Here is a 144,179-nt window from a genome sequence, read left to right on the forward strand (position 1 = left end):
AATTATTTAATACGTATTTCATTTACAGATCTTAAATTATTTTATGTATCTTTCAATTAAATTTGGCATAAATAATGACAATGAAATGAAATTATAATTTAATAATTAAATAAGAAAAAATATTTTATAATAAAATTATTGATAATATATTATGTCAGTGTAATTTACATATATATATATATTAATTTGCAAGGAAAATAAGTTAGTCAAATAACATAGTGAAACTAATATTTAATCTTTTACTACAAGACGTGTCAATATTTAATGTTTATTATATTTCACATTACACTCCTTTCCGTCTTTCTTTTTTTCTTCTCATCTTCCTATTTATTTAGTCAAGCGTTACGGCGATTTCTTAGAATAAATAGTAAGTGATACAGAAAATTATAAAGAGTACTTTTTCAAAAGTCTAAAATAACAATGAGATGTTAGTAAATTTATATGTATTAAAAAATATAATCTTAATCTGTTAATAAGTTGGCTTTAAGTATAATCCATATAACACAGACACGGATACTGATACCGTAAAGACACAGATACAGAAATATGTAAAAAAATTTAAAATGTAGAATGCAGGGATACGGGACACAAATTTATATATTATATAAATTGACAATAAAAATTTATGTACACAAGTATGTTTCAGATTATTTTTTGGAGCAAAAAAATGTTTTTCATTACTGGTTCACAAGAATTTGTTTCTTATTTTTATAATCATAATAACAATTTATACAATAAAGTTTGAATTTAATATATTTTTTAAAAAAAAATTGTATTAGAACTGTAAGAAATTTAACAAATATTTTTTGAATTGAACACTTCACGGATACGTGTACAAGTGTCGGATACGAGTATCGGACACCGACACGCCATTTAAGAGGAGTGTTCGAACTTATAAAGTCTAACTCAACCTCGTAAAACTAACTTATAAGATGAGGTTTACACTCATTTATATACAATAAAATAAAATGTCTTTATCTCTAATTAACGTGAATCTCCAGCATAATCTTATAAAAATCACTCAAAATAAAATTTATACTCACAAATAATTATAATTTTGAAAGGCAGAGATGAAAAAAAAAATAAAAAGAAATTGAAATGTTTAATGGAAAGTATAAATGGAAGAATGATGAGTTTAGAAGAAAGAAAGTTGTGTGGAGACATAAGAGGGAAGAGGGTAATGGTAACGCAAACGTGGAAATCCCACAAACCATTGTTGATATAATGGCCGACCAAACAGAACTTAGTGGCAGACAAGACAATCACAACGTTAGCCATTTCTCTTTCACACACAATCAATAACACTGTACCATCCACATCTTCTTTCTTTACCTTTCTCTTTGCATATATAAATACTCAAACATTCTTTTTAATATACTACTCAAATTTCATCTCATTTCTTGCTTTTCATGTGTCTCTGCATTTTTTGTTTTATAAAAAAAATATAAATAATTTTATGAGAATAAATGAAATTATTTTCATTTAATAAAAACAAAATTGTTTAACTAAGAATGACAAAAAAAAAACAATTATGAAAAATTCTCCATTTATAAATCCAAAAATTTGTCAAAAAAGGTTGTTTAGTTTTAAATATAACCTGATTTTAATTTAGATTTAATTACAAAATTTATTACTCAACTATCAACTATCTTGGTTTTTAAATTGTCATCCATTTTTTTTTTTTACATATTTTGTTACTATACTTTTTATTTGTAAATTTGATCCATTGCATATTTAATTACATGCTAACACGGCATTTTTTTAAAATAAAATGAGATCGTTTTGTTATAACTTTTTCAGAATGAGGTTTTTAAAAAAATTATAACATGTAAGCATGACATTACATGTTTAATACGGACGAAAATGAGTTGAAAGATAAATTTTGTAAAATAATTATAATTGATAAAACTGTAACATTCTACTTACCTTATCAAACTACTATTCCATAAAATATATAAGTAAGGTTTATATAATCATATTATTATATCATAAAATATTATTTTTTTATATAAATTTTTTTAAATATATACATCATCAAATAAAACATCAAAAAGATCTAAAAAGAAAATTCTATCATCTTTATTTTGAATTTAGATTACCTGCAACACAATTGTCACAAATATTTAAAAAAACAATATTAACAAGAAAGTAGGATAAGTGATTCTTAATTTTAGATTTGAATCATCCAATCATGAGTCATCAATTTTTCATTCATTCCAAATATATTAAGTACCTAAATGTTTATAAATATTTCATGTTTCCACGTCACTCATGTCAGAAATCCACTAACATAATTCCATATCACTTACGTTAAAAATTCTTTGACATTCACACAGAGACACTTCACTCCACTTTTGGAAGACTCGTGCATTGATTTAAACTCGGAGATTTGCACATGTCATACTTCCCCACTGTGAATCCACACTACTATGCAAAAGAATATCAATATTAAATCACCTCATATGATATGGTTAACTCGAATGACTTGCCATACCAAATTATTTTTCAAACTATAGAAAAAGTCATATGAATCTCTTTCGACTCTCACAACCCGAATATCTTCCTCTATATGATTTCAATATATTGCAAAGTCATAACATCTCCTTTTAGACGAATCTCTAATCAAATCAATGCACATCCTAACCAATCTCAACACATTATTTCATTTCCTTAAAATATTATGTGTCGATCCCATTCCTCATTATTCATATTTCATCTCATTCATCAACACCATTCAATCACACAAAAGTCTATACTTAGAAAATACCAACAATAATCACATCAAGATAACAAATATTGTTAAAATAACTCAAGCCAATGAAGTTGGGGCTTAAGCCCGGGAAAAATCCGCTTAGCGCATGAAAGTTGGCTTAGTGAATTTGCGATAAAGAACACCCAAAAATTGCAGTTCAAATCCGCTTAGCGAATGAAATTTTACTAAGAGGATTTGAGGCCAAGAGCACCCCAAAAATGCAGCTCACTTAGAATAGGGAAATTTTGTTGAGCATATTTGAGATCGAAATTTCCTCCATCTCTACATGTAAAATCCACTTTAAGCATAGGGGAAAAGCACTAAGCGGATTTGGGACTGAGAGCACCCCAAACTCTGCATGTCCAAATCCGCTTAGCCCAAGAAAATTCTATTGAGGATATTTGAAACCGAGGATAGGTATTAAAACTCAATTTGTCAAGTAAAAACCAAGATTAAACTCCATAATGCACACCACAATCAATTTAAATCATCAACCAGTTATCCCATTATTTAAAACTTCTAATTATTTTCATAAATTAACATCTATTTCAATCAACAAATCACACCCTTCAATAAAAATTTGGAACTTGTGACCAAGTCACCTTCACATCGAGATCTTCTGATCTAAAGTTCTAAAGAAAGAGAATACTAGTTTCCCTTACCTAAAATTTCTTATCTCCAAACTAATCTTCTAAAATTTAAGTAAAAAATGTTATACAAAAACGTAAGGACCTGAAGGAGATTATCAAAACATCACCAAATTTCAGTACAAGATTAATTAGGTTTAGAGAAACATTTTTCTCAACTAACCACACTCATATTAATGACAAAATCATAGTGCAAAAACAGATAACAATGAATCTTCGAGTAAAAAAGAATTTGAAACTCGATAAAATATGATTGATCTTAGTTTATTAAAATTTAAATATATATCTTATGCCTTTAAGATTCTTTGTAATATTATTATAGTATTACATCAAATTTTAAAATACACGAACGTATTATTAATAATATCTTATTTTTATTTGTGTAATTTGGAAATTGTCCCCATTAACTATAACTCATAAATCTATTTATCTTTTCTGATCTTACTTATGTATCCTTCTAACTATACTTCTATTTTGTGCTTTTTAGTTTTCAGAATATACCCTAGAGATTGGCACTCAAAGTTTATACCCTCAAGACCTTTTTTTTTGTTATACTTTTGCAACTTTATACTTTTATATATACGATTTTCCTTTTATTGATTCAAACAAAAGTTCAGAAGAACTCATTAAATCTTGAACATGGATTCTCTATAATTGAAAAGCAAAAAAGAAAGAATAAGTGAGTATGTTGTACTTTCTGGAAAAAGTGAGTTAAATGTTCTCTTCTTCTTTTTCTCTAACCATCTCTTGCAATTTAAATCCAAACATTGAAAATCTTGTTCATCATGTTTGCATATGTATGTGTCTGGATGAATAGACCACCCTGAATGATGTTCGAATAATGTATTAGAGGCTACAAAATTTGTGCCCTTTTGAATACTTTTTATCTATAAAAATTCAACATGAACCAGAAAGTTATTATAATAATTCATGCTCACTATTTAATCAATCGACTTTCACCTTGAAATATAAATCCTATACACAAATTTCATATTAGCATTTGGAAATTGAATTTTTTTTTTTTTGTTATTCTTAACAAGAACTTAATTTTAATTTAAAATAAATTTTAATAATTAAACATCATAATGAAAATATTATAAACGAACAAAGAGTGAGAAATTTCAACTTCTAAAGTTTTTAAAATCTCTAATATGATCCGTACCATTGAAGTATCTTCCTAAGAGTTTTCGTAATATCAATAAGGGGTTAGATTAGAGTGTAGAAATTATATTCATATGTACAAATTATATTTATAAGTAAGTATAAGATGTATTTTAATTAGAAAAAGATGGAAAAGGTATTAGTCTCTATCTCTGGACTATTGCTGATTCTGGTGTGCAGTCTTGGATCGATGTAGATAGTGTATATTTATCTTGGTTGATTTGAGATAATTAAGTGTAATAAATACTGTTTAATGTATACATTTATTTTGGTTGGTATACCTATTTATCGAAATATGATAGGTTTATGACACTGGATTGAGATTAAGGTAGATTTTCGAGTTATTAGATTTTAGGTGAGTTTCTGTACCACGACTATGTTAGGTTAATTATTTTGTGTTAGGGCATACATGTCAGGACCATGTCCAAGGAATACTAAGTCAACAAGCTTAACTGAGACCCTCTCGAGATCCTACCGTGTACATAATTTTATTATTTTTTTCAAAATAGATTAAATTATATTGTGAGTTTTTGATTAAAATAATGAGGCATTAGAAAAAGCAAGAGTAATATATTATTTTTGAAGAAGTTATGGTTGTTAAACTATGTGATGCGACCAAGTGTAGTGCTTCAAAACAAAATGATACCAATCTTATGATAACTAATAATTAAAAATATGTGGGGCATAGGAGCTTAATGACACTGATAATGACGTAATTAAAGTTGTTTGTAAGTGGGCATTGACAAAAACTTAAGCATTTTAACTTGTTCCTTAAAAGTGGTAGTAAGAGATTTGGATAAAAAGGAATAATTAATAAAATATAATTAATTAACCTAGCAAAATGTGAATCATATAAAAAAGAAAATTAGGTTAACACGCATGAGTTATTATTCCTCTTCTGCATGGGAATATCACTACCCTAAAACCTTTGTCGTTTTCTCATGCAGCCATTATATATATTAATCACAAAAATGGTAGTGAAAAAGAAAACTTATCTACCATTGTGGCTTTATCTACACATTTTCTTTAGTTTTTTTGTCGTTGTTAATGCGTATAATTAATCCCTTTAATTAATTTCCCAAGTTTTAAGGTTTTTCTAATTATTAGTTTTGGTACTTGTTGAGTAATGGAAACACAATTTATAATTATTTATGGCACACAATTTTGAGTTTATAGCAATATTAAACAAAAATGTAGATGAAGGTGTTATCATTATGCTATATTTTTTTTTATGTAGCCCACAATATCTCTGTTTGAATGATCCCAAAATAATGAAAGTTTCAATAAACTATAGAGTTTAAAGCATTTGATTATGGGAACCAATAATTAGGAATACCCACTAATTAATATATCAGGTGGACCATTATTATATATATCATTCACTGCCAAAAAAGAAAAATTAATTGTGTGTATTTTTGTTTTTATTTTCATTTTATAATTGGATGAAAATGAGTAAGTGTAAGAAGTCAACCTCATACTATAAATGTTAAAAAATATAAGAAGTTTGAATAAAAGAAAAAATTACTCTTAAGAGAAATTTTAAGAAAATAATATGTGTGGTCCTCCACTGTAAGCAAACTTTTTTAACCAAAAAAACCCACTGTAAGAAAATAAAAAAATTAACTTTTAGTGGGTGAACAATTATTTTCCTTTTAATATTTGTGTAACATTAAGTTACTTAAAACATATGATTTCATACTATTTCTTCAGTTATATATTTAATGAATGTTATTTATACTAAAAGCTTAATTTGTTTACCTCGCTCATTCCTATAAGATAGTCTCTCTTATATTAAAACATGGTTATAACATTATTATAAACACAAACAAAATTTAAGAGGGAGTTAGTTATTTAATTAAATATATTAAAAAAATATATTAATATATGATTAATTAAGCATTATGACTATCCATTTCATCAATAACATATTAACATACATAATTTGATTGCTTCTCAAATATTAGTATGAAATTCAAATTCAAAAATTAACATATGTTATAATATTTGGTTTTCTAATAATCTATCTTGACATAGATTTTATCTCACAATTTTTTATGATAAAATAATTTTTTACACCACCAATTGAGTGTTAAAAGTGAGTCAACCAATGTAAGTTGTTATTGAGTTAAAATGAGTTAACTCAACATTTATTTTTTATGATATTGTGTACCTTATGACCTACAACAAGTTTGAGTGGATTGACTCATTTAAATATATTTTGTTCTCTTAATTTGTTGTATTTAGTTCACGACAATCAAAGTAGATTGATTTGAATCACTTACTACAAAAAAAATAATGAGATAGAAATTAAATTTAGAGACAAAAAATAATTAGTTGTTATAGTGACTAAATTATAGACTAGTTTAAAGATTAAAAAAAATTGGTTTCTAAATTAGTTTCTATTATCGTTAAATCGTTTCTAAATTGGTATATAATTAGCAACCAAGGTTTTTGCTATCAAATTTAGAATCTAAATAATTGGTAGTTAAAACTTTTTAATTTGTTAGATACCAATAATTTTTTAGAAACTAAAATAATTTAAATATCAATAATTTTTTAGTCTATAAAATAGTTTCTAAAATGATTATTATTATTATTTTGATTGTAATTTGATGATTTTTTTTAGTGATAATTTTTCTCTCCTATAATACAAGTGTATAAAAACTATCAATTATTCAAATTATTTATAAATTGTTCTCTGATAAAGTGTAAAAACACAATGTTTGTTGATGGGTTTAGAGTTTAGATAATTTCTTTGAAATAATAATTGTAGATTCTATAAACCTAACAATGGAATCAAAATGTTGATTACATGTGCTTGTTATTTTCCATGTTGGCATAATATTGTGTGACTATAAATACCCAAAATGCAGCAGACAGAGGTGTATCCATTAGAAGCCTCCATTGCTTAACTTTCCATCTAAAAATTGATTCTGGTTTTGATTTCTCAACCATTTTTACAAATTCATGGAAGGAATCATTAACAGTCTGCACTGCATGCTTTTACATGTCTCACTGCTCACAAAAGTGACTGCACCTTGGAGCCTATGTCAAGTTCAAGTCAACCCATGTGTCTTTTACTCATTTCACACTACACTTTTCACATTAATTCATTTCAATTTTTTTAAGAAATAAAAAATTAAATAATGTTATGTTTATTAGATTTTTTTTATCGACAATAAAAAAAAAAATGAAAACCACTTCAGAGGTGGTTCAACCCTTATACAAGAGCAAAACACCTTATCATACTCCTACCACGAAACACCTACCTGATTATTTAAGGAACAACCAAACTATCCACAGGAAAATATTAAATTATCATCCTCATATAATTCACTGGATTCAAAACACAATTAGAGTACCCGAAGGAAGCACAACGAGACTTTGCGTAAATCCACAACTAAACCAAACCTTTTGTTTATTAGATTTTAAGTTCAGGTTTGTTCTCACATCCAATAAAAATATCAAGAAAACAAATATTGCTTTAATTTGTTTGGTTGGAAGTGATGTTTTATTCTTTTACATGAAATATTGCTAGTTTATTGATATTGAATCTTTCCAATCCGAGAATCTGAGTGCCCAAGAATTTGGATTTGAGAATTTTTTATATTTAAGTTTTTTTTAAGTAAAAAAATTCATATAATACTAAAAAAATTATTAAATAAAAAATAATTAGTTAATATAAATTTCATATAATACTAAAAAAATTATTAAATAAAAAATAATTAGTCACTATATTAACTAAATTAGATATTAGTGAATTACATCATTATTTTTTTAAGAAACTCATACTTAAAAAATAAATTATTATGATTTCAAGTATAAGTTTAGTTTAAAATTAATTAAAAATGAAAAAAAAAACAAATACCTTAATGTTGTATATTGAAAGTTAGTGTTTTGATTTCTTATATAAAATGCATCACTGAATAATTTTTTGAAGTTTGATAAGAAGTTAATAATTTTATCATAATATTTTAATTTTATTTTATTTATAAGAGTTTTTATGTTAGGTATCACTATGCAACTTGACAGTTCAGTTAGGCTGACACCTTAAATAACAACAATCATCAACAATCATTTGTCATCACATGAAAAAAGTATTTTATTATAATATTTTTGTAGTGAATATTTAAAAAAAAATAGTATATTATTGGGAAGAAATAATTTTGGTAATTGGTTGAAAGTAAGAAAGGCAATGAGAGGGGGTTTGACTTAAAGGGATGGAATATATATTGAGGAGATATGGTTGGAGGGTGAAGCAAAGGGACAAAGACAATAATGCATTGAAAAATGAAGAATGAAGGATGAAGAGGTGACATGGTTATGTTATGGTTCCTCTCCTCCCTCAAACCCATGCTTTTCCCATCACACTCATCATCATCATAATTCTAAATCTTATTCCATTCAAACATGTGATGCTAACTACTAAGTACTCCACTCCTCAAACATGCACCACCTTAACACCCACCAAGCCAAACCAACTCACCTCATTTCATTCATCAACACCATTCATCTCTCTTTCACATTCACTTGGACAAGACACCTATCAAACAATACTTTGCATCAACTTCATTCATCTTATTATAAAAAAAAACACCTCTCATTTTTCTTTTAGTTGATGAAGAATTGTTCTAATTTTAAAGTAATCTCAAGAGTTTTAAAGTGTTTTCTTATTTGTAAAAAAAATAATGTGTTGAAGTACGTCTAATATAGTCCGATATCGCTCAAGAGTTAAGGTTAAGGGCAGTTTATATATTCTTTCCTTCTCCAACTAATCGAGACACCTTTTAAGGAAAAAATCGTAACGGAACACCGACCTCCAATGCGGACAATATCTTGAATGTGATGATTGATCTAACTACGTTATTTCTCGGACTTAATATCGAAACAATATGCAATTAAACTGTTCCATTTAAAAAATACTCCAACTTGTATTGATAAACCACCGATCAAACCTTCACACTATACATGTATTTGTATTAAATATTTAAAAAGAAAATTATATGATATATATGTATTTAGAAAACTATTTTCTTTTTCTTTTGTACAACTTGTGCATGAATATGTGGTGAGAAATGTAAAGGTCATCTAAAACATGTTTTATTAAATAATTTAAAACATTGAAAAGCTAATTTAATACTAGTTTCATACCACGTGTTCATTTATTTTAAAAAAATCTATAAACACTTATTTTAATATAGACAAGAAGAAAGAATCAGGAGGAGAGAAAAATAATTGATAACTTGAATTGAGTTGCATAAATGTACAGTTAATAGGTGATCTATTTCATATTCTGATTTTAGTTCTTCAATGTTTCTGAAATAAAATATTAATTGATAAAAAATTATACATTACAAGAAAATTATTAAATATTAATCATGTTTAAAGATAAAAATAATAATAATGAATTACTATATTTAACTAAAGTAGATACTATTTTTAAAAATTAAAAATTTATTGTTATTTAAAATAATTTTAAATATTAATTTAATTTTATAAAATAATTTTTAAATTGGTATTTAAGTTAGTTATCAAAGTTTTAACTACTAATACTTTACATCATAAATTAGTCTCTAAAATACTAATAGAGATTAATTTAGAATATAAAGTAGTTAGTAGTTAAAACTTAGATACCTAATGGTTAGATATTTATTTAAAAAATATTTTATAAATATTTATTACTATTAAAAACTATTTTAGATATACATAATTTTTTTAATTTACTAAATGAGTTTTAATTTAATTAATATAATAATTAATTATTTTATTTTTTAAAATTAGTTTTTATTTAATGATTTTCTTATATCAACTTAATGTTAAATATTGAATATTGTAAATTTGTTAAATTGGTAAATTCTTTTAACTTCTCAAGACTTAAGTTTAAGCCCTTTATTAAGATTTAAAATAAATAAAAATTAGAATTTCTTTATATTGAATATGGTAACTTGATTAAATTAAATACTTTTTTTTTGAACAATGTGATAAGTACCTTTGAATGTATCCGTTAGTAATATGAATTAAAACTTTTGAATTGAAAATATTGTAACAGTAAGGGTATTATTTATTGATAATAATTAAGCAGCACTTATTAATGTTAACACGTACCTTTTTTCACATTTTCGGTCGCAATATTTATTAATTATTAGAAATGTCACGCTTTTGTTCAATGATTAAAAAAAATAGCTTTTAGAATAAATGTGAAATGCAACTCAATCACATTTCTCCAAAATATTTTATTATTATTAAAAGAAAAAGGAAAACTTACTAAAGTAGTTATCAAAGTAAAACTTTTTCAATGATTAGAGAATATAATATGATATTTTGACAAAATGTACAAAATTAAGTCTTAAAATCAAGATTTGAAAAATGACATTACTTTAATTAGTGAATTAGCAAATTTTGCACTCCATTGGTAAGAGTAGAAGCCTTGTTTAATTAAAAGACAAAATTTACATTCTAAAATAAGTGTTATTTGGATTATTAACACACCATTTTAAAGCAAACTATATTTTGTAAATAATTACGAAAAAATTTAATTCTAACAAGTGAGCATACAAACAATATAGCTACTCTCTTATCTCTTATAGTATTGGATAATTCTGTTTTTGTTTATTACCACAAAAAAAAACTATAAAAATGCTTGTGAAATTGTAAATAAATATATCTTATATTAATCCTCTTATCTAAACTCATTTGCAGTACTTATTTATTTATTAATCGCAAAAGGGTATTTTTTCCTTTTTTTAATTTTTTTAAGTAAATAATCAAATTAGCCTATTTTATAGTCGTATTAACCCTTCAAGTTTAGAAAATTTTAAATCAGTGTTTCAAAAAATTTCTTAACTTTTTTTCAATATATGTTATTATATATATATAAAGGGAAAATATAAAGTTTTTCGACCCATTTACAGATTCTTGTACGTAAAAAGAGGATAAATATTGCAATATGCAATACATTAATTAAAAAAAAACTTTCAATACTACTAAAAAAATAATTAAATAACAACAAAATGTGAAAATAACAAATAATCAATTTAAATTAGATATTATTTAAAAAATTTAAAAAAATTATTGATATCTAAACTAATTTATATTATTAATAAAAATATTAATATTTAAATTAGATATCAAGATTTTAATTACTAATATTTTAAATTTTATATTAATTTCTAAAACATTAATATATACTAATTTATAATATAAAGTAAATCATAGCTAAAACTTTAGTAGTTAATAGTTGGAGACCAATTTAGATATTACTTTCTCAAGTTTTATTAATAATATAAATTATTTTAAATATTAATATGTTTTTAGTCTTAAAATTAATATTTAAAGTAATTTATATTATTAATAAAAATTAAAAAAAAATATGTAAAATAATCTCTAACATAGTCAAACAGCAACTAATTATTTTGATATCTAAAATTAATTGTTATTTAATGATTTTCTAATAATGAACGTTATATACTAAATACTAAGAAAATTCATGTGATTAAGAAATAACAAGTCTTTGAAGGTTCCATATTAAGGGAAACCATACCCTATTGACATTACCTTGTAGAAGTATAATAGGAACTAAAATAAGTAGAAATTGGTTGAAAGATAATAAGTGAATTATGGTGGGTAGGGTTTGCTAGGGAACACCCCCACCTAGGCTTCCATTCTAGTTAAGAGGGTTCAAAAAGATGTCATGCAAAGGCATCAAACAGAAACGATCAGTGAAAAGGAAAGGGGTGACAAAAAGGCAATGTGTGTAGAGCTAAAAGAATATATAGATGAAGAAAGGAGGAAGAAGAAGAAGAAGAAGAGAGTGAGAGAGAGAGAGAAAGAAAGAAAGAAAAAAAAGAAGAGAAAGTTTGGATTGTGAATGTTGTCCCCCAATATTCCAAAGCTGTCCATATCACATCAAACCCCCTATCTTGTAACCATTCTAGGGGTCCCTTCTTTCTTCCACTACATCAATGTTTTTCATTAAAACCTTAACTTTCTTCCTCATTTTCTTAATCACCCATTTATCTACAATCAATTTACTATTCAAAAATAGTCTTTTAGTTACTTGAGCCTTCAAAACCCTCTTGAAAAAAAGTTGATGACTCTTACCAGCATTAAAATGAATGAAATTTAAATAAATATAGATTAACTGATAGATGATTCAATCTTTATACGAGAATTAAAGAAAGAGATAAAGATAGAAACCTCAACCTCCAACTTATTCTAAACTCTCAACAAAAACTATTAATTATTTTTTATCCCAAAATCAACTAAAGAAACTCGACTGAACAATTTTTTTATAAGAGAAACAATAAATAAATATGAATAAGTTAAGGAATTATTCAATCATTATTCAAGAATCGAAGAAAAAGATAAAATAGAACACAAAAATTATCAGTTATTCTTTATCTTAAAATCAATCAAAGAAACTCTCGACCGAACAATTTTTTATAAAAAAAATAATAAATAAATATGAATTAGTTAAAGGATTATTCAAGAATTGAAGAAAAAGAGAAGATAGAACATACTCCAACTTATTCTAAACTCCCAAAATCTAACAAAGAAACTCACATTCACAACATGAAAAAACAAGTAATATCTCCCATATCTACAATCTTGTGGGATGATCTAATATTTTTTATATTATAAAATAAATTAGACCATGTAATTGGTTTGTTTTGGTTTAATAGCTTTATTTTTATGAAAGTGTTTTTTTTTTTTGCCTTGATTGAATGAACAAAATGCTAATTTTGAAGTGAATTGGTGAATAGTGAAAGATAAAAGCAATAGTGAGTTTAATAGTATATTGGAAAAAATGATGATAGCACTATACCATTTTGAGGAACCAAGTTATGGCATGCTTGCTACTTTTTGTTGATTGGAATCCGAGGACATTATAATATAAAATTTAATTAACGAGACAATCATTTTGTAAATTAGCTACATCATGATTTTACATTAACTTTGACTAAGGAAGGAGAATTCATTGAAAAAGAAAACAAATACAAAATGAAGAAAGAAAGAAAGAAAAACTGATCCTGGGGTTCTTCCTATCCAATTCTCGTTATGCTTTTCTTCTAATAATGCTTTCTGTGATGACCCTTTTGTTTTTTGATGCAGAATAGGCCTGAAGAAACCAATCTTGCATTGCATGGATGATGATGATGGCACACGTGAATCTTCTGTATCATCCATCATTTCTTGCATTCACAACCCCATCAAAATGTAGTACACTAGAGTTATGGGCAACGCAATCAACATCCCAAAAATAACACTGCATTGAGTTAAAGAAGGTGCATTGGTTAGGATTAAAAGAGAAAGAAATTGAATGGAGGAAAAGGAATGGTGGGGAGAGAAAGTTCTTCTCAGATTTCAACACTCACGCTGTGCTCAGAATATCTGGATGTACATTATATTCCTTGGCAAAGACAAATGGGACAATTCCTTGGGGAAGAGCTGCCTATATTTTTTTTGACATTCAGGACAACAAACAAACATGTCAACTGCAGTTTCAAATCTTTCTTGTACAACAACAAACATCATATGAATTCTCACTCTCAGTACTAAGATCTCAATTTTCATAACATTCTACTATGAAACATTTCACTTGTTGTACCAGTAAAACCAAACTCAACCAATTAGACTTTAGTTTAAGAGTTTAACCAAAAGCACTTTTTATTTGGATGGCAATAAAATAGCATGTTAGTTCAAAATAAAGTAAATTTTGGAGGTTATCAATGAATGTTGTGGTATGCTGGGGAGCAGAAGAGAGAGAGAGAGAGACCTGAACAATGGCAACGTGTAGGAGAACACCTTTGAGTCCAACAGCAATGGAAGCAGCTGCCATGACAGCTGGACCTGTAAGGAATCTCACAGCCATGGCAAAAGCTGCTATGGAATTTCCACATGCTATGATCCTCGGTTGCAAAGCCATGAAGAGACCTGTCATTGGTAGGAAAAGCAAAGCATGCCCATCAGTATCACCACCATTCTCAGTCAATCAACCCTTTGTGATGAATGACCTTTCATCATCACCACCACCACCAACCCCACATCATCACAAACTTGGCAAAAAGTGATCTTAAAAGAGTGATAAAGGAGCCAACACATTATCATAACATTATACTGTTTGCTTTTTCTCTAGCTATCACGCCTCCTTGCTTGCTTAATAATCATTAACATCAAAGTAAACAACAGGAACATGGAATCAGAAAAGATTTTCTGCCTTTTCTTTTTCTTTTTTCTCTCTCTCAGGCAAAGCAAAGATGATGTCAGAAGAAAGAACAAGTAAATTTCTGAGCTAAAATATATTTTGTAAGGTAACAGGGAGAGAATTGTCCTGACCAAGACTGAACATGGCCATGCCAAGCCCTGCATCTGACAGTATGGAGATAGACTTTGCTATTATGGCAGGCATCTCAACATTCCACCTGCAAGGAGCAACACAACACTCAACCACAATCATTCAAAATGGAAAAGGCAAAACAAACAAGAATGAGTGGTACCAACAACAAAATATGAAATGTGAAAGAGATTTTCCCTACCTGAATGAAACAAGAGACCAAGTGAGGCCAATTAGACTAGAGTATGTGTTGGGGTTTCTGATGAGTTTCCTCCACACCATAATCAATATAAGTCTTGTCATCACACTTGCAGGAGGCATGGTTTTTGGCTTCCCATCTCCAACTTTCTCACCCTCATGCTGATTCATCTCCCTCTCCATTCCTCTATTCCCAAAACTGAACTCATCTTTCTCTAGGTAGTCCTCCTGAGTGTCTCTATGATTCTCCACTGATTACAAAACATCACAAGGAAACTCCCACATATGAAAAGGAACCAAATAAACAAACAAACAAATAAAAGACTGATAATACTGTGTTTGGTTCCACGTTTAATTAGTAGCTAGCAGTTGTAACTTGCACATGCTAAACGTGATTTCTAAACATGTATCAAGTTAAGACTTATAAGTCCATCTGGGAATGAAAAAAAAAAAACCTTTTCCTGGAGAAACAGTCAATTTGACTTCTTTCTGATCATGACCTCCATACTCATGGCCACCAAACACATCAGAAACAGGTGAAGCGCTTGAACTCCAAACAAACATGTGAAGGTCCCTATTCCCATCCTCAGGCTTCAGCTGAGCCTGCCCATTAGGCTTCTTGGCATTAGCAGCATTAGCATTAGCATTAGCAGCAGCAACACTTTTGGAGCCATTAGAGGGAGAGAACATGCCAGGGTTTGGTGCAGGGTAGTGTCCAGTTCCACCGGCATGGTAATGAAACTTTGGCTTCCCACTATCTTCATCATAGTTAGAAGGCCTTGGAGTTGGCCCTCTTGAAGCTGAAAGGCCATAAACATCCGAGGCTCCAAAGTTGGAGTTCCTGCCACCAGCAGCCATCATTGAGTAGAAGTCTGTGTGGTTGAAGCTAGACCCTCTTGGTGTTGGGTTCCTAGAAGACTGCAAAGAGTATATCTCTGCATTTGTGAGGTTAGAAGGGCGTGGAGTGGTGGAAGAAAGACCCTGAGACCTTCTAGAGAAGATGTCTGATCTTGAGGCATTGGATTTCCTCACAGTGACATGGAGTTTCCCATCTTCTTTGATCTCAGCTTCAGTCTCAAGTGGTTGTCTTCCATCCAATGACATGACATCAGAGTCCACATGGATGGAGACAATGGAGCCAGCAGTGTCAGGGAACTGCTCAGAGATTAGCATTCTGGCACCCCTGAACTCAAACATGAACAGCATCAAGGTGTACCAAATGATGCACTGAAGGACCACAATTTGCACCATGAGACTCCCAGAGAACTCCCCATACATCCCTTTGAGCAAAGGGATGCCCATGACCAAAGTGTTGGGGAGGGTGGAGAGGGAGAACAAGGTTATGGTCCACTCCAAGCACCCCTTTTTGGTGAAGTTGCTCCAGATTGCAAGAAGGACTAGTAGTATGATCTTCTGAAGTGTGTCAGCAGCTAGGAACCTAAGGTTCATCTTGTAAGGGTTGTTGGATGCTATGAAGTGGAAGGAAAGAAGAGGCACTGCAAAGAGTGCCACAAAACGGTTGATGCCTGAACATTGGTCAGGGGAGAAAATCTTCCACCACTTAACTGAGCCATAGGCTAGTATCATAGCCACATAGAGTGGCACCATTGCAGTCATGACATGGTAGAAGTCTACTAAGGTGATCATTTTGTGGGTTGTGAAGTGTGAGAAAGGTAGCAGAAGTGAGGAAAGAGAGTGGAGGAATATATAAGGAAGTTGAGGTGGGAGGTTTGGGAGAAGTAGAGTTGTAGTTGGTGGTGATGATGATGATGAAAATTGAAAAGATATATAGGGATGTGGAAGAGCATGTGTTTTTGGGGCAGTGAGTGAGTGGGTGGTAATATGCAGCAGAAAACAGCAAATATATTTTTCAGCTTTGAGAGCTGCAAGCAAGGTTGCACTTGCAGTCCCCAAAGCACAAGGCAGAGTGGGGGGGTATTGTTGCCTTTTTATTTCTTATATTTTTTTGCTTTGCCACTTTGTTTGTTGTTTTGCTTTTTGTTTTGAAGTGTGTTTGGTTTGGTTTGGATTTGGTTTTTGAGAAGAGATGATGGAGGGTATTTGATGGCTTTGGAAACTTGTGTGGGGGTGTGCCTCTCTCCCTACCTTCTATTCTATGGGTCCTAAAATTGTCACAAAAAGCTTAGGAAAAGCATTTTGGGTTGAGGTGGGGATGTCTCCAAGTACTTGTTTTCAGGACTGCTTTAAGCTTTGTAAAGGGACTCTTTCTCTCTGGATCCACCCTTTCTTTATCATCCCTCTCTATAACCAAACTCCATTTTTCAAATTCTCTTCTTTAATCATAATTCTACTTCTTCACCAAACCATTCTCAGCACACTATCACTGTTCAATAATTATGTCTACCTCAATATTTCTCTCTGTTGAAAGAATCAAATCTCCTGTTTATTCCCTTTTCTTTCTTTTCCTACCTTCTCAGTAACAACACTTCAAGGGAAAAAGGGTAAAAAAAACTCCACTGTTATTTACTCCAATGCAAAAAATATTACTATTTCCCATATATCGGATATAGGCTCACATCGTGTTCCGGAGTTAACGTCAATAACAGTTTATATCCTCACATCGTGTTTAGGAGTTGACGTTAATAACAGTTTATATACTTCTTCTCCAGTGATTCAATACTTCATGATTAACCCTAATTAGGATGAAATTGTTCAGCCATGAAAGTTTTACTTTGACTTAGAAAGTTAAATATAAAATAAATGATTTTTTTTTATTTGGATGGAATTAAAAAAAAAATCTTTGACCAAATTAGGAATCTTCATGAACCCTGTTTTTTTTTCTTTGAAAAATTTAATGTTGGGTAATTCATAATTATAGCATTTTGCCATCAATGTTTTCCTTGAAGAAAAGGATGAAGATGGTGAAAGCAAAATTGTTGTCCCCCTCATGCGCATGGTAAAAGATGTACTCATTTTTATAGAATACGGAAACCAAAGTGTTTCTATGAAATTAATGTATTTGCAATGTTTGAAATTTGGAATTAAAAAATATATATTTCATTAAACGAGCTCTACTAATAGAAAATACTTGTAATTTTCAAAATAAATATTATAAAAAACAGCAATTTGTTATTTGTTGATAGTCTAAATTTTCTTGCAAAAATTCTAATTGATTCGTTTTGTTATTTGTTATTTAATTGCATCAAACAAATTTTCTGAAATTGATTCGTTTTGAAACTGGTATTTCCATATATTTCAGTGTTTTTATATTCATTATTTAATAAATATGTTGATTTGATTGTAATAATTATTGACATGCTATTTTTGACACTATTATGTGACATTTAAAACATCAAACTAGAGTATTCCTGATATTGGGAATTGCTTTAGGATATGCAATTATTGATTAAAGTAACTCAAGTGAAATAAAAGATCATAATTTGTATAACTTGCTGTATTATTCTTTGTGGTTAAGTTTAAATCAAGAATAAAAATTTAACTTTAACTTAATTTCATAAAATTTGTTTTTGTAAAATAAGGTTTATGTTTTTTATGAGTTAGGAATGTCTCGTCTTTAATGTAACTCTTACGTTTTAGTGTCTTTGATGTTAGTTTATGATAGATTTTGGTATTCAATTTTTGGTCAAAGTGTAAGAATATCTATAAAATTCATCTCATAGTGAAAAACATATGTTTAAGTGAACTTCTTTAGATTGTCGAGATGTTATCAACCACTACAAGAAAATCATAAAATAAAAATCAATTTTAGAAACAAAAAATAATTAGTTATTATAGTGACTAAATTAGAAATCATTTTAGAGACTAAAAAAATTTTGATTTTAAAATTAGTTTCTATTATTGTTAAATGGTTTTTAAATTGGTATCTAATTAGCAACTACAGTTTTTGCTACCAAATTTATAATCTAAATAATTGGTAGTCAAAATCTTGGTTGCTAATTAGATACTAATTTAGAAACTATTTAACCATAACAGAAACTAATTTAGAAACCAATTTTTTTTTTTTAGTTTTTAAATTGGTCTCTAATTTAGTTACCATAACAACTAATTATTTTTAATTTCTAAAATTAGTTTCTATTTCATGATTTTCTTGTAGTGACTCTTACATTTTAGTGTCTTTGATGTTAGTTTCTGGTAGATCTTGGTATTCAATTTTCGATCAAAGTGTAAGAATATCTATAAAAGTCATCTGAGAGTGCAAAACATATGTTATCAACTCAAATAGTTGAGATATTATTTTGTTTTCATATATAACACCGTCTCGATAATATATCATGCATTGCTTAAACCATATGTCATGCATTATTTAGAACATATTGACGATATGTGATATCAACGATATGTGATATCATTTATATTCACATATATTATGAAATTATTTTATTTTAATGGATATTATATCTTTAACATTATATATTATGAAAATCAAATCAGTGGTTAGAGAAGCATTTCAGAAAAGAGTGAGATGGGAAAGTGGTGGATGAAAGAAAGATAAGGCCATGGATGAGTTGAGAAGAGTGAAGGGAACAGAAAACAGAAGACAAATAGAAGAGATGAAGAGAGTTTAAAACATCACGTGGACACATGTTGTCCTTTTCCTAACTATATCTAATGAGGTTTCCATTTCCAAGAGCTTCGGGTTCATTTTGTTAGGTGGATAATATCAATAAACCACTCTACAATCTTACCTTTTTAAATTAAATAATATAAAACTATCTTATTTAATTTAATATACATTTTTGTCCTCATGCCTTTCTTCTTTCATAGGTAAATATATATAATTTATAAGTGTTAGGTTGATACATATATTTTAACTGTGTGTTCCATGTTCTTGGAGAAAGAAGAAAGAATCTACAATTTTATTGTGTGGAAAGTGGGTGAAGAGATGTCACTCCAAATTGATTGATTCTACAAGATGAATTGTTGTGCTATTCATAAACTAGAGTTACATTGGTTAAAGGACAAATTTAAACATTAAAGTTCATGCATTTAATTAAAATCAAGGAATGTTCATATTCATAAAATGCTCACATTCATAGAACAAGAAATTGAATCAACTTCCAATGACTTTTGATTTTGGTGAAATTATAACACTGCTTATTTATAGAACATTGAAAAGATTCAAGCTTAAAAAAATTTAGGGTTAAATATGCTATTTTATCCCTCTACTTCTTTTAAGTAAAATTAATTTTATTTTTAGTTCAAATTTTAAATATCATAAAATTGGTTTCTCTTTTAGTTTAAATTTTAGATATAGTAAATATTTATAATAAAAAAACTATTGAAATTGATTTTTATAAAAAAAAATTCATATATTTCACAGTCATAACATTATAACATTCACGTCATCACTCATAAGTCAATTTGAAATATTGTAAAATGTTACATTTTAATTATATTGTAACATTTTAGTCAATACTAAAAATCGATTTGTCACTTAACAATAAATCATTTTAATTATTCTTTTATTATAAATATTCATAAATATTCGAAAAGTCTAAAATTTAGAATAAAAATGAAAAACAATAATTTCATCTTGGTTATTCTTGTGGTCATTATATGTGCAACAAAACTTATCCTTTTAGACTTCGAAAAAAATGATAAATTCTGATGATAAAGTTGAAATAAATATTTGTTAGAAATTACTAAACACAAAACTGAAGAAAAAGAAAAATATTCCATAAACATGAAGAGAAATACTTCAAAAACATGCATTAACAAACTGTTTATCTTTCTAAATATCACATTATCCTTACAAATATATTCTAAAGTAGTATAGATAAAACATCATTTGTAAAAAATTAATAATTAATTAAACGATAAGATGTATAAAAATATGCACATGGTAAAGAAATAAAAATTGAAATATGGTAGAAAGTTAAAGAAAAGGTTGAGAGTTCCATTGGGAGTTGTTTACTTGAACCAATAAAGCTGTCAACACTTAACCGAAATGTGGTAATAATTTTATTACAGAGAGTACAAAACATTTGTTGTAAAATGCATGCATTTGCGTGGCTTCTCTTTGTAATCAAATGGTAAAATATGAACAAGAATCTGCAAATTGCAGAACCTTGAAACCACAAAAAACTCATTCTTGATTCTGCTATGGAATCCTATACCTCACGCAATAATGCTTAGTTTACCCCTTCAAACTCTCTAACCAATGAGATCACATACTTTCCATAAATTCCACCAATCATCTTCTTCAATTTTTTAAAGTTGAACGTGTAAGAATCTCCTATTGATCAAAGATAAAAGTATTTTACCTTTTATTTTTTTATAGAAGTTTTTGGTGATATCCTAAACTCTAAACCCTAAATCTCCGAAAATAATCATTTATTTATAAAAAAAATGTCATTATTTTTGGAGATTTAAGGTTTAAAGTTTAGGATATCACCAAAAACTCCTAACAAACAAGGTTAACACACTAGCTAGCTCTCCTCAAATACACCAAAAAACATCCAACCAACCTAAATGTTTAACAGTTTTGCATACAAATCACAAGTTTTATACACCAATCCAAAAAGGAGATAAAAATATTTAATAGTATTTACCTTATAAACTGGTCTTATAAAATTATACTAGACTTAAAGTTCGCTTCTTAATATAATATTAAAATTATTTAGAATTTACTAGTTTATCAAGTACCTGCTATCAGACTGTTATCAAACTGCTATCAAACTACTTATAAATATATAGTCTTATACACAATATTTGATAACATACAAAATAAGATACCGAAGACAAAATTTATCTTATAAATCGATTTTATAAGATTTTTTTTTTTTTAATGTAAGCTTAAAGTCCTTCTAACTTTCAAATTTTGAATTTTTGTAGTGTTTTATTTGAAAAAATCTAAACCATTTGATAAATAGTTCAAAAGATAGAAAAAAAAAAGTTGTAGTGAAATTGTTTAACATAATTTGAAGGGGTACCCAATTGGGTGAAGAATTGGAGTTTGTGAAGTTAGTTTGAAGAAAGTGACAAAGGTTTTATTTTTTGAAGATATGAAAGCAATGAAAGAAGTGATGCATTTGTGAAATGATAATGTTTTTTAAGTACGGAAAGTGTTTGGGAGAGAATATTGGTCTGAAGCAGCATTTGCAGAGTTACCATCATTGTGTTTCATGGCCTTTCCCCAAACCATCATCACAGTAAAAATAAATAAATAAATAAATAAAAATAAATAAACAATAATCAAATTTAAAAATAAAAAATATTTTCTTCATACTCATTCTAACCCTTTTCATTAACATCTTAATGTGAATTGAGTGATTAAATTCTTTATTTAAAAAAATATTATGTACTTTAATGTTTTACTTATACTTGAACGTTAATAGTTTTTTTTTTAGTGAAATTTAAACACTAAAACTATTGCTAAAAAAAATATAAAAAATACAAAACAATAAAGAAGGAAAATTAGTCTAACTTGGTATGAATTAAATGTCTTAAATTCATGTACAAAATGTGTTTATTAAAGTTAGTTGAAATAATAATTGTTTAGGTCAATTTCATAGACTAATAATGAGTATAACTTGAAATTGTAGGAAAGTAGATTTGAAAGTTTGTGTTGGAACAAAAATGGCAAAAAATGAGAACAAGAAATGATCATAAATTCATAGTAAAATGCATAATTGGTTGTAAAAGGAAAATGTTACCAAAAAATCAGGTAAACTTTGCCAATCTTTTCACAAGTGTTGAAACAAAATGAAGTAACATTAACTAAAACAAACTAATTATATTACTATTAAAATAATAATAATTAGCCTTCAACATTCTCATTGGTATGGTGCATATTAGGGTCTAAGTGTCCTTAAACTTTTGACCCATTTATTATTATTCTCCTTAACAATGACACAAAATTAAGACAACAAAAGGGTGTTATCAAAATAATAAATTTTTCTCTTTTCACCTTCTAAATAAGTAAATTATCATACCTTTTCTTTGTTGATAATAAAAGATTAGACACCGTATATGTTTTTCTTTATAACAATAAAATATTTATTTCATTTTTTTATTCAATTTACTAAAAAAATAAACAATAATCAATTTTTTAAAAAAAATATATTAATTAAATTATATATTATTTTATAAATTAAATAATTACTGATATTTAAAATATTTTATGTTATTAATATAAATTTATAAAATAACTTTTAAATTAATATCTAAATTTACTATCAAGATTTTGGATAGTTAGTAGTTAAAACTTTGGTAACTAATCATTACAAGAAAATTATGAAATAAAAACTAATTTTAGAAAAAAAATAATAATTAGTTACTATTGCCAAATCATTTGACTGTTCACCCTTTCCAATATAAAGGTTTAATTAATCAAATAATAGATAATAAATGGGTTGGTTTGAAAATCAATGAATTACTGGTTGTAGAATATTATTCTCGTCAAACTTAAACCTAACTAAAATAACAAGAGTTTTTTTTTTACGAGGATTTTCTGTTATTCAGATATCATAGACATGGATATGGAAAAATTGATATTCCTTGCCCACCCGTTATCCACTATTTTTTGTATTAGCGAAAAATTAGGAATAGAGAGTCCATATCAACAAATTTGAAATAATAGTATGCATTGGGATGAGTAATATTGATTAATTTGGTAAAGATTCGGAAAGAGAGGGATTCGAACCCCCGGTAAACAAAAAGCCTACATAGCAGTTCCAATGCTACGCCTTGAACCACTCGGCCATCTCTCCTATATAATGATGCCCAGAAACGGGTTGAATGTTGAATAGTGAATCAGTCATATTTTTAATCAATGCATAAAACCTATTCAAACTATAAAAATAAAAAGTAAAATTAGAAATACAAAGTAAAATAAAAAAAAACCTCCTACAAGGTCTTAGGATAAACAAATTTGATTAATTAGTTTATTTTTACGTTATTTCGCACTGTATTGTACAATTCCTTTATTTGTGGGATTGATTTCTCACACCAGAATTAATTCAATTATAGAATGGATTTATACCTATGCCTAGATCTCGGATAATGAAAATTTTATTGATAAGACCTTTTCAATTGTAGCCAATATCTTATTACGAATAATTCCGACAACTTCAGGAGAAAAAAGGGCATTCACTTATTACAGAGATGGTGTGATTTGATTCCATTTTTTTTTTACCGAAATCGGTAAAAAAAAAAAGGAAAGACTAAGTTATAGACATTTTAGAGATTAAAAAAAATTGATTTCTAAATTAATTTCTATTATTGTTAAATGATTTCTAAATTGGTATCTACTTAGAAACCAAGGATTTTGTTACCAAATTTAGAATCTAAATAATTGGTAGTTAAAACCTTTGTAACTAATTAGATACCAATTTAGAAACCATTTTTTTTAGTCTTTAAAATAGTTTCTAATTTAGTTACTATAGCAACTAATTATTTTGTGTCTCTAAAATTGGTTTATGATTAGATATCAATTTAAATTTTATTTTATAAATTTATATTAATAATAAAAACTATTTTATATTTAATAATTATTTAATTTATAAAATTACATCTAATTTAATCAATATAATAATTAATTATTTTGATATCTAAAATTAATTTTTATTTAATAATTTTTTTAGTAATTAAAATAATTTATTTTAACTTTTTTGTTTTTTTTTCACCTTAAAAATATTACATCGTTTAAACTAAACAAAAGATAAAATAAATGTCAGTATTTACAAGGACAATCTTTGTTTATAATAAGTCAAACATACTTCTCAATTAGTGTAGTTAACTTTGTTTATTACGAAGAACAGTGCTATTTGTAGTAACAATAATTAAAATATTAATCTTAATAATTATACAATTCAGTGGTGTTTACAAAATATTTGTATATATCCCATGGTTCAGAGCATGTGGCTTTATGTATTTGGTCATACATTGGAATCCTAAAATTCTTGTTGTATTCTATGTTTTAATCTATTATTATTTATTATATCACTAAATATTATAATAAGTATACATCATCTTATTTTATTAAATCAATTTTGTAATACTAAATTAGGAATAAATTTATTTTTTTAAATGATATATAAGTTTGTCTTAGTAAATAAAATATTGTTCTTGTATCAATATCAGATTCATTCATTCTCTCATATTTGATATGTTCAACCCTTAATATAAAAGAATGTGTTAAGAAAATTATATTAATTTAAATGAGATAAAATCTCATCATATGAGTAAGTAAAAATATCATATTATAAATAAATTAATTGTAAAATTATCTCACTAAAATTAGTTCAATCTTTCTTATTTTAAGTCTTGATATCTTCAAAGACCATATATTATTTAAAGATATTATAAAAAATTATACTAATAAATTAATTTTATAATTTAATTTACTCTTTTTAATATAAACTACAGAAAAATTATGAAATAGAAATTAATTTTAGAGACAAAAAATAATTAGTTACTGACTAAATTAGAGACATTTTTTATATTAAAAAAATTGATTTTTAAATTAATTTATATTATTTTCAAATAATTTTTAAATTGGTATCTAATTACCTACAAAAGTTTTAACTACCAATTATTTAGATTTTAAATTTGGTAACAAAAATCTTTATAGCTAATTAGATACTAATTTAGAAACCATTTAACAATAATAAAAACTAATTTAAAAATTATAATTTTTTTAATTTTTAAAATGGTCTCTAATTTAATCATTATAGTAATTAATTTTTTTTTTTATTTTTTATTTCTAAAATAAATTTCTATTTCATGACTTTTTTGTTGTAATGATAAAACATTTTTACCTCAACACAAATATTTTTTTCTCAAATTTTTACTTTCTTTTGTCATTTTTATTTTCACATCCATCATCACAAGTTCCAAAAGGACATGGCAATGTCTTTAATCTAAACAAGGTGTAGTAGTGAATTAATTTTTTTATTAATTTTAAAAAATATATAAATTTCTTAACAATATTTAATTTAGTAATTAGTGTGTATTTAATTTTGAAGGTGATAGGAAACAGGAAAAGGGTGTTGCAGTGTTGTTTGTTTGTTTGTTTAGGGTTTAGTTTACTGACTCACATGTCAATCACTGTTTCTCTTTTCACTTTCATTCTCTGCTCTCTTCTTCCTCTCACTGCCCTTCATCATTCACTTCAACACATCTCTCATCATTTCTAAATCAATTTTTCCATTCTTTTTTCTACAAATTTCAAATTCTGTGATGAACATCAACATGCTAAACTCATTAACTTTTATCACATTTGTACAACTTATGCTCACTTTTGTTCCTTAAAATCATTTGGAATAAATAACATTTGTAAATGGGTACTCCACATATCCTTCATTTGATACAAGAGAATAAATCACAAATAATTAATTATTCTTTAAATAAATTAACAAAATATTGAACTTTCATGGATCTAGGATATGATTTAGACCATAACAAAGTTATAAATTTTAGATAATTTTAAAAAATATATTAATTTTATAATAACAATATCTATAGATCAGACATACTTATTACTGATTGGAGCGTTGAAATATTTTTGTAAGTATCCATCATCAAAAATATCGTGAGACCAAAAAATTAAAGAAAGAAAAAGTTAAAAAAATCATACACTACGAAGAAAATCATGGAATAAAAACCAATTTTAGAAACAAAAAATAATTAGTTGATATAGTGACTAAATTATATATCATTTTAGAAACTAAAAAAAATTGATTTCTAAATTAGTTTTTATTATTGTTAAATAGTTTCTAAATTGGTATCTAATTAGCTATAAAGTGTTAAGTACCAGTTATTTAAATTCTAAATTTGGTAACAAAAACATTGGTTGCTAATTAGATACCAATTTAGAAACCATTTAACAATAATAGAAACTAATTTAGAAAAAAAAAATTTAGTCCCTAAAATAATTTTTAATTTAGTCACTATAACAATTAATTATTATTTTTTTCTAAAATAGATTTCTAATTTTTTTTTAGTAATATAACTGAAGAGTTTGAATATTTGATAATGGAAATCTGACCTTATTTAAAATAATATTATTTTTCAAGTTAAAGTTAAATTGGTAAATATGTATTTGTTTTTGTAATTGATTGAATGTGGGAAATATTTTGGAGAAGGAAAAGACATGTGTTAGGAAAATTGGTTTGTGGAAAAGGAAACAAAGTTTTTGGTAGAAGAAGCAAAGATAAAATGGTACACTTAAAATTCTTCTTTCATATTACCAAAGGTTTAAAATCACATTGGTAAAAGGATATCTATGTGGATTCACAAAGGATTTCAAACACATTATTCAATGTTGATTTTATTTTACTTTATATTTTCTAAACCACTTTTCACACTTGCCAACTTTATTTTATTACCTAACATCAAAAGCCTATTTTATTTCATCTTTTTACATGAAAAAAAAACAAAAGATTTCACTAGAGGTGTCTTTAGAAAAAAAAAAACTAATTAAAACTATTAAATTTTATTTTTTGGTTTTTATTGCATGAGAGTTTGTAATATGACTTTAATTATAAAGTTCATTGAAATATGTTAAAAAAATTGAAAATTTTCATTAAATTGTACTAAATTATTTATTGAAATATGTTGATAAGAACTTGGGATGATCATAAATAATTTTTTTCTGAAGAAAAAAATGGTTTACACAGAGAAAAAGACAAAACAAGAAAGTTATATCTTGTGTTAATCCCAAACTTTAGCTTTCTTATCATAAGCATCATTACTTAGATTTATTGCACTTTTACTTTAATTTTAACCCATATGTTAAATATTAAATTGTTGACTAAGAAAAATGTAGAACTTTATTTATATATCCTCAGTATATTTTTTTACTATACACCAATAATATACGTTTCTTTTAAAAATAATTAAGTAATTAATTAATAATTTAAAAATTAGTTTAGAAATTTTATTAATAATAAAAATATCAATAAACTTTTTAGTCTTTAAAATAAAATAGTATCTAATTTAATTAATATAATAATTAATTAATTTTTTTAAAAAAAAATTATTTAGTGCTTTTCTTGTAGTATAATTTTTTTTAAACAAATAATATTATTTTATCTTATGCATTTATTTTGAATAATTTAAAACAAATCCTAGATTTCACTTCATATTTAAAAGCTTCTAATATTTTTTTCTTCAACGGATTTGTTTAGAATGCGGAATAAGGAGTGAAGTGGATTTGAGGAGGAACGAAAAAGAAAAAGAAAAGTAAAAAGTAAAAAATAAATATATGAAAAAGCAATGACAAATAGATAAATTCTTCTTTTCCAATACTTTTGCTTCCCTTTTCTTCACATTTTGGAGGTTAAATTTTATTTATTTTTATAAAAAAAATTTATATTAGATATTACTATGCAACTTATCATTTTAGCTATTTTTTCTTTTCAAATCTTATTTTCTTTTTTCAAACATAATTTCTTTTCAAATCTTATTTTCTTTTATTTACAAAAGTTTTCTTATTTGTCTTGTTATAATTTTTTTTTCCTTTTCGGTTTATCTATCATCTTTATTTAAATTTGTTGTTAAAATGATATTTCAAACTTAAATATTGCTTGAAAAACATAAATTGACATGCATAACATGCTTAAATATTATGGTTGTTGAACCCTCCATTTGTCACGTGGGATTGTCGATCTTGTAAATGATTTGATTAAGTACAATAGTAATTAAAAATTATTTTATAAACTAAAAAATTATTAGTATTTAAAGTAATTTTTATTATTAATAAAAATTTATAAAATAGTTTCTAAATTAGTCCTGAACTACCAAGGTTTTAGTTACTTACTACTTTATATTTTAAATTAATCTTTATTAGTCTTTTAGAGATTAATTTAGAATCTAAAATATTAGTTTTTAAAATTTAGGTATCTAATTTAGATACAAATCTAAAAACTATTTTATAAATTTTTATTAATAGTAGAAACCACTCTAGTTATGAATAATATTTTAGTCTCTAAATTAGTATCTAATTGAGTTAATATAGTGGTTAATTATTTTTGTTCTTTAAATTTAGTTACTATTTAGTGATTTTCTTGTAATAATAGTACTAGATCATAAGGAAATATTCATATTCATAAAAGGTCTAACATTGTTCAAGTATAAACACAAGATAAGTAATGTAAACATTAATTGCTCAGCTAAACATATTATAGTTGACTTGAACGTCGGAGTATCTTTGCAGGTATCCACCCCAACCTCTAAGACGAGAAGACTGAAAAGAGAGGACAAAAACCAGTTTTAATCGAATACGATAAGAAAAATTGAGAGGAAAAGACCAAACAACTTAAGGAGCACTAAAACGATAAGAAAAATTGAGAGAAAAAGACCAAACACCTTAAATAGCACGAGAAGACGCAACAATTGCCTGATATTTGATCTTACCCTATCATTATCATTGTAAGAACCTATTCCATTTGTTAGAAATGATTAGTTTTGTGATAATAGTTGAATTTTTTAATGAAAAAAATACTAAGAAATTTTTGATGCCCTATTAGTCTATTTTTTTAAAACTACCTACTAATCGGAAATTATTTAAATAGTTATTACAAAATAAAAATTTATGACTTTTTGGTTTTCTGGTTTTGACTTTCTCAACGGTTATCTACTATAAATTCCTCTCTAAAATATAAAAAAAAAAAAACGAGAGTGTATGCTATAATAAGGTTATCATGCCATATAAACCCTACCAAAAGCTTGAGTTATACTAATAGATGGAATCATTAGTACACATATTTAATATTTGTTTTATGATTTCAAAAGTGTATAAGAGCATATTTTTATAAAGATGGGTCCAAGAAAAATTATAAAAAATTATTTTTTAATAACTTTTTTCTCAACTTTTGATTCATAAAATATTTACAAATTTTGTAATTAGTTTAAAAAATGTTTTCTTCTATTACTAAAGTTAACTCTTTTAATCATAACCGTTATATATTTTTTATCATAAGATTATCTATCATGTTAATACAAGTAATGTAATAACAAAGACCAAATAAAATAAATTAAAAACTAAAGTTAAAAACATCAGAAAGTATATATATATATATATATATATATATATATATATATATATATAGCTTCTGCCCCTATGCTGCTGCTAACTGTTTGAAAGCTTCTTGGATGTCTTTGGAAAGGTTAAAGACATGGAAACAGAACATTTCTTACATGGTTTCTTTGTCCTATAAATAGTAATTCAACCTCAATTATTTTCTGAAGTTGCAGAGATTGCTTACACTTGTAAGAACCTCAAATTATAAGATAATTTTAATTGTTGAAAATATGAATTTTAAATAGTTACTTAAAATCCAAAAAGCTTACTGTGAATAATTACTTATAAATACAAAAATAGTGTAAAAACTCATTGCACTATTCACTATTTTTACTCTATAAGTGTAAGGTCCAACTGCAGAGTAAGGTAAAAGTTTCACTCAATGAAAATCATTTGTCTTTCCTCCTTGAATATATAAATATTTCCTTCTCATGATTGCTTTATACTGTACATTATTTTCATCTTTCTTCCTATTTACAGATAACATGAAATAAATAATTAAAACCTTCATCATCAAGATGCATACAACTGTTCTTCAAAAACATTCACCAAGAAAGTAATGAGTACATCTAATTTCTATACAGAGAGAATACTTTAAACCACTTAGAAACAGTTCTAAGTGAAACAAATTTTTACAAACAATGATAACAAAGATTATGCAATTACTGTCTGATCTTGATCCAGAGTGAAAGTTTGCAGACATTATTTCTGTTATCATCTTATGAATGCAGATTTCATAATCATCTTATGAGAGCAGATTTCATAATGCTTCCACACATCCCAAAATACCTTATAAAACCGATTTATAAGATGAAATTTGTATCCACTTATATACTTATATACTATGAAATGTCTAATCTTTAGTCGATGTGTGATATTCAGAAGAAGAGGAGAAGAAGATAATATATAGAGATTACACATGAAAAAGAAAAAAGTTAAAAACTGTACTAAAGCATCTCAAACCGGATTATAAATACAAGTTCAGTTTGTTCCTCAACAAGTCTTAGGTAAACCTGACCGCAAGTTAAGTAGTACAAGGCAAAAAGCCAGCTTAAAATGCATGAAGTTGTTAATACATACACAAACACCTCATAAGATCATATACCCTTAGAACCAGGAAGATCAATCCACTGCAATTGAATTTCCACTTCACCACATTCCACATTTTGCAATCTAAGGATCATATCTTGGACAAGCTTGCCATTGACACAAGTGATGCAGCTCTCATCAGCCAGGAAGTTCTCCGCGCTTGGTTGTGTTCTTTTGATTACAGTACCATTTGGAAGGCCAGTTATGTTGCTCTTCAAGGCTTCTATAAAGGGAAAGATGTCAAATTCTGCATCTCCCATTCTGTCATCTTTGCTAAAGGTGTCATGATCATACACGATCTGCAATCAGAAAGGATCATCAATCAATGAGTACTCTAATTGATCTGTCAGACATTAGAACATCTCAGAAAAAAATTTACCACAGGGTTAGAGAACACCACTATCTATTTGAGAACAAATTACCCATGTCTGAGCATGGCAAACAAGATTTTAAGTGAAAAGTTTTTGTTTAGTAAGGTAGAATTGAGTTTGCTACCAAAAAAGCATGTTTGACAATAAGAGTTCAGCCTATGTTTGGTTTACCATTAGGACTCTTCCAACTTATGTCCATATGGTTTGTTTGTGTTTGGTTTCCTACACTTACATATTTGAACAAAACCTCCTTTCTAACTTCTAAAATGAATATATTTCCAATTGGTTTAATAAGTCAAATGCTTTTACAAATTTACAAAATTAAATTTACTCAAAAGTTAATTTTGGAAACTTCAATCCAAACATAGACTTCTACTAAGTACATGTTCGAATTAAAATTTGAAAACTCAAGTTTGAATGAACTTTATTTGCAAAACCCTTCTTTTACTTCCATTTCAAATTGAGTTTCAAGGAAAAACTCAGTTTACAATCGAATTGAACTCAATACCAAACAACAGGTTTTTTCAGTTTACTTTTTGAACATATCTGGAGGCCTCCTAACTGAAGAAAACCAAATATAGTCTAAGTTTTAATACAGACTTGCTCTGAAATGGAAGTTCCAAACATCACTTCAAACACACTCTTAACCAAAACCTAAAATGAAGTTTGCAAATACTTTGAAAAAAAATTCTTGAGACAACAATTTTCTAAGGTGGTTTACTTTTCAAGGCATGAAATAAGAAATGATAAAATTTAATACACCAGAATAGAGCAATTCATGAAGTTGCATATACTATTATTCAATCACAGATAGTCTCGAAATGTTCAGGTTTGTTGTGTAGATTGTGGAGTTGTTCTCACTTCTATTCACATGAAAACAACTTGTTTTTCAAATGAAGAGGCAAGAAAGAGCATGACTAACATCTAATATCAACAACATATCTCATCAACCCAAGACAAAATAAGAAAAATCTACATCACTATCTTTGAACTGAACTGAATTTAAAAAAAAAAAAACAAATTCAGCCACTCACCAGTTTAACTTGATGATTCGGATCTATAATAGAAAGCGTAAGGTCTTCATTCCACTCAGGATTCACATCCTTTCTAATGAAACGGGTCTTTAGTTTCTGCAAACCAAAAAAAGATAAGGAGGAGGGTCAACAATGCCTTAATTTAAACATGATCAACCACACCACAGATAGTGCAACCAAAATGCTTCAATTTCAAACACTAGCATTGAGAACTAATGATGATGACAACAACACATACACACACACCCATGTTATGATCATCATGTAAGTCGAACACCAATCAAAACATGACACAAATTTAGAACCTCTAACCCATTTAAAACCTCGAAATGAAAACAAGATATTTACAAAAATTAGGCAAAAGGGAGAAAAATCTCGAAACTTAACAACACGGGCCAGCGTGGATAGGCAAAAAGATTGAATTTTTAAAATGAAAATAGAAAATTGAAGAGAAGACCTGATTGAACATCTTGATGACAACATAAGGGTCGCTGCTTCGGACATCACGAACGGCAAGGTTGATACCACGCTTGACGCGAACCCTCAAAAGGCCAAGGAGATTTTCCATCAGAGACTTTGGTATTGAATCCACTTCCTCCATTTCTTTTATTCTGTTTAGAATTTATAGTAATGACAAGATAACAGTTTCTTTCTGTAAAAAAAACAAACAAATCCAAAATAATGAGTAATGAGTTGTTTATTGTGAAATCAATTAAGGGTTAGTTAATTGAAAAATGAGATGACAGAGGGAACGTGGAAGTGGGACCCACCAGAAATGGATTTTGGTTGTGGAAGGAGATAGAGAAAGCTTGGAAACAGAGGAAGAAGGAGAAGATGATCTCTGAATTGTCTTTGTTTTTTTGTGGGGGAATGAGAGGTGACATGTGCTTTCCTTTTTCTTTGACTTTGGAACAGTTGGATTTCATCCGACGGATATCACGCAACTTCAACCAGTGTGTCTGTGTCTTATTCACCATTTTATTTTATTTTATAATTTTATTTTGTTAATTTCATTTCTTAATGTGATTATGTTTTGTATAATAAGGGATTAAATGTGTTTTATGTAATTTTTAAATATATTAAATAGGTTTTTTGAAAAAAATTCGTTTTATATTTGCTTCTTTAAAAATAATTATATTTTTAATATATTATTAGTATTGACGATAAATAAAAAATTGATGTGTGAATATCACATTTTTCAGTTAAAGGAAATAATTCACTCACATTTTTCAGTTAATATTAAAAATCTAAATATATTTAAATTTTGTAGGAATCTTAAAAGTTGTATTTAGACTTTAGAGGATGGAAATAATACGAAAAGTTATTTAGGAATGTATTTAATATTTTGCAATTTTTCAAAAATGTAAAATTCATTTTACCCAATAATAAATAAATGTTTCTAATATAATACTTAACATTCTTAATAAATAGATAGATCTGAGCTGCCAAATTATATTTGAGTTATGGAAAGTAATTTACATTATGATATACTGTTACTTTTTATTATTATCATAATTTCTTTATAAATTCAGTACAATTTAACTATAGTAAACATGAAAATGATAAATTGAAAGAGAAAAATAACTTTAAACAGTTATATAAATAAAAGCAAAAGGAGAGGACTTCGAAGAAGAAAATTTGGAGTTAATTGCCAAATCAAAATAAACTTGAAATTAAAGGCTAACTTTGAAAATTTGCCTTCTCTAAAATAAAAAAAAATAAAAAAACAAATACTATCTCTTTAGAGGACTCATTCTTAATATACATGGATTGGTCAGTGTGATCAAATCAAACTCCATATTTAACTCTAAAATTAATCAAAAAGCAAAGTTTTAAATATCACAGTCATGGCAGATGTTGACTTATTCTTTCATACAGCTGAAAGATTTATTTTGTTTAATCTTTACAATAACAGCAGCCTATAACAGAAGAATAATTTATCTAGAAGAATGAATTTCAGCAAAAGCTTGCCTATGTATAAATAACACTAATAATACCACATAGTAAGTAGTATTGTTCTAAAGAGCCAAATATGTTCTCTCTCAGAAACCCAAATGGTTTCCCTTCCAACCAATGGCGGCAAAAGGGAAGTAATAGAATAGAAGACAAAAAACTGTGAATAAAAGAACTGACTTTAGGCTTTAATCTTGGAGGGTTCTCCAACAGCACTCTCCATTCTTGCATACCACTCACCAATACGAGTGTGCTCCACCATATCCTTGCCAGACCTCAAATACCGTATGGGTTTTAGAACCCCAAAGACTGCCAGGTCGGCTAAGTTAGGTTTAGAGCCACCTGAAAAGACAGAGAAGTGATCATTGTATCATCCAATGATGGATGTTTTAGCATTGATATTATAATCTCCTTGACACAATAGTGGAGTACATACCAAGGAATTCCCGGCCATTCAGAGCTTCTACCCATGTTTCTGCTGCCTCATAAAGGGCAGCACGTTCATCAGTTATGTTGTATTTCTTCTTCAGCTTCTTAGACACAAAATACATAGCTGCAGCTCCAGCAAACTTCACCGAAATTTTTTCTATGTAGCTGAAATTTCCTAAAAGTATCAATATAAACAAAATATCACAACACGTTAAATTTCCGGTTTAATATATCAGGGCTAAAGAAAAAAGTTTAAATAAAGTAAATTAAGGGTTTGTAAGCATGATAATATGCATGGGCTGAAAGTAGATAAAGCACGGTGTGAAAGGAGAGAGTTTTGCAGATAGATTAAGTCCTTGTATGTGTTCTTTGCATTTACAATAGGGAAAAGAAAGAGATAAAAGAAAATCATCAAAAGTGTTAATTTTGCACACCATAAGAAAATGCACTAGTATAGATTAAGTAAAGACAGAACAGACTAGGAAAATGTTGTGTTTTTCATAAAAAAAAAATGATGATTCTTGATGTGTGAACACTGCTGTACAAGTCAAAATGGGAGAAAGTTGATGTGTGTATGCGGGCATGCATCCATACACATTTCTGTATCACAGCATTAGTGACAAAGCAAACCTTGAAAGTTTACTTTGTATACTTTACTATTAGCAAGAATGTGAAGCCCAGATGATATCCTCTTAAGTATCTTCTGCAACAAATCAAAAGATGGTGTCTCACTACAAAAGAGTGTGTCATCTTGGGTTAAATTTTTAGATTCCTCATTTCATTTGGTTTCCTAACGAGTCTACTTTACAAATAAACTTCCAGCATTTTTGGTTTTGGGCAATTGGTTATTTAATCAAAAGCGTGTCATCCTCTGCTAAATATTTAGATTCCCCATCTCATTTTGTTGCACAACAAGTCTACTTTAGACATAAACTTCCAGCTTTTGGTTTTGTTCATAATCTTTCTCTAGGAAAGACAAGCTCATTGTTAGTGCAATGCAATCAAATGTATCTCAAAAGGTGGACTTTTAGTTCAACTCAACCTCATAAAATCAGTTTGTAAAGAGAGATTTGCACTCACTTATATACAATAATTTGTCTTTATCTCTAATCGATTGAGATCTCCCACACTATCTATATAGGATATTCAATGTACTAGACTAGATGTTACCCTCCTTCAGTATGAGTTTTCCTATCCACAGTGTTTACACCAATTTGATATCAAAAATGTCTTTTCGCAGGGAGACTTGTGTGAAAATTTACACACACACATACACATACACCACACAAATTTGTAATGATCCAAGGTGGAGTGGATTACTATGTATTTATTAGCATTAATCTAATTTTTTAATGTATTTTGTAGTTATGTAGCTGTGTTGTCATTACAGCAAATTATAATACCATAATTCAGCAGTTAAAGGAGCATCTATTTCATCACTTTTGAACAAAATACTTGGGTCAATTGAGATACTTTCCTGTTATTCGTGTTGCTCAATCAAAATCTGGTATAGTTATGACATGCTTAAACTTTTGGAATAGTAGGTTCATGACATAGAACAAGGGCCTTTATATTGGAATTTGATTCTAAGAGTCAACATTCTTCTAATAAAAGGTGAATTTCAGCACTACTCGCACTTTAAGCCCAAAGGGTACTTGTGCATGAAGGAGCATGCTAGAAATATACTATAGCATTGTTGTCAAATAACCATTATTGCATGGCGGTTTTGGCAGCCATCACCAACGCCTGTACATAAATAGTGTTGTCCACCATTTCTGTCATGGCATCCACCATGGACATTGCGACATGACATTCTTGAGCTGTAGTTAACAACCCAAAAGCCAAAATGTTCCCTAATTCTATGTCAACCTTGAAAATGCAACAACACTAAACTTGACAGAATCGTAGTGCAGCTTTCTCCTTCTCGAAGTTTATTTTGTTACCTGTGCTGGACACCTGAACTGCACCAATGACTTGTGGGTGACCTGAACTCCAGCGACTTTTCAGATGATCCATTAATCCAGTTTTTTTTTCCTGTTTCTTGTTTATTCTTCTTCATTCCATTTCCTTTTTTTACTCCCTTCTTTTCACACATTCTTCACAGTTTATTCTTGTTACAGCTTTCTCTCCTTTTCTCTTTTTGCAAATGTTCATTTTCTATTTGGTACTATTTTTTACATTCTCTGATTTTTTTCTCTCCTTTCATCTTTTATTACAAATGTTCATTTTCTATTTGGTACTATTTTTTACATTCTCTGATTTTTTCTCTCCTTTCCTCTTTCATTACAAATGTTCCTTCTCTATTTGGTGCTTTGTATTTTACTGTTATCTATTTTTAACTCTCTCTTTCTTCATTTTACAAAAGTTTTTTTCCTTTTTGGTTATCTATTTTGTTAAAGTTCTCTGGGTTTAATTTCTCCTCTTTAGAAAACCTACTATTTCTATTAATTGCTGTTTTTTAAAGTTCTGTGACTTTTTTTCTTTTAAATTTTTTTAAATTATTCGTTTTTAGAAACTTCAACTACGAAAGAAAAAAGGTTCTAGTTGAAGAATCTGGAGAAGACAGTTGTGAGGAGGAAAAATTAGGAGGATTGACAAATGTTAATTTGGAAATGTCAGGAGTATATTGGGTTAGAATTAGAAGAGGGGGATGAGGATAATGATTAGTTTTGTAATGTGTCATTGTGTCTTCTTGTATTTCCTTTTTGTTATGTGATGATAACTATTGTCCACCATGGCTTCCGTCATAAGACGTCATGCCATCCGCCATATTTATATGGCAGATTTTGGCTCAAATCCATTAGCCGTTATCTGCTATTGATAACCTTGTAATGCAGAATTGTTCAAGTGTCCTCACCTAATAGGTTAAGCTTAGTTGCAGCATCAATACAGATTTTGATTAAAATTCATGCTTATATGAAAAGGGCAATTCATACAACAGAAAACTCAATGGAAAGAAGCATAAACCATAACACATGCTAAAATAGGTGTTAAAAACTAATAAAATAAAATATTTCTGAATCAAAGGTCAGTACAAACTTACCATTGCTAGTAATATACTCAAAGGATTCAAGTGCTTCAGATGTATTTCGATAAATATTTGGTGATAGAACATGCACCAAATGGTTATCAACCCACCTATTTCAGAAGAGAAAGTTAAATTAGCCTTTTAGATATACATGCTAAAGCTAAAATGGATTCAATTACTTCACCCAAATTTATTGTTTGACTTTTCTCAAACATGAAAATATTACTGACAGCAACTCAAGTTGTCATATTGGATCTTGCAATCCAACCAAACTGTCAAAATATTTGGCTGCTACTGCTGTTCACACTCTACACCTACCTTACTCAAATGAATGGTATTTACTGCAATCAGGGGTAGAGTTAGAGTAAAAAGAATGAGAGTGGCCACAAAAATATTTATTGGCAAACTGTTATATATACTGAAAAAATGATGTCATTTTGGGAATACTAAACCACAAATCAAGAGAGTCAAAAGTAAACAATTGAAAAATTAGGATGATTAAAATCTAACCCCATAAAGATACATAAGATTCCTAACATAAATGTGTAATAAAAGATTACTGAAATATGAAGTCATTGTACATAAAGAAAGCCAAAAAGTTAACTACACCACAAACAAAGGGAGCAGCAAGCAACTTAATTTATACTGTTTTTACATAGTGATAAAAATCAAGTATTGATAGCACAACAGCACACTGCATTTATATGTCGAATCTTCATGTAAAAAGATAAGCCAAATGTTTAAAATCATCAGTAAATATATTTTCTTCAAACCCAGAGGTAAAGTACAAACAAAAGGCAGAAAAACTGAGGAAGAAAGAAAGGTTTCTCTTCCACTCACACCACCAATCTCTCTTTTTAAATTGGTTCACAAATGAAAGAGCAAAACTGTAAATAGATTCTTATAATTGGAAAAATGAAATCCAATCATATTCTTAAAGAAAATTTTCTGCTACTTTGCCCTCTTGCATTTATTAGACATGTGCTTCATTAAAAGATAAAACAAAGATAAAAGAGAGAAGACCCTACCTTCGCCATTTTGTCTCTTCATCCTCAGAAGTTGAATCTGCAATTTTCTTCGACAGAATCTTAAGTCCCAGCTGATCAATTATAGCTGCAAAATTAAACAAAAAATTACAGTGGTTCAATAGGCACAAGTCCATGATAAAACTTTAGAATCAAATTTCAAGGGAAAATGTAGAAACCTGATGAATCATTTAGCTGCTCGCCATCTACCACCAATATCGGCACTTTCTGATACTCGGACCATTTGATTTCTTTCTTGCTAAGAGGGTTGACTTCCACAACTTTGTAAGGTATATCATGGTAGTCCAAAAATGCTGGTAAAGCAATTAAAAATATCAGTAGCGGAAACCAGGAAACTAAAACTGCCAAGTCTCAATGCAAGCAACAGAAAATAAATAAAATTAAAATGTATAGCAAAATAAACGAACATCATCCTAGCCCATGCACTCCACTATATGCGAGATAAATCAATAGGGTGAATACAGCCTCATTTAAAAGTCACAACTGACTGTCAATGTGTCCTTTTTCCATCCCCTTTCTATTCCTTTGTCGCCATGCTTATATTCAAAATTCTGACACAACTATAGAGAAATCTATCAAATCCGAGGAACAAGCTCCTACCACTCAACCCACATTCTTCCACGTGTTTGGGATGTGTTCGCTAAAACTATTAGCTTCTAAAATCACGTCTTGGACGCGAAAAAGCACATCTGAAACATGGAAACAAACAAGCTAGAAGTAGCCTTTGGATTTGGACATGGAATTTAACATAAACGCCCTATTAACCAATAGTCAAACTTACTCCGATACATTGAATTCCATAATCCAACCATTAGATTGAGACTTTTCTGTAAGGTTTTCAAATGTAAAAAAAACAAAACAAAATAAAATCTAAAAACTAGTCAATTCTTCCTCAATGAACTTCATCTCTCGACCTAAATTACACTTTCTAAATATATAATTTCAGGTACAGCGTGACAAATCTACGAATATCGAATTCATCTAAAATTCTCACGCGTGACGATGAACCTAACATGATACGATTCAACGTTTAGATTTGAAGCGGTTAGGTTTTACCTTTGACTTTGTTGCAGAAAGGGCAAGCCTCGAACTGGTAGAGAACGACGTCGCGTGGAAGAGCCTCGGGCGGCGGAGGCTCCTTGGCGAGGACTTCCTGAGAGACGAGGGCGCCGGCGACGCCGATAGACGCTGCGGCGAAGGGAGCGAGGAGGTAGGAGAAGCGGCGACTGTGTGAGTGGGCGGCGGCGGTGGCGGCGCTGCCGTGGAGAAGGCGGTTGTGGACGACGTATGAGGTGGCGCGTGTGGCGCGTGTGGCTGCGAGCGTTCTGAACAGAATGGATGGAACCCTTCTCATAGCGTGGCGTCGGAGAATCGATTCAGATCTCTGACTTTCACTGTGTGACGATGGCTTCGGTCGTTGAGAATTGGAAGGGTTTATGTGGGTTTGGTGGATCCACGCACACAGGGTTTTAGCTTTCCGACTCTGTGCCATTCACGTGATCCAAAAACTTAAATCACACACTTTTTTAGTAATTACTACTCTTAATTTTAGGGTTTATGAATAATTTTCTAAATAATGGAGATGAAATCAATAATATTACTTTGAGTATAAACTTTTTAATAATATAATATATAATATAATATAATAATAATAAGGGTTATATTTTGTTCTCCTGTTATAATATTCAGATTTTATATCTTATAAATAAATATTGTATTAAAAAAATTATTAGAATAAGTTTTTACCAGTTTTTTTACATAATAAATAAATTTTTAGTTTATATTATATTATAATATTATAACATTCACTTCAACGATAAGTAAATATAAAATATTTCTAACATCATATTCCTATTTAACAAAAGAGCTGTTTGTAACTTACACAACATTAATTATGACCAATACTAATACTTTTCTTATTATGAGAATTCCATGAGGTCTAAAGTTTTGACTAAAAACAATAATTAATTTCATGTGAAAATACATATATGATGAAAAATATATTTAACCCTAATAATAATAATTATTATTATTATTATTTTAAGTAAAGAGTTAAGTGAGGAAATACTCTCCTCTTCCCATTCCAATGATAATGGTTTTTTCTCATGAATTTTTTGATGTTACCTCTAAAAAAATTTGTCCATTTCTCTCTATGAATCTCGGACACTCCTCTTAAATGGTGTGTTAGTGTCTGATACTCATATCAAACACTGACACTCGTATGACACATGTAGGACACGTATCTGTAAAGTGTTTCTCTTATGAAAATCTCGAGTCACTGATAGAGACATCGGTGAAGGAATACAAGTGTAAGGGGTATAAGTGTAAGGGGTACAAGTGTGTAATATCCGATCATAGAATTCTTAACGGTATAATAATTATGTTGAGTGAAAGAAAATCTATTATGATCAAATCAGTTTTTCACTTTAAAATAAATATCACAAAATTACTCTTGAATTAAATGTGAAATAGTATGGGAGGTTACTTAAATTAAACTAGATCCGATTTATTTAAAAAAAAATGTTTGTTTACCATAAAATTTCAATATCAATATATGTAGAAATAAACTTAACTTTGATTTTTAGAATTAGAATTATAAGTATTAACCGGTTTAGTGTTTCTTGTAGCATGATGGTGTTAATATTCTCTAGAAGATTAATTGATTTAATTGATGATAAAAAATATTAAGTTAAAAAATTTGCTTTTTATTTAATTATAAAAGTGTAGTATTACTTAATAAATAAAATATTTTATTTATATTTAAAATAAATAGTAGTTTCATCTTGAACATAAAATAAATGTTATGAAACTTTGGTCTAGCCACACCAAATTAAAAAATAAAGAGAGTTCTTAATCTGAGAATAATAATTGTTAAGGAAACATTATAGGCGAGAGTAAACTTAAAAATATATGGTTACAAAACTAATGTAAAGAATGTAAGGATTTAGAATAGTTTTAGAATATGGCATAACTAAAATTACAACTCACTATTTTTTATAATTAAAGTGAAAAATTCATCTAATCATTGTTTGTTTCCACTTTAAAATAATGATTATTTTTTTAAAAAAAATACGCTCCTTTATCTTTTCTTTATATTTCTAACATCATTTTTTTTTTGTTGGATTTACGATTGAAGACCATTGTTGTACTATAACAGTATGTAAAATAAACTTGTCCAATCATTTTGTTTATAGTAAGGTTTTTTCTGCTAATTTTTCCTTTAAGCTAGTTTTGAGTTTTCATGTTTACCTAGATATACATGTGTTTGCATCTTGTTGTTGTGGCTTTAGGAATAGTTTTTGTTAGTTCAAGATCATAATAATGTGTTTAGATTATTGATAAGAACTCTTTGGTGTAGGTTATACTATCCTAGTTTTCTTTAAGAGTTAGAGCTTTTTGTGAGTGCTAATATTTGTTATCACGTAAGGAATAATAGTTTTATTATCTTTCAATAGAACTTCAGACAAATGTAATGCTTTAGCTAGGACACGAAAGTGTATGCCATGATTCTTTTGGCTGTCGATAATTGCATGCATTGCACGATGTATATGAAGAAGTAGACCGTTATCCCGACAATAATGAGTCAAGCTAGTATTTGCAGTGAATCTCCCTATTAAATAATCATGTATTACAATAGGAACGCCTAATTCTCTGGCAAATACAACTTTTTTTTTATCATTTCTTTGCATGTACCCACAATCGCATTCAAGTAATGCTTGTTGATTTCACCTGTTTCAGCCTGTGCTTTTATAAATCGCTTCGATACAAAATAAGTATGTTAGACAATCTGAATGTGAAAGTGACGTGGTCATAAATTCCAAATTTCTCTTGCAGGGATATTATTTGATAAAAATTGTTTTAATCTATCTCTTTTGAAAGCATAGAGATAATAGATTTTGATTTTAATAGTTTGGTATTTAAATGTTGATTATGATATTGAAAATGTTTTTAAATAAATATTGTTGAGATATGTTATGTAAAAAAGTATACTTTGGGTGAAGAATTGAAATTTAGTTAACTATGTATACATTTTTGTTTGATATTTTCGCTAAAGCTACAAATTTTCCCTCAAGAAAAAATACAACATGAAATTTACATTGCCCTTAAAGAGCGAAAATGGATTAATCAATTTACAACATGAAATTTTCATATCTATTATTATTAATCAATTTGATTTTCATTGTTAGGTTTTGTATAATAAGTTATGACTCATACACACTTTTCAAATAATATGTCTCTTGAACACACGTATTTATAAGATATGTATTGGTAAAGTATCAAATTAAGAAAATATTTATTAGATTTTTAATAATTATAATATAATTGTAATACAATTTAAAAAAATATAAATACATTAATTTTTTAAAAGCTAAAACTTATTGTATATTTTATGATTACTATAAAAATAAGAAACAAATTTTTTTAATATATAAATTTGTGTCTCTGTGTTTTAATTTTAAAAATTATATATATGTCCGTATCTATATCGTATTAGTATACGTTTCTTTAAAGAATTTTTAAATAGCAGTTAAATAATATAATCAATTTATTATTTATTATTTGTTATCCCCTAGCTTAAAACCCTGCAACTGTGTTCCTTCCATTGAGATAAACCTCAGCTCTGAAAGAAAGGAGAAAGCATAACAAAACAATGTCAGCTTCTAAGCTTGGACTGTACGGAATCGGAACCGCACTATTCCGTACCCATCGAACCGTACCTGTAACTGTCAATTCTTCCTTTCTCTTCTTCAAACCTATTCCCTTCACGCCACCGCAATTCCTCCGCCGCATCTCCTCCTCTTCCGCCGCCGCCGAAACCCTACCCTCCGTCGACCACCCCTGGCCGGAATGGGTCTCCTTCGTGGACCGCTTGAACGCCAAAGGCTACCTCTCCAAATCCTCCTCTTCCGACGGCACCGTAAGCGTTTACACCAACATCAACTCTCTCAAGGAGGCTTGCCTCAGCTTCGGGCGCGACCGTTACGACCTTTTCAAGTCCGTTCGTCTCCTTGTCCCTTTTTAAATTTCGGCACGTGAAATTTGAACTTGTTAGGGATTGGTTTTGGGTAGAATTCTCTTTAAACACTTTTACAATGTGAAAATGAGAAGGAGAAATGATTTGTGTTGCTCCATGAGCTAAACTTTGCTAGCTAGCATGTAGGTTAATATCTAGAAACTTTTTATTCTCTTTACTTTTGTCTCCTAAAAGTATTTATGAAAACTTTAGTTCAAACAAACAAGCCCTTAGTTTAATTACTGTGATTTGTTTGGTGATAAATGGGGGAATTAAGAAGCTGATGTTATTTCTGGTGTTGTTTTTAGGGTTCTTATCCTTAGAGAAGAAAAAAAAGAAATGAGTTAAGATTAGTTTATGCATGATATAACTTTTCTAAATTTGTATTTTTAAGCTAATTTTAATCTAGGAAGAAGTTCATTTCATTTTTTCTTATTTTTTGTATGTCCAAATATTCCCTTATTAAAATTGACTATGTAAGAATTCATGATGAGAATGTAATACGTATATATGAGGTTATTATAGCATAAGGGAGTGCTAGGAACACAGTCTCTTACCTATTCTCTCTTACTGATTAAACGCATTGTTTTATTTTATTAACATTTATTGAAAACTTTGAAATCAGAATATTTTATTGCATAAAGACATGAGATACACAATTTTGTAATTTTCAATAAACTTCAACTAATGAGTGTCGTTTAAAAGGATGTGTAATGTGTTTTTAACATTTCTTTTGTTAATTGTTATGGTATGCAGGTTGCTGCCAATGAGCGATATTCAAGCCGTTGTTGAGGGAGGCTGCCCTAATCTTCTTCGTAAAGCTGTTAATTCGGCTAAGAGGCTGAGAGCACACCTGCAATTAGATGAAGGGGATGTATGTGTGTTAGTGCATTTTCTTTAATTTTTCGAAAGAGAAGTATTTATGGTCCAAATGTATTGGTTGCATTTTTTGCAAGTAGTTTATTATTGTGTGAATGAAAATCTCATGCTGGTCTCGGAAATAGTAGTGCTGATTTTACTCACTAATGAAATGCGAGTGTTGGATAGTGTATTCTTAGTATTTCTTCTAGTTAAAGCAGCAAGATGTTAAATGTTGTCATCCGTTAGTATTGGTCAATGTATGAGATCAGGTTTTATTTTCTTATTAGAACTTTTTTTTTCTGCATGATTTTGAGGTGGTGTTTTGATTCCCTATGGTCTGACAAGGTACGTTTGCTTTCATCCAGGTTTGTGGGGCTTGCAACCTACGAAACTCCTGTGATAGAGCTTATGTGATTCTAAAGAATTTTGAAACTGATGCTCGAACTGTGGATGTAGTTCGAATACTTTTGTTCTATGCACTAGATCCATTTGTCATTTCTGGAGGAGGAGACAAACCATCTGGCCGAGAAGTTGTTGAATCATCTGCCAGAAAACTTCTCTGTCAGCTGATTGAGTTGAGTGAATCCCCCACTCCCCCTCCTGCTCCTGCACTTGTTCGTTCAAAGCCTACTGTGCGGGATGCTGCGGGAGAAGGCCAGTCTCTACGTGTTACAAGTAATCAGTTGTCTAAAGATGTTGAGATGAAGAAAGGTGACTGGATATGTCCAAAGTGAGTTATTTTCGCTCATGGAATCATCTTCTTTGTGTGTAGTAACTTCTGCACCTGAATCCGTGAACTTTCAGTTTATACGTTTTCACGTTAAATTTGAAAGGAATTGCTAGCAGAAGTAAATTTTCTCCATCCTCTAGGCACTTTACTTCAGAAATCAAGCAAGTGATCTATCATCTATATTTTCCCCTCAACTTTTACTAGGATAATAGCTACTAGATATTATAGATATAAAGCTTTAAAACATGCAGTGAAAATTGTACTTTTGTCTGGCATAATATTTGTTTTATGTTTGATTGTTTTAAATGATAGTATTCTTCTAGAAGCATTTTTGGCCGTGAGATGAGTGGATTTGTGTTATAATTATATCCATTTTGTCTGTCATACTAGTTTTCCCCCCAGTGTGATAGTTTTTAGTCATAATACTTATTTAGAAGAATTGTTGACCTGTGGGAAGAGTGTATTTGTTTTATATCCCTTTTGTGAATGATCCAAGTTTATTTTCTGAGTGATAATTTTCAGTGATGGTAGTCAATCGGAAGTATTTTTGGCTGGTGGATGATTGGATTGATTTTATATCCCTTTTGTCAGTAATGTACTTCTTCCTTTTCATGAATATTGATGATTTAGCTTTCAACAGATATCCCTTATAGTGGAAATGCTACATGTTTGAATCTTAAAGTAGATCTCAGCTTCTTGATAATTCACTGTTAAGAGTTTTATCCAAAATTTCTTGCAGATGCAAGTTTATGAACTTCTCCAGAAATACCCAATGCCTGAATTGTAAAGATGATAAGCCTAAGGATATTAACCCCCCCGCTGTTCAAATGAAGCAAGGGGATTGGACCTGTCCAGAGTAAGTCCTCTAGTTGCTTACTAGCTTTTCTCACAAGCCATAGTCAATTTCTGTGTGTTTGTCAGCTTCCTTTTCAAAGAGAATGTGATAACATCAGTTAATTAAAAACAATCGAACTCAATGAAGTGCCTCTGAACCTCTATTTTGAATTTTTGTCTTACAAGTTTTATTTGTTGTTCTGTTCATATGCATTTATGCATGTCAAACTGAGTAGTATTGATTATGTCCTCATCAAGTATCTTAAATGACTTGTATTGTAAGATTTTTATTTTATTTTTCCTATTTTTGTATTGATGCTGTCTTCAAATACATGTGTTAAATTACCCCTTATATCTTCTGGTCTGCTGATGGTTGCTCTTTGGTTCTATTACAGATGCAGTTTTTTAAATTTTGCCAGAAACACACAATGTCTAAAATGCAAAACAGAGGGGCCAACAAAGGAAGCCAATACTATTACTAATGAAGTTGAAAGAAAAAAAGGAGATTGGACTTGCCCACAGTGAGTTCTCCGTTTCACTGACAAGGAAAACCCCATTGATCATATTTTTAGTTTCTGATTGTTATGATAGAAGATGCATCAATTTCATGTCAATAATTCGAATTTTGATAACTGTTGGTAAATTTAGACAATGATATAAACTTTCAGCCATCACTATGATAATCATTTTACTAATGTTTTTATATTCTGTCCCCATTCTTTTCTTAAATATCTTTCATTTTTTCATTCTTCATTCTCATTAAATATTTAGTTGTTATAAAATTTTATAGTTCTAGGAATGCAAAAGACTTGAAGAACTTGAGGGAGAATAGGAACCACGTGAAGAAAGGTTCATAAAACTTTATTGAGATGAAGAGAAGAATTACAAGAAATTATTGAATCAATTACAAGACATCCTAGAAGATCATAGTTGTCATAAATAGCAAAATTAACACAACTAATACATAATGGATTTATCCTCCAAGCTACTAAAATGTGGCAGCCTACTAAATCACCCTAAGGGACTAATAGCTTCACATATTTCCTAACATAACCCTTCCCTTGAAAGAATCCTTGACCCCAAGGATGGAAAGCAGGAAATTTCTTCTTCAAGTCATAGTAGTATTCTCAAGTTGCATCCTCTGGCAGATGGTGTGTTTCCATTTCACAAGCACTTTAGTAACTGGCATTCCTCTTCTTCTGATTGTCATACCATCCAGAATAGCTTTAGGCTCCTTTTTAGCAAAAACATCTTCCGGCTGCTCAGTAGTAGTAACCAAGTTGCCCACATGTTTTTTAAGTTCAGAAACATGGAACACATTGTGAACCTTACTATGAGCTGGGATGTCAAGCCTGTAAGCTACAGTGCCTATGCAGTCCACAACTCTAAAGGGACCAAAATACTTACGACTTAGCTTGCAGTTGCCCGTAAATGCCATGGATACTTGTCTATATGGGTGCAACTGTACATAGGCAAAATCTTCTGTCTTGAATTGTCTGTGACTCCTATGCTTATCAGCAACTTGTTTCATCCTTTGTTTGACTCTTTTAAGTGGAACTTGATTAACTTCATCATCTCTTCTCTTTTGATCAAGCTCCTGCCCACCAATTCCACTTTTGATTCTCCTGGAAGGTAAGGAAGATTGAGTGGAGCTGGCTGTCCATACATTATTTCGTAAGGAGTAGCTTTAGTAGCAGTGAGGTAGGAGGTATTGTACCACCATTCAGCTAAGGGCAGCCACTTTGACCACTTGTGACGGGTATCATTACACATACACCTCAGATAAGTTTCCAAACATATATTTACTACCTTAGTTTGACCATCAGTTTGGGGATGGTAACTAGATGAAAGCTGAATCTGTACCCCTTGTATGCTGTGCTTGCTTCTATGTAAGTACTGTTTACAATGACAAAAAGGTGAGTGAATGAGGCGTTTGTATATGCTAATTTGCAAAGAAATGGAGTTCTTGGTTGTTATGAGAAGAAAGAAGGGAAAAGCCAGCTGGCATAGGAGTGCATTATGAATTTGCCCTTGTGTTTGTTTATTTCATTTTGTGCATATTAAGTTCTTCATATGGATTAATTAGGCAACAATTTTCTAACAATAGTTTTTTCAGATGGTTGAAAGATTTAAAAAAGGGAAAGTATTATATGGTAATAAATAATACAATTAATTTTTTACTCTCGGCCAAAAGCCACTAGTTGCAATTTGGGGTCTCCCAGTTTTTATTGACCATTGACAAGGTTAATAAATAAATGTTATTGACTAATGGCTTCACATATTTCCTAACATTTTGTAAAGATTCTTTTATTTGCTATAGGGTCCTTTTATTTAATATGACCTTTTTAATTAATTCATATATATTTTTACTTACAAATATCAGAGTATGTTTCTAACATTTGTTAAAAGTACCATTTAACTTGTGTCATTTATCCTTTCACCGGAATATTTGCATTGTCTTGGACAGCTGCATTTGGCACTTATGGATAATGTTAGGTCCCTCAATTTTGTATTAATGATGAAATTCCTCAAAGCCTCAGTTTTACAAGTTCTTTTCCAGCCAAACTCATCCATATGATTGTATTGTGCAATCACTGGAATACACAACCTCGTGATTTAATTATTGTAATGTATTGTAGACTTGATTGTATGTTAAACCCCATATATCTAATCTGTTGTTGCTGCAGTGTAATCTGTTTTTGCTGCAGGGTAATCTATTTTATTCATTTTATTGCTATGTTATGGTGTACATGTGTAGGGATTAAATTTTGGTCATTAGGAAATAGGGTATTTTAGTGGCCATATATTATGGTTTGAATTTTAAATTATTGAATCGCATCCTTAAGAATTATCCCCCTTTCTTTATTTTTATCGTAAATCATGAACTTTAGTTACTATCTGCATTATGTAATGTAAACACCTTACAATAATGCTATTGATAGTTTATAGGTTCTTTAAGACTCTTTTATCCATCTCAAGCAAAACCTGCAAATCACAGTAAAGTTTTAGCTAATAGTAGTTACAATTTCAACATGAGCAAGAACACAATTTATATTACATTATGACTATTGATATCCAAGTTTAGCAGTAGATGACTAGAATTAAGGACCTTTAAACAGTTAATATACAGTTGGATGAACGCTTTTGTACATGCAGATGTGGGTTCATGAATTATGCTAGGAACACGAAATGTCTTCGATGTCCCGAGACAAGGCCTAAGAAACATCCTGGGGATTGGAATTGTACCAAGTAAGAGTCATCTTTTTTCCCACCATGAAAACACCTTGTTTCCCGTCCTACTTTATCTATATATGATTTTTTCCATTATGCAAGGAGCATATAATCAATATGTTGACACATGTGGTAAACATTTCGTTCTATTTCATGGATGTTCCTATGTATGTAGGTGTGGATTCATGAACTTTGCTAGTAAAATGAAGTGTTTGCATTGTCAAGAGCCAAACCCTAGTTCCAAGAAATATCCTGGGGATTGGGGTTGTCCCAAGTAAGTCCGTTGTTTTACTTCCTTCTCTCCCCACCTTATTTTCTTGCATATTTAAAGTTTGTCTTTTCTTGCATTACTTTCTGTAGATGTGATTTCTACAATTATGCAAGAAATTCGGCTTGCCTGAAGTGCAACAACGAACGCCCCAAAGAACAACCAACTATGGACTCTAATGCAGATCATGAATGGAGACGATCAAACTGATAAGGAAAAAAAAAGCCATCAGGATTTTTCACACAGGGAGGGGGAGGTCACAGTTTTGATCTTGACTGTAACAAATATCTTGTTATAGAAGCACTCACTCTCCACCCATTCTTCTTTCTCAATCTCCTTATTAATGTTATGCTAAGTGCTTCTTCCTTTCCAAAACGCCAAAAAACCATTAGCATACTCTTAAAGTTATATGGTTGAACATGATTGTTTTCACGTAATCATTTATAGATCTAAAAGCAAATTTGCAGAGATGGAATCCTGATTGTAGCATTGTTTTGTTTCAGATCGAATCTAACCCAAGGGAAACATGAATGCATTTCAACCAAAAATTATGAACAGCATAATTTTAATAAACATGACCATGTATTTTACCCATTCCAATGTCACATCAGAAGTTACAAACAGTAGTTTGTTATTTCTTTTGAAGTGATCTTGTATTGTATGCTATTTTTTGCAGAACCAAGTATCCGAAGATTATAATTATGAAGGAAACTTGTTAAGGCACACTTGTAGTATGAAAATCACCACTATCATGTTCTGTTTTCTTCAGTGTTATATATATTTAATTTCTATCTATTAAGATTTAACCATTGGTGGAATCAGTTTCAAAAATGCTCACAGTTCCATGGAATTTTCAAATTTTTTTATCGAAACTCGTTAATATTTTTTTTGTTGTCTCAAGAACTCAATTTGTTCTATTATTTATAGATCTTAAACATTATCTCTGAGAATTGAGCAAGCAATAACTGCTAGAAGATTAATAAAAGTCATTAGAAAGACAAAGTTGACACAGTGAAATCATTTATTTTAACCCTTCTATCATTTAACAAATACTGCAATAAAAAATCAGTTTCATAGGGAACAAAAACTGATATGGCAATCAAAATGTATAAAAGTGTTCGGAACTTAGGCACTCTAATCTTCTTATAGCTGCTTAAGGGAATTTTGATAATAAGAAACACATTATACGAGTTTTATATATACAAGTATTGGACCATCTATCAGCTAATGTTTTTAAAAGTTAAAAATTTGTAATGAAGTTGTAAACATAAATAGTTCTGAAAGATAAACTGAAACCTAGAATTGGTAATGTTATATTTGTTTCTTAGTGAGTAAATGTAAAATTGTTTTATATATAGAAAGTTCATATATCACTAAGTTCTTTTTGGAACACAAGAAAGGAAACAAAAGAAATGTAGAATCATGTCTTTATTTGTTTTTGAATTGTTTTCACAAGATACATCTTTAGAAGTATCAAAGCTTTTCTTAGATGAGCTTTCACTCAACACAAAAGTTTGAAGCAATGGTTATTTTTCCAAGACCTATGCAAAGAGATCAAGATGAGACATAGAACACAAGTACTTTACATTTTTCTACCTTTCTTAAGTTGCTAGTGTTCTTTGTGGTGAGCTAAACCTTTATGTATCTTAACAAGGTGAAGTTACTATGTGGGCTTAAATTGTCCTCTTTGAGAGCTTTTTGTTGGCAATTGCTTCCTGCACCCGATCAATTGTGACTGGCACCCGACAAACTTTTTAAAATCCCATTATGCCCTTGTCTTGCACAGAACAACAACAACACTACGGAAAAAATTATCCGCAAGTCAAATGTCTCTTGTGGATAAAAATATCCGGAGGCCATTCTTCCACAACTGCGGATAAAAAAATCCGGAAGTCAAGTGCTCAACTATGGATAAAAATATCCAGAACCCAGTCCTGAACTGCGGATAAAAATATCCGAAATGCAATAGTAAATTACGGATAAAAATGTGCGGAGCTCAATAATGAATTACGGATAAAAATATCCGGTAGGCATGACATAGTACCTTTCTCTGACGATGGTTTCTTCTCCGACTTCAGAAGCTGACGGTGGCGGCTGCTGCTCTGCCTACGATGATGAAGCTCACTGATGGTGAAGGAAACCAAGGGAGACGACGACCGTGGATGACGGTGGATGACGGTGGCTAAGGGTGGCTGCGACTGGCTGCAGCTGCTGCTTCAAGCACAAATGAACAAGAAAAAGAATAGGGTTTGGTGCATGAGGTTGGGTGCCTATCACATTTTAAGATTCATTAAGGGTAAATTGGACTTTTCCTATGATTCATTAAGGGTAGATTGGACTTTTCCTATGTGTGATTGGGTGCTAGTTAAAAATGATATGGTGTAGGGAGAATCTGCCCTTTTTGTTTCTTGCTTTTGGGCTTAAGTAAATTGCTAATTGTTTACGTAAACTTTTTCCTATTTTAAATAAATTTATAATTTGGAATGTTCTATAGTCAGTTCTTTATATTCGATGATTTAGAATAATAAATATTAATAAATGCATACTTTTGTCTTATCTTGAAGTGTGTATTTGTAGGATTAAGATAAGTATATGGTAGTGAATCTAATTTAGCACGAAGTAACGAGTTAATTTTAGTATTAGACAACTTTGAGAAAAATACTTTTCGATTTCTTGTGTATTCGACTAGACTTCTTGAATGATTTCGATTATATATTTTGTAAGACGTTCGGTCATGAAATATCTAAAACTAATAACAAAACATAATAATTTTTTTTTTTGAAGTCTGGATCAAAATCAACAATTAAAATTTACAATAGGAATTTTTTTTTGTTTATCCTTTAAGGTGAACATTTTCATGTAATGAGTGATAATTAATAAACTAAAACTAAAGTCAAAGCTTGATGAAGAATCTAGAACAACATCCTTCCACTTTATTTTAATAACTAGATAAATCTTTGTATTAATTTATTATTGAAAAGTCAATTATAGCTAATGCATAACATCTATGTTTATCATTGTTTGCTAAATGTATTCAAAGATATAAATTAAACTTGATTAAAACTAAAATATGAAAAACCACTTATTTTTATATTCCTAAAACATTATAGAAAAAACATTTCATATGAAAAGCATTTGAAGATGAAGTATATTGATTGGTGTAACTTAAGTTTTAATTGTATCATGTCTTGTTGTTTGGTGTAATTCATGTACTTTAAATATCCACTTTAATAATTATAAAAAATATTTTTAAGACAAAAATATATTTGGAGTTTTGATTTACCTTTTGTAAGTCTTACTGTGTCACATTTATTAAGATCTCCTTGTAACTTTTACTCCAATGCAAGGTCTTATTAAAACTCACATTTTAATAATTTTTTATTTAGTTGTTGGTAGAAAAAGATGTTTTTAAGATAAAAAAAATATTTTATTTTCATGACCAAAAATCATATTTCAAATCTAGTATTTTAAATTTTATGTAATGTGTGCTACTCTAATCGAGAGTCTTATAATACCTAAGTCTTAAACTTAATAGAGATGTCCTTATTTAAAGACACAATGTCTCAAAAAATATTGAGGTCTTAATCCTATGACCTTTGTATTGAAAATGCCTCAAACTTTCAAAAACATTTTTTTTCTATTATACTATTTTTGTGTTTATTAAAAAATTTACACATTAATTTATTATATTAAATGGAAAGATGAATGAATAAGATAAGAAATTATGCAACTATTTTGTTAAACTCATCTTTGTTTTAAATCAAATATATTGGCATGACTTGTATCAATAACTCTTTTATTTGTCTTGACTTATTATAGTGATACCTAATATTATAGTTTTTATAAAAAAAAAAAAACATCAAAGCCAATTGTGGATTTAGAAACATAAATATAAAAATGGAAACTATAATATCATATTTAAACTCAATCTATTGTGATTCATAATTACAAATGACCTTAAAAGGCTTTGAATTTTCAAAGCATGCATGACATAAGCTTGAAGCATATTGTGCATCTGCGATGAGGATGAAGAACATGGATAATATGCATCGATTGGCACCTTCAAACACATTAAAATGAAGACCAAATTCTGCTATAAAACAAGAATTAAGGTAGCTGGCACCATCCCTACTTGCTCCAATAAGTACTACAATACATTGTGCTGCAATAATAAGAGTACTATTACACAAATATATACTTACATGACTTCTTGCAGTTGTGAAAAAAATGATAGTTAAATACAACAGACTCCTACAGTTAGCTTCTACTCCAAAAAAATGTGAAGGCTTTCTATGCAACAATTCATTCTCTCTTTTGTGAAGAGAGTGTTGAAAAAATAGATCAAAATCATGAATCAAGTTTGAACTAGGCATGGAGGGAAGCAACCTTCTGTGTCAACTCATCCAGAGTCTCATCACTGACCTCTTTAGCTGGCTCCTCCTCCTAAACAGGGTCAACATAGATACTAAGATAATTAGTTATTATATTGACTAAATTAGAAATCATCTAATAAACTAAAAAATTTATTGGTATCTAAAGTAGTTTCTATTATTAATAAAAATTAATAAAGCAGTTTCTAAATTGATATCTAACTATCAACTATCAAAGTGACTAATTATTTTCAGTCTCTGAATTTGGTTCTGAATTTGGTTGTTATTTATTGATTTTCTTACCATGAATGTCTTCAAAAAGTAAAACATTGAAAATCAACAAAGAACATTTGAAGGCAGGTGGGTATTCTATATCTTTGGGAGAACAAGAAATCAAAATCAATTGTTGGCCATGAATACTTGGATCAAATATAAAGCATAGTCATTATGAATTGTTTCCTACAGTGTGCAGATAGGAATAGTATGAATCTTAGTCTTTAGTTAAAATCATTCTTAGAGAGAGAGAACAATTTATATTTTGTATTCACTAAGGGCAATGCTTCTATATTTCTATTACTATACATTTTTCAGTCTAATATATATAGTTGTATTGTATTGATCATTAATATGGTATCAGAGTCATTTAGAACCTATCTTAACAAGTGTTTGTTGGACTTATAAGCCAGTTTTATGAGGTTGAGGTAGACTTAAAATCTAATTTTTAATAGATACATATCAGTGAAGAATCAAGAGATATAGGTATTAGATTCAATTTCACACAATGCAAGGACAGCAATTGAAAGGAGAGTTAAGTACCTCTTCAACTTTTTTTTTTTTCACATCTATACACTTTGAACCACTAATGCTGGCACTCTTCAACAGGCTACGTGCACTGCAGTTTGGCCTGGAGTGTCCGTTTTGTTCATCTGGATTTCCAGAATCTGTCGCATCGATTTCTCCGGTGGTCTTTTCGACATCATCATTTTGATTATTTTCATCCTTGGGAGCAGGAACTCGCTCTCTGGGAAAAGTAAATTGAAATAGTCAATGCATGACTCTTGAGTGATGATATCAGAGACCAAGTTTTGTAGGCATAACTATCCGTGTCATCTAAACCCTAAACCCTAAACCTTAAACTCTTAACAAAGACTTACCTAGGCAAGGAAGCATGGTGCCTCAACAATGGAGTGCCTCGTTCACCTTTGCCAGAGTGCTCCTCAAGATGTGCAAACTGTCGCTTGAATCGATCAACCCCACTTCAACAAGATAACACACAATTACTGAACACAGTTCTGAGATGACATGCATGCCAAATCAGGTGCAAGAATCATCAACAAAAACTAAACATGCAAGTTAAATGTTTTGCTAGTGGAGGCTATAGCTCTTTATAAGAAATTGCACAGAAAAAATCTAACGGAACTTTGGTGCATTGCAACAACAATAAATGTAAGGGATCCTAGCAATGGTCATAAAATCAGGTATCATAAAAACCATACCATAAAAGTTAGCTCAATATTTTCTCTCATTTATCAAAGAACATGCCTAGAGGCAGGACATACATGTCTACTGATCACATCTGCTTTCACATACACATGAAGCCATCACATAATGCATATGCTGTTCAAGCATGGAGGATTGGATTCATCCTAACTACAACGTTCTGTTTTTCAGACCATGAAGCACAATCCATAAAATGTGAAAACCAGACTAATAATCATTAAGGTAGAAGTTTTGGTAAGTACCAGTTTGGTTTAAAGTTGAGGAGAATTGATTTTGATTGAAATGGGGAGATGAAGCATCATGTGTATATTATAAAGCAGGAAAAACTATTTCAATTAGGAACAGTATTAGAAAATTTCCAAGTCAAGACAAGAACTACTCGATATTTAGGGGATAGTTTGTTCAAAAACTATCATATTGACAATTGCTCCACTATACAACCTCTAATTGATGATATAAGAAAAAAGGGTATTTCTGTTGTTTCATACAAAAATTGAAATTTTAGGCAAAGAAACCGGGTTTTATACTTGAACAAGGTTGTCAGTGTATATTTTTTTCTATCAGAAATGTGAAAACCAATAAAGTTAGAGAGATAAAATGGCCTACCTTGGATACATGAAGCTTGTTTGTTCTCCACCAACAAGATATTCTTGGAGCATCTGAGGATGATACTCCAAAATCTGTTCAGTACAAATGTAAAACTCATTATTACAAAGGCACAGAAGAGAACACAATAAATTGTTCAATGAATCAAGCCATTGAAATGTATGGCCATACCTCTCGATAAATCAACTCTCTAACATCATCTTTGGTCAATTTTCTCCTCTCAAACTCAAACTCCAGCTTTGAAATGGGTTGAGTGGACGGTTCACGGTCCACATTTGACAAACCATGGAAATAAGAGTCACTTAGTGCCTGCAATCACAGGCACAACAAAGAAGAAGTAAGGAACTTCAGAAATTATCTGCATAACTATGTTAAAGATGTTCATTTGGTACATTAAACGAAATTTCCTCTTTGGTAGCTATCTAGGTAACTGAAGATCAACCTCTTCAGCTTGTGGACGATCTTTAGGATCAAATGAAAGCAATCTCTCCAGTAAATGAAGACCCACTGGATCTGCATTTGGAAACTTTTTGGTGAATGGAACAGGTTGTTTTTTCCTCATGCTACCAAGGTACCTTCTAGCCTTCTCATTTCGAATCTGTGAAGTTAAGATTAAAAATTACTAACAACAAAATGGTGTTTTAGAACAGGAAAAATAGAAGCTTAGAATTAACATCATTTTTTTTAGAGGTGCAACACGAAGATTTCCTAGGATGTCACCCATCCTAGTACTACTCTCGTCCAAACACACTTAATTGCAGAGTTATGATGGGATCCGGTGCATTAGTGCTGGTAGGATCGCACCTTAACATCATTAACCATTCCAGCATGTTACAAGTTTGCATATTGATGTTATAAAATGTAGAACAGATTTGGATAAACTGACCTTAGAAATGGTTTCAGTAGGAGGAGTACCAAGCAGGTCAGTTATGAGATCCAATTGGTGCACTACATTTTTTCCCGGAAACAATGGCTTCCCAGTGAGCATTTCTGCAAATATGCATCCAATGCTCCAAATATCAATTGCGGGGGTATACTGCAAAAGGCAAGGATATAAAATTACAAAGGTACATCAACAGTATTTTTCAACTTCATATTTTGTACACAAATTCAAATCTTTGCAAAAGGATAATGAAGAAGCAACTAAAACAGAATGACATGTATATATCATATATATATAATAACTGCTATTTTGATATAAACAAATCAACTCTAAACTCAAAAAGTATTTTCATGTGGGAAGCACTATATATGCAGAACAAGCTAATTTTCAAAATTGAAAGGTATAACAAGAGAATTGAACTATACCTGGAGTCATAACATACATGTCACAAACTACAGAAAAAGGGGATGCAAGGTAGAAAGAATACAAGAAGCTTACTTTTGAGAAAAAAGAACCACACAGTTCAGGTGCACGATACCACCGGGTTGCAACATAGTCCTTAATAAGAGTAGGTAAAATTAGTCAGCAAAATGTTTAGAAGGATGATTCTGAAACAGAAATGATAAATTTGATTGCACTTTCCAGCTGAAAATCTTAGAAGGCAGAAGCAGAACAGAAATAATAAGTGCATCAATTTCCTAGAATACTTACTGTCCAGAATATAGCTGATGGAGCCTCATTAAATGAAACTCGAGCAAGTCCAAAATCACATATTTTTAGTTTGCAATCAGCATTAGCTAGAATATTTTTTGGCTTCAAATCACGATGAAACACATTTGCTGTAAGAAAAAAATTGTTTTGGTTTAATATCACTATCTGAAAAACTCAAGAACTTAATTACAGGTATACCTGTGTGTATAAATTTCAGGCCTCTAAGAAGTTGGTACAAGAAAAATTGATAGTGCTCAGGGCTAAGATCATCATTTGCCTTGATCACTTGATGAAGGTCAGATTCCATCAACTCAAACACAACATAGACATCCCTGAACTCTCTTCGTGAGGGAGGAAGCATTATATGCTTGATTTCAACTATATCAGGATGTCGAAGCAAACGAAGGAGTTTGATTTCTCTTAGGATCCTTGTGGCATCCGACACATGCTCAAAAACATCATTGATTTTCTTGATTGCAACTTTTTCCCCAGTGTGAGTGTCAACAGCAGAACACACAACACCATAACTCCCTTTTCCAATCACTTCTATGATGTCATACCTACTTGCCTCTCCATACTCAGTAAAGAACTCTACCTCCCCTGTTCCCTGTTTGATAAATCAGAAACCAGTATTTAGAAACAGCCAAAAAACATGAAAAGATTATTTGAGTACCACAAATTAATGTGATCTTGTCTTTCAACCAACTACAAGCTCAATGGTAATAGATCTAAAACACAGATAGGGAATCATCAAAAAACATAACTTAGATTCCTAACAAGTTAATCTTGATCAGGCTAACTTTTGCCAAATGCTACCTCTTTAGTTTCTAAACTGTTTGATTCATAACCAGAAAAAAGCACCAAATGAAATCAGTTACAATCTATAAAATCAAACCCCTCTAGTACTCTCCTTTTGCATATTCTCAGACAAAACTTAAACCAGATTCTATGTGACATCAAACATAACTCTATGCCATCATGATTTATAAACACAAATTGAAAAAACAAAAATAGACACAAAAACAAGTCAAAAGCAATATAGATAACAATACCCGACACATTAAATAAATGTCAAATAACAAAGCAAAGGAACGAACCAGACAAAAACAAAAATTGAAAAGACGGGTTGGAATAAAATTGAAACTTGAAGAACACCCATTCCTCAATAAAGCTAAACTACACAAAAGGCACGATCTTACAGAACCCACAGAAGAAAAAAAGTATTTTTTGCTTAAAAGGGACCTTTTTGTTACGATCCATGGAAGAAGATTTGAAGTGGGAGCGTTTGGGAACTCTGAGAAGGTAGAAGGAAGATGAGGTTTGAATGGTGGGCAACTGGGGAAGTGAATCTCTCTCACGAGGACATTGTTGTTAACCTTGTTCTTCTGTTGTTCTTTGTTGTTGTGAATGTGAATGTGAGAGTTAATAGAATTGCAACGATGGAAGAAAGGAAGAATGCCATCCACGAAAGAGTGTTGCTCCTACACCATCCATACACACTCACTATTCCTCAATCTGCGCTTGCCCCATTTCTCTCTCTCTCTCTCTCTCACCATTTTCTCTTCTCTCTTTTTTTCTATTTTGGTTTTTTCTGTGTCGTGTTCCTGCTGTTCTGGAATTTTCTGAGCCCCTAAGACTGCGGAAAACATGGCAAGAAAATCTTGATGTGGTCTTTTCGACATCGACATCGACATCTAACTATTATTATTGTTGTCATTACTCTTAAAAAACTCAAATTCTTATCCAAACAAACTGCATGGTTTGGATTCTCTCGTGCCTATCTTTTCCAACTCAATCTCAAATCTCAATCAGAAACAAAAAAATATATAATTAAAAGTAGGATTTTGATAATAAACATTTCCATTTAAGAAAATCAAAGTAAAAATATGATTTTAGACCATTCATTCTTCACAATATTCTTACCTTTTACACTAAGAGGCACTTCTACCAGAAAAAAATAAATAAGAGAATAATAAAAAGAAACACTATATTTCACTTTTTTTCTAAATTCACATGGATAAACTTTAATATATATATATATAGTTCTTTTATGTTTTTAATAGAATCACACTTAAACTCCTTTAATTTTTAAATGAATGTTTTAGTTCTCTTATATTGTTAATAGAACACATTAATTTTAATAAAATTATACATAAAAATAATAGTAAATTTGATTATATATTTTATAATTATTTTTTTTATAGTGAAACAATATTAAGTATAAGTTTTTATATTTTTTATAAGACAATTTATAATATACAATTTTGAAGTTCTTCTCACATGTTTATGTGGTTTGTTTAGGGTATAAGATCAAAATCTTAAATAAATTGTAATATGAAATAAAAAGTTAAAATGTGAAAAAGCATGATATGTTATATTTAACATTTGATTTTACAAAGTTGATTAATTTGGTGTGGTTAAAAAAATTGTGCAAGTCGGTGGAGAAATTACTAGGCATTAAAAAAGATTAATTAAATATTAATGAATGACGAATTCATTTTAATGGGTATATATAAAAACTAAATTGAAATTTACAAGGTTTTTAATTAGTTCTTTGTAATGTAAAACTATGGACTATGAAGAAAATTCACAACTACACTTTTAATTTTACAAAATACTCACGATCATCACATATTATAATGCAATCATTACCCATCATGTGATAGAAAAAAAGTAGTGAAAAGAAAAAAGACATAATAAAGAAAAAAGGAGAACGAAAAAGAAAGGAAAAAAATTAATGTAGTAAATTTGGAAGATATTCCTCACTTTTACCAAAATTTAAAGAAGAAAATTTCTATTGTGAAGATAAAGAGAAATTAAAGAAGATCCCAATTTACAAAATAAAAATTCATCATCATATTTATATTTAATGTGTATAAAAACTTTGTTTCGTTTTTATTTTTATTGGAAAATGAATATATTCATTTGTATAAACTTATTTAGAATTTTAAGTATTCATTAAATAATTTTAAAAAATAAAAAATACATAGAAAAAATATATTATATAATTTTTTCTTTAATATCAAATATCAATAAATAAATTACATCTCTGTCTAATTGGATAAAAATGAAATAATTATAAAAAAATAAATTAAAAATAAATTATGAAATTAAGAATAAAAAAGACTAATATATTTATTTTACATATGTTTTAGTAATTTAAAATAAAAAAGAAGTATGAAAACAAAGATAAATATTGAAAGATAAATTTATATATTCTTAGTACATAATTCTTCATAAAATCGAGTTGATAAAAAGTACTAATAAGAAAAAAAAATGAAGAAAATAAAAATAAAGAAGAAAATAATAAAAAAAATAAAAAAGATACATTAAAAAATTATTTAAAACTATTCATATTACTCTAAAAAACAAAGTACTATTTCTAAACCCTTCAATTTGATCCATATTGTAAAAATATATTTTTAATTCCATTGTAATAACTAAAACAATATTTAACCTTTAACATTTATTTACATAATTATTTATTGACTTGTATGAAAATGTCCATATTGTATAAGAGAAACTAAACCAACATGATCTTAAAAAAAAGTAAGAAGAAAATATTGCAAGAAGATTGGGAAGTGAATTATATGAAAAATAATCATTACTATAAAAAAAATCATTAAATATAAATCAATTTTAAAAAATAATAATAATTAGTTGTTATAATGATTAAATTAAAAATTATTTTAAAAATTAAAAAAATTATTTATTTCTAAATTCATTTATATTATTAATAAATAATTTTAAAATTAATATTTAATTAGTTATAAAAAATTTAATTATTAATTATTTAGATTTTAATTTTTTAACAAAATTTTTGATAAATAATTAATAATAATTTAAATATTATTTATCAATAATAGAAATTAATAATTTTTTAATTTTAAAATGGTATCTAATATATTCCTAACTAATTATTTTCTATTTTAAATTAATTTTGTTTTAATAATTTTTTTTAATAAATGGAGAAGAAAAAAAAAAGAACTAAGTGACACGTTTCCCACTTTCCTTGTGACTTCTCTTCTCCACATTCTTCCATCGTCATCCATATTTTCTCTTTATAATCTCTTCCATCATTGCATAAAGGAAATCCTCATATATATATATATATATATATATATATATATATATATATAAACTTCTTTTGATTCCTAAAAAAACTTCTTTTTGATTCCTAATTACTTTATAACTTTTTCTTTCTACACTTTTTTTTTACAATTTTAATTTCTCACTATTTAAATTGCTCAATCTCAATTTATTATTAAAAACGTTGATGTCACTCTACTGTAATATTACATCATCTTATTATTATTATGATAATATTTTTATTAATTAAAAAAAATAAATTAAGATATATATATTAATAGGATTTTTTATTGGATTATTATTATAACCTAATTCAACCAAATCCATCTTAATTAGATTGTGTTTTACTTAGATTGAATCAAACTGAAACTAAATCAACTCAAAATTTAGTAAAATCGACTATAAATACATTCTTATTCTTAGGTTATAAATTTTTTTTTATATATTTTGAATTAATTTAGACAAATTTATTATAACTTATCTAATTCACTTATTTGAATTATTTTTTTAAAAATTATGTTATTTTTGTAATTAGTTTACATTGAAAAATATATTTTTTAATGATTTTTTTTTTAACTTCTTGACTTAAATGATTCAACCTAATCTAAACAAAGCAATAGAGTAACATTCTTTTTGGAGAGACTACACAAAACTAAAAAGCTGCTATTAACTTATTTTTATTAATATATATAATTAAAAATGTTAAAATTGAATATTATTTTATTGTTTAGAATTTGTTTATAAATAAGGTGTCATTTTGTAATTGAGGTTCTCCAACAGTTAACATTGTAAGTTTGTGTGTCTTTTCAATGTCAACCCATTGATTCTTTTAGGTCTTTTCAAGTGACTGACCTTGATTTCACCCCCCACATGTTTGATAAAAAGAATGTTTGGTTTTGGTAAAACAAATTTCCAATTCATAAAGTTCAACCTTCCACTTGTTATAAAATGCTTGGGACTTTTGCATGCAACTCTTTTTCCTCATCATTCAAACCCCCTTAACACACTTTCAATCAAACAAATATTATCATAATTGGTTCCAACAAAACTAAGTTATTAAGACTTTCCACCCCCATCATCTCATAGTCAATACAATTTTTTAAACTACAAACTTACTTTTATAAATATAAATTACTATGAAAAAATTATTATTATTAAATGTGTGGTGATGGACTTGTGAAGTATACACTATTATAAAAAAAATCATTAAATAAAAATTAAATTTAGAGATTAAAATAGTTATTATATTAATCAGATTAGAGATATTTTATAAATAAAAACATTATTAACATTTAAAATAATTTTTATTATTAATATAAATTTATAAAATAATTTTTAAATTGATATCTAATAATCAGGTATCAAAGTTTTAATTGCTAATTATTTTATATTCTAAATTAGTTTTTATTAATTTTCTAGAGACAAATTTAGAATTTAAAATATTAAATATTAGTAGTTAGAATCTTCATAGCTAATTTAAATACCAATTTAAAATTTATTTTATAATTTTTTATTGATAATAAAAACTATTCTAAATACCAATAATTTTTTAAAATTTAAAATAATATATAATTTAATTAATATAACAATTAATTATTTTTTTATTGATATTTTAATAATTGTGTTGTAGTATACATTCCTACTCATTTAACTCAACTAGAAATTATGTCCTATAAAAATATATCTTCTCAATCAATTATTAAAATTCATAAAAACAAGATATAAAATAAAAACAAACATGAAAATTGGAACAACAACTTAAACAACTAAGCATATGAGTATTGCAAACTCAATGGGAAATAAAGTGGCAAAAAGTTGAAGCTAATAATACCAAAAACCATTGCAACTTTTATTTTCCCATCATCATGCCTTCTAATCTCCTTTTTTCTATTTTCTTTGCTTTTTTTGGTTCCCCTCTCATTTCCTCTTCTCTTCACTCTCTTGGCTCTTTCTCAAGTTCACAATTTTTTTTCTTCCATTTTTCAGCTTTTTTTTTTACCTTGCAAGAAAGTTTTTATGTGTCTCCACATGATCTCTCACTATTATGACAAAGAATTGTCATTTGGGTCATTCACATCTACACCAAGACAAGGATGTTCCAAAAGCAATTGTGGGGTTTTCATGTTTTTAGGGCATGAAGGAACCATTAGAATTTGTCAGAATATCTCCACTTTCTCACTATTTTTTGAAGATGGGTAGAGAGAATTCCTTCATGTGCCCACGGCAGGTCTTCATAATGAGACACAATTAATGTACGATGATATGGAGTCAACCCTAGAGCCTCATCCATCATCTTCATCCAATGCTTCCATGGCTTCATATGTCATCTAAAAGACAACAAGAATCATTAGTTTCAACACTCTTGTGTACAAAATCCTTTCATGAGGTAACTTTTTTCACATAATGTACTTTTAAATGAAAAGAATGACATACTAGTTGTATTCTACAACTCACATTCATTCATTCAAAATCATTTATTACATTATTGGTGTTCATTGACTCTTGATCTAACATGTACTTTAATAAATGGAACAAATTAAGCACAATCTCATTAAACATGATTGATTTTCAGAGTTTTGTGATTAATGATTTAATAACTAGCAATTACAATAGTTAGAAATAAAAAAATAGTTAGAAGTAAAAAAATAAAGTGCATGTATTTTATAAGGTTGTTAGACTTAAAGTTAATTTCTTAATATGACACCATAGTCATTTAGTGTTTATCAGAGGAGAGTTTGTTGAGTTTATCAGACTATCCATTATCGGACCATCTATAATCTATAGTTTCACGCACGATTTGATAATTTCAGCATGAGGGGTGTATGTTGGAGATCCTACATCAACTAGATATTATAACACTTCATAGTATAAGAGTAAGTACAAACCTTATCTTATAAGTTGATTTTATAAGATTGAATTAGACTTAAACACTATAAGAAAATCATGAAATAAAAACCAGTTTTAGAGACAAAAAATAATTAGTTGTATAGTGACCTAGTTAGAAACCATTTTAGAAACTAAAAAAATTGTTGGTTTATAAATTAGTTTTAAGTACAGTTAAATAGTTTCTAAATTAATATCTAATTAGCTACCAAGGTTTTTGCTACCAAATTTAGAAACTAATTAATTGGTAGTTAAAATCTTGCTAGCTAATTAGATACCAATTTAGAAACCATTTAACAATAATAAAAACTAATTTAGAAACCAAATTTTTTTTAATCTCTAACATGGTCTCTAATTTAGTCACTATACCAACTAATTATTTTTTGTCTCTAAAATTAGTTTCTATTTCATGATTTTCTTGTACGAAAAGTTCACTTCTTAATAGCTTCTACCATAATTGTTTCATTATATTACATAATGCATAAAAGAAAAGGTTGTTATTGGTAAAAAAACATCTGAATAAAAGATGAACGTGCAAAAATGGAGGTAGAAGGAGTGTAGGAACTAATGAAAGGAAATAAGAAAAGACAAAAGATTATAGCAACTAATTGAACGCAATTGCACAAAATTATAATACTGATCTTATTCATTTTGATTTACTCAATCATATATATAATAAAATTACAATTATTGGAAGCTATAAAATAGGAATACTAACAGGCCTGTAAACTAACCATTAATGCAATATAACGGTAAAATAGTTTAAGAGTAATAAAATCAAAATTAATAATAATAAAATCTAAATAACCAACAAGGAGTTCAGTGTGGTTGATTTCCTCAACTGAAAGAGGGTGTCTGAACTTGGAGCTTGCAAGGTCCATCATGGAGTTCCTAAGCTTTTCCATGAAACCAAGTTGAACATGGTTCTTAACCATGACATAACCAGCTTCTATAAAGTTGTTGAAGTCACTAGCTTCTCCACCATGTTCAATAAAAAAGCCTTGTTTTGACCTACCTTTTCATGCTGTCACTATCTAAACTTTTGTCTCATACCCTTAACATTTTTTTCTGTAGTTTGTTCTCGTACTTGTTCCTTCTAAGTTGTTCACAATCACAATGTGTTGTGGTGGTGGTCCCTTGTCTAAGGACATGTTCAATTCACATGAATCAAGACAATTTTTCTTTCTTCCTTTGGTTTGTTTATGTTCTATATGAATGTAAGATAAAGTAACATGTTATTTACTACATAAGATAACATCTTTCTCCCATCTAGAAAGACATTCTCCTCATTACACTATCAATTACATTGTTTAATTTAACATGGTTAATTTTGTTGGAATGCATTTAAATAAATTATATGATTTAAAATCTTAATAATGATATTTTTCCATGTAAAAGAATAATATAAATTTTAACATTAAAAACAATGGAATATTTACACTTTTAAAAGAAACTAATGTTGTTTACTCTTAAATAATTGACTGTTTTATGAGTTCATAATTGATTGGACAGATTGGACCTAATAGTCATGTATCACTGTTTTTTTTTTTAAATTAAAAATTATGAAAACAAATGAATTTTTATGTAATGTTAATAAAGTTTTAAACACTATAAATTAAAATAATATATATATATAAGGAATTTATGATAAGTTATTGTTTAAATTATAAAACAAAACAAAAATGTCATGATAAAAATAAAATAAAATGCATTAATCATGATAATAAAAATAAAAATGCTCAAGATAAGTAAAAAAACATGAAAATCAACCTTAAAATAGACATTAACACAATTATAGTGTTTCATATATCATATGTGATCTTAACAATATTATATAAAAGTAATAATGAAAAATCTTGCCCTAGTATGGGATAAAATATATTCATGTTTAATTTTTAACAACTTTGTTTCACTACAACAAGAAAATTATTAAATAAAAATCAATCTTAAACACAAAAAATAATTAGTTATTATATTGACAAAATTATATACTTTTTTAGAGACTAAAATTTTTTTTACTATCTAAATCATAATTTCTATTATTAATAGATAATTTTTAAATTGGTATCTAATTAGATATTAAGGTTTTAGATACCAAATTTAGAATCTAAATAATTGGTAGCTAAAACTTAAGTAGCTAATTAGATATCAATTTATAGATTATTTATCAATAATAGAAACTAATTTAGATACCAATAATTTTTTTAATCTCTAAAATAGTATCTAATTTAGTCAATACATAAACTAATAATTTTTTTTTCTAAAATCGGTTTCTAATTAATGATTGTTTAGTAGTGCTTAATCCACTTATTTATTCATATTTAACGAGTTTGATTTTGTTTGCATAAATAATTTTTAAAAAACTCTATAAATTAAATTTATTTTATGCATAAGTTAATTAATAAAAAAGTTCAACTAGTTTTTCCAAAAAAAAAATCATTTAAACTGACACAACCTTAATTAATCTATCAATATTGACCCATTACAATACTCGTACTTCTAATAACAATTAAAAATTGACATATGAATTTTGGTCTAATCTCTTCATATTTTTGTATTTTTTTTCTTTTTAATAATTTTTTTTTCATGTGATAACAAATAATTGTTGTTACTTATGTGTCAGCCGAGATGTCAAGTAACATAATGATGTCTAACATAAAAACTTTTTATAAAAAAAAATAAAAAAATTATAAATTAGTAAAGCATTAAGATACATAACACTTGAAGTTGTTATTCAAAGTCTTCATTGAAAAAAGTGTTAGTTAAAAGACCAACAAAAGAATACATGAAAGTTAAAAGTGGTGATTTGAAGGAAATATTCCTTAAATAACCGAAATCAATGTTGTAATGAAATTAACAATCCACACATTATGTAAGACATTGTTCATAGGCCAATGTATATCGAGCTCTTAAATTTAGAAATATTATTGACTTTATCATAAAAAAAATCATTAATTAGAGTGTATTCCTAAATTCTTATTTTTATTATTTTGGCTGTTTTTTTATTTAAGTATATGATATATTTATTATTTTATCTTATTTATTATTTTTTAATCACTTTAAGATAAATGATAAAATAGGGTGTTGGAGATATTACCATACCTCTTCATTCACATAAATAAAGGACATACAATATAGTCTAATAGTTTTCTTGAAAATAAATAGGTAAGTTTTTTTTAGAAAAAATTAACAATCATTCTCAACTTCAATCTTTGTAAACTAGCCAATTTAAAATATATTACACAGAAAATAATAATAAATAACAATTTTACAAAGAAGTGACTAAATTTAAAATGATTTACAGTACTCCATTAACTAAAAATATAAATTAAGAAATAAATATTATGTATAACAACTTAATATCAAGTTGTGTAATTTTCTAACTTAGTTAGTCAAATATATTATATAAAGAATATTAATCAACACACCAGAGAAAACTCTGGAGCAGATTTGATTTTTTAATAATTAATTGTTAATTAAGAAATAAAATATTTCCAGTTTTCAGGTTATTTTCTATAATTGATGAGTTTTGTAGAGTGGACTTGATTTGCTAAAATGAAATTATATATAAACAATAAGAACGAATTAATCTATTTCAATAGGAGTGAAATAAGTTTTGTTTACTAATTCTACTACTAAATTTATGCAACAATAACTACTTAAAATAATGTAAATCATAATTATTTAATGTAAAGTGTTTAAAATCATTATCACATATTAATATTTTTTCAAATATTCAATAATTCTATTTAGGGTTGAATCAATAATAATTTAAATATATTTTCATTTCTTAATCTATAAAAACATCTTTTAAAAGTATTAGAATTTTGAACATTAATATTAAATATAAAAATTAATTTTAATAATATTATCTCATTAATGTAAGTCGATTTTTTTAATATGTCCAAGTCATCTAAAATTTCGATTTTTTAACAACTAAACTCTTAACATAAAAATGAATGGTCTATTTGTTAAATATGGTTAACCAATATCCAATTTTATATTTTTACAAAAAAAGTTGTTGGAAAAAAAACTCTACATTTGTACAATAAAATGACATACATGTTTGTTATTTGATATAAAATTATGACACCTCATTTATGATAGGTGAGTTTTTTTTTTATTTTTTTAGCACAATTTAAAAAACTAAAAATATATAATTTTTTTTGTATTGATGAGTGTGGAATAATATTAAATAAAAATAATAAAAAAAAAGAATAGTTATCTGTGAAGTGTTGCACTTGTGGTCCAGAGATGCGTATAGAAACAGTAATGACTTGACATCATCATTTAATAAAACTCCAATCCTCTCTCCCTCTTCTTTTTCAAAAGCGCGGGAAATTTTTATTTTCTCTCAATTTTGAATCATTTTTCAATTAATGGATTTCAAATTCACACCATTTTTCATTCTTCAAAAACACTCACATTTAATTAATCATCATTTATTTGTGCTCACAAAACAATACAATATTATAATTTTGTTTGGTATGTTTAAGATTTAAAGAAATTATTAAATTGTTAAAAGACATTTTCTAGAGTTTTGGTTATTTTTTAATGTCAATAAAATGTAAAAGAGGAATATATTAAAAAAAATGCATTTCTGAGATTTGGTATTGTGTTTAAGAATAAATTGTGTATTAATAAAAAAAAAAGAGTGGAAAAAGGAAAAATATAAAAGAAGTGTGTGAATGAAAAATAAAAAAAAAAGAATTTGGGGAAGAGTGCAGAATAGGGAAAAGCGAAGGGGCGCAATGCAAACCCCAAACGGCAAAGCGAAGGGAGTGAGAAGAGAGTGATAAAGTGGAGGTAAGGAAAAGGAAAGTGGTGGAATGAAGGGCGTGGATGAAGGGATGAAAACCCAGTGGTTAAATAGCGACGGTCATGATCAACTCATCACCATTCATTGTTCCAATTTCCACCACACAGAGAGCACATTTTACAAAACCACCTAACCCAGTTTCTCTCTCTAACTCAATTATATTAACACACTCTCTCTTTCTCTCCAGTGAAACCAATCCAATTCCCAATTTTCGAATCTACCCTTTCTCTCTCTCTTTCTCTTTCTCTCTCTATCGACCATGGAGCCATCCTCGATCTCCCCACCGCCAGCTCCGCCAGCAACCGCCGTCCCCTTCCCGGCCGACCCCAACGACCACCTACCGCCGCCCATTCCCGAGCCGCCGGCAAATCACCCGCCGTACGCCGAGGTAAGCGAAGCGATTTTTCTATAAAAAAACAAAGAATTCGTTTCTTTCGGTGTTTCGAAACCTAATTAAATTCTTGTGAAGATGATATACACGGCAATCGAGGCGCTGAAGGAGAAGGACGGTTCGAGCAAGAAGGCGATAGGGAAGTACATGGAGCAAGTTTACAGGGACCAGCTTCCGCCGAATCACTCCAACTTGTTGACTCAGCACTTGACTCGGATGAAGACCAGTGGAATGCTCGTCATGGTGAAGAAGTCCTACGCGCTTCCTAGATCTGCTGCTGCAGCTGCCGCTGCAGCTGCTGCGGAGGACGCTGTGCCTGGGCCCTCTGCTTCGGCTACTCCCAGGCCCAGAGGCCGCCCTCGCAAGGCCCAAACCCCTGTCCACAACCTCCCCCAGCCTCTCGCGCAGGTTCAGGACGATGTAATGCCATCGCTTCAGCAGAATGCTGAGCCTGTCTGGGCCGCGCTCGGGCTTGCTGACGAGCCTGTGCAAGCTGAGAGCAGCAAGAAGCGTCCGGGCCGACCGAAGAAATACGCAACTGGCACCCCTGGAACGGGGCGGCGAGGGCGTCCTGTTGGCTCTGGAAAAGGCCCGGGTCGCCCTCCCAAGCCCAAGCCCGTTGCTTCAGATACTTCTGCCTCTGCCGGGCCGAAGAGACGCCCGGGCCGCCCGCCTAAAGACCAGAGCCAAGCAACTCAAATTCCATTTGCTCCATCTACTCCAACTGCCGGTGCTGTTGTGCCGGGCTCGGAGCCCGTGGCAGAACCGGTTCCTGCTGGTGATGGAATTATACTCGGGCCTAGAGTTCGAGGTCGACCGAAGAAGTTTGCTGATGAGATTATTCCCTCTGGCAGAGGCAGGGGAAGGGGTCGAGGGCGTGGCCGTGGCCGTGGTGGTGGTTTGCAGCTCATACAATTCGGAGTTAGGTCCGTTGGCCGCCCGAGGAAGGTGATGCATTTTCTTACAATGTTGCTATATTTTGGTTAAGACATGGTTTGTGAGATGTTTAATGGTTATGTGTTTTGGTGCGTGAATGTGTTTTTTTGTTTGAGGGTGCATGTGGGAACTTTCAAAATTAAAATTTGGATGCTTTATTAATTCTGTACTAGATTTATTTCGTAAATAGTCTTTATTGCGTTTGTTGATTATTATTATTATTATCCTCTGTGGCTTTATTATTTTGTTTGGGGGATATTACTTTGGGATTGAATTATTATGATGCTTTGCAAATGTGTTAAAAGATATATTGGTTTTTGTAAATTCTAAATTTCTTTTTCCTTTGAATTATTGTTTTAGCTTTTTTTAGATCCTCTGTCTTTTGTTATATCAGTTTTTTTTTCATTACTGTAGTGCATGTGTTTAAAATATCGTGGCTTTATCTAACAATAATTTTTCCTCTAAAAAATGGTTTTATTTTGTTTGGTTTGGGGTGATGGTAATAGCTGAAATATTTTCTGGTGATTTCTGTTGAGAATGTGTTGTTTTTATGTTTAAACTGCGAGTTTAATTTATGGAGTATTTTGACTTGTGGAATTTATCACGAGTGAATTATGCACTTTTTAAACTGGGCTTTTGTTTGTAGTAATATTGTCTGCTGAATATGCGCGGGTTTCTGTTTAAATTGTGACTTTGTTTATAAGGACTTTTCTGATATGCAGAGTTTATGAAAATTGTCTGAGAAAATTATATGTGTATGAAATTTATTAAAAGGGATATTTAAAGCTCTTAGTGATTTGAAATTGTTTTTCCCTCAAGTATTTGTGTGATTTGTTTTACTTGTTTGTAGGCTAAATGTCTGATTTATGAACTTGTTGGAAGTATCGTTTTTTTTTTGGTGTGGATTGATGAAAATCTTTTGAGTTTGGAAACTCTGAAATCTGTACTAAATGGATAGTGAAAATAGTATTTATTATGTTGCCCTCTTTGACTTTAATAAATGCTGATTCCTCCCAATGTAGTTGAGGGGTATTTATCTGGAATCGAAAGTTGATGTTTTCAAAATAGTATAGTTTATAAGTAAAAATATGTCAGGCTATGTAAATTATAAATGTTTATTTTAGCTATTTTTAAAATCTCTTATTGGATCCTTAGTCTGTGTTAATATTGCTTAATGTATTACTATGAAGCATCTGTTATTAAAAGCAGAGCAAGCAAAACTCTGGCATGATATCGTGCCGGAGTTTTGTTTTCAAAGAAGTCTTATTTTAATTTTGAGGCATCTTTTGTGGTAATTTCTGTTGAAATAAAGTGATTTTTATTTTTTAACTGCGAGTTTAGGCTGTGGAAGTACTGTGATGTGATGTGTGGTATTCAACACGCGTAAATTATGCACTTTCTTAATGGGAGTTTTTGATGTCATCTATACTGAAAATCTGAGTTTGTGTTTTATCTGCGAGTATACTTGAACTAATTTTTTGTCTACGCATAATTGTAGATATTTTTTATTTTATTTTTTTACAAGGTTTATTTATTTATTTAAATATCTTTTAATGATTTTTAAGGAATTGAACTGTAAAAAAGGTATTCGGTTAAAAAAAAAAAATTTAGGATACGTAAACTACCACTTTTTTAATACTTTTTTAATCTGCTATTGGTGCCTCTTTGCCTGTTGTTATATTGCTTATTGCGTTATCATGGACATGGACTATTTGCGTTTAAAAAGAGTAGATGTGAGTGATGCAAGTATTTTTTTTTTATCTAAGAAAAAGCTTTTACTTTTTTTTTATATTTGCTTTGATGTGATAATAACTTAAAGGCTGATTTTTTCTTTTGTAGTAAATTCTGTTGAAAATGTGAGTTTTATGTTTTAAGATGCAAATTTAGTGGTTTTTTGTTAAAAGACTTCAAAAAATGATGATTCAAATTATTTCTGTTTCTTACAGATATGATTTTTGAGGTTTGCTTTTCTTTGTAAATCTTATTGGCAGTGAAATTTTGGTGTTCTTCTCGTGAGTGCATGGATGCCAGGAAATCTTTGATGTATAGATATGTTGAAATTTGAACTAGACTGATAGCAAATATAGTATTTATCCTGCAATCCTCTGTTTAATAAATATTTTCCTTTTTCATTTTTCCTTTTATATTTCGGGGATTTTTACATGGAAACCAATCATAATGCTTTGTAAAATATACTGGATTTATAAAGTACTATAAATATTTAACTATTGCAAACGTTTTACTTTCCCTTTTTAGCTCTTTTGGACCCTCTGTTGCAAGGCTTACTGCATCGCAGGGGACCATATGTGTTTCAGATATTGTGGCCGTATGTGTCAGTTTTTTTCCAAGAAAATGGGTTTATTTCATTTTTTGCTGGTATGTGTTTGGTTTGAGGTTTTGGTAAGTTAATAACTGAAAGTATTTTAGTAATTTTCTGTTGAAAATGTGGGTTTTATCTTTAAACTGCAAGAGTCTAATTTCTAGACCTATTTCTACATGTGGAATTTAACTTGAGTGCATACACTTTGGAAATAGTAATATTTGTTGTAATGTCTGCTGAAAAGCAGAGAGATAATTTTTGAAATGACAGATAGATTATTATTGCATGTCATAATTTAGTGAGTATCTGAAAAAGGATATTTGTAGATTGTATAAATTTCTACATACAAATTCTATATTAATTTTTTTTATTCATGCAACAAATATTTTCAATCGATCGCATAATGCGTGTAGGATTAATTTGAAGTGTAAATATTGAGTGAATTATGCCTTATAAAATACAAAGTTCAAGAATTTTATGGATTGAATCTGTTTTTTTATTGCATATTTATGATTGTTTTTGTTCTCAACTGTGCATATACTTAATGCGCTTGCTACTGTGTTTAGATTTTAAATGTTTGAGTTACTTCATTATTTCTAGATGTCCTGCCTTTTCTGTCTTGCTATGTTTTATAGAAAAATACGTTTGTGTTCTGTCAGTTTCTGTTCGATTTATAGTTTTTTATGTTCATATAAGAATTATGTTACTACTTTTGTATGTCCAGTTAGCTTGTTTGAATTTATTGAGTATTAATAGATTTTCTACTTTTTTTAGCTTACATTTATTCTCGGTCTCTTTAAAAGTAACAATCATTCTAAATTTTGTCTTGTACGTAAAAACTGTCGTGAACAAGAACCAAAAAGTATATTTTATCCTGTTTTTTCCCTCCAAATTTATTTACTGTTTATTATTTTTTGGTGGGACAGGTGACAACTTTTGGTGGAGATCAACAAAATGCTGCTAATGAAGAGCTGAAGAGGAAGCTCGAACACTTTGTGAGTTGACACAGTCTTTGGTTTGCATCGTGAATTATTCATTATCTTTTTGAATTTGTTATATTTGATCCTATATTCATTAATTTGCAGCAATCAAAGGTGAAGGAATCCCTGGCAGTGATTAAGCCTCATTTTAACCATCAAAGTCCAGTCACTGCAATTGCAGCTATTCAAGATTTGGAAGAGCTGGGAACTATGGACCTCAATGCACCACTAAGGGATGAAACAATTTCTCTGCAACAGGAGGTCCCACCACCTCAGGCACCGGTGCAGCAGCATCAGGTGCAGCCACCACAGCAACAACCTCCACCACCACAGCAGCAGCCACCACAGCAACACCTGGCACCATCACCACTGCAAACACAGCCACAGCTATTTCAGCAACCATTTCCCTCATTTCAGCTGCAGCCGGGCTTCCATCATCAGCAGCCACAGCTGCAGTTCCAGCAGCCACCACAGCAGCACCAGCTATTCCAGGCACCCCCATCGCACCACCAACAGTTTCATCCTTAGGAACAAGAATGAGGGTAACAATTTGATTATGAAAGTAGGAAGTATATTTTATGGTGTTGAATTTGGTTATGAACAATCTGAACAAGTGTTTTAACAAGGCACAGGAACAGGAAGAAGAAGAACAGGCACAGGCACATGAGGGTAACAGATTTGTAAAGCGAGTAGGCAGTAGCAGAACTGAATTTTCTTGAGTGAATCTATTGGTCATTTAGTTTGTTGTTGTGCACTGGTCTAGATTCACCCCTCCAGTAATGTTTAGATTATTAGTGTACTCATCATCATTTTGTAATTCAACTATTATTTCTTTTCCTCACTCTCCATTTCTAACTCTTTTTTTTTTTCATTTTTAAAACCACTTCAACTAATAAATAAATTATCTTTGCATACAAACTTAAAGCATCAATGGTTTCAAAACTTTAATGAATTACTTGAAATGTTTTTTCCTAAATAAGTATTTATTTGACAACGTGATATTATTAACTTTCAAAATATGATTCAGAGCTTAGAGTTATTTTTTTAAAATCTAATAGATTAAATTCTTATATTATAGTTACTATTATTTATTTATTTATTTAGTATCAATATTAATATTTTTATTTTATTTCAACAAAAGTACTATTTAAACAGTTTATGTAAGTATTGATTTTTTTTACTGAAATAGTCTTGTAAATGACTTATATACAAATATGTAAAATATATGGCATTTTAAATGTTAATATCTGAAATATTTTTTTATGATCATATTAATACTAGATTTGATGCATAGTAGTACGTTAGACAAAAACAGAGGATGATGCAGAAAATGCTCTGCCACTGCAAAATTAACAGAGGTAAAGCTAATGATAGAATGCTACTAACATAATTTTGTAACTATCATAATTGAAAATCAAGTTTATAAGATTATCACTGAAATTTTGTATAATTTATTTTTACAGAGACGAAAGAGTGAGAGACAGTTGCAGAAGTGGGAGTTGCATTAGGTGCTCTGTTTTTGTCCAAACACAGTTAAAAGACTAGACACTGCAAAAACTCAATTGCTTCACCAACTTCTATATTTTCTTCTAGCACCTCCCCTTACAGTATAATTACGAAAACAATCTTTCAAAATTTTATATTTTCTGAAAAATGCTTTTCAAAAACTTTTAAATTAGTATTCCAAACACATCATAGAAAAATATTTTGAAATTAGATGTATAATTTAAACTGATTTTAAAATGAGATGTAAAATTTAAAATTTATGTTTAATTGTTTTAGATTGTTTATTGCGAGGCATCGTATACTACAATATTTCATTCGGAAGTAAGTTTTCAGAATAATTTAAAATATATTTCGAAATGTTTATTATGAGAGCATAAAATTTTAAAATCTTCCTGCATGTTGTTTTTATCTGGAAAGCTCTAAAAAAAGTTTGATCTTTGGCAACTCTGTTATAGTAAATAAATAAAAAACACTCTGTTTTAGTAAATAAAAAACTCTGTTTTTAGTAAATAAAATACTCTGTTTTAGTAAATAAAAGTGAATTTTAGCAGAAGGGCTCTTGTATATTATTGAAGTCTTGCACATAAAGTATTATTAAAGATTTTAAATTTTAAGTTTCTTATTTGAAAATATTTTAAATTATTTGAAAAATATTTTTGGTCACGAAAATTTTATTATAGAATATTTTAAAATAATTAATCTAGAATAGTTAAAAATTTATATTTTCTTTGGAACGTGTAATTGAGAAGTTTTTAATATATTTAAAAAATATTTTATGTAAAAATGTAAAAAATATTATAATATTATTTTTATAAAAATGATAAAATAAGTGAGTCCGATCAATAGATCCGTCCGTTAAAATGGAAATACGATAGACTACAAATCTTAACCCATTCCACCAAGACACAAACTGACTAATTAACCCTTTTTTTATTTTGTATTTTAATATATATTTAATCATATAAAATATTTTTAAATTTTGATTGGCATTTATAATTGAATAATTAAAATAATTATTATATTTATATCTTAAATTGCTTGTCTATAATTAATAATTAGAATTTAATTTGTAAATATTAATTATAATTCCGACATTTTTATCGTTGCATTATAAGAAAGAGGTAAAATAATATTTAGAATGACTCAAAAGTTATACCATTTACTCTTTATAAGTTCATTAACCATGGTGCACATGGTGGGATATGAGATTTTAATAAGATATTCAATTATAAACTTCAATTTTAATTAGAAAATAATAATTATACCATTAGGTCTATGTCATAAATAATATTCTTAGACTTATCATGATTCATTGTCAATGTTAAATTAAAATATAAAGTGTCACACCTAATTAAAATAATAAATTCTAATAATAATAATAATAAGATATATGAAGTTTTTTTAGTTTTGGAGTAAATTTTATTTTAATGATATATTATATACAAGACATTTTTATTGTTTCCAATGTTGAGTATATAAACTTTTTTTTTTAGATAATATCATTAAATTAATTATTATATCTAAAATATTGTTTGTTTAGGTATGGAGAGAAAAAAATTTATATAAACTATTTTTGCACTTGACTCTAGACAAAATGAGACTTTTGACTTTTGACTTTTGAAACCAAAAATTAATATAAAAATAATGTATAATTAAAATCAATTTGTGACATCCATCAAATTAAAAAGAAATTACATGAGACAAGAAAAATATTATTATATACAATCAAGTTTTTTTGTCAAAAAAGTATTATCTAAGTTTGACCTATGTGGTTTCACACAATGTAGATTTGGATAAAATAAACATGCTTATTTTATTAATTTTAGGTATAGAATGTCAATTCAAAACACTTATGATTGCAATTTTGAGCACATGTCAAGGTTTTTGGAGTCCTCAATGTAATAATTAATTGGAGAATAATTTTTTTTTGTCATTACCATAATTTTGGGACAATTAATGACACTGTCCATTATTTACCTTTCATTTATTTATTCGAAATTTTCATAATAGAAAGCATGGGAAATAATTGAAGAAAATATTTTCTCCTAATTAAGGTTGCATGCCCTCTCTATAATTAGTTATGTTGCAAAGAATTTTTCAAAAATTATTTAAAAATCAAGAATATAATTTTTTTTTTCATATGTACCAGACTGTTATTATTTTTTTCATAATTATAAAATTTGTTTTTGCTTTTACTTTTCTTATAAAAAAAAAATCTTCATTTCCATTCTCTTATTCTTTTTTACTAGACAATTTATATTTTCATCCATTTCTCATTCTTTTCTTCCATTTTCTTGTCTTCACTCTCTTGTTTTTTACCAAACAAATTGTTCCGTCCAATAATTTCATACTCGTTGAGATTAAGAATAATTTAAATAATCTTCATTTCTTAATCTTCTAAGGTGTAGGACAAAATCATGGTAATAATTTAAATACAAAAGCGGACAATACATTATTAAAAAATCATTAAATAAAAAATAAATTTAAAGATAAAAAATAATTAATTGCTATATTAACTAATTAGATACTATTTTATAGACTAAAAAAATTATTAATTTTTAAATTAATTTTTATTATTAATAAATAGTTTCTAAATTTATATTTAATTAACTACCAATGTTTTAACTGTTAACTAGTTACATTTTAAAGCTGGTACCTAAAATCTTGGTAACTAATTAAATATTAATTTAAAAATTATTTATCAATAATAAAAACTAATTTAAATATTAGTTTTTTTAATTTTTAAAATAATACCCAATTTAATTAATATGATTAATTATTTTTGTTTCAAAAATTAGTTTTTAATTAATAATTTTCTTGCTGTGATATATTATAATTAATCATATTAATACTATATCAACGAACTTAAATGATAATTATTTACAGTTTTTTTAGCAATTACAACAGTGTTAACATTCGTGTGGAACATGAGTTTTGGAGAATGTAAAAAATCATCAATGATTGTGCTGCGTTGACATGGGTTCTCATTTTGTTTAGAACGTAAAATTATCACAATTTCACATATATTATTTGTATTGAGGAATTCTAGTGTGATTGAATTCTTTATTAGGTAAAAGTGAATAAAGTTTTAATATATAAATTTATTGGTTACAACTGATATCATGTAATAGTTTTTATCAATACATCGACTAAAGCTAGTTAAGATCCATGTCTGTTGGGTTGACCGATAGTTCAAATCTAATTACACTCAACGAAGGTTAACCAAGTTAATCCGTGATCAGAAGTTAGGTAATGAGTCTAATTCGTTAACCTGTTCCAATAAGAAAAGTCCACCAAAAGTAATATAAATAAGGCATATTCTAAAAATAAGGTACATCATCATATACGGTGCTCTAAGAATGAATTGAGTACCAAACGTTTTTGCTACTTGAGGTCAGAGTGCCTTCTGCAGATACCGTTCGAGTTTGCATTACGAGAAGACAAAAAACAGAGCGTAAGAAGGAGGAGCGAAAAATTTATAAGAAAAAAAGTTGTTGAAGGACCGTACTAGAAAAGATCCTCTCAATAGTTCTTTAGGCCCAAACTCTCACAGAGAACAATAAAAAACATAAATTCATTAAAATTTTGGATTTAATTTATATAACTGTATACCCATTAATTTGTGTATGTACAAAAGTCTTAATTACTATCGTTCTTAACCTAAGAGAATATTCCAGAGTCTTGAAGGCAATGCATGCACGATTCTTTTCTTCAATTTATTTATGAGATACATATTGGATTTTTGTTTAGCATCACAAGTATTTTTAAAATAAACATATATACGATACACATGGTTAACTAAAAAAAACAGAGATATATAAAAATATATGTTATGAAAAACATTGAGTTTGAATTATTTAATTAAAAATAAAGAAATAAAGAAATAATAAATTGAGTTTTTTTTAGAGTAATTTGACTTTGAGAACAAATGAATTAAGTTATAGACATAACCTAGCACTAGTTTGTAGTACTATAATTTAATTATTATCTTATTTTCTTTATTAAAATCAAATCACTAAATTTTCTCTAATTTCTTGTCTGTTTTTTCATATGGAACCAGCCCATCCTAGTTAAGTTACCACATATGATTATTATCATTATCAAATTTTTATTTTATTATTTTATTATTTTAAAAAATTGAATATTGTGAAACCAAATTTAAAACTACTCAAGTCAAAATTATTTTAATATTTTTTTTAATATCTAATAGCACAGAAAATCATGAAATAAAAACTAATTTTAAAGATAAAAAATAATTAGTTGCTACAGTGACTAAATTAAAGAAGATTTTAGAGGCTAAACAAAATTTTAGTTTCTAAATTAGTTTATATTACTGTTAAATGGTTTTTAAATTGATATCTAATTAACAACAAATGTTTTTGCTACCAAATTTAGAATCAAAATTAGTGGTAGTTTTAAAACTTTGGTAGTTAATTAAATATCAATTTAGAAATTATTTAACAATAATATAAACTAATTTAAAATGATTTCTAATTTAGTCACTATAATATTTAAAATGATTTTTAATTTAGTTACTATAATAACTAATTATTTTTTATATATAAAATTAATTTTTATTTCATAATTTTACGTTTAAAAAAATAATTTTTTTTCTCTAATTTAACAACTTACTTTTTCATATACAAGATGTCTAAATTAACCAATTGCTAGTTACAAGTTACAACATTATTATTATTATTAAGATATAGTTTATATATTTTTTTGGATGAAAGTGGTACGTAGCAATGTAGTGTAAAGTATAAGAATATTAAATTAAAGATGACGAAATTGGCTCAATTATTTAATTGTTTAGTTGGTTCATTCCCAGCCCAATCAATGCCTCTGCCGACAAAAAACAAATTCACACCCAACAACTATTACAAAAATTTATTTTTTTAATGCTTCATGGAAAAACAAGGAAAAAATATATGCTTAAAAATATTTATTTATATTTTTTTATCATATTTTAATATATTTATTTATTTATCAATCGAATGAGAAGATGTTCTGAAAATTTAATACATAAGAAGGCAGTGAGAAAGAGCTTTATGGCATTAATGAATTAGGTTTGTGAAAGTAAGAAAAAAAAATTAAAGAGAAGGAGAAAAGTGTAGGTACAGTTGCCCTACACCATAAAAATTATAAAACGCATTTATTATTTTTGTTCTTCACTTTTTGTATTTATTGTTATCATACCACGTATTCCTTTTATGATCTATATCACTATTATTTTCCATCACTTTTTTTTCTTATGGTAATAACTTTTTTAATTTTCTATACAATAATATAGGATTACTTTTCAGAGTTTTAAGGTGATTTTCTTTATTGTTATAACATCCAAAAATTATTATATATCTACTATATTATCACTACACAAAAATCATGAAATAGAAACCAATTTTAGAGACAAAAAATAATTAGTTTCTATAGTGACTAAATTAGAGACAATTTTTAGAGACTAAAAAATTTTTTGGTTTCTAAATTAGTTTATATTATTGTTAAATAATTTCTAAATTGGTATCTAATTAGCTACCAAGGTTTTAACTACCAAATATTTAGATTCTAAATTTGGTAGTAAAAATTTTGGTAGCTAATTAGATACTAATTTAGAAACCGTTTAACAATAATAGAAACTAATTTAGAAACAATTTTTTTATTTCTAAAATAGTATCTAATTTAATGTGTTTTAAAATGCAACTTAACCATACATATACAAAATAAGTATGAATATAAATATTTCCAAAAGAAAATTTAATGTAATTTTCAAGATGCTCCTTTTGCACTTGTGTTTATTTATGTTTATGTATATGGTACGATCATAGTAAATCAGTACATAAACGACATATATAAGGATAAGATATTGAATATTTTTTTAACATGAGAAATGTATATAAAAGTAAATAATTTTATTAATAATTCATAAACAATTCAATTTCAATCAAACACCACAAAAATGATATAAATCACACACATGGATCTATGCATCAAAGGGTATTCAACAAATTAAACGCAAAGACTTAGATTTGCAAGTGAACCCAAGAATAATGAGTTATGGTAAGTTCATTATAACTATGAGTTTCTCACCACATGATATCTTAATTTATGTGTCTTGGACCATTAGTGAAACAAAGAGATCTTTCTTGCAGCATAAGTATTTTTACTTAATATGCAACTCAAACAATGGTTCACATATCATCTCAAAATTGTGACATCTTATTCATACATACATATCATTATTAAAAACTTATTCTACACACATATTCCATTTGATCAAAAGCCACAATTCAATGACTAATACTATCATTTATCACATTTAATAACATTTAACCATTGTTAAACAATATAATAATTTGATGAAAGATAAACCATTTTTAGCATTTAGAAACAAAAACATGTTTGTTAAAGTTTATAAAATACTTTCTCGATCAACCAACACTTTGTGTGCCTAAAAAATTAAGTACATGTTCAAATTCTCCCAATCACCATTATGCTCGCCCAATCAAAGGCATCAACACACCTAACAACTTTTAGTCGCCTAATGAATAAAGTCTTCACCCAACGACTACACTCCTGAAAGCTTTTTCATAAAAAAAAGACATCTCGTTATACATTTGTTATGGTTGACTAGTCCGTCAAAGATATAAGTTTTGTGTTGTTTGAAGAATAAAAATATATAATAACATCATAGTTTAAATTATAAATATTTATAAATTAAGTTATAATTATGTATTTTTATTATAAATATTTATTTTAACATATAAAACTAATCTTCTCAATTTATATAATTAGAGTACAAGATTTCAGTTATTTCATGATGAGAGGGTGTAAAATAAACAATGAGTATTTTAATTATTCTCTCTCTTCAAATTAATTTCTCTAAAAAAACAAAACATAAATTATAGGTAAGAAAAGTTAATTTGACAAGCTATTTGAATGGATTGAAATTATATACATTAAACCATAGGTTAGGTACCAAGCATATGCACATATGAAAAATGTTTGGAATAGATTTGGATTGAGATCATTTTATGTTTGGAATTAATATTGATTGAGAACACATTTTGAATTAATATTAACTATTGATGAATGGACTTAACTTTGAAAAAATCTTGGACAGTTATAGTGTAGTGAACTGTTTTGATTAATTCTTACGGTTATTAAATTTTATGAAATATAGTATTGATATTGAATTGTATTGTTGTTGAAAATTTTAAATACACTAAGCCAATTGGACTAAAATAACTTTAGTTTTTAATATGAATTAATAATTAGATGATTTAAAATAAATTAAATTAAGTTTTTCTCTTTAGTGAAAACTTTATATCAGTCTTTTGAATATTAGTCATAAATGTGTTGGTTTCTCAATATTGAAGCATATATATATATATATATATATATATATTTAAAAAGAGTTTTTAGTTTGCATTAAGTTTTTGTATATAATAATGAAATTTGACATTTTTTTAATAGTCATGAGTTATCTATAAAAATTATATATATTAGTATGAAATGCAATTTAGTAGTTAGTGAAATGTGAATGTTGCACTTAGAAAATATTTTCACTATTAGACTAAAGACGTGGGAAAAAAAATGAAATATCGTAATTTTTGTTTTGATTCTTTTAGTATTTTATTTTGTCTTCTTCTAATATTAATAACTTGTTATTTTAAGATTTTGTTTTTGTCATTTTCGTCCTTATAAAATGTTAAATAATTTTGAATATGAATTATTTCTGCCATTATTGTTAAATTGTTATTACTTTTTATTAATGACAAATAAGAGTTTGGATTCTCATTAAAATTTATGTTTGCATTTAGTGTTCGACAATATCTCATAGGTCTAAAATAAACATAAATATATAAACTAAGATATTTTGACTATTTTGTTTGGTACGCTGAACTATCATATAAACTATTTTAACTTCATTAGACTTTTTTTAATATTTTTTTATGTTTATTACGAAAAGAATAATTAAGATGAATTTTCTTTGCATCTTCCCATGCTCGTCGTAATGGAAATCAACAAAATAACTTTTTCATTTTTGTTTTTTTTAATTGTATTTAATGGTGCACACTAAAAGTCAACTATATATTATGAAAAAAATAATATTATTTAGAAATGTTCTAAGTATATTCGTATAACATGTAATTCTCAATTTGTAGAGTCAACCTCTTCGTTTACTTAGAATAAATTTAATTTCTTTGTGTGACTTGGTGCTGAAGATAAATAACGAATATAACTTTCAATTAATTTATTTTAATCATTTTGTCAAAGTTTTTTTAACCCTCTAAATGAAAAAAAAAAAGACATACACTAATTAATTCATATATGTGATTTTATATAATATATTATATGTAATTAAATCACACGTATAATTAATTGAATTTTGACTCAATTGGAGTGTTTTTCTAATAAGTTTTGAAAGCTATTTATTGGAGATCCTACATCAACTAGAGATGAGGACAATTCATTGTATATAAGTGGATGCAAACCTCAATTTCATGAGTCGGTTTTATGGGGTTAAATTAGGCTTAAAGTTCACTTCGTAATATGATATCAGAGCCTTTTCGATCCTATCCTAACGATCCTTTTAAAAATTATGGATGATTCATTGTGTTAACAAGAAAAAATAAAATAAGAGAACAAAAAATATGTCCACTATTTGACAAAGAAAACAATTAAAATATGCTTGTTTTTCATTTTTTTTTTCAAAAACATTTAGATCATATATATATATATTATTTTTTAATTACTTTCTAGATAACTAAACAAGAGAAAATAATTTTTATGTTTTCAACTAAGAAATTTATAAAATTGTCTCACTTTTCACTTAGTTTCCGTCTTTTTCCTTTGTTTTATTTTACTCTATAAACATAATACTTCGTATCTTGTGACAAAAAGAAGAAAATAGAATAATTTGGTAGAACCTCTTTAATAATTTTATTGAAAAAATTATTAAATAAAAATCAATTTTATAAAAAAATAGTTATTAATTGACTAAATTAGATATTATTTAAATATTATAAAATTAATAATATCTAAAATAATTTTTATTATTGATAAATAATTTTTAAATTGATATCTAATTAGGTAACAAAATTTCAACTACAAATTATTATTATTTTTTATTTTTTTATAAAGTCATGTTAGGGATCATTGTACACATTGACATCCCAATTAGGCTGACATCCCAAATAACAACAATCATTTGTCATCACATGAAAAAAAAATATTATTAAAAGAAAAAAAATTAGAGGATTAGACCAAAACCCCTTCTTTTGAACTTCTTCCATAACATTTATAAGTTCATAAAACTCAATAGCCAAAACAGTTTGAACATCAATAAACATAAAAAATAAAGACAACCAATAAACTTTTCCATACGCAATATATAATACAATATATAAACAAAAATTTATATTACATTAATTTTGAAGATAATCATGAAGAAGATGTATATAGTTGAATATTTCAAATTGTGGTGTGAACCCAATTCCTCATTTCTCTTCATTATTCAATGTTTGGATGAATGGTCACGAAATGTGTATTGAGGGCAAAAAATCATCAAATTCGTCACATTATATTTGGTTGTTTATGAGAGGAATCTTTACTTAAAATAGAAAAATTCCTCCAACTTGTTCTTTTTGCTGAAATTGAAATGGAAAAGAAAAAAAATGGTACTATTTCATCATATGATCCATCAAATCCATGCTAAAAAAAGCAACCTAAAATATTGGAGTATTTGTTTATATTTTACATTGCTTCAAACCCCAAAAGAATAGATTTTGCATGTTGCTTGGTTTGACTTTCCAAATACACTAATATTTTTTATTGGATTCCAAGAATGAGTGAGAGAAGAAAAAAATAACAATTTTCTTAAATAAAAAATTGTTTTCATGGAAAAATATCTTTCTAATATGTCCTTAGTTTTGTTCTGAAATTATTATTAATATTTTATTTTAAGAACAAATCAAATACATGTTTCATTACTACAAGTTTAAGCACTACAATAATGAAGTTGGTTTTATTTAAATCATTACAAAATCATTCATTAAAAAAACAAATTTTGAGATAAAAAATAATTAATCATTATATTAATTAAATTAAATATTATTTTAAAAATTAAAAAAAAATTGATATATAAAATAATTTCTATTATTAATAAAAAATTATAAATTAATTTATAAATCAATATCTAATTAGTTCTCGATTTTAGAACTGAATTTAGCTGGTAGGTAATCATATATCAATTTAAAAATTAGTTTATAAATTTTATTAATAATTATAGATATCAATAATTTTTATAATTTTAAAATAGTATATGATTTAATCAATTTGATTAATTATTTTTATCTCTAAAATTAGTTTTTATTTAATAAGAATATGTGTTTAATGGCCTATCAATTTTAGATAAAGTTTTCTTAAACCTAAAACTTGATTGTAAGACAACCCTTTTAATTTAAGGGACTAAATAAATCAAGCCATGAAACTATTATTATTTTGATAAAATAAATGTAGTTTAAGAGGATGAGAGGCTCCCACATGAACCCTCCAAACTAGGGCACCATAAAAGAAAGAAGAGACACACACAAACAAACACCTCTACATGTATTGATCAACTACTTTTCTCATCATCTCACTTTGATTTTTAGGTTAAAGGATGAATCATCCAAAGTAAGATTAAGTTGTGGTGAAGGGTTAAGAATTTGAGGTAAGAGGTGATGATTTGTAGTGATCCACAACAATAAAACCTTTGAAAAGGTGTGTGTTGTGTCTCTTTCATTTTGATATATAATCAAAGTATATGGGCTAGGGTTTAGAACAAGTCATTTTCCTTCATGAGTAAACCCTTGTTGGATGAAGACATAACATGAATACAACCATTGGTCAACATTAACAAAAATCAACACATATTATTTAATATCAAAATAATAAACCCTACTTATGACTTTTTCTTTCATTCTCCTACACACATTTTTTCTTTCTCTTTAACTTAATGCACTTTTTGTTGCCCTTTGCTGAGGGTTCTTCTTAATCATTTTTTTCGTTGCTGCAAATTAATGTTTTTAATTTAGTTTATCCAATCATAAAAAAATATCCAGTCATAAGTTAGGATTCTGGTTCAACTTTATAGATTTATATATATATATATATATATATATTTATTTTTTTGCTAAAAAAGAATGAAACCTTTATATATTGAAACTTTATTCATTTAAAAAAATATTATTAGAAAAATTATTAAAAAAAAACTAATTTGAGAGAAAAAAAGAATTGATCATTGACTACGTTAGATATTATTTTATAAAATGAAACCCTTATATATTGAAACTTTATTCATTTAAAAAAAAATATTACTAGAAAAGTTATTAAATAAAAACTAATTTGAGAGAAAAGAAATGATTATTGAATACTATTTTATAGACTAAAAAGTTATTAATATTTAAATTAATTTATAAATTTATAAATTAGTTTTTAGATTGGTATTTAATTAGTTAATTGATATCTAATTAAATGTCAATTTTAGAATTTAAAGTAGTTAGTAGTTAAAATCTTGTTAACTAATTAAATACAAATTTAAAAACTAATTTATAAATTTTATTAATAATAGAAACTACTTTAAATATTAATAATATTTTTAATTTCTAGTATAATATTTAATTTAATTGTGTAATTGATTTTTTTACTCTAAATTTTGTTTTTATTTATTTAAAAATAGTTTTTATTTGACATTAGTTATTGTAGTACTGGTGAAACTTTGTTATTAGAGTATAATTTTGTAAATTGGCAATAGATTAATCAGCATTAAAATTCTTCGTTAATTCATCTGCATGAAATAATTTATTATTCGGCTCTGATAATAAATAAAATGGAACTCAATTATGTACGAAATTCAATTGTTTTTCAACTGTATAAATATTCTTTTTATGTTTTTATAGTTCTTATGTTTTTCATTTTATGATTGCTTTATACCATAAAATGACTAATATTGGATATTAAAGTATAGAAAAATTATTCATACATAGACTTAAACATAAATGTTTTAATTTAAGTATTAACACATTAACGTATGTGCATCATGAAATAATTAATTAAACCCTCAACTAATTAAGAACAGTAATTAAGCATCTTCGTGCTGTATCGTTTATTTTTTCTGCAGGAAGAAAGTATATAAATAAACAAAATAAATAGTGTAAAATTGAAAGTTTGATGATGAATAATTTGGTAAAATTTTCTACTAAACTATTTTTGCACGACGATAATACTTATTTTATATAATTAACATAAATTTAAAATTCCTCAAAATAAAAATGTAAAAAGACCATGTTTTCTTATGTTAAAACCATTTTAATATATTTTTTTTAGCCCTAAGTATGTTTCAGGTTCCAACTTACTTTTGTTTTGAATACCAATAATTTTTTTTTCTTTAGATTGAATATTTAATAAATTAAAATTTTATTTTAAATCTCCTTCGTTATCTCTGTCAATTATATTGCTAATGCATCTTTAAGTTGTAATTGTTGATCAATTATTTGTATTAACTATATTTCGTTTCTTATATTGACCTAATAAGTCACCAAAAATTGGAGTTGTTACGATAAACAAAATATTGAAAATTAAAAGAAAAAAATTATAATATTTTTTAAAATTTTATGTACTGTTTTATTAATATATGAGTTTTGATCTAGTTTTTTATATTTTTTTTATGTGATGACAGATTATTGTTACTCGAGGTGTCAACTTAATTGAGATGTCAAGTTTGATATTTGCATGATAGCTTGTATAAAACAAATATTTTTTAAAATTTAAACCAGAATAAATATAAATAAAATTTATATTCATAAACTTAAACCACATTTTTAAATTTATTATGGATTTAATTTAAAAAATATTAAATATTCAAAACAAAAAATAGGTAATAGGAGAGTTTGAACATATTTAAGTTTATTGTTTTATGAACTTTTCTACTAAAAAGTAAGTAGTAGTAAAAGACTCATTACTTTTTGATCTGTCCAACACTAAAAATGGCAAATATAGAAAATAATTTACTTAGCCAAATGGAGTAGTGTTGAATTGAGTTATATGATTTACACCATGAAAGATGGTTAGTGACAAACAAAGTGGGAATTTTTTATTATTATTTATTATTATTATTATTATAATAGTTGTTGAAGAATGGTGAATGGTGAATGGTGAATATGGAAGCTTGAGCATGAAAGTGAGTTTTTGCTACTTCCACTTCAAAACCATTTTGTCCTCTTGTTGGAAAAAAGAGTGGCAAATATCACCAAAGACAAAAATTGGTTTTGCTTCAAATAACCAAAGGGATTTTTTTTTTTAATTATAAAGTATAATGCAGATGTTTGTGCATCCTCTTCATGAAAATAAATTTATTGACTTTTTTAACTACTTTCAACAAATATATTTGAAGTGATTTTTGATTAATTTACAATGTAAAAAGGTTCCTACATGTGCTGAAATCAAGTTTTCATCTTCCAGTTTGAGTGTCATGTTTGGTGTAAATTTCATAAATTTGAGGTGAATTTAGTTTTGTTCATTTCCAGTTCCTAAGAAGTAATTTTCAAAGGTCTAAAACCATGTTTTAAAATTTGAAAAGTATTGAACTTTGTGAAAAGTTAAACACAAAGTAAAGCTGTGTTCAATTTCATGGCATTTTGAGTTTGGAAACTAGAGGGTGAGAAGAAAGGAAGAAAGAAAAAACCAACAAGTGGTGTGTTTCATTGGTTGTTGTGTTTCCCACCAAGTTTACCTTTTTCTGGGTCCTTCAAATCCTTCTGCCCCTCTACTCAAGTGGGTCATCCTTTGTGGCCCCTACTACTTCTTCCACTTGTTGTTTTTTCTCTCTCTTTCTCTCTACTCTATTTACAATTTACCCTTTTAATGTTCTCTTAAACACTCCACCCTCCTTCTATTTTTGTGCTAGAAAGATCCATCTTTCTCAATCTGGGGTGCTCAGTGATTCTCGTTTTTTTTCCTCTTTCTGCTTCCTAAAGATGATGATGATGAGGATGTGTGGAGTGGTGTAATAGTGTTACAGAACATTTGAAGTTGGTGGAGTTGAGGCTGCACATGTTTAATTCAGTTGGTGTATTTTCTGAGACTCTCAACAGTGTTTATCTGTTGTTACCTGGGGTAAAGGAATCTGCTCCATTTCAATCCAAGGCATCTGGATCGCCTTGATTGGGCAAGGGTTGAAAAAGGGTACTGTTGTTTGATTTGGTATTTATTTGGGTTTAAAGAGCCAGCAAAAAAAAAAAAAGCTTTTTCTTTAATGGTTCTTCTTCTATGAGAAAGTGATTTGGATTTCATGCTTGGTCCAAGATCATTATGGAGGTGTTTCCACTTCTCTAGCATTCAGTGCTTTTGCTCAGTGGAAAGATATGAAGAACCTTCTTAAGAAGCTTCACATCATGTCTAACCGATCAGAGAATGAACAAGGGTCTTCTTCATCCAAGGGCAGCAAGTCCAATATTGGTTCATCTTCCAAGAAGATTTTGCGCTCAAAGCCCACTCAAAGTTCTGAGCAAAAGCCCTTATCTGGGCTCTCCAGTTGGTTGCATTCAGTTGCCAATAGGCAGAGTCCTAGTCCTCCTCCATCTTTGAGCCAGGCAGGGGGCGTGAGAATGGAGGCATCTGATGCAGTGAGCAGTGGTGGTTTGGATGTTGTGTCAGATTCAGCTAGGCTTGATTCAGAGTCTAGTGCTTCCAGGGATCCTGAAGTGGAGGAAGAGTATCAGATACAGTTGGCTTTAGAGCTGAGTGCAAAGGAGGATCCTGAGGCTGTGCAGATTGAAGCTGTTAAGCAGATCAGTTTGGGATCTTGTGACCCTGGTTATACACCAGGTGAAGTTGTGGCCTACCGGTATTGGGTAAGTCACTTCATTCACATTCTTCTTGTTTTCATGCTGCTGCTGGAAGAAAAGTCATTGGAAGTCGTAAGTTTGATAATCAGGTCATTCTTAGCGGAAATATGATTATGCGAGACTTCTAGAATTTTGAAAAGATTTTCAGATGTGTAGATTGGTACTTCATTCTTCATTGGCATTGTTTGGACTATGAAGTTTTAATTAGGGGTATAGATCTTAGCATGAAGATGAATGAAGAGAAAAGAAAAATGGAAGAAAGGGTATGAGACTGTATTTACATCACATGCGATTGCACTTATTCATGTGGGGTTTTTCCTTTGACCTTTCTTACCCTTTTGGAATGACACGGATAGCAAATCGTGATAGTTGGTAGAATTTGGACACTGTTAAATATATTAGTAGCATTCTGAACTATGCTTTTAGGGTGGAAATTCTAACATCATTCGGCATCAGCTGTATTTCTTGAGAAGTGATGTTTAAATCAAGGCAAAGGTGCATTGCATCCTTGCAGTATGGACTAATCTGGCGTACAACCTGGATATTAATAATGGTTTAGAATATAACAAATTGATTGGCTTCTCGATACGAAAATAAGGGAAAATTTCATTTGGATTTTAGAGTTGAAGTTATGTTTAAATACTGAGACCAAAATATGATTCTTTCAATAGAAGTTTAAGGTCTTTGGCCCTTGAATAAAGGAAAAACTTATTTCTCTTAAGATTCTGAAACCACTCTGATAAAATGATGGACATAATGTTATAAATGTTATGAACCATTTACCAGTCCTTTTCACCTAGCAACTTAAGCTTTGAGGGATGTTTGGTTCATGACAGAACAAACTTATATTGTCTAGACTTTGATTTGCAGCCCTAATACGATAAATTTCAGCAAAAGTAGGTGGGCTTGTGCATTATCAATGCATCTAGCTCAAAGGGTTCGGGTGAGGGGCTGCGGTAGATATGTAAGAGACCATTTGTGTCTTCACCTAATTACTTAAGCTTTTGGAATAATTGGTCCATGACACATTAATCAGAGAAATAATATTAATTCTTATTTACATAACTTGCATATAGGTCTTTTCTTGTTCAAATGCCTCTTAAATTGTTTAGTGTCCAATCCTTTAGTCATACAAAATGTTTGTATAGAATGTTGCTAGCCTGGTATACTTTGCTGGGATGGTTTCCATAGAGCTTATGCATTTGGAATTATTAGTGTTATTCTAAGCTTTTTATGAGATCTTTGGTTATAGACTTGGAGTCACGGTTGTCCTTTTATAGAGATAATTGCAGATCTTTTTTAGTATTTACATAGATTGATATATATTGTTTTAGATGATGCATGCATTAAACGGTTGTTATATAAGGAACTTACTCCTATGTGTCATCTGGTTAGTTGACCCTATTTGTCCTACTTATATTCCTTTCTAACTTATCTCATATCGTAGATTTATCCGTGCTTCACAGAATTACAATGCTCTTGGTTATGATGACAAGATCTTGGATGGTTTCTACGATCTGTATGGGAACTTAACTGAGTCAAAGCCTACAAGAATGCCTTCCCTTGAAGATTTGCAACTGCAAGGAACATCAATCTCAGGTAGTGGTTCGTGCGAAGCTGTCTTGGTCAATAGGGCTGCTGATTCAAATTTGTTGAAACTTGTGCAAAAGGCCCAGGAGTTGACTGGCAGATCAAGTTCAGATATTGAAGTTATAGATAGCAATTTGGTTCGCAAGCTTGCAATATTTGTGGCTGACTATATGGGTGGACAAGTTGGAGATCCTGAAAGTATGACAAGAGCATGGAGGAGTCTTAGTTACAGTCTCAAAGCAACCCTTGGTAGCATACTTTTGCCACTTGGTTCTCTGACTATTGGATTGGCTCGGCATCGGGCATTGTTGTTTAAGGTATTTATCCCACCAGTTTTGTTTTGTGGTTTGAGTTTCAATTAGGAATTATCCCATGTATTAGTTGATAGAAGGCTCTAATGAAAGGTGTTGTTAGGTTTACACCAAAAAAGTTGTTAGAATATATCAAGATTCAAGAGAAGGATCAATTTTGGGTGAACTACACAAACTCTGATGTCTTTATTATATTCTCTTACTTCTTAGTACTTCACAATTTTACTATACATTTATGATATAACAACAAAAGCTTTTTCCTGTTGGTTTGGGCTGTGTATATGGATCAAGCACGTTATTATGTCTAATATAGCATAATTTTTATGTTTGTGAACTTTCTCTATTCTCTGATGTATTTTCCAATGAGTCCTGGTAAGCAGTAAAAAATATTGATTTATAATAAATGTAGGTTCTAGCTGATAGTTTGGGCATCCCATGCCGGTTGGTGAAGGGGCTGCAATATACAAGTTCCGACAACGTGGCTATAAACTTTGTCAAGATTGATGATGGAAGGTAACTTTCATTAGTTTTTATTATAGTATTGGCAAGTACGCAGAATCTTTTTGTTTATAATTATCTACACATTGCCAATGCCATTGAGATATTATCTGTCATCAATTTTCTATTGGATAGAAAACACACGGAATGGCGTCTCTCAATGTTTTGTGTCATATTGTCCTAGGATAGAAGCTGTATTTTAACATGTGCTTGATTTGAATTTCAGGGAATACATTGTTGATCTAATGGCAGATCCTGGAACACTTATTCCATCTGATGCAACTGGATCACAGATAGAGTGCGATGAATCTTCCTATGTGGCCAGTCCTTCATCTAGAGACCCTGATTCCTCACATGTAGCATCATCCAGCAGTGGTGTTGGAAGTTCATACGAAGAAACTTTGGATTTGGGGATGTTGGACAAAGGAAACAGATCAAAACATATAGGTAAATTATCTGATGTAAGCGTGCCCTCTACGGGAAAGGAAGAATCAATAAGACCCTTGTTTGAATTTAAAAGCCCTCACAATGTTGAGAAGATCGCGGAGCAGGAAGCTCCTGGCAGACCTAATCATCCACATGTACATGCAAGATCTCCATCTTGGACTGAAGGGATCAGTTCTCCTGCAGTACGTAGGATGAAAGTCAAAGATGTTTCTCTATACATGATTGATGCTGCAAAGGAAAACCCTCACTTAGCCCAGAGACTTCATGACGTTTTACTTGAAAGTGGTGTGGTTGCTCCTCCAAATCTATTTTCTGAAATTTATGATGATGACTCAGGTTCCTCAACTGAGGCCTACTTTCCAACAGAAGAAAATGATGAACCTAAGCAGGGAAGTGGACAGAAAGAAGCTGAGCTTGATGGTAATCTCTTTCATGCTCGAGTTTTGCCTCCTTTGGCTCACAATAGAGTTCAGAGCAAAGCAAGTTCTAGTGATCAGGTAGAGCATTCTAAACCTGTAGAAGGTTTAGGAATCAACCTTCCTCTTTATACAAGGGAACCAGCTGTACAGCATATACCATCTCAGGTAAAATATGGTCAAAATGTTGCTGCTGCTGCAGCTGCCGCCGCTGCTGTTGTTGCATCTTCTATGGTAGCTGCGGTGGCAAGATCTAGCATTGACTCAAACATAGATCTTCCAGCAGCAGCAGCTGCTACTGCTACTGCTGCAGCTGTAGTAGCAACAACTGCTGCTGTCAGTAAACAGTATGAACAAGGCAGTCGAAGCGATGGAGATACAGACAGTGCTGGTTATGACCTGAAGGGTAGTGGTGATGGAGAACATATAGCTTTAGGAGCAAATTCAGAAGCTGACCGAAGATCTGATAGATCAGTATTAAGTAATGATAGCACAAAATCTGACTCTGCATTAGATGATCAGGATGTTGCTGAGGTTGACATTCCGTGGGAGGAAATCTCCCTCGGTGAGCGTATTGGACTTGGTATTAACTGTACTTTCTTCTATAAGATCTGATTACATTCTTTTCTTAGATGGTAGGTACTATTTATCTGGTTTTGCACGTTTGACATGCAGGATCATATGGGGAGGTGTATCGTGGTGAATGGCGTGGAACTGTGAGTTTCTTATATTCTTGAACTTGAATCTATTGATATTGTTATTTTCACCAAGGCATGTGTTATCCAACTTTATTTTACTATTATCCTTTTTTAAAAATGAAATAAACAGTGTCAAGACTTATTACTGATGCACTTGCACCTGGGTATGTGCTACAAATTATGAAATGTAATCTTTTTTTTAATTGAATGTCTGTGCCAATGCCAAGAATTCTTGGGCTTTAGTTGCATTCTGATCTGAACAAAATATTTTTTTTTTGCAATATTTACTACTAGCTCACTTCACATTTTATTATTGTCTGTATTGTTAGGATAATTTTCTGCTATATTATAGATTATAGAATTCTTACACCTACAGTACATTTCTGCTTTTTGGTTCGTAGGAAGTTGCTGTAAAGAGATTTCTAGATCAAGATATATCTGGTGAATCACTTGAAGAGTTCAAAACTGAAGTACGCGCCATCTCTACTTCCCCACTGTATTTCTTTTGGATTGTTTACTCATTTTTGCAGTGTGATCTAGTGGTTTATGTTTTCAGTTGCTTGCATTGATGTGATTTGTGTGCTTCACCTTCTTAACAACATATAATAAGGCTGCAAATTCTTTTGTTAAGATTACTAAACTTTTCACTTTTCTAGTCTAATTTGAAAATTGTTGTATACTTCGATTAGTGTGGATTTTAGCTTTTGCTTTAAAATATGAGTATTGGTTCAATTTAATTTCCGCTTTGTTTACAGATTTGCTAATTTATTCAAATCCTAATTCCTCAGGTGAAATTTAAAAGTTTTCAGTGTAGAACTCCCTAAACTATTACAAGGTTTATGTTTCTATTTACCAAATAGATCAAAAGTCATCCCAAGGTTGATGAAGTCTTGTGAGAGGGTTAAGAACACGGGACATAAACACGAAGATAAAGAAATAAAATTTCATTAATAATCCAAATTAGAGATTCAGGAATTAGAATTATATTGTAATTCACCCTACCCTAACAAAAAGGGTAAAGCTAGACACAGAGAAAATAGAAGCAAAAATAAAGAAAAGGGACCCCTTGAAGAGACTTGAGTTTCCACCCTTTTTGTCCTTCCCACCATACCTTAGCTTTTGGAGAGATGATGAATGCTCTTAAAAGTGAGTGAAAAATATCAAAATACCCCAAATTCTTTCTTTAATCCTATTTATGTATGATGGTCTAGATGTCCAGGCTCAATGCTTTCAAAAGCTTTAATCCTTTAAAACTCCAATTTTTCATCTTTATTTGTTAACTTAAAGTATAAAGAAAATATTGAAAATAAATAAAAATTCTTAGTAAATTTTACAGATTATCTCTTTCACTCTAGTTTTCTAAAATTTATTTTGTTCAAAGCACACTAATTTTAAATTCAACATTAGTGGCTTAAAATCCCTTTGAATATAAAAGGAAAAATTAGATAATCCAAGAGAATATCTATTTTCTACTTTCTTTATTTATGAGAATACCTTATGTTTCTCCTCTGTTGATAAACTCATTTGTTTTGTTCTGCTATTTTTTCTGATGTATATTCAGATACTTCACAATGTGTCAGATTAGAACCACTTTCTGTGATTTTCATGAAGTTAATGTGCATTTTTACTTTGAATGCCAACACTATTGTATAAATTAAATTCCAGAAAGCTTATGATATTAATTTCAATAGGTCAAAATAATGAAAAGATTGAGGCATCCAAATGTTGTTCTCTTCATGGGAGCAGTAACTCGACCTCAAAATCTTTCAATTGTTACTGAATTTCTTCCCAGGTACTTCAAATTCTTGATTTCTCAGTGATTCATTAGTTATGTGGGATTGTTTATAGTCAAATTGAATTTTTTCCAGAAATTGATATTTCCCTCCTTTGAAATTGTACTGCATGAAATTTTTTGTATCTCTATAGGAGAATGTTTTGACAAACTTCTCTATAACATTTTTAGAAAATTGAAAGAGATAAAACGAGCTAAAATTAGCATATACATTGGTTAAAAATAAGAATTTAGAGAAACTGTATTAGAGAACTTCTGCAAATTGGCTTATGGAGAAACTCATTTCACTTTTTCACATTCTTCTCTTCTGTTCTTCCCAAATTTGTTTACTAAATGATGTGGGCAAGTGGCATATAGCCCTAATGCTAATTGGAAAGAAATAGCTAAACTTGCTGAGATTTAGTGATTTATTTGTTTTTTAATAATCCTGAATTGCATATTCTGATAGATGAATATTCTACACATGCATTTTCAAACTTTTTGTATACAGTTTTACATCTCATTTATTTAAACCTAACTTGTCTTCTGTCACATGTATGAATAATGACATAACTTTTGTGTTCAAATTTTATTAATTTGGATCCTTACAACTTCCTTTACCCTTGTGTTTCCACAGGAAATTTGACAATTTACAAGACATTCAAATGCATTGAATTTTAAGACCATTTAAATTTATTGAATTTTAATTTTTTCGTCTGGATAAAGTATTTCAATTACCACCAAATACACAAATTATTTAAATATCAATTAATAATTAAAAAATATCAATATTGATGATATTTTTTAGTTGATCTTGGTTGATTTTATTTTTTGGTCAAATTTTGTCAAGATTTTTCAACTGACATTGATGAAGTTTTGTTATCGATTGAGTCGACCAACACTTTTTTGTCGACTTTTCAGTTGATGTCAGTTGAAAAATCCCTCCAAGTGACATTGATAAAAAGCAATTGTAGTTAACATTGGCTGCAATTTTTTCTAAACAACATTAAAAAAGTTCTAACAAGTTATTGACAAAGAATAACACTATAATAAAAACAAATAATCACTACAAACATTGACAAACAAAATAAGCAAGATAGACATCAATTTGTATCTGCCAAAAAACAACCTCCTTGCCCCAACCAAAATCAAGTTGAGGAGAAAATATAAAAATAGAAAACATGAACTTGAGAGTATGAAGAAATTTGAATTCTTATTTTTTAGGTGGAATTTGAAATTCTCTAATTTTCTATTAATCCCATTACTAATAAAATTCTAAAATTTCAATTTCTTTTAACTATCATTACCCAAACAACATATTTTGTCACAAAGCATTTCAGATTTTCTATAAGGATGGATTATCCTCTTAAAATCCTCTATCTAAAACACTACTATGGTATTTATTTAATGTGATTGATTAATACTTTTGGAGGGCTTTTTTGTTTTTCTTTCTTCAATTACTGAGATCTAGATTATCTTCTGCAGAGGAAGTTTGTATAGATTGCTTCATAGACAAAACAATCAATTAGATGAGCGAAGGCGTTTGAAAATGGCTATTGATGCTGTAAGATTTATTGTCTTTCATTGATGCATCACTGATTAGAAAGGAACTGCTAATTTGCTATAACCAACCTGTAAAGCTCATTTGATATAATTTGTTTCTTTTGAATCTCAGGCTCGAGGTATGAACTATTTGCACAACTGCACTCCAGTGATAGTGCATCGGGATTTGAAGTCCCCAAATCTTCTCGTTGACAAAAATTGGGTTGTGAAGGTGCAATCTATTTTCATGATAAAAAATTGTTGGTATCATGGAGGATGCTTTGTGTTGACTTTGATGATGTTTGATTTGTCTGTTGAATAGGTATGTGATTTTGGCTTATCACGGATGAAGCATAGCACATTCCTTTCTTCCAGATCAACTGCAGGAACAGTAAGCTATCTTAAAACTCTATTCATTTCAGCTTATTTATTCTTTCATCCCTTTGCTTGCATGGTTGTTCACTGTGTTAAATGTTTAATTGAAGTCATGCCTTATATGCACCTGTACATACACATACAATAGTGTAAAGTGTTCATGAATGCAATATCAGAATAAAACACATCACATTATAAGGCAGGTAAATGCTGGTTAGTGTTTCAGCCAGCGATATTCATCTATGTGTATGGTTGTCTCTTTTTCCACGTGACGTATTTATCATAGGTTTTTTCTTTATTTGAGCATTTCCTATGCATTCAATTCTTGCATTGCCATTCTTTTTACGTCTCATCTTATCAATAAAAGATTGTCCAGCTAAATATATTAGTTAATCCATTTTTCATATCATGTTTTAGGCTGAGTGGATGGCTCCCGAGGTGTTGAGAAATGAACCTTCAAATGAGAAGTAATTTTTTTACTCAAGTTTGTCATTGTTATTATTTTTTATTGTTATTTATCTGTTACTATTGTTGTTGTTATTGTTATTATGCCGGAGGGGTACAAGGTGCAGTTGCATCCTTTCTCTTCTTTCAACTCCTCCTTTACTTAAAATTGCCACTAAATGATATGCTGCATACTTGTACCACATGTGTAGGCTTGTTAAGAAACAACTATTTTTTTGCATTGTTATACAATAAATCTTTGGCAAGTAGTAACTATCTATTTTTGCATTGTTATATGGATAATTTCTCATGAAGAAAGCTTGTTGGAGTCCTTGATATTCTAGGTGTTGTCTTTCTGCCCTGTTGCCATTTTTCACGATTTTATTTAATGGTTTCCTAAGAAAAAAAAGCTAAATGTTGCGGTATTGTGCAATGTCTGTTGCATACAGTTGAAGCAAAATACCTGCTCTTTCAAGGGTGTTTTGTGTATCCTTTGATATGGTATTGAATAGGGTTTTATATACGTATTACTGTCATTTTCAAACTTGTTAGGCCCAAGATTTTCTCTTAGCTTCCTTTCATTGTTGTAGTTACCTTTTTCCTCTATTTAATACAATATTCTTTCATCAACAAGAAATATTTGAAGCTTGTTTACTTGTTCATATTGGCTTTACCACTTTTTAAAAACCCTTCATGGTTTTATGATGCTAATAAGGTGTGATCCAATATCTAGGTGTGATGTATATAGCTTTGGGGTCATATTATGGGAGCTCTCTACTTTGCAGCAACCCTGGGGTGGAATGAATCCAATGCAAGTTGTTGGTGCTGTGGGTTTCCAGCATCGCCGTCTTGACATTCCTGATGATGTAGACCCTACCATAGCAGACATTATCCGGAAATGCTGGCAAACGTGAGTAAACTTTTCATTCTAAAATGTTTCTAAACTTTTGGTGCATTTTTTTCATGACAGCATTTGCTACATATGTTGGTTTGCTTTGTCTGAAATAAACTAATCTCGGAAAACATGTTCATGTATTATGAAATTGAACACGGTTTTTAATAACTTTATTGACAAGTGACTGCAATCAGCTGGTGTGTGCATCACTATATAAGGTTACCAGGTAAAACAATAGTAGGAATGATATGATTCAAATGTTATCTTGTTGCATAGTGATACGTAACATGAAAACTTTTATAAAAAAAAAACCAAGTGATCTTACATGGATGTGTCTTGAAAATTTTCTATTTTGCTTAATTGGGTGTTTTTCTTTTTGTATTATAGAGATCCAAAGTTGAGACCTACATTTGTGGAAATATTGGCGGCTCTGAAGCCATTACAGAAGACAATTTTTAGCTCTCAAGTGCCTCGACCAAGTGCATCGGGGAAGCATGAGAAGGGTCAGTCATCGCGTGTTGTAGAAGACACAGCAAGATAGGAAACAATCATACAACTAACCAAATCTTTGTTCATTTTGCTGCTGAAAAGGTGGAGAACAAGTTGTCAAGTTGTATAGAATTTTTTGCAATGAAAAAAGTGAGTGGTTGAAGCCATCACCTTACTTACATTATTGTCCAACTTGTGATTCTTTCCACTCTTGTTTCTTTCCTTTTTACTTTCTCTCATTGTTTTCTCTTTTGTTGTTGGTTTTCCTTTTGCAATCTGCAAGTGCAGTCATTGTCAGGTTGTCCCATTTGTTTGTACGCAATTCTTTTGTAATTGTGGTAATATCAATTCTCAATTTTGCTGTCCATAAATAATTATGAAATTTTGCAGCTGTAACTTTTAACAGTTTAAGAAAGATGCACAAGGAGTGAAAAGTTGTTCAAATGCCTTAAATTTTGTGTGCATAGTTTGAGTGTGCCAAAAGTTTTCCCTCACACTGCATATCTAGGATGTGAAAGGACAAAACTAATACTTAGGTGTTCATATTTAATATAACTTTGTGGTGTTTTCTTATACCAGAATTAAACCTTTACTTCCATAGCATGTTGGTTTTCAATAAGGTTGAATATGTTTTTGTCTATCTACTAACACGAAATTGATTTTCGTCTCTAGTCCAAACTTTAGACTATCTAGACATTTGTAGTGTGTAAATGATTGAAATGAGTCATTTTATATGTGAAATGATTGTTAATTCTTTTCAAAGATCATTAGTTTTTTCCAAATTTTGTTGTTTTGATAACAGATTGATGTCTATTATAACTACTTCTAATGAATTAATAAGGTGAAAATTTAAATTGAATCAATTTTACAAACAAAAGGATCTATTTCGATTATTTTCATAGTACAAACACTTAGATGATTTAAAGTTACGACTAAGAAAATCAATTTCGTCTAAAAAAAACATATTTAACCATTTTCGATATAATTTGTTATGAGACAAATTACTAATATGAAATTTTGATTATGAAGAAAAAGTATATAAAAAAAAGAACCCAAGTTGTATCCAACCTACATTTCTTGTCCTTGTTTTAGAGAAATTTAAAACAAATCTTCCATTAAATTTGGAGGTTAGCATGAGGTAAAATGAACTCACATATAAAAGAAAATCATTTAATAAAGTTCTCTATTTTTTAATGTGATCTGACACAGAAAATGCGAATCTAGTATCTGTACATAAAAGGGGATCGATGAAATAATTCATCACTTAGGAAAAAACTAACACTACCACAAGATCATACATACATATATCACATATGAACTAAAAGGAAAGTGGAGAAACTAATGGGAAGAATCAACAGCTGAATGATCAAAGACTCTTGCAAAATACCAAAACTTCATCATGTAAGCTATAATCATGAACAACAATAATTAGGTTGTTTAGTAGCAGTGACTTCATCAGCTATATGGATTTCCTTCCCATTAGGAAGATTCAATGATGTGCCATTCATTTTGATTTCCAAACTTTTGTGGCTTATGATGTCATGAATCTTGGTGATCATTTCTATGAATGCTTCCTCAACATTCTGATTCTGCAGAGCAGAGGTTTCCATGAAGCATAACCTTTCTGTTTCTGCATACCCTTTTCCTTCTTCTTTCTCAACTTCCCTTGATTGCACCAAATCACACTTGTTTCCCACCAAAACAACCACCATGTCATCTCCTCCAAACTCTCTCAACTCATGAAGCCATTTTCTTACATTCACAAAAGTTGCTCTCTTGGTTATGTCATACACCAGCATTGCCCCCAAGGCTCCTCTGTAGTATGAACTTGTGATAGCCCTAAACCTACCACATAATTGTTCACAGGTATTTCAGAATCAGATATCAGAACAAAATTATATGAGTACACTGGTATGTAAATTCAATCAAGAAAATCCAATCAAAATAGTCAAAAACATATTCTTAATATTTTCAGATCCAAATCAAGCAAGAAAATGATGTTAGTGCTTCCACACCTTTCTCAATCTCATCATTCAAATTGATCAATGAAGCAAGGTGCATTGGTTTGCCAACTTTTCAATTATGCTAGAGGAGATAAATCATTTTTAGCTAATACACTTAATTTTAAAGTTTCATTAAGTCTTTCTAATTCCAACTCTGTTCAAAATTTGACTTAAATTTCTTTTCAAAGTTAGGTTTGGTAATAGTCAATTCAGATATAAATGTATTAGGTTATATTAAGTGAGCCAAACAGCATCTCAACAAATCCAAACACTTTTTTTTATAACAGAAAATCAGGAAGTCAATGAGAATTTTTGTGGAGTTATAATTATTGTTTTTTGCCATTTTAATAGTATTCATAATAATTATGCTCAAGATTTTGTATAAAAAGTGAGAATGTTATTAGATGTTTTTATCTTTAGAGAAATGAGATTATATTTAAAATAGAGAAAATTAATTTATTGAGAAGAAACTTGAAATACTAAAAGTATATGTAGTTCTAGGAGAAACAAATGTAATTGAACTTAAAATTTTAATTCTTTTAAAGTGAGAAACAATTTACAGCAAACTAAAAATTTTCAAATGTTAGTTTTCTTTAAAAGAGATCACATAGTATAAGAGTTTTTTTCCTACAAACTAAGTGCATCTACTTTTCTTTGACATCAATTCAAACATTAAATTTGCTTAAACCTAACTACTTTTTCTTTTCTTTTTGTTGTCTTAGAAAAGTAGAGGCCAAAAGTAATTTTTCAAGTGTTTGCTTTAGAAGAAAGCAACCAAGTCTTCCACAACTCAATGATCAACAAGTGTTCATTTTATGGGCATTTTTTTTTATATAAACCCTAAAAGATACATGTAAATCCTATGTTGAATTCAACCATGATCATCTCAGTGTATCAAATGTGTTTAGGCCCCACATAGAAGGATTTCTAGATATTTCTTCCACACCCAAAACCTAATCTATATTCAATTAATCCATGACTCAGTAAAGAAGAATTATGAGATATTAAATTCAAACTTCATTATCATTATTAAATAACAATAAAACTATACTCAATTGGCACCCCTCTGAATTTTTCATTGATCTTTTAAAGTGATCAAATCCAAAAGCATAAATTATTTTTAAAGTTTCTTTAGAAAAAATTGCTGTGAATATTTTTGTCTCTTTATCTTTCTCTTTACCTACTAACACAAATATTTTGTCTCTTTCATCACCATACAAATGGCAAAGAGTCATAGGAAGCTAACAAAAATGCAGCCAAGAGAACAAGGTGGTGGGACATGATTTTGTGGGAAAGTAGATAAGGCAAGGAACTGAAAAGTGGCAAAAAAAATTGAAATTAATTAGTCTAATATAATAAAGTCAAATTAATTTTATTCATTAAATTCTTCTAGACTAAGCATACCCCAAACACCGACTTTGAATTTGAAAATCCCAGTTGGAAAACAAAAAACCTTAAAATTTCATTGAAAAAGAAATTGAAAACTGAAATGAAACCAACACCAAGAAGGAGACAAAATCCCAAAACACCATGCAACTGAGTTCTGCATCTTCTGCTCTCTGCATTCTGCTGCTTCAAAAGGGTTGTTTTCTTTCTATTTCTTGATTACCCCAAGAATTTGGTTAACCACAAAAACAAAACTTTAACACAGTTTTCCAATCAAAATTAAAAATTTACTCAGATAATCTATAGAATCATGCATTAAAGTTACATGGATTACATAAAAATTCAATTTTTACCAAAAGAAACAGCAGTGTTCAAAATTTTGTTCCAACCACTCAATTTGGTTTGCCAAGATCATGAAGACAGATTGAAAGAAAGAGACAAAGAGAGTAGAGAAAGAAAACAAGACAAGAGATAAAGTGATGATGAACAGTTAATTATGCAGACATGAACACAGTGATTGGTTGGAAGTGGTTGGAAAAGAAATCAAAGTTGATGAGTTTTTGGTTACCTTTCTTGGCCGGCAGTGTCCCATATCTGTGCTTTGATGAGCTTTTCCATGACTTTGATGTTTCTGTATGCAAACTCAACACCTATGGTTGGCTTGGAATCCAACCTGAATTCATCTTTTGCAAATCTTGATATCAGATTTGTCTTCCCAACTCCTGAGTCTCCAATCAGAACAGCTTTGAAAAGGTAATCACACTGCTCATCAAATGCATCATCAGCCACAGCCATGTTTATAATTTGTCTGTGAAAATCTCAATGACCCTTTATCTGTTCCTCAACCCTTCTTCACAGAGTCAAATCAGAAGAAACAAAACTATGGAGGATTGAAGCTTCTGATGAAGCATATATATATGGCACTGACAAGGAAGAAGGTTGTTAATAAAAGGGTTGCAGAGTCATGTCATGATCATAAAACAGTGTGCAATTATATGGTATTAATAACTTACCATGCATATACAGTTAACAGAATATTATAATAGAGATTCTGATAATTAATAATTACTAATTAATAAAGATGTGATATATATACATTATTTTATGTTTGCATTTATTTATATTTATTATTATGACATGTAATAATAATAATAATGAGAAAAAAGATATAGAAAATGTTGTATGAATTAATTATGGTATAATGAGAAAGAGTTTGCTTAGTTTTATGAGGTATTCAAATTTATTTTTGTAATTAATATAAAAAATTATATTAAATGCATATACACATGGTATTAATATGAATTTATGAATTTCAATTAAAATTTTGCTTTTTATATATATGCTCTTTACCTACAAAGGGTTGTTCAAATTGATTTAAGCTTTTAGAAAACAGAGAAATTAAATATTGTTTTATAGGAAATAAGTTATATATTTGATCACTTAAATGAAATATAAACATTTATGGATCAAATTTAAATTTAAATATTACACTACAAGAAAATCATTAAGTAGTAACTAAATTTAGAAATAAAAAATAATTAGTCACTATATTAACTAAATCAGATATTAATTTAGAAATTAAAAAATTATTTGTATTTAAAATAGTTTTTATTATTAATAAAAATTTATAAAATTGTTCTAAATTTGTATATAAATTAGTTATTTAAGTTTTAACGACTAATATTTTTAGATTTTAAATTAGTCTTTAAAAGACTAATAGATCGAGACTAATTTAGAATAAAAAGTAATAAGTAGTTAAAACATTGGTAATTAATGGTTAGATACCAATTTAAAAACTTTTTTTAATTTTTTTTAATAATAGAAACTACTTTAGATATCAATAGGTTTTTTAGTTTATAGAATTGTATCTAATTGAATTAAATAATAACTAATTATTTTAGTCTCTAAAATTAATTTACATTTAATAATTTTCTTACAGTATTAATTTCATTGGGAATTTGAACTTTTTAAAATTAAAACTGACAAATATATAATTATAATTAATAGAATTACGATACAATGGTTAGCTTCATTTTTTTTTTCATCCAATATTATATATGCACAAATTAGCTTTGATTACGTGTAAATAATTTAGTGAAAACAATACTATAAGAACAAAAAAGTATAATAAGTTCCTTTGCAGCCATTGATAACAATTTTGAAATAAAAAATATTGAGTTAAGTAAATAATGATTTTTATTTTTAATAAATGGCATGTTATATTTTCAATAAATATATTTTTAATTTCTTAGCATATGTTCATAAAAAAGGTATACGGATTGCTAATTAAGGTGATGAAAATATCATTTTTTTAATAACTTTTAAATTGCATTATTATATATCTTCAAAGCATGACCATCACATATTAAAAACCTATCACAAAGTTCTTTACCTTTAATTAATTTAAACCTTTTTAGAATTCACACATAATAAGAGAAAAGTTAATCTTCCAATATAAATTTAGGTTAAGAATTATTTTTAGTAATATATGTACTAGTACAATCGGATGATTCAGTGAGTCGGTTAACGTTCGGACCAGGTTACCACCTAAACCATGGTGAGAAGGTCACGTGATGACACGTAACCGATCGACCCTTGGCGTTGAGTCAATGGTTGACCAAGTCAGCATGGTTAATCCATAATTAAGGATTGTTAAACACAAACCACCCCCCTAATCCGGCCCACCAATGAAGGTCCATTAAGATAATATAAATAGCACGCATTTCAAGGAGAAATGTAAGTTATTATCTACAGTACTCTGACACCCGAGTGCTAACATCCCGTCTGACTTGAGCGTTGAAGTGCCTTTTGCAGGTACCATCCCCACCTGTGGAGCCAGCCGACCGAAAAGGAGGGAGGTGTAGCAAAGTTTGGAGCATCAGTGACCGACCGAAGGTGGAAGTAGGAGCAATCGTTCTCTAAGTTCCAAACCTGTTCAAAAATAATATCTTTTATACAGATAATTTTCAAATTTAACAAATGATTAATACTCCACGATCTCAAATTTCACTAGTTAGATACTCAATTAATTTGAATGATAAGTGGTTGAATGTGCAACACTTTAGAAAATTAATTGATAATTTTAAGAATGAAAAGTAGTGAAAATTATAGGAAAAGACTAAGTAAATGTATATATCCGTCATCAACTACATGGAAAACAATAAAAAAATGTATAGGACCAAAGTTTCATCCATGATTATAGATAGATAAATTAATGTTAATATATTCCTATGTGACGTGCAATGAAAAGTAATCCATAATATATTATGCATCTAATTATTCTTTTAAAGTTAAACTAATCATACAGAAGTATCCTTAGGAAAACGTATTAGATTGCTTATTTATTTTTTCAAGTTTAAATAGTGAATGACGCAAATTGATAATGAAGTTGGTAATTTTGAGGATAAAGTTTTATTATAATAAGAAAAAATGAATGAGGGTCTATCGTGGCATTAAAAAAATAGAAAAGAAAAAGGAAATATATTTTATATAGTATAATTTGTTTTTGAAGTTACATGTGAAAGCATTGATAAAGACAATATGAATGGTCCATAACATTGGATATCATCAAGGTGGTGAAAGAGCCAACCATGTGGTTGCTCCAATGGCATATGTCATTATTCAATCATTTGGAATGGGACAATCATACTTATACTTTTACTTCTAAAGTATATGGTAATCTATTAATAAAGACTTATATTTACTCGTATAATATGTTTATTTATATAGTTTGTATTGGTTTGTATCATTGATAGACCGTATTTACTATGTATCATCATATAAATAAAATTATATAATTTGTCGTGTATTTTATTTTTACTTTGATGTATTTACATTAGTCGATTGGACGACTCAATATCGGGTGTTAACGGATTGTTTGACTCTGATCGGCACACGGTACACTACTTTTTGTGTTTTTATTATGTTTTGTTGTCATTAAAAAAGTGAACTTTAGTTTAACTCAACTTTATAAAGTCACCTCTTAAATGAAATTCATACTTATTTATTTATATATTATAAAATATTTTTATTTAATAATGATATATGACTAATATGTTTAATTGTATTGAAGATTTTCTTTGGTTAACAATATTATTTAGTTAAAATATATAAATAAAAATAATTATCATATTACAAGTTAGTTTTATTTTTAATATTTGTTGTTGAATCAAATCATCCCCTATATCTAGTTTTGTAAATTTTATATTTGATTTTCCTATTTTATGTGTAAAAGGGTATAAGTTGAAATAAAAATTTATTAAATTAAAATATAATAAGTAGAAGATAACTTGTAGTTTAGAGTTAAATTTTTTAAAATGGACCAAATTTCAAATTCTAATAAGGGGATGGTTGTTCTTTTACACTTTTTTTGTTGTGCATTGTTATAATTTCTTTTAGCATTTTATGTTTTTATAAGTGTGGTTAAACATTTTTAGTGAATGAATGATTTTATGGAATAATAAATAGTAGAATATAGAATCTGTAAAGTGATTATGTAAAGTTTCAGGAATAGAAAAATCCAGAAGACAAAAAATATTTTTAAAATATTCTTTTTGGAACACATTTTTTTAGTTTTCAAAATAATAAATTCAGAATTCATAAAATAAAATGTATTCCAAAAAAATATGTGTATTCCAGAAAGAGTAATTTGGAAGTTATTTTTAAAAAGGTAAAATGATATTTTTAGAAAATGATGGGTTCGGGAAGCCATTTGTTGAGGTGCAGAGAGAAACACTCTTTTTTGTTACGTATGCTTTGGGCCAATCAAACCCACATTTGGGCCAATCAAATTAATATTGTTGGTTGGGAATTTGTTCCTGCACCCTCATGATTTCTTCCAACACCGTAAAATATCAAAATTGTCCATTTTAGATGTAGAATCTGATATTTAAAATATAAATTTGTATTTAATATTATACAATTCAAAATAAAAAATTTGTATTATGCAAATACATAATTTAAAATATAATTTTTTTATTCTGAAATTAAAATGAAATCAATTTTAACTTCTAAATTTTATAATCTAGAAAATCTCCAGATTTCACATTTCAAAATTTTTAAAAAAATATTCAATATAAAATATAAAAAATAATTTAGATATTTTTCAAAATATAGGATGCAGGAAAAAAACGCATATAGAGGTGCGAGAAGAATTTCTCTTTTGTTAGTTTTACAGTTCAAGTTTTCAAACTTTAAATTTATTTTATTAATTTATTAAGATTTTAATTTTTTTTTATCTAATAACATTATTATAACTTATTTTTATTTTAAGTCTACTCTACCATACTATATCATTTTAAAACCCTGTTACTATTTTTTTTTTAGCTGGTAAAGTATCGTAAGAACCATATATTTCGTAACATTATTTTAATTTTTTACAACTGGAAAAATGAATTCAATCATATAACTAGATTTTTTTTTTATTCTTAGAACTCAAATCTTAAATTCAAAGAGAAACAACAAGAAGAAAAGAAAGAAGAAGTAGAAGAAGAAAACAAGAAGGGAAAGAGCAAAAGAAAAAGAAAGGGAAAAAAAAGAAGAAAGAAGAAGAAGATGTAAAAGAAAAATAATTTGAATGCATATATTTCTTTTTGTTCTCCTTTTTGTTCTTATTTTTTATTTTTTCTTTCTTTCTCTTACATTTTTTTATCTTTTTTTTTTGTTTTTGTAAGTTAAAAGAGAATTTATTTTTACATTTTTTTTTATGTATAAGGTTTGAAGGGATATATTTCTTCTTCTTCCTTTTTTTCATATTTTTTCTTTCTTTTTTTTTCTTTGTTTTTGATTTTTTAAGCTACAATGTAAATTATTTTTACATTTTTTTTTATGTATAGGTTTGAAGGAATATATTTCTTCTTCTTCTTTCTTTTTCTTTTTTTTTCTTCTTTCCTTTACCCCCTTTCTTTAGTCAACCATTTGAGAACTCTTTTTAATCATAAGATATTGTATTCAACTAAAAAAAATAAGATAATTAGTATAATCTATATCTATACCTATATATAAAAAAGATTTTCCTTTTTAAATTCCCTCAATTTTATTCCTATTTTATTCTTATATCAATATTTGATTTTATTTCATTATTATGAGTATTGCGTCATTTCTTATTTTTTTAAAAATTTGAAATTTTTAATATATAAAGGAGATTCCCCTCTTTAACTTCCCTCAATTTTTTTCTTATTTTATCCTTTATATCAATATTTTATTTTATTTTATCATAATGGATATTGCGTCATTTCTTATTCTTTTCAAAAATTCATTTTTTTTAAGTTTTTAAATTTTTAGATTTTCAAAATTTTTAAGTTTTCAAAAATTTTCAATTTAAAACTAAACTGAAGGCTTTATAAACCCACCAAACCATTTTCATTTGAAATACCACAAATCAAATAGGTAGAAGTACTTTTTACGGAATCTAATATTTATTTATACAATATTTTAGGCTACAAAGTAAATAAGTTAACATTCATATTTTGTGTTGTTTAGGTTTGAAGGCATATAAATCTTTCTCTTCTACTTTCTTCTTTCTCTTTCTTTTGCTCTTTCACTTCTTGTTTTCTTCCTCTACATCATTTTTCTTTTTTTCTTGTTGCTTCTATTCTTCCTCTCTGTGTTCTTCTTTCTTTTTTTTATTCTTTGTTGTTCTTTCTTCTTAAGAAAAAAAAATTTCTTAAAGAAAAAAGAACAACAAAGCATAAAAGAAAGAAAGAAGAACACAAAGAAAGAAGAATAGAAGCAAGAAGAAAAAAAGAAAATGATGTAGAGGAAGAAAACAAGAAGGAAAAGAGCAAAAGAAAAAGTAAGAAGAAAGAAGAAGAAAATGTAAAAGAAAAAGAATGAAGAAGAAGAAATGAAAGAAAAGAAAGATTAGAAAAGAAGGTTTGGGATTTGCTTTTCTAGGCAACAAGGTAATTACTTTTCATTTTTTTTATATATGTTTGAATGCATATATTTCTCCTTGTTCTTCATTTTTCTTCTTATTTTTTTCTTCTTTCTTTCTTCCTCTTACCTTTTTCTCTTTTTTGTTTGTTTTTGTAAGCTAAAATGTAATTTACTTTTACATTTTTTTTTCATGTATATGTTTGAAGGGATATATTTATTCTTCTTCCTTTTTTTTCATCTTTTTTCTTCTTTGTTTTTGATTTTTGTAAGCTACAATTTAAATTATTTTTACATTTTTTTCATGTATAGGTTTGAAGGGATATATTTCTTCTTCTTCTTTCTTTTACCCCCTCTTTCTTTAGTCAACTATTTGAGAAATCTTTTTAATTATAAGATATTATATTCAACTAAAATAATAAGATAATTAATATAATATAATAATTTTAATAATATTTCATAGTCCTCACATTACTTCTTAAAATAAGTTATGAAAGTTCCAAATATTTCAAATTTAATTTTTACTAAAAGTTAAAAGTAGATATAGGAAGAAGTACTTTTTACCCAATCCAATATTTATTTATAACACAATATTTTAGGATACAAAGTAAATTAGTTAACATTCATTTTTTTGTGTTCTACAGGTTTGAAGGCATATAAATCTTTCATTTTTACTTTTTTTTTTCTCTTCTTCTTTCTTCTACTTCTTCTTCTTTCGTCTTTTTCTTTTGCTCTTTCACTTATTGTTTTCTTCCTCTACATCTTTTTTCTTTTATTCTTATTGCTTTTATTCTTCTTTCTTCTTCTTCATGTTCTTCTTTCTTCTTTTTATTTTTTGTTGTTCTTGTTTTTAAAGAAAAAATTCTTTAAGAAAAAGAACAACAAAGAATAAAAAGAAGAAAGAAAAACACGAAGAAGAAGAAAGAAGAATAGAAGCAATAAGAAAAAAAGATGTACGAGATGAAAACAATAAGGGAAAGAGAAAAAGAAAAAGAAACAAAAAAGAAAGAAGAAGAAGAAAATGTAAAAGAAAAAGAATGAAGAAGAGAGAAGAGAGAAGAAGAAGAAGAAGTCAAAGAAAAGAAAGAAAAGAAAAGTATGTTTCAGGATTTTTTTTTCTAGGCAATAAGGTAATTTTTTTTTTCTATATATGTTTGAATGCATATATTTCTCCTTGTTCTTCATTTTTCTTCTTATTTTTTTATTCTTTCTTTCTTCCTCTTACCTTTTTCTCTTTTTCGTTTGTTTCTGTAAGCTAAAAGGTAATTTACATTTACATTTTTTTTTCATATATATGTTTGAAGGGATATATTTATTGTTCTTGTTCTTCCTCTTTTTTCATCTTCTTTCTTTCCTTTTTCTTTCTTTGTTTTTGATTTTGTTAAGTTACAATTTAAATTATTTTTACATTTTTTTCATGTATAAGTTTGAAGGGATATATTTCTTCTTTCTTTTACCCCCCTTTCTTTAGTCAACTATTTGAGAAATCTTTTTAATTATAAGATATTATATTCAACTAAAAAATAAGATAATTAATATAATATAATATAATTAGTTTAATAATATATTATAGTCTTCACATTACTTCTTAAAATAAGTTATGAAAGTTTCAAATATTTCAAAATTATTTTTTACTAAAAGTTACAAGCAAATATAGGTAGAAGTACTTTTTACCGAATCTAATATTTATTTATACAATATTTTAGGCTACAAAGTAAATTAGTTAACATTCATTTTTTGTGTTGTACAGGTTTGAAGGTATATAAATCTTTCCTTCTTACTTCTTACTTTTTTTTTCTCTTTCTTTTTCTTTTGCTCTTTCACTTCTTGTTTTCTTCCTCTACATCATTTTTCTTTTTTTGTTGTTGCTTCTATTCTTCTTCTTTGTGTCCTTCTTTCTTCTTTTTATTCTTTGTTGTTCTTTCTTTTTTAAGGAAAAAAATTTTCTTAAAGAAAAAAGAACGACCAAGCGTAAAAAGAAGAAAGGAGAACACGAAGAAAGAAGAATAGAATCAAAAAGAAAAAAAGAAAATGATGTGGAAGAAGAAAACAAGAAGAAAAAGAGCAAAAGAAAAAGAAATGGAAAAAGAAAGAAGAAAGAAGAAGAAAATGTAAAAGAAAAAGAATGAAGAAGAGAAAATAGAGAAGAAGAAGAAGTCAAAGAAAAGAAAGATGAGAAAATAAGGTTTCGGGGTTTGTTTTTCTAGGCAATAAGGTAATTACTTTTAATTTTTTTTTCTATATATGTTTGAATGTATATATTTCTCCTTGTTCTTCATTTTTTTTCTTTCTTTCTTTCTCTTACCTTTTTTCTCTTTTTTGTTTATTTTTGTAAGCTAAAAGTGATATATTTCTTCTTCTTATTCTTCTTCTTCATTTTTTTTTCATCTTTTTTCTTCTTCTTTCTTTCTTTCTTTCATCTTTTACATTTTTTTTCATGTATAGGTTTGAAGGGATATATTTCTTCTTCTTTTTTTCTTTCTTTTGTCCCCTTTCTTTAGTCAACCATATGAGAACTCTTTTTAATTATAAGATATTATATTCAACTAAAAAAGTAAATATAAATAAAATAAGATAATTAATATAATATAATATAAATAGTTTTATAATATAATATATTTTTTTTATGGATATGTTTGAAGGGTTATATTTCTTCTTTTTCTTTTTTTTTTCTTTCTTTTTGTAAGCTATAAGGTAAAATATTTTTAATTTTTTTTCTTATGTAGGTTTCAATGGTTATATTTCTTCTTCTTGTTATGGTTGTTTCTTTTCTTTTTTTCTTTTTTTTTCTGTGTTTTTAGTTTTTTAAGCTACAAAGTAAATTATTTTTTCATATGTAGGTTGAAGGAATATTTTTTTTTCTTCTTTCTTATACCCAATTTCTTTTCTTAATTGTTCGAGATTTTTTTAATTATAAGATATTATATTTAACTAAAAAAATAAATATAAATAAAATAAGATAATATAAGTAGTTTTATAATATATTATAGTCTTAAGTTCCAAATATTTTAATTTTAATTTTTACTAAAAGTTAAAAACATATATAAGATATAGGTAGTAGGACTTTTTACTCAATCTAATATTTATTTATACAATATTTAAAGTAATATATATATATATACGATAAATAATTTAAATAAATAAATCTAATTGGTCTTTTTAGTATATTATTTTCTTTTTTTTATCATGTTTCGTTATGCTGTCAGTGCTTAAAATAATAATAATCACTTAAAATTATACATTAATTAAGCACAAATATAGGTGATATTTGAATCGGATATTTAGATGAAGATGTGTATGCATGTGTCTCATTTTTATTTTAAATTATTAAATCACCTTTAATTTGTTATGTAACTTGAAAAATATATTTTTAATTATTTCTATGATCTTTATTTCGTTTCATTAAAAGAATATTTCTTATGGTACATCATTTTTTTTATTTTCTTTCCCAATTGTATAACTCATCCAATATCATCAAATTCAGTCCATCCAAAAGTATATTTCTTTCATCACAATTTTAATTATACAATTTTTTTAAAGTTTTGTTTAAAGGTGTATTGTTTTTCAGGAAACAAATATTAATTCTATTTAATTAAATTATTTTCTGGATACACATTTCATCATTTTTGTTATTTTTTAATATGTTTGTCATGTGAGTGAGAAAATCTACTATCAATCTTGAGTATTCAATATTATAAACCCTTTAGGTTTTTTCTCTTTGTGTCTTAATTTCATTTTATTTGAATAATTATTCTTTCATTATAGAATTTACATGCATAAATAATTTCTGTGTCTCACACATGTATAAAATAGAAGTAATAGAATTCTTTCAATATATAAAGGGATTCTCCTCTTTAACTTCCCTCAATTTTTTTCTTATTTTATTCTTTATATTAATATTTGATTTTATTTTATTATTATGGGTATTGCGTCATTCTTTATTTTTTTCAATTTTTTTTTTGAAGTTTAAAATTTTTAAATTTTCAAATTTTCAAACCCTAAAGCCTTTTGAAAACACTTCAAATTTCAAAATTTTAAATTTTCAACTTTTTAAATTTTCAAATTTGAAATTTTTAAATTTTCAAAATATTTGCCTCTTTAGGTTCTTTCAATTTTTTTTTCTATTTTATCCTTATATCAATATTTGATTTTAGTTTATTATTATGGACATTGCGTCAATTCTATTTTTTCAAAATTATTAAATTTTTAAAATTTTAAAATATATTTTTTCAAAATTTTAAATTTTCAAACCATAAAGCCTTTTATTTAAATTTTCAAACTTTCAAATTTTTAAATTTTAAACTAAACTGAAGGCTTTATAAACCCATCAAAACTTTTTTCATTTTCTATTTTCATATTTTCATTTGAAATACCATAAATCTAATAGGTAGAAGTATTTTTTACCAAATCTAATATTTATTTATAAAATATTTGAGGTTACAAAGTAAATTAGTTAACATTCATCTTTTGTGTTGTATAGGTTTGAAGACATATAAATCTTTCCTTTTTACATCTTTCTCTTCTACTTTCTTCTTTCTCTTTTTTTTTCTTTTGCTCTTTCACTTCTTGTTTTCTTTCCCTACATCATTTTTGTTTTTTCCTTGTCGTTTCTATTCTTCTTCTTTGTGTCCTTCTTTCATCTTTTTATTCTTTGTTGTTCTTTCTTTTTTAAGAAAAAAAATTTTCTTAAGGAAAAAAGAACAACAAAGCATAAAAAGAAGAAAGAAGAACATGAAGAAGAAGAATAGAAACGACAAGAAAAAAACAAAAATGATGTAGAGGAAGAAAACAAGAAGTGAAAGAGCAAAAGAAAAAGAAAGGAAAAAAGAAAGAAGAAGAAAATGTAAAAGAAAAAGAATGAAGAAGAGAAAAGAGAGAAGAAGAAGAAGAAGTCAAAGAAAAGAAAGATGAGAAAAGAAGGTTTCAAGATTTGTTTTTCTAGGCAACAAGTTAATTACTTTTCATTTTTTTTTCTATATATGTTTGAATGCATATATTTCTTCTTGTTCTTCATTTTTCTTCTTTCTTTCTTCCTCTTACCTCTTTCTCTTTTTTGTTTGTTTTTGTAAGCTAAAAGGTAATTTACTTTTATATTTTTTTCATGTATATGTTTGAAGGGATATATTTATTGTTCTTGTTCTTGTTGTTCTTTTTTTTCATCTTTTTTCTTCTTCTTTCTTTCTTTTCTTTTTCTTCTTTGTTTTTGATTTTGATAACTACAATTTAAATTATTTTTACATTTTTTTCATGTATAGGTTTGAAGGGATATATTTCTTCTTTCTTCTACCCCCCTCTCTTTAGTCAACTATTTGAGAAATCCTTTTAATGATAAGATGTTATATTCAACTAAAAAAATAAGATAATTAATATAATATAATATAATTAGTTTAATAATATATTATAGTCTTCACATTACTTCTTAAAATAAGTTATGAAAGTTCCAAATATTTCAAATTTAATTTTTACTAAAAGTTAAAAGCAGATATAGGTAGAAGTACTTTTTATCGAATCTAATATTTATTTATACAATATTTTAGGCTACAAAGTAAATTAGTTAACATTCTTTTTTTGTGTTGTACAGATTTGAAGGCATATAAATATTTCCTTTTTATTTCTTACTTTTTTTTTTCTCTTTCTTTTTCTTTTGCTCTTTCACTTCTTGTTTTCTTCCTCTACATCATTTTTCTTCTTTTGTTGTTGCTTCTATTCTTCTTCTTTGTGTCCTTCTTTCTTCTTTTTATTCTTTGGTTGTTCTTTCTTTTTTAAGAAAAAAAATTTTCTTAAAGAAAAAAGAACAACCAAGCGTAAAAAGAAGAAAAGAGAACACGAAGAAAGAAGAATAGAAGCAAGAAGAAAAAAAGAAAATGATGTAGAGGAAGAAAACAAGAAGAAAAAGAGCAAAAGAAAAAGAAATGGAAAAAAAAAGAAGAAAGAAGAAGAAAATGTAAAAGAAAAAGAATGAAGAAGAGAAAATAGAGAAAAGAGAGAAGAAGAAGAAGAAGTCAAAGAAAAGAAAGATGAGAAAAGAAGGTTTCGAGATTTGTTTTTTCTAGGCAACAAGGTAATTACTTTTAACTTTTTTTCTATATATATTTGAATGTATATATTTCTGGTTGTTCTTCATTTTTTTTCTTTCTTTCTTCCTCTTACCTTTTTTCTCTTTTTTGTTTGTTTTTGTAAGCTAAAAGTGAGATATATTTCTTCTTCTTATTCTTCTTCTTCATCTTAAGCTACAATGTAAATTACTTTTACATTTTTTTTCATGTATAAGTTTGAATGGATATATTTCTTCTTTTTTTTTTCTTTCTTTTGCCCCCTTTCTTTAGTCAATGAGAACTCTTTTTAATTATAAGATATTATATTCAACTAAAAAAAGTAAATATAAATAAAATATGATAATTAATATAATATAATATAAATAGTTTTAGAATATAATATATTTTTAATTTTTTTATGGATATGTTTGAAGGGTTATATTTCTTCTTTTTCTTTTTTTTTCTTCTTTGTTTTTGTAAGCTATAAGGTAAAATATTTTTAATTTTTTTTCTTATGTAGGTTTCAATGGTTATATTTCTTCTTCTTGTTCTTGTTCTTTCTTTTCTTTCTTTCTTTTTTTCTTCTGTGTTTTTAGTTTTTGTAAACTACAAAGTAAATTATTTTTTCATTTTTTTCATATGTAGGTTGAAGGAATATTTTTTTTCTTCTTTCTTATACCCCACTTTCTTTTGTTAATTGTTTGAGATTTTTTTTAATTATAAGATATTATATTTAACTAAAAAAATAAATATAAATAAAATAAGATAATATAAGTAGTTTTATAATATATTATAGTCTTAAGTTCCAAATATTTCAATTTTAATTTTTACTAAAAGTTAAAAACAGATATAAGATATAGGTATTAGGAATTTTTACTCAATCTAGTATTTATTTATACAATATTTGGAGTATAATATATATACAATAAATAATTTAAATAAATTTAAGATAATATAAGTAGTTTTATAATATATTATAGTCTCAAGTTCCAAATATTTCAATTTTAATTTTTACTAAAAGTTAAAAACAGATATAAGATATAGGTATTAGGACTTTTTACTCAATCTAGTATTTATTTATACAATATTTGGAGTAAAATATATATACGATAAATAATTTAAATAAATAAATCTAACTGGTCTTTTTAGTATATTTTTTTCTTTTTTTTTATCATGTTTCGTTATCCTGCTTAAAATAATAATAATCACTTAAAATTATACATTAATTAAGCACAAAAATAGGTGATATTTGAATCGGATATTTAAATGAAGATTTGTATGCATGTGTCTCATTTTTATTTTAAATTATTAAATCACTTTTAATTTGTTATGTAACCTGAAAAATATATTTTTAATTATTTCTATGTTCTTTATTTCGTTTCATTAAAAGAATATTTCTTATTTCTTATGGTACATCATTATTTTATTTCGTTTCATTAAAAGAATATCTCTTATTTTTATTAGTATATATAACATATTCAAGATAATTATCTCTTTATCATTAATATATAACCGTTACTAAATAATAATCCCAATGTATAATAATAAAGAAATTTATTTTAATTAATGTACACACTTCATTTTTTAAAATCATAAAAGAATGTATTACTTTTATAACTATCTACAATATTTTATTGTCGTCATTTTGAATCTTTATCTAAATAATTTTTTTTATTTTTTTATTTTTCTTACTAAGAGAAGAGTTAAATAAAAATAAACAAAGTGTTATTATCACTCTATAGATGTTAGCAAAAACAATAGTTTTAAAAAATAATTAATTATTAAGATAAAAATTAACATTAAATTATAACTCATTTAAATAACATATAATGAATATTTTTTTGTGTGTATATATATTTCGTAGTCATATAATTATATTTTAAAACTATTTAATATTATAATTATCTTATCCATGCATACTGAAAAAAGAAAAATAATGAATAACATGCTTAACTAGTCCATGTTTTTTGCTCGTTTTTTTTTTTTGTCGTCTTTAGCCTTCAAAAAATTTATGTTTTAAAATATAAAAAACAATACTTAAAAGACACACTCCCCAAAACATGTGAGAAAATTAGTGTCTATAACTCATTAATCTAAACATGTAAAATAAAATGAAATTATATAACTTTTTATTATGATTATAAAATTAAAGAGAAATCATTTTGAACCAGTCATAAAAAAATGTTTTTTTATTAAAAAAAATTGAAACATACATAATATATATAAATTTTTATAATTCATAATATTATATATATATATATATATATATATATATATTACAAAGATTTTTATTAAAAAAATCATGCTAAAGATTGAAGGAGTTATTCGAGACTTACATAAAAATATATATAAATTAAGGATACTATATACAGTGAAAGAAGAGAGATGCGTGTAAAGTTTATTTTATATGTTTAGAAATTTGTAATATAAGTATTGTGTTTTGTAAAAATAATTATTTAATTTATAATTAATATATTTGGGAAGTTAGGTATAAGACATTGAAAATCATTTTGTTTAATTATTCATCGGTTTTTCATATCTTCAATTTATCTTTAATCTTTAATTTAATTATTCATTTACGTTGTCCTAATTAATATATTTTAAAATATTTAAGAAAAATAAAAATGACGTGTAGAAAGTAAAAGAAATTAAAAATGATATGCATAAAATTAGAAGTATATTTTACAAAATAGAAACTAAAACAAATTTACTTTTAACTATATGAACCAAATGAGTAATTAACCAAATTTATTTCTTATTTAACTTGTTTTTTTACCCTAAACAAACTTCTTTAGATGTAATCTTATTTTAAAAAATAGAAACAAATAGATTTATTTATAACTGTTATTGAATTTAACTGCTATATGAACCATTTGAGAACTCTTTTTAATTATAAGATATTATATTCAACTAAAAAATTAAGATAATTAATATAATCTATATCTATATCTATATATAAAATTTTTTCTTTTTTTAACTTTTTTCAATTTTATTCTTATATCAATATTTAATTTTATTTCATTATTATGGGTATTGCGTCATTTCTTATTTTTTTCAAAAATTTAAAATTTTCAATATATAAAGGGAATTCCCCTCTTTAACTTCCTTCAATTTTTTTCTTATTTTATCCTTTATATCAATATTTGATTTTATTTTATTATAATACGTATTGCATCATTTCTTATTTTTTCAAAAATTCGAAATTCAAATTTTTTTTTTTAGTTTTTAAATTTTTAAATTTTCATATTTTAAAGTTTTAAAATTTTCAAATCCTAAAGCCTTTTGGAAACACTTCAAATTTCAAAATTTTAAATTTTGAATTTTCAAAATATTTGTCTCTTTAAGTTCCTTCAATTTTTTTTTTCTATTTTATCCTTATATCAATATTTGATTTTATTTCATTATTATAGACATTGCGTCATTTCTATTTTTTTTTTAAAAAAAAAATTCAAACTCTAAAGCTTTTTATTTAAATTTTCAAACTTTCAAATTTTTTAATTTTCAAAAATTTTTAAGTTTTAATTTTTTCAAACCCTAAAGCCTTTTCAAAACACCGCAAATTTTGAAATTTTAAAATTTAAAACTAAACTGAAGGCTTTATAAACTCATCAAACCTTTTTTCATTTTCTATTTTCTATTTTCATATTGCCATTTGAAATACCACAAATCTAATAGGTAGTAGTACTTTTTACCAAATCTAATATTTATTTATACAATATTAAAGGCTACAAAGTAAATTAGTTAACATTCATCTTTTGTGTTGTATAGGTTTGAAGGCATATAAATCTTTCCTTTTTACATCTTTCTCTTCCTTTTTTTCTCTTCTACTTTCTTCTTTCTCTTTCTTTTGCTCTTTCACTTCTTGTTTTCTTCCTCTACATCATTTTTCTTCTTTTGTTGTTGCTTCTATTCTTTTTCTTTGTGTTTTTCTTTCTTCTTTTTATTCTTTGTTGTTCTTTCTTCTTTAAGAAAAAAATTTTCTTAAAGAAAAAAGAACAACAAAGCGTAAAAAGAAGAAAGAAGAACACAAAGAAAAAGAATAGAAGCAAGAACAAAAAAAGAAAAATGATGTAGAGGAAGAAAACAAGAAGTGAAATAGCAAAAGAAAAAGTAAGAAGAAAAAAGAAGAAAATGTAAAAGAAAAAGAATGAAGAAGAGAAAAGAGAGAAGAAGAAGAAGAAATGAAAGAAAAGAAAGATTAGAAAAGAAGGTTTCGGGATTTGTTTTTCTAGGCAACAAGGTAATTACTTTACATATTTTTTTTCTATATATGTTTGAATGCATATATTTCTCCTTGTTCTTCATTTTTTTTCTTTCTTTCTTCCTTTTTACATTTTTTTTTTCATGTATATGTTTGAAGGGATATATTTATTCTTCTTGTTCTTCTTCTTCCTTTTTTTTCATCTTTTTTCTTTTTTCTTCTTTATTTTGGATTTTTGTAAGCTACAATTTAAATTATTTTTACATTTTTTTTCATGTATAGGTTTGAAGGGATATATTTCTTCTTCTTCTTTCTTTTACCCCCTTTCTTTAGTCAACTATTTGAGAAATCTTTTTAATTATAATATATTATATTCAACTAAAATAATAAGATAATTAATATAATATAATATAATTATTTTAATAATATATTATAGTCTTCACATTACTTCTTAAAATAAGTTATGAAAGTTTCAAATATTTCAAATTTAATTTTTACTAAAAGTTAAAAGCAGATACAGGAAGAAGTACTTTTTATCCAATCTAATATTTATTTATAACAATATTTTAGGATACAAAGTAAATTAGTTAACATTCATTTTTTGTGTTGTATAGGGTTGAAGGCATATAAATCTTTCCTTTATACTTTTTTTTTTCTCTTCTACTACTTCTTCTTCTTCTTTCTTTTTTCTCTTTCTTTTTCTTATTGCTTCTATTCCTCTTTCTTATTCTTCGTGTTCTTCTTTCTTCTTCTTATTCTTTGTTGTTCTTTTTCTTAAAATTTAAGAAAAAGAACAACAAAGAATAAGAAGAAGAAAGAAGAACACGAAGAATAAGAAAGAGGAATAGAAGCAATAAGAAAAAAAAATGTAGGAGAAAAAAACAAGAAGGGAAAGAGCAAAAGAATAAGAAGTCAAAGAAAAGAAGAGAAGGTTTAGGGATTTGTTTTTCTAGACAACAAGGTAATTACTTTTCATTTTTTTTTCCTATATTTGTTTGAATGCATATATTTCTTTATTTTTCTTCTTTCTTTCTTCCTCTTACCTTTTTATCTTTTTTGTTTGTTTTTGTAAGCTAAAAGGTAATTTACTTTTACATTTTTTTTACATGTATAAGGTTTGAAGGGATATATTTATTCTTCTTCCTTTTTTTTCATCTTTTTTCATTTTCTTTCTTTCATTTTCCTTCTTTGTTTTTGATTTTTTTTCTTTTGCACTTTCGCTTCTTGTTTTCTTCCTCTACATCATTTTTCTTTTTTTTCTTGTTGTTTCTATTCTTCTTCTTTGTGTCCTTCTTTCTTCTTTTTATTCTTTGTTGTTCTTTCTTTTTTAAGAAAAAAAATTTTCTTAAAGAAAAAAGAACAACCAAGCGTAAAAAGAAGAAAGGAGAACACGAAGAAAGAAGAATAGAAGCAAGAAGAAAAAAAGAAAATGATGTAGAGGAAGAAAACAAGAAGAAAAAGTGCAAAAGAAAAAGAAATGTTTAAAGAAAGAAGAAGAAAATGTAAAAGAAAAAGAATGAAGAAGATAAAAGAGAGAAGAAGAAGAAGTCAAAGAAAAGAAAGATGAGAAAAGAAGGTTTCGGGATTTGTTTTTCTAGGCAACAAGGTAATTACTTTTATTCATCTTTCTTCTATATATATTTGAATGCATATATTTCTCCTTGTTCTTCATTTTTCTTCTTATTTTCTTCTTCTTTCATTCTTCCTCTTACCTTTTTCTCTTTTTTGTTTGTTTTTGTAAGCTAAAAGGTAATTTGATTTTACATTTTTTTTATGTATATGTTTGAAGGGATATATTTATTCTTCTTGTTCTTCTTCTTCCTTTTTTTCATCTTTTATTCTTTCTTTTTTTCTTCTTTGTTTTTGATTTTTGTAAGCTACAATTTAAATTATTTTTACATTTTTTTTCATGTATAGGTTTGAAGGGATATATTTCTTCTTCTTTTTTTTCTTTCTTTTTCTTTTGCCCCCTTTCTTTAGTCAACTATTTGAGAAATCTTTTTAATTATAAGATTTTATATTCAACTAAAAAAATAAGATAATTAATATAATATAATATAATATAATATAATATAATTAGTTTAATAATGTATTGTAGTCATCACATTACTCCTTAAAATAAGTTATGAAAGTTCCAAATAATTCAAATTTAATTTTTACTAAAAGTTAAAAGCAGATATAGGTAGAGCACTTTTTACCCAATCCAATATTTATTTATACAATATTTTATGCTACAAAGTAAATTAGTTAACATTCATTTTTTTTTGTGTATTATAGGTTTGAAGGCATATAAATCTTTCCTTTTTCCTTTTTTTCCTCTTCTTCTTTCTTCTACTTCTTCTTCTTTCTCTTTCTTTTTCTTTTGTTCTTTCACTTTTTGTTTTCTTCCTATACATCTTTTTTCTTTTTTTCTTATTGCTTCTATTCTTCTTTCTTCTTCTTCATGTTCTTTTTTCTTCTTTTTATTCTTTGTTATTCTTTTCCTTAAAGAAAAAAAGATGTAGGAGAAGAAAACAAGAAGGGAAAAAGAAAGAAGAAAGAAGAAGAAGAAAATGTAAGAGAAAAATAATGAAAAAGAGAGAAGAGAGAAGAAGAAGAAGTCAACGAAAAGAAAGAAAAGAAAAGATTTTCTAGGCAACAAGGTAATTACTTTTCATTTTTTTTTCTATATATGTTTGAATGCGTATATTTCTCTTTGTTCTTCATTTTTATTCTTTCTTTCTTCCTCTTATCTTTTTCTATTTTTTGTTTTTTTTAAGCTAAAAGGTAATGTACTTTTACATATTTTTTTTCATGTATATGTTTGAAGGGATATATTTATTCTTCTTGTTCTTAATTTCTTTCTTTTTTTCTTCTTTGTTTTTGATTTTTGTAAGCTACAATTTAAATTATTTTTTTACATTTTTTTCATGTATAGGTTTGAAGAGATATATTTCTTCTTCTTCATTCTTTTTCTTCTTTCTTTTACCTCCTTTTCTTTAGTCAACTATTTGAGAAATCTTTTTAATTATAAGATATTATATTCAACTAAAAAAATAACATAATTAATATAATATAATATAATTAGTTTAATAATATATTATACTCTTCTTAAAATAAGTTATGAAAGTTCCAAATACTTCATATTTAATTTTTACTAAAAGTTATGCAAATATATGAATGTGATTTTATTTCAATGTCCTTATATCAATATTTGATTTTATTTCATTATTATGGACATTGCCTCATTTCTATTTTTCCAAAAAATTTAAAATATATTTTTTCAAAATTTTAAATTTTCAATAAAGCCTTTTATTTAAATTTTCAAACTTTCAAATTTTTTATTTTTCAAAATTTTTAAATTTTAATTTTTTCAAACCCTAAAGCCTTTTCAAAACACATCAAATTTCAAAATTTTCATATTTTTAAATTTAAAACTAAACTGAAGGCTTTATAAACCCATCAAACCTTTTTTCATTTTCTATTTTCTATTTTCATATTTCCATTTGAAATACCACAAATCTAATAGGTAGAAGTACTTTTTACCGAATCTAATATTTATTTATACAATATTTTAGGCTATAAAGTAAATTAGTTAACATTCATCTTTTGTGTTATATAGGTTTGAAGGCATATAAATCTTTCCTTTTTACATCTTTCTCTTACTTTTTTTTTTCTCTTCTACTTTCTTTTTCTTTTGCTCTTTCACTTCTTGTTTTCTTCCTCTACATCATTTTTCTTTTTTTGTTGTTGCTTCTATTCTTCTTCTTTGTGTCCTTCTTTCTTCTTTTTATTCTTTGTTGTTCTTTCTTCGTTAAGAAAAAAAAATTTCTTAAAGAAAAAAGAACAACCAAGCGTGAAAAGAAGAAAGCAGAACACGAAGAAAGAAGAATAGAAGCAAGAAGAAAAAAAGAAAATGATGTAGAGGAAGAAAACAAGAAGAAAAAGAGCAAAAGAAATGGAAAAAGAAAGAAGAAAGAAGAAGAAAATGTAAAAGAAAAAGAATGAAGAAGAGAAAAGAGAGAAGAAGAAAAAAAAGTCAAAGAAAAGAAAGATGAGAAAATAAGGTTCCGGGATTTGTTTGTCTAGGCAACAAGGTAATTACTTTTAATTTTTTTTTCTATATATGTTTGAATGTATATATTTCTCCTTATTCTTCATTTTTTTTCTTTCTTTCTTCCTCTTACCTTTTTTCTCTTTTTTGTTTGTTTTTGTAAGCTAAAAGTGAGATATATTTCTTCTTCTTATTCTTCTTCATATTTTTTCATCTTTTTTCTTCTTTCTTTCTTAAGCTACAATGTAAATTACTTTTACATTTTTTTCATGTATATGTTTGAAGGGATATATTTCTTCTTCTTTTTTTTCTTTCTTTTTCTTTTGCCCCTTTCTTTAGTCAACCATATGAGAACTCTTTTTAATTATAAGATATTATATTCAACTAAAAAAGTAAATATAAAATAAGATAATTAATATAATATAAATAGTTTTATAATATAATATATTTTTAATTTTTTTTATGGATATGTTTGGAGGGTTATATTTCTTCGTTTTCTTTCTTTTTTTTCTTTGTTTTTGTAAGCTATAAGGTAAAATATTTTTAATTTTTTTTCTTATGTAGGTTTCAATGGTTATATTTCTTCTTCTTGTTCTTTTTTTTTCATCTTTTTTCTTCTTTCTTTTGTCTTCTGTGTTTTTAGTTTTGTAACCTACAAAGTAAATTATTTTTTCATTTTTTTCATATATAGGTTGAAGGAATATATTTTTTTTGTTTTCTTCTTTCTTGTACTCCACTTTCTTTTGTTAATTGTTTGAGATCTCTTTTTAATTATAAGATATTATATTTAACTAAAAAAATAAATATAAATAAAATAAGATAATATAAGTAGTTTTATAATATATTATAGTCTTAAGTTCCAAATATTTCAATTTTAGTTTTTACTAAAAGTTAAAAGCAAATATAAGAAATATAAGAAGGTTATGAGATTTGTTTTTCTAGGAGCAAATGATTACTTTTCATTTTTTGTTCTATATAAATTTGAATGCATATATTTCTTTTTGTTCTCCTTTTTCTTCTTATTTTTTCTTTTTTCTTTCTTCCTCTTACATTTTTTTTTCTCTTTTTTGTTTGCTTTTGTAAGCTAAAAGGTAATTTACTTTTACATTTTTTTTCATGTATAAGGTTTGAAGGGATATATTTCTTCTTCTTCCTTTTTTTTCATCTTTTTTCTTTCTTTTTTTCTTCTTTGTTTTTGATTTTTGTAAGCTACAATGTAAATTATTTTTACATTTTTTTTTATGTATAGGTTTGAAGGGATATATTTCTTCTTCTTCTTTCTTTTTCTTTTTTTTTCTTCTTTCCTTTACCCCTTTCTTTAGTCAACCATTTGAGAACTCTTTTTAATTATAAGATATTATATTCAACTAAAAAAATAAGATAATTAATATAATCTATATCAATATTTGATTTTATACTTCATTTTTAAATTTTCATATTTTTAAACCCTAAAGCCTTTTGGAAACACTTCAAATTTCAAAATTTTAAATTTTCAACTTTTTAAATTTTCAAAATTTTAAATTATTAAATTATCAAAATATTTGCCTCTTTAAGTTCCTTCAAAAAAAATTTCTATTTTATCTTTATATCAATATTTGATTTTATTTCCTTATTATGGATATTGAGTCATTTCTATTTTTTCAAAATTTTTAAATTTTTAAAATATATTTTTTCAAAATTTAAATTTTCAAACCTTCAAATTTTTTAATTTTCAAATTTTTAATTGTTTCAAACCCTAAAGCCTTTTCAAAACACCTCAAATTTCAAAATTTTCAAAAATTTTAAATTTAAAACTAAACTGAAGGCTTTATAAACCCATCAAACCATTTTCATTTGAAATACCACAAATCTAATAGGTAGAAGTACTTTTTACCGAATCTAATATTTATTTATAAAATATTTTAGGCTACAAAGTAAATTAGTTAACATTCATCTTTTGTGTTGTATAGGTTTGAAGACATATAAATCTTTCCTTTTTACATCTTTCTCTTCTACTTTCTTCTTTCTCCTTCTTTTTCTTTTGCTCTTTTACTTGTTTTCTTCCTCTACATCATTCCCCTTTCTTTAGTCAACTATTTGAGAAATCTTTTTAATTATAAGATATTATATTCAACTAAAATGATAAGATAATTAATATAATATAATTAGTTTAATAATATATTATAGTCTTCACATTACTTTTTAAAATAAGTTATGAAAGTTCCAAATATTTCAAATTTAATTTTTACTAAAAGTTAAAAGTAGATATAGGTAGAAGTACTTTGTACCGAATCTAATATTTATTTATACAATATTTTAGGTTACAATGTAAATTAGTTAACATTCATTTTTTGTGTTGTGCATGTTTGAAGGCATATAAATCTTTCCTTTTTACATCTTTCTTTTTTTCTTTTTTTCTTCTCTTCTACTTTCTTCTTCTTTTGCTCTTTCACTTCTTGTTTTCTTCCTCTACATCACTTTTCTTTTTTTGTTGTTGCTTCTATTCTTCTTCTTTGTGTCCTTCTTTCTTCTTTTTATTTTTTGTTGTTCTTTCTTTTTTAAGAAAAAAAATTTTCTTAAAGAAAAAAGAACAACCAAGCGTAAAAAGAAGAAAGGAGAACACGAAGAAAGAAGAATAGAATCAAAAAGAAAAAAAGAAAATGATGTGGAAGAAGAAAACAAGAAGAAAAAGAGCAAAAGAAAAAGTAAGAAGAAAGAAGAAGAAAATGTAAAAGAAAAAGAATGAAGAAGAGAAAAGAGAGAAGAAGAAGAAGAAGAAGAAATGAAAGAAAAGAAAGATTAGAAAAGAAGGTTTTGGAATTTGTTTTTCTAGGCAACAAGGTAATTAATTTTTTCATTTTGTTTTCTATATATGTTTGAATGCATATATTTCTCCTTGTTCTTCATTTTTCTTCTTATTTTTTTCTTCTTTCTTTCTTCCTCTTACCTTTTTCTATTTTTAAATTTTAATTTTTTCAAACCCTAAAGCCTTTTCAAAACACCTCAAATTTCAAAATTTTCAAATTTAAAACTAAACTGAAGGCTTTATAAATCCATCAAAACTTTTTTCATTTTCTATTTTCATATTTCCATTTGAAATACGACAAATCTAATTGGTAGAAGTACTTTTTACCAAATCTAATAATTATTTATAAAATATTTTAGGCTACAAAGTAAATTAGTTAACATTCATCTTTTGTGTTGTATAGGTTTGAAGGCATATAAATCTTTCCTTTTTACATCTTTCTCTTCCTTTTTTTCTCTTCTACTTTCTTCTTTCTCTTTCTTTTGCTCTTTCACTTCTTGTTTTCTTCCTCTACATCATTTTTCTTCTTTTGTTGTTGCTTCTATTCTTTTTCTTTGTGTTTTTCTTTCTTCTTTTTATTCTTTGTTGTTCTTTCTTCTTTAAGAAAAAAATTTTCTTAAAGAAAAAAGAACAACAAAGCGTAAAAAGAAGAAAGAAGAACACAAAGAAAAAGAATAGAAGCAAGAACAAAAAAAGAAAAATGATGTAGAGGAAGAAAACAAGAAGTGAAATAGCAAAAGAAAAAGTAAGAAGAAAAAAGAAGAAAATGTAAAAGAAAAAGAATGAAGAAGAGAAAAGAGAGAAGAAGAAGAAGAAATGAAAGAAAAGAAAGATTAGAAAAGAAGGTTTCGGGATTTGTTTTTCTAGGCAACAAGGTAATTACTTTACATATTTTTTTTCTATATATGTTTGAATGCATATATTTCTCCTTGTTCTTCATTTTTCTTCTTATTTTTTTATTCTTTCTTTCTTCCTCTTATCTTTTTCTCTTTTTTGTTTGTTTTTGTAAGCTAAAAGGTAATTTACATTTACATTTTTTTTTATCATGTATATCTTTGAAGGGATATATTTATTCTTCTTGTTCTTGTTCTTCCTTTTTTTTTCATATTTTTTCTTCTTCTTTCTTTCTTTCCTTTTTCTTCTTTGTTTTTTTTTTTTGTTAAGCTTCAATTTAAATTAATTTTACATTTTTTTCATGTATAGGTTTGAAGTGTTATATTTCTTCTTTCTTTTACCCCCTTTCCTTAGTCAACTATTTGAGAAATCCTTTTAATTATAAGATATTATATTCAACTAAAAAAATAAGATAATTAATATAATATAATATAATTTGTTTAATAATATATTATACTCTTCACATTACTTCTTAAAATAAGTTACGAAAGTTCCAAATATTTCAAAATTAATTTTTACTAAAAGTTAAAAGCAGATATAGAAGTACTTTTTATCGAATCTAATATTTATTTATACAATATTTTAGGCTACAAAGTAAATTAATTAACATTCATTTTTGTGTTGTATAGGTTTGAAGGCATATAGATCTTTCCTTTTTACATCTTTCTTTTTTTCTTTTTTTCTTCTCTTCTACTTTCTTCTTTCTTTTTCTTTTGCTCTTTCACTTCTTGTTTTCTTCCTCTACATCATTTTTCTATTTTTCCTGTTGCTTCTATTCTTCTTCTTTGTGTCCTTCTTTCTTCTTTTTATTCTTTGTTGTTCTTTTTTCTTTAAGAAAAAATGTTTCTTAGAGAAAAAAGAACAAACAAGCGTAAAAAGAAGAAAGGAGAACACAAAGAAAGAAGAATATAAGCAAGAAGAAAAAAAGAAAAAGAAATGGAAAAAGAAAATGTAAAAGAAAAAGAATGAAGAAGAGAAAAAAGAGAAAAGAGAGAAGAAGAAGAAGTCAAAGAAATGAAAATGAGAAAATAAGGTTTCCGGATTTGTTTTTCTAGACAACAAGGTAATTACTTTTAATTTTTTTTTTCTATATATGTTTGAATGTATATATTTTTCCTTGTTCTTCATTTTTTTTCTTTCTTTATTCCTCTTACCTTTTTTCTCTTTTTTTTTGTTTGTTTTTGTAAGCTAAAAGTGATATATTTCTTCTTCTTAATTTTTTTCATCTATTTCTTTTTTTCTTTCTTTCTTTCTTCTTCTTCTTCTTTGTTTTTAATTTTTGTAAGCTACAATGTAAATTACTTTTACATTTTTTTTCATGTATAGGTTTGAAGGGATATATATATATATATATATTTTTTCTTTCTTTTGCCCCCTTTCTTTAGTCAACCATATGAGAATTCTTTTTAATTATAAGATATTATATTCAACTAAAAAATGTAAATATAAATAAAATAAGATAATTAATATAATATAATATAAATAGTTTTATAATATAATATATTTTTAATTTTTTTGGATATGTTTGAAGGGTTATATTTCTTCTTTTTCTTTCTTTTTTCTTCTTTGATTTTTTTAAGCTATAAGGTAAAATATTTTTAAAAAAAATTCTTTTTTTTTCTTTTTTTTCTTTTTTCTTTCTTTTTTCTTCTGTGTTTTTAGTTTTTTAAGTTACAAAGTAAATTATTTTTTATTTTTTTTCATATATAGGTTGAAGGAATATTTGTTTTTTCTTCTTCTTTCTTGTATCCCACTTTCTTTTGTTAATTGTTTGAGATCTCTTCTTAATTATAATATATTATATTTAATTAAAAAAATATAAGATACAGGTACTCAATCTAATATTTATTTATACAATATTTAGAGTAAAATATATATATATATATATATATATAATTTAAATAAATAAATCTAACTGGTCTTTTTAGTATATTATATTCTTTTTTATATCATGTTTCGTTATTCTGTGAGTGCTTAAAATAATAATAATAATCACTTAAAATTATACATTAATTAAGCACAAATATAGGTGATATTTGAATCCAACATTTAGATGAAGATGTGTATGCATGTGTCTCATTCTTATTTTAAATTATTAAATCACATTTAATTTGTTATGTAACCTGAAAAATATATTTGTAATTATTTCTATGATCTTTATTTTGTTTCATTAAAAGAATATTTCTTTTGGTACATAATTAAAAAAGTTTTGTTTAAAGGTGTATTGTTTTTTAGGAAACAAATATTAATTCTATTGAATTAAATTATTTTCAGATATTTATGTTATTTATAGTGTTGTGGTCGAAAAGATTTGATACATGAAGACAGAAAATCAATATAAAATGTTTAGCCAAAGAACTATGGGTAGCACCTTTTTAAAGGCATAAGATATTTTTTCTTATAATATTTGTCCTTATTCTTTATTTTTATTTTCTCCTTTTTTCTCAATTTGGCTATATACACTGAACGGAGTAAAAGTTTTTACACTAGTAGTTCAAATCCAACCGAAAAATCTTCCACTAACTACTTTGATTCAGCTTTTCTGGAGAATCTAAACTTAAAATTAAGAATTAAAAACATGAATGCACGACGTTACGAAGTTACGAATCATAAGAAAAGTTCAATTTCTTATTTTCCATCATGATTCTGATTCGATCTAAGTCTAATATTTCAGTTCCAGTGGAGCAATTCACCAGAATGATAATTATACAGATAGAAGAAAAAGCAAAAGAGGAAAAAAAAGAAGGAAAATCATACCACGGAAGTAGCCACCGGAGACGGCGTCGGAATTTCAATCGGCGGCTAAGACTGATGAACTGAGCCATTGGTGTTCTTGGAGGTCATCATCATCGTCTTGAACTCCTCAAAGTTGACGAATCCGTCGCCGTCGGCGTCGACGGACTTGATCATGTCGCTGCATTCATCGACGGAGCACTTGAGGCCGAGGCGGTTGAGCGCGAGGTGGAGCTCCTCAGCTGAGATCAGGCCGTTTTTGTCGCGGTCGTAGAGGTCGAAGGCGTCGTGGAACTCGCCGTCACCGCCGTCCGCGGCGTCGGAGCGGCAGAAGGCGGCGAACTCGGTGAGGCTGATGAAACCGTCGCGGTCAGTGTCGAGGTCTTCCATGACGCGGCGGAGGTCCTCCGGCGAGACGCCGGATCCGAGCGTCTTGAGCACGCTGTCGAGCTCGTCCGTGGAGATCTTGCCATCGCCGTTGGCGTCGAAGCGGTTGAAGACTCTCTCCAGTTCGTTCATGTCTTCGAAGTAAGGAAATGAAGCGGGATCCGATTTAGGTTTCGGGTCGGATTCTGAAGGCACGGGTGGGTTCGTTGTTGCCATTGCTCCTTTCGTTGGATATAGCCTTTGGTTTGAATGAACGGTTGAGGGTGCTTTTCAGTGTGGTTTGGTTTTATAGTAGTTTTGTATTATTACTGTTCGGTGTGGGACTATAACAGATTCGTAAAATACCACTTTTTCGACTTTATTTTAGGTCAATGTGCTTAAAAAAAAAAATCAAAATGTACAAATCTATTTCACTGGTTAAAATTGATTAAATAAAATAAGGTTTACAAAAGTTATATTTTCAATAAATTTTAATAAACATATATTAAAGAATCCATTACCCATTTTTTTTCACTCATTTTTATGGTATATGAATCACCTATAAATTAATTTGTTAAAAATATCTTATATAGTTTATTTAATATTTAATGATTAATTTACACCTAAAGTAATACTAAACTTATAATGTGAGATTGCTGTGTTGAGTGACAGTGTTTGTGATAGAGAAAGATTGCCAAAAGAACAAGAATGACACATTTTCATGCCAAAAAAGTTAAATTGATTGCTTGAAGGATGAACATTGGAATTTATAGTTGCCCATTGAGAGTATTCAATGAACATTGAGTGGACTTTATGCATCACTGCATGTGATTTAACTGCCAACCCTTCAATGCATGCCTTTCAATGTGGAGACCACCTACTATTCAATATTTTTAGATTTATTTTAACACCATGCATTATTTTTAATGTGATATAAGATCTCAAACATCTCATTTAATTTTGTTTTTTTAGCAAAATTCTATTGACAATTTAATATTTTAAACTATAATATTTAAGATTATATTTTTTAAATAATGATTTAAGATTATCTTTGTATAAAATAATTAAAAATTCAAGAGATATTCCAATCTTATTACACCCAACAAACATGAATATGCATAACAAAAAAAATAACTTATGACCTGTAAAACAAAATCATCATTCTCTAAATCATTGTACAAGACTCCTATATACCTAGTTATTCTAAACATAGAAGAACTTGGTACATACAAAAGCATAACTCCAACCTCAAAAAACAAAAAACCTACAGAATTGGATAAGGGTTTGGGCATGAAGTTATACCTCTCTCAGGATAAAAACTTGCTAAAATTAAGTATCTCTCAGTAAATCATATCATTCTTAAATATTAAGCTTACATTAAATGGAATGTATCTCAGACCTTGCACAAGTGAGAATTAATGTTTTGTGATATCAATCAGGTATGCAGAATTTCTATCAAAATATCAATCAAGTTGAAAAAATGTCAACTAATTTTTGTTCTAATTGTAGATTTCACTTAGATCTTAAGTAACTTTTTGGTGGTTCTTTAAAATAAAATCCTACAATTTAATTTTTAGGTTGTGAGAGTATAAAAAATATATATTTGTTGAGATCTTGAGAGTTCTTTTACAATAATTTATCACCTATGTTAAAAATTATTAATGTGACTTTAGTGCAAGATCTTGCAAAATAAGATATTGTAGTTAAGATCTCTAAGTGAAGATCTTACAATAATGGCATTAAGATATGAGATTTACTTTTCTGAAAAAAAAAAAACTGAGTGTATAAAGGATAGAATTTTATCTTGATATGAGACTTGTTCAAATATCAAACTTAGCTTGAAGATAGAACAACAACCTAATATACAAACAACATATCTCCAAAGATTTTGAATGCTTGCTTCTAGTTATATATGTTGCAACCTTATTATACCTCCAAATTCCATTTAGCTTAAGTTAATTCAATAAACATAATTTTTTCTAAACAAATATCATACACATAAAACTTTACTTCAATCCAACCATCAACATTTTACATGTCTAATTTAATATTAACTTTTTTTATTATGTATATTTTTTATTTGTTTTTTTATCGGCAAAAAATAAATAAAATAATATGGAACTACATCAACCAAACCTACAAGAGAAAGTCTGATAAAGAGAACATCAATCAAACCTATAAGATCCAAGAGAACTACATAGTCTTGTGTCCCAAAATCAACATCAACAAAAAAGTTCATCCAAAACCCTACTTCACTAATAATTTCATGAAGAAATAACTGCTAAGAAGTTTTATTTCAGATATACTTAGTTGTCCCACAACCTTATACAAAACATATATATTCCATAGTACAAAACACAATATACAAAAGATATGGATACAAAATACAATCACATTAAGACCATAAATATGTTTAAACTTCTAAAAAAAAACTCCTCAGAGGCACAACTTTCACTTAGCTCATCCATCATATTAAGATCATAAATATGTTTAAACTCCTCAGATGCACAACTTTCACTTAGCTCATTCAAAAGAATAATGTTCAAGCTCAATTCTGCGTACAAGATTGAATTGCACTATTTTGTAAAGATGAATGCAGCACCAACATCTTGCATCTAGTCTGAATCACCATATCAAACTTTTCTAGGTAATGTATTGTACCATGCATTACTAACAAAAAAACCTTTTTCGACCAGCTAAATTATCTATAGCTTAAAGGAATATATTTTGCAACCAGTCATACATCTAAAAAACAATAATTCATTAAAGAGATTTTAAGTATAAAACGGGGTACATTGATCAAGAAAGAGAAAGAAAAAAGTTCTTAATTTGCATTTCAACCTCTATCGAGATTTGAGTTGGGTCATTTGCAAAATTTTCTCAACATCAATAATCACTTATTTGAACACAACACAGTTTCTATGTTCTCATATTTGCCAAACTATTGCAAACCACATAACATGTCAATATTGATTATGCTTTTACTCAACAAAGCTAAAGAAAACTGATGAAAGTGATTAAAGAGATTATTGTGTTGGACTTCCAAAATACTCACACACCTAAGACGAGAGTTTCAAACCTCCATAGCTATGCCACAACCCAAAAATAAATGATAGAATGTGTTCTTACCGGAAATGAGACGGATAGATATAAAATGTATCATGTCTACTAGTAAAATTGTTCTTTATATATCTCCTCGGACCTATATTTACCAAAACTTTAAATCTAAACCATTAACATCTCATTTTAACACCATGTATTACTCTTCTTATTAATGTAATAAGAGATCTCAAAAAATTTATTTTGTGTTAAAAATAAAAAATTGTTGAGAATTTGATATCTTAAATCAAAACATTTAATATTATATCTTCTAAATGGTGATCTAAGACTTTATTTATAAGATTTAAAACAATTATGTGTGGCTGTGGAGTTTGATAATGAGCATTGCTAATAAGTCATTAGGTGGCTGTGGAGTTTGGCCCCCAAGTTAACTTTATAGGGATGTAATTTTTTAAAAATGGAGCATCTTTCAATCCATTATAGTTAATGAATTAACGTTAAACTTATATGGAAGTACCTTTCGTCTTGCATGTGTGAAGGTTAATTTTTTGTGATCAAATAAATGTTTGATCATACATCTTTCAATTATTTAATATGTATTCGAACATATTTTTAATATAAAAAAAATCTATAAGTATTAATAAGGTGACAAAATATTTATTAATATTTTTTTAATAGTATATCTCATTTAAAAATATTAAGTAAATTTTATTCAATTTCACAAGAAATTCTAAATTTAAATTTTAGGATGGGAAGATATAAAAAAAAATTAAATATAGTAAAATATCTACTTCAATAACTCATTTTGAATTATAATTATCAGGCCATTTTAATGTAAAGTGTTTGTAAAAATAAGATTATGTATTTAAAATTACAAGTGAAGATATTATATTGTAAAATGTGAACTTGTAATAAAGATAGTGGTATTAAAATATGTAATAAAAGAAATAATTGTACAATAAACCTACATTTACATAAATAACTTCTTGAAAACTTCGTAAAAGTAATTCTCATTAAAGAATATAACTTATAATATTTTTAAACAATTGTTATTTTTTTTAGTTTGTTGTCATTATATTTAAATTTTAACTTTGCTGTTTAGGTTTTGTTTGAACTTAAAGATGAATTTAAAAAATAAATAAAAAGTTAAGTTATTTGGATTTAAAGAAAAAGTGAAAAAAAATTATAAAATTTGTGTGTGATACATAAATTATTCTTTAATTGATAAAATATTAAGTTACAAATTTCTACATAAGAATATCTGCACTGAACTGCCATGTACAGATAAAACAATTCATTTTAGTAGTTTTACTTCATTACAAATTTCTACTTCGGTTAGATTTTGTTTTAGTTTGGACTATTATTGTAATTTGTGTTGGAGTGGGTCCCATTTGATTTTGCTGTGGTGGGACTTAATAAACATCATTGATTAAACTACTAAACTATTTATTTCACCATTTAAAATACAAATATATTTTTACTCTCACTACAATTTTTATAATTAGAGTGACTGATATAACAAATTATGATATATCACATACCAAAACAAAACATACATGTGAATTGGACAATGGTACTAGGATATTATTATTAAAAGACACCGTAACACATTATTACATAGATAAATGTTAATGTCCCATTCAACAGTGGAACTAATTAGGGCAGAAAGTAACCAAATAATTAGCATTGGAACAAGTAACTAGACTAGAAGGGTCATCAAAGGCATAGGAATAAGCCTTCGGGCAAGCATTCTTGAAGATTCTAGAATATTCGGTTGGCCCACATGTCTGTGCGCTTGCGTAGCTGCCTGTGCAACAGTAGTTTGGCGAATGGAAAGCCATGCAAGCACTCTTGCAGGCGATCACGCGCTCCCGTGACCGCACTTGCAGGCCCATTGGGCACACCGTGTTCAGGTCCCTCGAACAACCCACAGACCCACAGTTTCCCGAGCTTGGACCGAGACCCGGGCTTGCGATTGGGGTTATGGTCATGGGGAGATTGTAGCCATCCACAAAGCTCACATCGTAGAAATCTTGGTTAGGGCCAAGGGAGAGTTCGGCGAGGGTGGCTGGTGGGGCGCCGCCAAGCCCGTTGCAGAAGAGGTTGCCGCCGCAGTCTCCGGTGGCACATTGGCCACGGCCTGCTGAGTCAAAGGTGCAGCCATGGCGGGCCCAAACACGGCCAGACCAGAGTGGAGGAAGTTGGACAGTCTGGGCCTGGTGAGGAGGGAGGAACAAGCCGCCGTTGGCCACAACGGGCTTTCCTCCGCCGGGCTGGATCCCGGGCCAGACCGAATAGGGACAGTTGTTGGAGAGAGTTAGTGTCGCTGCTGAAGCCCAAGGCTTAGGCACCGCTGAAAGCAAAGAAACAAGAATGTAAGTTCAGTTACAATGTTAGTTCAGATCAAATAGTGAGTGTGTGAGAAAAATGGTAGAAAAATAATGAGATTTTTTTTTGTGTGGATTTGAATCTGTAATGAAGAATGCAAGAGAGAAAATACCTGAAATGGTGATGAGGAGGAAGAGGGTGAAGAAGAGAGGCTGAATGAATCTGAGCATGATGAAAAAGAGTGTAAAACTTTGTGTTTGTTAACCCTTTTTGTGTGAAGAGTAAAATCTTGGCTTTGCATATATATACTAGAAAGAACACAAATTTTGATGAGACTCTCCAATTTGTTAAAATAGAAATTAAAATAATAACTAAAACGTTATACATGTATTAAAAGTTAAATGAATGTTTACATTTATTGTCATTTAATATTTAAGGAAAGAAAAAGCAAAAATATGTAAATATGATACTTTCTCACTCCAAAGTTATAGTTATTTTACAAATCTGTAATGTTTTTTTAATTGTACTCTTGTTTGTATTTGCTAAAATATTAAATTTTACAATAATAAGAATATTTTTAATCTATACATTATTGTTTTTTGAATAAATGCACACTAGGTATAAAACGATTGTAATTTTTAAAACAGTTATTTATTGATATTAATAGTTAGAGAAAAACATAACTATAAATATGATATATAATTAGATAACAACAGGTAATAACAAAACAACGTAAAGTAACTAGAATGAAAAAAATATTTGATTGAGAAATACAATAACTTATTTCCGTTAAAATTTATAGAATATTAAATTACATGTTATCATTACATTAGGTGGTGAATTTTGTGAATTATAAAAAAGGAAGGTTACTCTATATTATTAATAGAATCATTCTTTTGTTTTTTTTTTTGTTAGTGAGGTTACTAATTTTCGTATATGACCGTTAATGTGTCACAACTACAAGCTTGCTTGCAACATTAGTACTCCTCAACTCTTTTCAAATTTTATTGTTGACTAAAGTTAATTCAAATTCATGGTATCATCTTCAAGTTCACTAAAAATATTTTGTAGAATCAAATATTAGGGTGTGTATATAGTCTTTTTAATAATGATTCATGTTCATTTAAGATATTCTATATATTAACAAAATTGTAAAAGACGTTACAATTTTAAAATATTTCTGTACTTTGAATTGTGAGTATGTTAAAAAAAACATTTGTTCTTCACTTTCTTTTCTTGATAGTCTTAATAAATGATATCTCTATTTTCTTTAGTTTATATACTTGAATTTGGTTAATGAAAAGTTGATTAGGATAGTGTTGTCTATATTTTTAATTTTTTTTAATGAAATCAAAATACAACTTGGTATATCATATCTTTTTTTTATGACAATGCTTATGAATATGTGTTTAACCAATTTCAACAAATCATGAAAATTCATTGATATCCTTCATAAAACTTCGTGTCTTCATACTCCTTAACAAAATGAAGTGAGTAAATACAAAAAACATACATCTTATTGAAACTATTAGAGCACTTATTCGTCACTATTCTTGGGGTGTTGGCCTTACAACATCTTATCTCATTAATCGGATGACATATTTTATCCTTAATCATGAGAAACCCCGTTTTGTCCCTTTTTTCTCATTCCCTTCTATACATGTTTTTTGTTCCACATGCTTTGTGCCTAACCTCAAACTTGATGAGATAAACTTTCTCCTCAATCATTCATGTGTTTTTGTTGGATATCATTACTCTTAAAAAAGGTATTGATGTTTTTTTTAATCTTTATAGGTATTTTGTGTTTGTGATGTCTCTTTATTTGAGTTTTTTTTTCCATATTATACATTTGTTTGTGCGATTGATGACACAGGTAGTCACCTTCCTACCATCGTCATTTTTCTCTCATCAACACCAGATGACTTTGTCATAATTTAGGATGTTTCTCTTGCATCACTTTAAGAAATTCAAGGTTGTTCATGACTTAATGATATAGTGGAGACCAAGCTCACTTCTTTCAAGAAACCATCTCCTTAGAATCTGATCCTATCTGAAAATGATGTTCCTATTGCTATTCAGAAATGTATATGTTCTACCCGTAATCCTTCTTTCCATTTTACAAACCTTAATTATTTTAGGCTTTCTCCCATACAATATACTTACTTGTCCTCATTATCTTCTATTCATTTTCCTAAGTCTCTAAGTGAAGTTTTATCTCACCTGGAGTGACAACAAATAATGATTGATGAGATGTGCAATAATGGTACTTGGAAATTAGTTTCTCTTATAGCTGGCAATGCAATTGTTGGATGTCGATTGTTGTATACTCTTAAAGGTTGATTCGTTGTCAAATGATATACACAAATTGTTTCCAAATGATATACACAAATCTATGACCAATATTATACTCACATTTTCTCTCATACTACAAAAATGACATCTATTCAACTTCATTTTTTTACTACAATTATTCAACATTGCACTCTATTTCAAATTGACATAAAAAAAATGTTTCTACATGGTGACCTTGATAAAGAAGTCTTTATAGTGACTAATTTAGAATTTAAAATAGTTAGTAGCTAAAATCTTTGTAGCCAATGTTAGGTACCAATTTAAAATTAGTTTATAAATTTTTATTAATAATAGAGAAATAGTTTGTTTTTTTTATGTCTCTACTACTTTTCCAAATTAATCTCGTGGATACATATAAAGTGATTCATATTCAACATCTTTTTCGTTAATCAAGGGTTCTAATAATTGATATGTTTCGGCAAATTACTTTAGATATGAGAGACATTTGTCTCGGCATCTCTCTTACTCAAGTTTGAAACCATAGCTTGACCAATATGCTTTAGTTTAAAATATAGTTTGAAAACATTAAACATTGTATGTAATTATTTTTTTATCAGCAATAAGCAATTAAATTAAATCGGTCCACTTAAGGGATATATTCACCAATTAAGAAATCATCATTGATTAAGAAACAACCTAGCACATGGAGATGGCAAATGAATCTAACTCTGTATTGTTCGAACTTGTCTTGATTTTAATGGAGATTCGTCATATTAACTATGTAAGGGTATGAGTATGGATAACACAGTTTTTTAAATTAGGTACGGGAATGAGGATGTGTATATGTACATATTCACCACATCCTTATCTCAATTCTCATTCTCGTCCTTGTTTTTTTATTCTTAAGTTTTGTAACTTATTTCTAAATCATACATTTGATCATTTTTACTCTTTTTTATAATTATTTAACCTTTATTCAAATTTTATTTGATACTCTCAGTTGATACTTATATAGTTATAATTTCTTTCTTCGATATTTGAGAAAAGAAAATGTGTATCCTTTTGGCATTGAATACTTGATAATATCATGTTTCTTTTGTTGTAATTTTTATTTTTACAAACAAGTTATTTAATTAATATTTGAAATAATATATATATATATATATATATTTATTGGATATAAGAATAAGATGAAAATGAATTTTTACTTCGAAGATGTAAATGAGATAGTTAAACGCGTGTCTATCATGTCCCATTATCATCTACTAGCACACAAGCAACATAGTAATTCTAGATTATGAAAATTTGCTTCCACTTATATGTTTCAATTAATAAACTTATTATACTTTTGTTTTAAAAAAATCATTTGTATCTTCCATAAATGTTGTAAATTACTCAACTCTAAATTGTATTTATTATTAGTTAATTCATTAAACACCATTTTGTCGCAAATAGATATATCATATAAATAAAACTCTACCTCATTCTAACTAACAATACATTTCACACATTTAAATAACATTAATTAACTAGATGAGACTTAATTAATTCTCCTTATCAAGATGTAAATGTCTACTTCCAACAGTTTAACTCCCAACGTTTTAACTCTACCATTAACACTTCTCCTTAATAAAAATTAAAGCTTTTTTTTAACCCAATAGTAAAAAAATTGAATACTTTATTTTTAAAAAGTTAGACTATTTTAATTTACTAATGACTATATATATATATATATATAAACTTTTAAATATATAATATTTGAAAACAAATGCCTTCAAAACATTGAAGCTTAAAAATAATTTAGAGAAAATACAAAGTTTAGAAAGATAAAAGTTCTTATAATATAAAATAAAGAATGAAACAATAATTACCTATTTATACACTTTTTATTTTTTATCCATTAAAAAATTATATCTTTAAAAATTCAAATCTTACAAAATATGTCTGTTGAATGACTAGTCTGCTCGTAATCTTAAAAAAATATAAGAAAAACTTAAGCATTATATTGAGTTTTTAATCCAAAACTAAGAATCTGAATTGTCAAGAAACTTCATTTTTTATTATTACTAAAAAAATTTATTATAAATTTTTTTTCATATCTAAACTTTTGCAAAATTTTCTATTGAAATTTTTACTACATTGACACAATCAATGAAGAAAGAAGAAAAAAATCTAGTATTAGATTTTTACACTGATTTTAAAATTTATTAATTCATTACTCTGTTAGAAGAAGGAGTATACTCGAAAGACACCATTTACATCTCAGTAAATTTCGATTTACTAATCTCACTTTTTATGGAATCGATCCCCTCTTTAAACTTACCAAAATATGTGGAGTTCAAGAGATGCCTTAATATATTATTTCTGAGGGGTGTTTGTTAGAATTTATTTTTAATTTCTCATGAATTTAAAGTTGTAAAAGTATATATTTGTATGCTTGATGTACATTTTAAAACATAACAGTAAAAAAAATTATGTTTATTAATTTTTTTTTGCCAATTTTCTCTTTAACGATTTTTTTTATCAACAAAAAATAATAAATAAATAAGAGTTATTTCAGGAACACCTCAACCTTTATACAAAATATCAACTTAATCTCATTCCTTCCAAACTCCTTACATATGCAACTATAAAATAAATTATTACAATTGAACCACTAAAGTCCCTCTACTCATGAACTAGATCTCCTAATAATTTTCGACATGCAAATTAGTAATTCAAGACACCAATCAGAATAGAAAAAATATCTTTAACGAAAATATTTTTTATATCAACATCCTCTTTAAAAAAAAATTCAAATTAATATTTTATGCTTTAATGAAACTTACTCTTCTTTAAACTATTTAACGTGCTAAAGAATTCACATAACTATTTGCTTTCTAAAAAGTATAGTTTCAATGATGAATCAGAGAAAAATTAACATTCTTAGAAATTGTAATTTTCAGAATTCAGTGAATCATAAATTTCCAGATACAAAAAAAAATGTTTTGATTCATAAAAAAGAAAAACAGACAGAAAGTAATATTTAGATACTATCAGATATACATACACACATTTTTTCTGTATCATGCAGAGGAAGTAAAGCAGCATAGTTATAGTTTGTCACTGAAACTGAGTTAGACATAATAATACTTCTTTTCTGCAAAAGGATATGCATGATTCAAGTTTCAAGTTGCATTGTTCTGATGAGGCTTGGTGGGAAGTAAAAAAGTGAAAAGCTTTTTGCCCTAAGTTTCCAAAAGCAGAACTTGATTCTCTTGCTGATTGTTTTGCTTTGTTCAGTTCAGTTACCTTTAAAACCGATCAGTGCCTGCTACACTACACTGTTACACTGTTGATGCTGTGAGCAAGAACTAGGGACTGATCAACTTGTACGGTTTAATAGTTAAGTGAGGAAGAGGAATCCCTCAACATATGAGCTCAATCATTTTCACAAGTCTTTAATTGCATGCCCCTTGTTCACTTCAAAACCACCCGTGATCACTTTCTAAATATACTAACTTCACTTACATAACCACTATAATATATATTTTTTCATTCAATAAATGTAATATCATCTCAAATATATGATATTTCTTTGTTGTTTTACCATCCATTGATCTCACAATATTATCTGGGTTTTTTTCATTTTACCTTCCATATCATAGAAATGAGGATATGATTACAAATTTGAGTTTATTTATGTTAAAGCGGTATGATTTTAGTAGTTTTTTTTTCTATTTGGAATTGTGTCTACATGACCTAACTTCAAATAAAAAATTACATTAAAATTGTGTGACTTTATCACGATTTCATCTTGATAGGTCATAATCACTTTTTTAATAAAATGTGACACGTTACCACCATTATAAGAGTAATTAGTTGTCAAAAAAAGTGAAGGTCAAGTAAGAGACATTATTAGTGTCCCCAAATCCTACACAATTGAGACATAAAATTAAATATTAATTATAGTGTGGACAAAAAGTTTTTAAATTTGGATCTAATTAGATAACAAGATTTTAAATAATTGATAAAACCGGCTCATAAGGTTGAGGTTTGCACCCATTTATATATTATGAAATGTCCTTATGATCTCTAACACACCCCCTCACGCCGAGAGTGATAGATAGAAGCTCGTGCGTGGGACTATATATTTTAGATGGTCCGATAACGGCCCGATAGCGGGTGGCCTGATAAGCCCAACAAATACTCGCTAGGATAGGCTCAAAATGGCTTTGATACCATATTACGAAGTGGACTTTAAGCCTAACTCAACCCCATAAAACTGGCTAATAAGGTTGAGGTCTGCACCCATTTATATATTATGAAATGTCCTTATCTCTAGTCGATGTGGGATCTCCAATATAACTAATTAGATACCAATTTAGAAACTATTCATCAATATAGAAACTAACAAATTTTTATCTTTAAATTTAATTTCTAATTAATGATTTCCTTGTAATATACTCAATTTGTAATTTTCAAAAAATCGTCTCTATTTCAATAATTTGAAAAAAAAAATACACCAGTGAATTATTTTATGAGTTTGATTATCATGCTTTTTATATAGTTAATTATAGTTGGTTTGTTATAAATTGTACATAGACAAACATCATGTGTTCTTTAATACCATTCTCTTCTTTCATGTAAATGCTAAAAACAACATATTTTTTTATAAGTAGCAATACAGTTTGCACTCAAAAAAGAGTTGAGTTTATAACTGTGTAATAACATACCGCGGTCCCAAACTTGATCATTTTTGTTGAGGATTCTTTGTTATGCCGCAAACTTTGACCATTTGCAATTTGTTTTGCTTTCATTTTTTCTACTTTCACTGGTAGAAATACACAAGAATCTAAAGACACGTTTA

At 27.8% G+C, this 144,179-nt stretch overlaps 9 protein-coding genes, 1 long non-coding RNA gene, 1 other non-coding gene and 2 pseudogenes across 12 annotated transcripts; 3 read left to right on the plus strand and 10 right to left on the minus strand.

Annotated features, from left to right (window-relative positions):
- Nucleotides 1-13,419: 13,419 nt before the first annotated feature.
- On the minus strand, nt 13,420-17,437 carry LOC137837943 (auxin efflux carrier component 1-like). Its single transcript, XM_068647126.1, has 6 exons — nt 15,547-17,437; nt 15,096-15,342; nt 14,896-14,981; nt 14,336-14,493; nt 13,935-14,011; nt 13,420-13,825 (listed from the first exon to the last, which is right to left on the minus strand). Exons 1-6 carry the CDS (start codon nt 16,736-16,738, stop codon nt 13,759-13,761), a joined length of 1,827 nt encoding a protein of 608 aa, XP_068503227.1. The 5' UTR covers nt 16,739-17,437; the 3' UTR covers nt 13,420-13,758.
- Nucleotides 17,438-23,696: 6,259 nt separating this feature from the next.
- On the minus strand, nt 23,697-23,784 carry TRNAS-GGA (transfer RNA serine (anticodon GGA)). The gene has a single exon. It is a non-coding gene; the product is annotated as a tRNA-Ser (tRNA).
- Nucleotides 23,785-31,018: 7,234 nt separating this feature from the next.
- LOC137837944 (protein C2-DOMAIN ABA-RELATED 4-like) lies at nt 31,019-33,544 on the minus strand. Its single transcript, XM_068647129.1, has 4 exons — nt 33,363-33,544; nt 33,050-33,244; nt 32,593-32,688; nt 31,019-31,486 (listed from the first exon to the last, which is right to left on the minus strand). The coding sequence occupies exons 2-4, from the start codon at nt 33,191-33,193 to the stop codon at nt 31,196-31,198; spliced, it is 531 nt and encodes a 176-aa protein (XP_068503230.1). The 5' UTR covers nt 33,194-33,244; nt 33,363-33,544; the 3' UTR covers nt 31,019-31,195.
- Nucleotides 33,545-34,372: 828 nt separating this feature from the next.
- On the minus strand, nt 34,373-40,592 carry LOC137837945 (uncharacterized). The gene is made up of 6 exons (XM_068647130.1): nt 40,105-40,592; nt 39,207-39,341; nt 39,031-39,115; nt 38,018-38,112; nt 34,982-35,149; nt 34,373-34,887 (listed from the first exon to the last, which is right to left on the minus strand). The coding sequence occupies exons 1-6, from the start codon at nt 40,538-40,540 to the stop codon at nt 34,727-34,729; spliced, it is 1,080 nt and encodes a 359-aa protein (XP_068503231.1). The 5' UTR covers nt 40,541-40,592; the 3' UTR covers nt 34,373-34,726.
- A 3,046-nt stretch (nt 40,593-43,638) lies between these two features.
- On the plus strand, nt 43,639-50,461 carry LOC137837946 (zinc finger protein VAR3, chloroplastic). The gene is made up of 8 exons (XM_068647131.1): nt 43,639-44,043; nt 44,819-44,936; nt 45,289-45,653; nt 46,393-46,509; nt 46,883-47,008; nt 49,644-49,736; nt 49,894-49,992; nt 50,079-50,461. The coding sequence occupies exons 1-8, from the start codon at nt 43,700-43,702 to the stop codon at nt 50,194-50,196; spliced, it is 1,380 nt and encodes a 459-aa protein (XP_068503232.1). The 5' UTR covers nt 43,639-43,699; the 3' UTR covers nt 50,197-50,461.
- A 927-nt stretch (nt 50,462-51,388) lies between these two features.
- LOC137836534 (uncharacterized) lies at nt 51,389-52,227 on the minus strand. Its single transcript, XR_011085320.1, has 2 exons — nt 52,031-52,227; nt 51,389-51,925 (listed from the first exon to the last, which is right to left on the minus strand). It is a non-coding gene; the product is annotated as an uncharacterized lncRNA (long non-coding RNA).
- Nucleotides 52,228-54,055: 1,828 nt separating this feature from the next.
- LOC137837947 (mitogen-activated protein kinase 9-like) lies at nt 54,056-59,699 on the minus strand (annotated as a pseudogene).
- LOC137838935 (5S ribosomal RNA) lies at nt 57,150-57,268 on the minus strand (annotated as a pseudogene).
- Nucleotides 59,700-69,811: 10,112 nt separating the features above from the next.
- LOC137837948 (histone H1-like) lies at nt 69,812-75,315 on the plus strand. The gene is made up of 4 exons (XM_068647132.1): nt 69,812-70,235; nt 70,317-71,186; nt 74,421-74,489; nt 74,580-75,315. The coding sequence occupies exons 1-4, from the start codon at nt 70,107-70,109 to the stop codon at nt 75,000-75,002; spliced, it is 1,491 nt and encodes a 496-aa protein (XP_068503233.1). The 5' UTR covers nt 69,812-70,106; the 3' UTR covers nt 75,003-75,315.
- A 14,338-nt stretch (nt 75,316-89,653) lies between these two features.
- On the plus strand, nt 89,654-100,715 carry LOC137837949 (probable serine/threonine-protein kinase SIS8). 2 transcript variants are annotated; one of them, XM_068647133.1, is made up of 13 exons: nt 89,654-90,871; nt 92,332-92,772; nt 93,176-93,279; nt 93,491-94,710; nt 94,803-94,843; nt 95,227-95,295; nt 96,517-96,617; nt 98,082-98,160; nt 98,272-98,370; nt 98,461-98,529; nt 98,931-98,980; nt 99,691-99,867; nt 100,240-100,715. In XM_068647133.1, exons 1-13 carry the CDS (start codon nt 90,383-90,385, stop codon nt 100,391-100,393), a joined length of 3,093 nt encoding a protein of 1,030 aa, XP_068503234.1. In that variant the 5' UTR covers nt 89,654-90,382; the 3' UTR covers nt 100,394-100,715. The 2 variants fall into 2 exon arrangements, with proteins under 2 accessions (XP_068503234.1, XP_068503235.1); XM_068647134.1 differs by having other exon boundaries at nt 90,650-90,871; nt 92,313-92,772.
- Nucleotides 100,716-101,497: 782 nt separating this feature from the next.
- On the minus strand, nt 101,498-104,714 carry LOC137837950 (ras-related protein RABA6b-like). The gene is made up of 2 exons (XM_068647135.1): nt 104,299-104,714; nt 101,498-102,186 (listed from the first exon to the last, which is right to left on the minus strand). The coding sequence occupies exons 1-2, from the start codon at nt 104,523-104,525 to the stop codon at nt 101,754-101,756; spliced, it is 660 nt and encodes a 219-aa protein (XP_068503236.1). The 5' UTR covers nt 104,526-104,714; the 3' UTR covers nt 101,498-101,753.
- A 26,437-nt stretch (nt 104,715-131,151) lies between these two features.
- Nucleotides 131,152-132,020, minus strand: LOC137837952 (probable calcium-binding protein CML27). Its single transcript, XM_068647136.1, has one exon. The coding sequence runs from the start codon at nt 131,885-131,887 to the stop codon at nt 131,354-131,356; it is 534 nt and encodes a 177-aa protein (XP_068503237.1). The 5' UTR covers nt 131,888-132,020; the 3' UTR covers nt 131,152-131,353.
- Nucleotides 132,021-136,278: 4,258 nt separating this feature from the next.
- On the minus strand, nt 136,279-137,315 carry LOC137836535 (thaumatin-like protein). The gene is made up of 2 exons (XM_068645204.1): nt 137,211-137,315; nt 136,279-137,063 (listed from the first exon to the last, which is right to left on the minus strand). The coding sequence occupies exons 1-2, from the start codon at nt 137,266-137,268 to the stop codon at nt 136,363-136,365; spliced, it is 759 nt and encodes a 252-aa protein (XP_068501305.1). The 5' UTR covers nt 137,269-137,315; the 3' UTR covers nt 136,279-136,362.
- Nucleotides 137,316-144,179: the final 6,864 nt, after the last annotated feature.

The sequence above is a fragment of the Phaseolus vulgaris genome, chromosome 4, assembly GCF_000499845.2.
Source record: "Phaseolus vulgaris cultivar G19833 chromosome 4, P. vulgaris v2.0, whole genome shotgun sequence".
In the NCBI taxonomy this organism is placed as follows: domain Eukaryota; kingdom Viridiplantae; phylum Streptophyta; class Magnoliopsida; order Fabales; family Fabaceae; genus Phaseolus; species Phaseolus vulgaris.

What these genes read in the sequence shown, in the direction of transcription:
- LOC137837943 (XM_068647126.1), bottom strand. Translation starts at nt 16,738, where the DNA reads ATGATCACCTTAGTAGACTTCTACCATGTCATGACTGCAATGGTGCCA. An exon ending in GACTGTTTCTCCAGGAAAAG is followed by an intron (nt 15,343 to 15,546) that starts GTTTTTTTTTTT and finishes TTTTGTAATCAG; the next exon opens with TGGAGAATCATAGAGACACT. An exon ending in TACACGTTGCCATTGTTCAG is followed by an intron (nt 14,012 to 14,335) that starts GTCTCTCTCTCT and finishes AAAAAAATATAG; the next exon opens with GCAGCTCTTCCCCAAGGAAT.
- LOC137837944 (XM_068647129.1), bottom strand. Translation starts at nt 33,193, where the DNA reads ATGGAGGAAGTGGATTCAATACCAAAGTCTCTGATGGAAAATCTCCTT. An exon ending in TCATCAAGATGTTCAATCAG is followed by an intron (nt 32,689 to 33,049) that starts GTCTTCTCTTCA and finishes TTTGGTTTGCAG; the next exon opens with AAACTAAAGACCCGTTTCAT. An exon ending in CGAATCATCAAGTTAAACTG is followed by an intron (nt 31,487 to 32,592) that starts GTGAGTGGCTGA and finishes TTCTGATTGCAG; the next exon opens with ATCGTGTATGATCATGACAC.
- LOC137837945 (XM_068647130.1), bottom strand. Translation starts at nt 40,540, where the DNA reads ATGGCACAGAGTCGGAAAGCTAAAACCCTGTGTGCGTGGATCCACCAA. An exon ending in GAAGAGACAAAATGGCGAAG is followed by an intron (nt 38,113 to 39,030) that starts GTAGGGTCTTCT and finishes CTTCTGAAATAG; the next exon opens with GTGGGTTGATAACCATTTGG. An exon ending in GAATGGCCGGGAATTCCTTG is followed by an intron (nt 34,888 to 34,981) that starts GTATGTACTCCA and finishes CTGTCTTTTCAG; the next exon opens with GTGGCTCTAAACCTAACTTA.
- LOC137837946 (XM_068647131.1), top strand. Translation starts at nt 43,700, where the DNA reads ATGTCAGCTTCTAAGCTTGGACTGTACGGAATCGGAACCGCACTATTC. An exon ending in GACCGTTACGACCTTTTCAA is followed by an intron (nt 44,044 to 44,818) that starts GTCCGTTCGTCT and finishes TATGGTATGCAG; the next exon opens with GTTGCTGCCAATGAGCGATA. An exon ending in GGTGACTGGATATGTCCAAA is followed by an intron (nt 45,654 to 46,392) that starts GTGAGTTATTTT and finishes AATTTCTTGCAG; the next exon opens with ATGCAAGTTTATGAACTTCT.
- LOC137837948 (XM_068647132.1), top strand. Translation starts at nt 70,107, where the DNA reads ATGGAGCCATCCTCGATCTCCCCACCGCCAGCTCCGCCAGCAACCGCC. An exon ending in ATCACCCGCCGTACGCCGAG is followed by an intron (nt 70,236 to 70,316) that starts GTAAGCGAAGCG and finishes ATTCTTGTGAAG; the next exon opens with ATGATATACACGGCAATCGA. An exon ending in AGAGGAAGCTCGAACACTTT is followed by an intron (nt 74,490 to 74,579) that starts GTGAGTTGACAC and finishes ATTAATTTGCAG; the next exon opens with CAATCAAAGGTGAAGGAATC.
- LOC137837949 (XM_068647133.1), top strand. Translation starts at nt 90,383, where the DNA reads ATGAAGAACCTTCTTAAGAAGCTTCACATCATGTCTAACCGATCAGAG. An exon ending in CGGTGAGCGTATTGGACTTG is followed by an intron (nt 94,711 to 94,802) that starts GTATTAACTGTA and finishes TTTGACATGCAG; the next exon opens with GATCATATGGGGAGGTGTAT. An exon ending in ACAAAAATTGGGTTGTGAAG is followed by an intron (nt 98,371 to 98,460) that starts GTGCAATCTATT and finishes TCTGTTGAATAG; the next exon opens with GTATGTGATTTTGGCTTATC.
- LOC137837950 (XM_068647135.1), bottom strand. Translation starts at nt 104,525, where the DNA reads ATGGCTGTGGCTGATGATGCATTTGATGAGCAGTGTGATTACCTTTTC. An exon ending in GACACTGCCGGCCAAGAAAG is followed by an intron (nt 102,187 to 104,298) that starts GTAACCAAAAAC and finishes ATTATGTGGTAG; the next exon opens with GTTTAGGGCTATCACAAGTT.
- LOC137837952 (XM_068647136.1), bottom strand. Translation starts at nt 131,887, where the DNA reads ATGGCAACAACGAACCCACCCGTGCCTTCAGAATCCGACCCGAAACCT.
- LOC137836535 (XM_068645204.1), bottom strand. Translation starts at nt 137,268, where the DNA reads ATGCTCAGATTCATTCAGCCTCTCTTCTTCACCCTCTTCCTCCTCATC. An exon ending in CCTCCTCATCACCATTTCAG is followed by an intron (nt 137,064 to 137,210) that starts GTATTTTCTCTC and finishes CTTTGCTTTCAG; the next exon opens with CGGTGCCTAAGCCTTGGGCT.